General features: G+C 42.6%; 4 protein-coding genes across 4 annotated transcripts; 3 read left to right on the top strand and 1 right to left on the bottom strand.

Annotated features, from left to right (window-relative positions):
* Positions 1-29,007: 29,007 nt before the first annotated feature.
* Ppp3r1 (protein phosphatase 3 regulatory subunit B, alpha) lies at positions 29,008-72,996 on the top strand. Its single transcript, XM_057772227.1, has 6 exons — positions 29,008-29,368; positions 52,052-52,091; positions 64,407-64,583; positions 66,365-66,424; positions 66,953-67,137; positions 70,906-72,996. Exons 1-6 carry the CDS (start codon positions 29,366-29,368, stop codon positions 70,951-70,953), a joined length of 513 nt encoding a protein of 170 aa, XP_057628210.1. The 5' UTR covers positions 29,008-29,365; the 3' UTR covers positions 70,954-72,996.
* Positions 72,997-77,417: 4,421 nt separating this feature from the next.
* Pno1 (partner of NOB1 homolog) lies at positions 77,418-83,243 on the bottom strand. Its single transcript, XM_057772393.1, has 7 exons — positions 83,014-83,243; positions 82,745-82,894; positions 81,161-81,244; positions 80,926-80,986; positions 80,630-80,747; positions 78,495-78,565; positions 77,418-78,018 (listed from the first exon to the last, which is right to left on the bottom strand). The coding sequence occupies exons 1-7, from the start codon at positions 83,215-83,217 to the stop codon at positions 77,951-77,953; spliced, it is 756 nt and encodes a 251-aa protein (XP_057628376.1). The 5' UTR covers positions 83,218-83,243; the 3' UTR covers positions 77,418-77,950.
* A 317-nt stretch (positions 83,244-83,560) lies between these two features.
* Dnaaf10 (dynein axonemal assembly factor 10) lies at positions 83,561-107,771 on the top strand. Its single transcript, XM_057773149.1, has 8 exons — positions 83,561-83,848; positions 89,673-89,773; positions 91,864-91,994; positions 93,959-94,060; positions 96,861-96,976; positions 98,003-98,137; positions 102,882-102,979; positions 106,217-107,771. The coding sequence occupies exons 1-8, from the start codon at positions 83,666-83,668 to the stop codon at positions 106,422-106,424; spliced, it is 1,074 nt and encodes a 357-aa protein (XP_057629132.1). The 5' UTR covers positions 83,561-83,665; the 3' UTR covers positions 106,425-107,771.
* Positions 107,772-119,339: 11,568 nt separating this feature from the next.
* Positions 119,340-132,066, top strand: C1d (C1D nuclear receptor corepressor). Its single transcript, XM_057772348.1, has 5 exons — positions 119,340-119,394; positions 126,218-126,364; positions 127,697-127,763; positions 128,066-128,121; positions 130,604-132,066. Exons 2-5 carry the CDS (start codon positions 126,227-126,229, stop codon positions 130,766-130,768), a joined length of 426 nt encoding a protein of 141 aa, XP_057628331.1. The 5' UTR covers positions 119,340-119,394; positions 126,218-126,226; the 3' UTR covers positions 130,769-132,066.
* The last annotated feature ends 11,215 nt before the right edge of the window (positions 132,067-143,281 follow it).

The raw sequence follows: 143,281 nt of genomic DNA, 5'->3' as shown, positions 1-143,281 counted from the left end.
CTAGGACTTATTGTTGGCTGAGCACCCCGTAAAGAGAATACAGGCATGTAATGACTTTTCAGCATCCTCTGTACTCCGAGCCATATGCTGTCTATGCAAGGGAGCTGATTTCCCACACACAGAACCCGCCCTGGTTTTAAACAGAGCTCAGCATGCACAGGACACAGGGAGGTGTAGTTCGGGAAGAGAACGGGGTAGCAGGCAGAAAGAACGTGGGTGAGTTAATAGTCATATCTATGTGTTGATTCCAATGCCGCTTTCTGTTGGTGTCCTGCAGTAATTACTTTGGCCGCTGGCGAACCAGAAGACTTTTTATAGTGGTGTTTATGAGAAACATGTGTAAGATGTTCTGTCTTTAAGCTTTCAAAAATGTGCAATAAGGACTTCAAGAGCCAGGCACAGTCTGCCTCTGCCTTCTTGAGTTTACAGTGTCTAGCAAGTAACTGTCACCTCAGGGGACTGTGAACTCTGGACAGGCTCATAAACTAACATGCGTCTAAAATCAAGAATGGGCTCAAAGCTTCATCTTGTGCTCAGAAATGATCCCTTACTTAACAATCGCGCCACTTGAAAGGGTTTTAGGCTTGTTTTTGCAGATGGCATGAGAAAGGAAGGTTGAGCCCTCAGCTCCCAGAACAAGAAACAGAATCCCCTGTGCATTTGGGAATAAACACCCAGTGGGGCTTCTTTGTCTGGCTCTCTCCACAACCAGGCAGAAGGCTCAGCACCCTCCCACAGAGGCAATTTTGCTTTGAATTGTGTAATCATTTCCCTGAGACCCCCATACTCATTTCTTTTTTTTTTTTTATCTTGAACTTGACAGGATACAGCTAATTTTATTAACACAATGGAAAAGCATCACCAAATTATATATTCCAGTGATCCTTTCATAGCATAGTTTCTGAATCATAAATTGAATAAATTTTAAGCCACATTAGTTCATGCCTAAAATATCAACCTCTCTGCAATTGCAACTTCTCATTAAAAAAATACATGATTTGATTGATTTAAAATAGACAAGTAAATTCCATGCCTTAATCAACATTATTATTCCATACTGCCTCTGTATGTTTTGGGATTCCTACTAACTGAATAAAAGCAAATAAAGTATTTTTCTAAATTGTGCTTAAGACAAAATGATTCAAATTATCTCTCTCTATGTCTCATCTCTTGTCTTCCCTGCACCCCACTCCCCTTCCATATACCTGGTCAAAATAAATTCTAGTAAACAGAGATGACAAACTGAGAAAAAATTCCTTATGGACAATTTCATATCATCCACAGTAAAATGCATAATAAAATGCAAATTCATAAACATCTGAGCAAGACTTCTGACACTATGGTAGCAGTTCTATTAATCCATCTCAGCTCTTACCACAGTACTAATTTTGGTTGAAATTCTGCCAGATGAAGACCTTCTTTCTTTCTATTTTTTTATTTATTTAAGATTTCTGCCTACTCCCCGCCACCACCTCCCATTTCCCTCCCCCTCCCCGGTTCAAATCTCCCTCCCTCCTCAGCCCTAAGAGCAATCAGAGTTCCCTGCCCTGTGGGAAGTCCAAGGACCACCCACCTCCATCCAGGTCTAGTAAGGTGAGCATCCAAACTGCCTAGACTCCCACAAAGCCAGTACGTGCAGTAGGATCAAAAACCCATTGCCATTGTTCTTGAGTTCTCAGTAGTCCTCATTGTCCGCTATGTTCAGCGAGTCCGGTTTTATCCCATGCTTTTTCAGACCCAGGCCAGCTGGCCTTGGTGAGTTCCCGATAGAACATCCCCATTGTCTCAGTGTGTGGATGCACCCCTCGCGGTCCTGAGTTCCTTGCTTGTGCTCTCTCTCCTTCTGCTCCTGATTTGGACCTTGAGATTTCCCCCATACTCATTTCTAACAGCGATTAATCAGTTACCCACAATTAAAATGCATTTAAAGGCGGGAGAGACGGTTCGGCAGTTAGGAGCATTTGTTACTTTTGCAAAGGACCGAGATTCAGTTCCCAGAAACTACACGGTGGCTCAAAATCACCCATAACTGCAGACCAGACACGTCTTCTGAACTCCTCTGGCTCCAGGCATCCTCTTAGCACATGGACATAACATTCAGACAAAACTATTATAAATATAAAGATAAAGTGGATAATTCTAAAATTAAAAAAACCACACATTTAATTCTATCACTGAGAACTTAGCTTCCAGATTGGTTAGTTAGGCTGCATATTTGACTTTTAAATTTATTTTTGACAGTGTACATTAAGTAAATAAAGACAACAAAGCCTTTAAATGCCTCCAACGATTGCATGACATTTTGGCATGTTCTCTATCTCTTTCACGGTGCTGGGGATCAAATTCAAACACACAGAGTGAGCTCAGATGCAGGGCAGCTCTCGGAGCCAGACGCCATGCAGCTGCTCTTCAGGGCAGATGCTATGAAGCTCCGACCCAGGATGGACGTAGGCTAGAATCTTCCCGGTAAGCGCACCTTGGGGTGCTACACAGATGATTAGAAATGGGCTAAATTCATATGTGAGAATTAGCCAAGAAGAGACTAGATATAATAGGCCAGGCAGTGCTTAAAAGAATACCGTTTGTGTGTCGTTATTTTGGGGCATAAGCTAGCCAGGCAGCCATGAGCCGGGCTGTGGGAAGAGGCCCGCAGCTCCCCACTACAGAATGGCCCCCAACGTGTGGATAACAATCCACAGAAAGCCTGAGAAAGCTTGGGAAATAATTCTAGAACAAAATGGCAATGTTGTGCATGTTTTCTTGGTAGCAGCAATTTTCTCAGATCTACTCTGCTTGCTAGAGGCAAGCAAGGGCTCTCATCAAAGAGAGGCTTCCTGACTCAGCTTTAGCTGCAAACCTTGCTGCTCTTTTAAGAGGTCCTGCTACAAAACACTTAAATGGTGTTGATGAAAAGCTGAATGCATGCTTTTCGGTTTTCAGCCGTAGCAGGAAAAAAGTTGTGCTGTTTTATTTAAAAATGTTGGTTTTCTGGGCTGTCCGGCCAGGGCAAACTCTGACTTTCAAGCAGGCGGTTCTGACTACTGAGCTTTTGAGTGTTGCTTTATACTGTTGTAGCTTGCTTACTGGCAAGGACCTTGAAACATTGTAGAGTTGTGGCAATGAACAGGGCTCTGGTGGGTACTTCAGCCACAAGGCTGGAATGGCAGAAAGCTAAGGAATGGGCTGGATCTAGCTGCCAAACCCACGGCTTTAGTCCTACCTATATTGGTCAGTAAATTAAAGACTCATGTGGTCAAAAAAAAGACATACACATCAAAAGAAAGATTAAAAGTCAAAGAAAACGTCTTAATGATTTACAGTGTGTTTAAAAATATATGCAGGCTAAAAATTAAAGTTCTTAAAAGTAAAAAAAGGAAGAAAGAAAGTAGTTGGGTGTGGTAGTACACACCTTTAATACCAACATTTGGGAGGCAGAGGGAGATTTACCTCTGTGACTTCAAGGTGTGGTAGCACACCCTTTTAATCCCAATGCCTGGGAGGCAGAGACAGATGGGTCTCTGAGAGTTCAAGGACAGCCTGGTCTACAGAGTTATTCCAGGACAAATATATACCGAGAATATAAAATATAAGTAAAAATAAATGAAATAGAGATTAAAACAAAGCCACACAAAGATGGAAAATACAATGAGAATCTTGTTACTATATGCTATTATGCTCTGTTTGAATTGTTTGAATGCTGAGGAAGGAGCAACAGATGCTAAAAGATATTTGTTTATAATTGCTACTGAACTAATCCAACATAGATATTTTGAAAATACCTTGACTTCAGAATTTGGATCTAAGGATATGATACTTTGGAAAAGAGATTCTTCTTTTGTTTTCACAGACGTTGACACCCTGCAGATTGCTTCCATTCCAATATGGTATGATAGACCACGCCCTCTCGAAAGGTTGCTGTGAACACCTTCAAAAAATTACTTCACTCGACTGCTGACTGAGATGAACCTAGCAGACAGGTTATCCCATAAAAGACCTGAATAACAGCTCCCCCATTCAGCAGGAAGCAGTTTGGAGAGAAATAACTGCGCCCATGTTCCCAAATATTGTTTATAAATGTTCTTTTACATTTAAAGGGGGATATAATATAGATATGAATAATTTGCATTGGTATGGATTTGACTTTATTGATATAAATTTAAGGTCAATTTTGTTATATGTATATGTATTTCTGATCTTGATTAAGGTATTGTGATTGTGTAGTTCATGTAAAAATGTAATGTATATAGGTTGTTAATAGATAATCATCTATAATAGTCAAGCTTGTAGTCATGTTAGTTAGATTTTCTAGATGTCCATAGATATATTTTAGATAGGCATTCTTCATATCTTTCAAAGATTATAAAATATGGCATTTTAAGTGTTTTAATAACTTAGGGTTTTTCTGACAATGAGACACGTCTGCTCCTGGCAGCACCAATCTACTTCAAGAAGAAGATGGGCATCGAAGAGGCACCTTATGGAGTTTGATAGCCATTTGGGCAAGAAACTGCTCTTGCCTGGACTACTGCATAAACTGGACACAGAGAACCCGCAGAGAGAGGACTACTGAACTTGCCTAAAGGTGAGATGATCTTTTGGGGTTCCTGATTCATGAAAGAGTCTGCAAGACATTCTGCAGGACACAGCAGATAGTGACTGAACTGCCTTTGAAATTTCCTGCTTCATTGAAATGTCTCCTGGAAACTATGGGCCTGTAGGCGGAAGATGGATGCCCCAACGGTACAAAAGAACTTTAGGTGACTGTCCAGGTAGCAAGATGTCTCTGTGATTTCTAGAGTTTTATAAGTTGCTTACTTCTCATTTACTTAGGTAATATTGTATCCTTCTCGAGTCTTTGATGGAGTTGAAGAATATATAGTTAGTTATAGTTTTCCTTAGTTATGATAAAGATAAAATAGGCGTAAATATTGTAATTCTTGATAACTGTTTTGTTATATGTAATTTTGCTATGTTAAAACCTTCCTTTTTTGTTTTGTTTAAACAGAAAAAGGGGAAATGATGGAGGAAGGTCATTTGTCAATAAACAAACTGCCTTGGCCCATTTCATAGGCCATCCCTTAGGTGGGTGGAGTAGACAGAATAGAATGCTGGGAGGAAGAGGAAGTGAGCTCAGATGCAGGGCAGCTCCTCTCAGAGCCAGATGTGATGCCGCTCTTCTCCGGGGCAGATGCAATGAAGCAAGCCACCAGGTCAGACATGCTGAATCTTTCCTGGTAAGACTGGTGCTACACAGATTATTAGAGATGGGTTGATCGGGATATGAGAATTAGCCAATAAGGGTTAGAGTTAATGGGCCAAGCAGTGTCTAAAAGAAAAAAAAAAATTCAAACACACACCAAATTAATATTTTTGAACATTTTCAAGTTCCCATACATCCCTATTTCTCTAACAGTCTGTGCCTAGGACATTATTTCTGTGCCAAAGAATCTCATCAAAAATCAGAATCTAATCTACTAATGGCTTTTATTCTTTTAAAACAAACTGTTCTGGGAAGGGTTCTATTAGATGCATCAGTGGAAATAAGAATCCTTCGAAACCACAGAGGACTTGTTTGAATGCAGTCTTTGAAGACTTTATCTTGTGTCCAGGGATATAAATAACCTGGGATTAAGGGGTATTTGATATGGGTTTTTACCTTATAAAATCATCTTGTTCTTGCAATGTTTTTAGACAAAATATCTCTTATTATTTTACAATTTCACACATACAAATAATGTAGCTTGATCACGTCCACCCCCAAACTCACCCCATTTCACTTTACTCAGGAACCACAAGACATCATCCCTCTTCCTACTTTATATTTTCCTTTTTGAGTTGTTGTTGTTTGAAGTTATTTTCTTGCTTTTTTGGGGAGAGGGGGAACTACAGAGTCTACTTAGCACTGGCTGTTAGAATACTGACTGATCTCGATGGTTTGACCTTATGCAGCTAACCATAGCTGCCGTGTGTTTGTGGGTTCAATGGTTAGGTCATGCCCAAAGGACAGCATTTCACAGCACGGCTCCCCATCCTCCAGCTCTTAACATTGTTTCTACCGCTAATTCCATAATGTCCCCTGAGCTTTGGGATTGGGAGGATGGATGTAGATGTGATATGTGTCTCAGGACTAAGTCTTAATTAGCCACTTATTCTAAGCCCTTTGACCAGTTATGAGTCTCTGCATTCACTTCTGGCCACTAGGCAGAGACGTTTCTCTGGCTAATGCCAACGGCAGTACTAATCTATATAGATAATCATAAATATTTAGAAAGCAATTTGACAACATGTCTATTTAACAAGACAACAGTCATAGATTTCCCTCCCAGGTCCTACGACCTCCCTAGCCATGGACTTTTGACTAGGTTTATAAAACCAAGCACAGATTCCCTCCTATGGGGTGGCCCTGCAATCCAACAAGAAAGTTGTTCTTCCACCAATAACTGTCATGCCTCTACTGTACCCATGTGCCTATCTTGCCTAGAAGGTTAGTAGTATAGCATGTAGGCTTTGCCACGGGGTAATATTGACTCGTTGGTGTTTTTTCCCCTCCAGTGGCCTACATAGCACCTTTAAGAACTGAGAAAGCTAGCTAACAGAAAGGAAGTTTTCAGACTAGCTCTAGTTAGGTTGCTCTAAGTCCTGTAGCCGATGTGTTGTGCCTACAGCAGTAGAATCTTACTGTCTACTTATGGCTCACAGGTATGAGCAATAGAATAGGCTATGTTATTGTGTAGCCTCTGGGGGCCTCTATGAGTAACAACCAGTAGAGAGGTATCACAAGCCTGGCACTGAGGTGTTCATTTAATGATTCATATCTTGAGAAAGCACTGTTCACCAATATAGGATTGAACTAATATTCTCTCTCTCTCTCTCTTTCTCTCTCTCTCTCTCTCTCTCTCTCTCTCTCTCTCTCTCTCTGTGGTGTATGGTGTGTGTGTGTGTGTGTGTGTGTGGTGTATGGTGTGTGTGTGTGTGGTGTATGGTGTGTGTGTAGTGTATGGTGTGTGTGTGTGGTGTATGGTGTGTGTGTGTTGTATACTGTGTGTGTGTGTGGTATATGATGTGTGTGGTGTATGGTGTGTGTGTGTGGTGTATGTTGTGTGTGGGTGTGGTGTATGTTGTGTGTGTGTGGTGTATGTTGTGTGTGTGTGGTGTATGGTGTGTGTGTGTGTGGTGTATGGTGTGTGTTTGTGTGTGTGTGTGTGTGTCTTTTGCTCTGTCTCTACTGAACAGCACAGAGAGCATTACATGGGGAAGGAATGAGATATTGTTTTACAGAAACCTTTAACAGGGTTTTAGAAGGGATTAAGTCGCTGGCTCCAACTGATCCTCACTGACCCAGACACAAACATCTTTGCTGAAAGCTAATAACGCCTAAATGCTTTCTTCAACCTTTAGATTAGATTTTTAAAAAGTTGCTTCCAACTTCTGTATTTGCTATTTTCAGCAAATGATAGTTGGGCATTATCTGATGAGTATAGCATAAATTCTAGCTGGTCTTAATAATAAAAACCTCAGATCAGATATCAGGATAAATGCGGAAAGATCAGAGAGACAGAGGAACAAGTCACAGCCACCTCTTACCTCACCAGTTTCTCAGCTGAAAAGGGGCCAAGCTCCCATCTCTACCCTCCCTTATCACTTCCTCTCTCTCGGCCTATTTCCTCCTCCCAGGTGCTGGGATTAAAAGTATGTGGCACCATTGCCTGGGCTTTGTGGTTAACTAGTGGCTAGCTCCACACCCTCATCTCCAGACAGGCTTTATTTGTCAGTGTGCAAAGTAATCACCACAGAAGAGTATATAATTTAAGTCCACCTCGATGCAAAAGTTGATTACTTGGGAAGTAAGGTTGACTGTTACATTGTTTTCTTAAAGACGGAATAAACAAACAGCCTGAGTCCACAGGAGGAGAGCAGTCTGAAGCCTTAGCCCCTTCAAGATGTATTATTAACTTTGGCTGAGAGGTCCGGCAAAAGTTCTAGTCTCAGAATATAAGACGTATTTTTAGAATATCGCATCACCACGATGTTGGCTGGATGTTTGCCGTATATAGCATTTACTATGTTGAGATGTATTCTTTCTGCTCTGAGTTTCTGCAGAGCCTTTAATGTGAAGATACGACAGAGTCTGCTTAAAGGCCTTTTCGGCTTCTATAGAGAACCCTGTGATTCGGTCCTAGTGTTCATTTAGGTAATTTACAACATTGATTGGTTGGGTGTTTTCAGTGGTCCCTTCTGCTCCAGAGTAAGCTCAACTTGATCATAGTTGTGTTCTTAACTCCATTTGCAAGCCCTAGGGATAATTTTATGTCCACAGATCTCCTAGATTTCTCTCTAACTTTTATTTTCATATAATTATATTTTAAAGTGGAGGTTCAGCCTCTAGGACACTAATCCACGTGATTTATAGAGTAAGACACGAGTCTCCAAAGGAAGCTAGGAGTTTGCTAATGAGGGCTCACATCTATACATCTATTCTGCCTGGAGAGTTTCCTGAGCTGAGGAGCCCCTGTGAGCTAGAGCGATGAAGCTTAACTTTAGCCCATTTAACTGTCATCTTAAAGATGAGAAAAAAAATGCACCCTACAGGGGACTGTGATTTTGGTTTTTCTGTTTGTCTTTTGAGACAGAGTCTCATATAGGCAGGCTTTCTTCAAACTCACTATGTAGCAAGGATGGCCTTGAACTCTTGATCCTCCTGCTTCTACCTCCCAAGTGCTGGGATACCTATATTTGACACTATGCACAGCTGTGTGTATTATTTTTAAGCCATTTCAAAATTCAAATTCCCACTAACAACATTTATATCCTATTAACCAGCTAAACTCTCTATTTGCCAGAGAAAAATGAGGGGGTTATACTTTGTATTCCTGAAAGAGTTGAAAATTTTACAGGGAAAAACTTGGAGCTGATAGATAGGACTCATAACCCAGTACAAAACATGTTGACTGCTTTGACAAGAGGTGCTAAGGACAGTCACTTTCATCTTTGATGTGGGATTCCCCTCTGTATGCTAGGTGGGGTTGGGGAGGTGGGGGTGTGTGTTGGGAGAAAGAAGGCAGAGTCAGTAGAAGCCATGTAGCCAGAGACAGATGCTGGAACTTTACCTGGTAAGCCACAGCCTCGTGGTGATACACAGATTAATGGAGGTGGGTTAATTTAAGATATGAGTTATCCAGAAATACACTTAAGCTATTGGCCAAACAGTATTGCAAATAATATGGTTTCTGTGTGATTATTTCAGGGCCAAGCAGCTGGGAACAAACACGCAGCCTTCCAACAACACATTTTGACTAAACAATTAATATTATATCATGAACAATAAAAATGCAGAGATAGATATTGGGGTTCAAGGTGAAGATCAGAAAAGCAAAGCAGCCAACCACTAAAGAGACCTCTACCAAACCTTCAGACCAAAAGGGCAAGACCATCTCCATGAATCCTCCACGTCTACACTCCAGTGATTTCCTGTCTCCTCCCACCTTATAGTCCTCTCTCCACCCAGTCATATCACTCCTGTCTCCACTTCCCTAGTACTGATATTAAAGGTGTGTGACTCCCAAACACTGGGATTAAAGCTGTGAACCACCACTCCCTGGAGTCTAGTGGCTTAGCTTTGCGTTCTGATCCTCGGGCAAGATTTATTTATTAAAATACAAACATCACTATAATATTAACTGAAGCACATTTGGGAAAGCTGAACAAGAAACTCAAGTGTGAGACTGGATATTAAAATATCAAGTCCAGATTTAATTAGGAGCGATCTTCACCCACTGTGCTGGTTTGAATGAAAAAGGCCCCCATAGACTCATAGGGAGTGGCATTATTCGAGTCGTGGCCTTGTCAGAGGAAGTGTGTCTGTGACAGGAAGTGGGCTTTGAAGCTTTAGACTCTCAAGCCAGGCCCAAAGTCGCTCTTTCTTCCTGCTGCCTGCTGATGGAGATGTAGAACTCTCAGCCACCTCTCCAGCACCACATCTGCCTGCATGCTGCCATGATGCTTGCCATGATGGCAATGAACTAAACCTCTCAAGTGTAAGCCAGCCCTAATAAATGGTTTCCTTTGTAAGAGCTGCCATGGTCATGGTGTCTCTTCACAGCAATAAAAAACCTAATCAAGACACCCACTATTTAGGAATTCTTTTTTTTTTTTCTTTTTTTTTTTTTTTTGAGACAGGATGAGTAGGTTGCTCAATCCTAAGGTGGAGAATTAGAATGAGAAGACAAAGAATATAGAAAAGTTAAGACCAGCGTCTTGTACAAGCTGATGGCTTATGCCAAGAAAGTTTAAGGACTACAGCATCTTATATATCACTTGGGGTGCAGGTTATGAGACAGCAGAAAGCTATTATATAATGTAATAGTCATAAGGAAGTTAATCAAGCAATATTAGACAAGGGGAACATAAGATATCTCAAGTGTACCATAGACTTAGCACATAGCAGCCTTGAGAATGGTAGCTTCAGGCTCTTTGGGTGTGGGGGAAGCCCAAGAAACTGAAACCTTAGCTTCTTCCTGGTTATGGCACCAGCCCCAGAATGGATCTTGCCAAGTCTGCCCCTGGGCAAGGACACAGAACTGGGTTACTTTTGTCCTTTCACAGGGTCTCTGAGAAAATCTTGGATCAACTTGGTTCTAAACAGGTCTCATACAATGCAGAATGGCCTCTAGTTAGATAGAAAGCTGTGGATGATTTTAGCGATCAGCCTGCCTCCACCTCCAGGGTCTCAGAATTACAGGTATGCACCCGTCACTTGGAACAGAACGTAGGACTTCCTTCATACTAGCTGTGTTTCACAAACTAGATCATCTTGTCCAAGCTAATTTCCAAGGTTAGTCCATCACACTTTTGTTAAGAGTTGAAACGCTGGAGGTGGACACATCAAGCCATAAGTCCCAGGCTGACCAACTTGACTGCCATCCAGGCCCAACTCCAGTGCTTGGAGTTGGTCCACCCCAACATCTGCTCCATATAGGGGCTACTGGAGCACATGGAGAAGCCAGTTCTGCAGAGCAGATGTCATTCCTGAGTAGCAACTGTCCTAGGCCCACTAGTGCTGCTAGCCCTCCTGGGGGTCTGGGAGCACAGGGAAGGGGTGCTGGGGTGCTGCCTGTACGCTACAGGCATAAAGGTCAAGCCTGGCGAGGATCAACAGACACTCAGGTTGGCTGACAGAGGACAGGTAGGGGAGGTGTGTGGCAGTCAGTCCAGCTTGGCCAGAACCTGCCCTGACTCTGGGCAAAGCAGGATATCCAGGAGGAGTCTCCACAATGATCCAGTATTTATGGTGCCTTGGAAAATGGAAACCTTAAACCAGACCAATGACTAATTGTGATGACTATGTCCAGGTCACGCTGCTTGGGCAATGGCTACACATGCTGTAGTTTCCAAAGCCACTACAACAAACAAATATTCGACAGAGACATGGGACAGATGGAGGAGGAGAAAGAGGTGCATGCAGAGGAGAGAGGAGGTGAAGATAAGTGCAAGAGAAGGCTAAGGTTGATGGGAGAACACGCTGGAGATGAAGAACAGTCCATTTTGGGGACTGGTCCTTCTAGAAAGACCTCTATGGTCTGTGTTTCTCACCTCCAGGCAATGTTGGTATCCATGGTCTCCCGTGTTGCCCCAGGATGTGTTGATGCCCAAGGTTCACATGGATATCTGTAGTCCTGGCTGCCAATGGAAGCTGTGTTGACGTCTGAGGCCCATGCTACCCCCGGAGACAAGGCAGACATCCATAGTCCGTGCTACTGCAGGAGCCCATGGTAATCTCTGTGGTCTTCGCTGCTGCCAGAGGCCATGTTGATGTGCACGGCCTGGGCCACTGCCTGAGGCCATTTGGGGGGCCTATGGTCCTGCTACAGTCAAGGGGCCTGTTGATGTCCATGGCCATGTTACCACTGAAGGTCAGGCAGATGTCCTCAGTCTGTACTGCTGTCTGAAGTCATGACAATGTCCGTGGGCCCTGCTGCCACAAGGGGGAGGGGCATGTTGGTATCTGTGGCCTGTGCTGCAGCAGAGGGCCGTGTTGATGTCAGTGGTCTGTATTGCCATGTTGAGGTCTCCGGCATGTGCTGGTACCGGAAGTCATGTAGATGTCAATGCTCCATGTGGGAGTCCTTTTCTTGCCTTCCTTCTCCAATTATGGGATAATCTTTTTGTAGGCTGTAAAGATGTGTCTCTGCCTAAGGTGTCCGCTGATTGGTTTAATAGAAAGCTGAATGACCAACAGCTAGGCAAGAGAGAATAGGTGGAACTTCTGAGGAAAGAGAGAACTCTGGGAAGAAGAAAGGCCATGGACACCAGTGAGACACAGAGGGAGTTGGACATACAGAATAGAAGAGGTAAAAAGCCACATGGCAAAATGTAGGTTAATAGAAGCAGGTTAATTAAGTTATAAGAGCTAGTTGGGAACAAGCCTGAGCTATAGGCCAAGCTTCCATAATTAATAATAAGTCTCCATGTCATTATTTGGGAGCTGGTGGTCCCCAATAAAAGTCTAACAAGAAAGACCATTCATCCTCCTCCTCCCCAGCTTCCTCCTCCTTCTTCTGGAAGGTGGGGAATGTGAATATGACCTTATTCTGTTAATGGCAAGATGGCATCTTGGTAGTACCAAGGAGCTGGAGGGCTCCAAGCTGCCTCCTCCAAAGTTCAGTCTGTTGAGGCAGCAAACACAAGAATGCCTAGAAAGAAGCTGGTGGGAAACCCACTCCACCCAAGCCAGGAAGCCCAAATCTTGCTATCCATAGGCCCAGGCTCTCTCAAGAGGGCTTGACTGCAGATTTACCTTTCTTTCTCCTGTGCTGGAAGCTGTCCAGTGGGTTCTGGGGTTTTGACTCCTTGACATTTCTACAGGAGGACAGCGTTCTGTGCTTCCTGTTACCCTGTCACAGGCCACTAATTTCAGCAGGAACCAGGCCAGGGATGTTGTCCAGGTAGAGTGTCACCTTGCAAGGTGAAGGGCAGGTCATGGTCAAATAGGTGGAGGTTGCTCAGGTTGTCTTCAAAGTATGCCTGAGCTTCTCTCAGCTCTGCTGCTCTTCTTTGATTTCCTTTGGTCTTACCTCCCAAACAGCCTGTTAATGACTGATCAATTGCCTGTTGCCCTTATGTAATAGTGGAAGCCCCCTCCATATCCTCATGGAGACCAGCAAGTTTAGCCTAGTTGGCCAATGAAAGACTCTGTCTCAAAGAATGTAGAAAGTGTTAATAAATGATACTCAAGTTTTTAAATAATGACATTCAACACACACACACATCTCCTTATAATGTGCCCTTTCCCTAATCTCACAACAGCTTTTATAATCTCATGGATAAGAGGCCTTATTCTACACAAAATTATTCATTAAACCTTCAATATTTATAAATTTAACTGTAACTTAAATTTAACTACAGAAGAGTTTCCTTTTATACAATCTCTTTTAGGACTATATGATCAGGAATACTTTGTGTTCTCACATAATTTAGAAGAAGTTAAAATAGAAGATTTATTTGTGTTCAAATAAAAATCACACAGTTCTAGATTTCTCAGACACAAGAATGAAAATTCTTTGTCATTTTATTGAGGTTTTGTATCTTCCTCAGACAGCACCAACAGCCGGGGACCAAGTGCTTAGATACATGAGCCTATGAAGGCAAAGGGCATTTCTCATTCAAACCACCACAACCACATTTAACCCCTCTCCGCATGTGTGTGTAACCAACAACCTAGGCTACGTATAGGACAGAGAACATGTAGTTTTTGTCTTCTTGCTTGGGTTACTTCCAGGTTAACCATGGTACCTCATGAATCAGGTATTTGCACTTGGCACTGTATTTTTGGAAGCTTTATTCATTTTGTTTGAGATATGGAAATCTACTAGCTAATGTATAAACAGGAGGAAATAAAAATGCCAAGAGGCAAAGGGAAAGCAATTCAGTTCAAAGAGGCTGAGCCCCCTGTAGCCGTCTCTTGGCATTTCCAGGTTCCCTCTTAACCAAATTTTGCATTGACTTTGTATTCATAGGAAACTCTCAGACAAGATTCACATGGGCAACAAAAGGTATCTATAACACGAAGGATAGAATAGGGGCTGGGTGCTAACTCCAGAGCTAGGCCAGGTATGCTCAGCCAAGAGCTCAGGCATATTTTTAACTAGCTCTTATATTTTAAATTAATCCATAATCCTTTTTTTTCCACTATGCCACATGGAATTGCCTTTTCTCAGTATGGTGTGCCCATCTTGCGGTCTCTGCATCTGGCTTGCATCTCTGGACTCCGCCTTTCTTCCCATCATCCATAGTTTGGTCACCCTACACCTACTTCCAGCCTGGCTACTGGCCAATCAGTTTTTCATTAAACCAATTCAAGTGACAAATCTTTACAGTGTACAAGAGGATTATTCCACAGCATCAAACCATCACTTTCTTTTTATCGTTATTATTTTAACTTTTATTATTTGTTGTTTGTTTTTGAGATGATCTCTCTCTATACAGCCATGGCTGTCCTGAAACTCACTCTGTAGACTAGGTTGGTCTCAAACACAGAGAGATTCACTTGTTTCTGCCTCCCTAGTACTGGGATATTTTTCATTTTTAAATCTCTCTCTGTGTCTCCCTCTCTGTTTCTCTCTCTCTCTCTCTCTCTCTGTGTGTGTGTGTGTCTCTCTGTGTGTCTCTGTGTCTCTCTCTGTCTCTGTCTCTGTGTGTGTGTGTGTGTGTGTGAGAGAGAGAGAGAGAGAGAGAGAGAGAGAGAGAGAGAGAGAGAGAGTTCTCCTTCCACCATGTGGGTTTCTGGGATTGAGCTGAGAGTGTCAGTCATGGCAGTAAGTACTTTGATCCACTGAGTTGTTTTGCCATCCTAAGAACATCACTTTAAGTCATAACATTCCAGCCCTTTCTGCCAAAGTTTTATGTTTATTTCTTAATGCAAAATACAATATAGCTTCCAATGTCTCTGTAGTTTTTAACAATTTCAACAGTATGAAAGTCTAAAAGCCCAACCTTACCTGTTACTCAAATTAATCTTTTTGTGCGTGCCTATAAAATAAAGAACAAGTTGTAGACTACTAAGGTAAATGGTATAGAATAGATCTTCCCTTTCTAAAATGGAAGAATTAAGGCATAACAAGGAAGAATTGGAATAAAGAAAGACAAAAATCCATCAGGAGAAACACTAAATTCTGCAGCACTGTGTCTATCATCTGGAACTCATGATACAACTGGCTGCGCTCCAAATGGTTTAGGTAGCCTCAACCCACTAGCTCTGCAGACTACGCCATATGGAGTTACTCTCTTAGGCCAGCTCCACTTCATGCCTGCAGCTTCCATCAGTGGCTGTTCCCTGGTTCTGGCATCTCTCATATCTTTGGATCTACATTACCATGTAGGCCTCCCCTTCACAGCTTCACACAATGCCTCTGTCCCTGCCACACATTGCCTGACTCAGTTACTTTCTGAAAATTTTGCACAATGCAGGACTGCCAAACCAGTATCACAAGGATGGCAAGGCCATGTTATGTTTCCAACTTAAAATGTAGCCAGTCTGCATCCTTTGGACCACAATTGTATGAATTTTTATGTGCTGGTCCTTCAGAAACACATTCCTGGGCAGTTGTCTTCAAGTGTGAACCTCTAATTCTTCCTTCAAATAAAATGGAATTACCGTAAGACAGATCCTTCAATACATGGGGTTTGCCTTAGGATGTCTCTCCTATTTCCCAGTGTGAAGCAGGATTTTTTTCTTCAGTTGTACTGATTTTCTTAACAATTACAGCTGCTTTCTCTGCACCAGCTTAGATGCTTTTCTGTCTTAATATTCCCTGTCAAACAAGTTACTTTGAGTTGAATTACTTCTTAACTCAACTTCACTCAAGATCTCAGGGCATAGGAATGTTTAAAAGAAGCCAGGACCTCAGATATAGTCCAGGTGCCTTGGATTGGGGGTCGCAGCTGGTTGTGAGACTGCCAACGTGGTGCTGGGAATGTGCCTCAGATTCTCCAGAAGAGCAGTGTGTGTTCTTAACTATGGTGTCATCTCAAGTCCTCAATAAAAGCAGCATGTGTTCTTAACTGTGGTACCAAATCTCCAGCATCCTTCTTCCTGTTTCTTTTGCTTTCTTTTTTTAAATTCTTTTTCATTTTATGTTCATTGGTGTTTTGCCTGAATGTGTGTCTGTGTGAGTGGGTCAGAAGCCCTGGAACTGGAGTTGCAGACAAATGTGAGCTACCCTGTGGGTGCAGGGAATTGAATCCAGTTCTTCTGGAAGAGCAAGTGCTCTTAACTGCTGATCCATCTCTTCAGTCCCGTCGCCCCGTTTTCAATGCTTTCTTTTCCTGTAAGTTTATTTATCCCTTGATACTAATCATATCTTTGAATTCTTAAAAGAATGAAAACAGATTCATGACTATTTCTCATGAATGGCCCCTGTTCTAGTCCCTCCTGGTGTCCTTACTCCCCTCTGAAACCTCACAGGCCTCCACTGTCTGAATTCCTCTCAGTATTCTTGTCTCTCAAGGTTCCACCAAAACGGTCAAGTAAGCTCTGTGTAAGCATGTTAGGGTTTTTCTAAACCAATGCCCCAAACTCTTTTACACTCCACCTGCAAGTGAGTCTCAAGGGTCCAAGAGCCACGGGGTCTTGTTAATCCCAAGGACAGAATTTTCAGTACTAATTGTCTGTTTTAGTTACCTTTCAAGTTGCTGTTGTAAAAATTATCCCCAACAAAACCTATTTACAGAAAAAAATAATTTATTTTAGCCCATTTAAAGATTATAGCCAAACACAGTGGCACATGCCTCTGGTCTGGGGTGCCTCAGGGCTGAGGCAAAAGGAACACTTGGCTTCCCTGCCCTCGTAGAGTGTACTTCTAACTGAATCGCAATAAACTGTTTCCTCCCTTAAGTTACTGTGGTGGTTTGAAAGCAAATGGTCCCCTTAGAGTGTAGCACTATTAGGAAGTGTGACTTTGTTGGAGTAGGTATGGCCTTGTTGGAGGAAGTGTGTCACTGCGGAGGTCTCAAATGCTCAAGCTACACCCAGTTAACTTCCTGTTGCCTGTGAGTTAAGATATAGGAGTCTCAGTTCCTTGTCTAGCACCATGTCTGCCTGCACACTGCCACTGTTAAACAAAATATCACAAGAATGATCTCTCAGCAAAATACTAAAATTCTTCCCCTCTGATCCTCCTGAGACAGTCTCCCACAGTTCAGATCTTCCCCCATGATCCTCCCGAGACAGATAGTCTCCCACAGTTCAGGTCTTCCATGCTCCTACTACCATGCCCCATCAAGCACTGGTTAACACATTTCACTGTTTTCCTAACCCAAAGTAGCAAAGTCTAAATTCCTCCAAACAAAAACAAGGCCAGCTGTCACAGCAATACCCCAGTCCCTGGCACCAACTTCTGTCTTAGGATTTCTATTGTTGTGAGAGGCACCATGATCATGGCAAGTCTTAAGGAAAGTATTTCATTGGGTGACTAACAGTTTCAGAAGTTCAGTCTATTATTATCATGACATACAGTAGGTGAACAATTAAGAACTTTAGGAACGAATCTTAAATAATTTTGTTCCCCTTCCGTTTGGCCCATTGTTTAATAAACAACTTATATACTTTAAAACTTTTTCTGATTTAAAACGTGTAGTGCTAGGCACGGTGGTGACATGTGCCTCTAGTCTTCCTTACGTAGGAGGCTATGGGGAGGACTGTTTGAGTTCATGAGTTTGAGGCCAACCTGGATAATGTAGAGAGCCTTTGTCTTAGAAACAAACAAAGAAAGCTGGCCAGTGTGGGCACATACCTTTAATCCCAGCCTGGGAGACAGAGGCAGGTGGACCTCTGAGTTCAAGGCCAGCCTGGTCTACAAATCGAGTGACAGGACAGCTCAGACTGTTACACAGAGAAATCCTCCTGATAAATCAACAACAACAAACAGGGCCAAGAACATAGGCCTGTGGTTGGGTGCTTGCCTAATACCATCTGAAGTCCTGGTTCCTATTTAAGATCATAAAAGAAAGGAGACGAACTTGTCCTAATTCATACTTTATCTAAAAAGTAAATGATCAAGGTTTTACTCTGAAGAAATTCAATGTTATTAATTTGCTGTTAGAATTAGAAAAGTTGCATAAAGCTAAAATTTTTATTTATAATGAAATTTTTAAATAAGATTAACTCTATACTTGTATTTTGTTAAGTTTGAAACCTGGGACAAATGACCGAGGTGCCTAAGTTTGAAACCTGGGACAAATGACAGAGGTGCCTGTTTAACATATCAAAGCTGGTACTGGCCACCAGGTTCTCTCAGCCTCCCTCAGTCCCTACCTGTTACAGGGTATGGCTGGCATCTGCCCTCTACCTTGAACTCTCCCGTCCAGGTGCTGGGCTGCCCTTTCCCTGGAGACTCTTCCCTATAGATAGACTTCTTGGTTACCCACCCCTTTTGGACCTTTGCCCTCTTGGCTGCTGCACCTGGTTCCCCTCTCCCTTCTCCTTTCCCTCCTCCCCCCCACACAGCCTAGCTCTGCCTGTTCATGTCCACTCTGGATTCTCAGCTGTCTTGCCTCTGGCTGTGCTCTCTCTTCCTCTATAATATACTTTCTCCTCCACCACACTTGGAACAGTCCTGTTTATTTTTTGTTTAAGTCCTTTCCTTTTTATTTTTTTTTTCATTCAGATATAATTACTCCAAGTCCATTCATTCATAAGCTTTTGCTATTGATGTGTAGGACTTCACGTAGCACATGCTGGCCATCCATTGTTGAGGATGACCTTAAACTCCTAATCTTCCTGTCTCTGCCTCCCAAATGCTGGGATTGAAGACATGTGCCACCATAGCCACCTCAAATTCACAAATTTTATTCTTTATTTATTTGAGACAAGGTCTCTCTAATGGCTGACCTGGAACTGTCTGTGTAGACCAGACTGGTCTTGAACTCATATATATCCACTTGCCTGTCTCCTGCATGGATTAAAGGCGTATGCCACCATACCTAACTAATTCATAATTATTTGAAGAGTATCATTTTCTATCAAATTTCCATTAGCAAATAAATAGAATGTCAGCCTTAGAGTAAGATTATTTAGGGATGCCACTGTTTGTGAGACAGCCGTGGTGCAACGGTTTCTATGGAACAATGAGTTTCAGGTGGAATTTAGAATCCTTAGCAGAATGTTTTGCTGCTGAGTAGAGAGGACATGTCCCCACTCTCTCTGCCATTTCAGGCGCCATGGAACCCTTCTTCAGCCACGCCATGGAGCAGGGAGATAGCCTACCTTCCTACTCTTTTGTCACTACAGGAAAGGGTTCTGAGACAAAAGGCAATGTGTACTTCCGGCAACCTAAGTACTCATCCTCCAGGAAATTTTATAACCCGAAATCGGGCCACAAAAAGGTATAGAGGTGCTATCAAGTCTGGGGTTCTTGGACTGGGACGTACATTTTCTGTAGGAGGAGGAGCTGGTGTTCCCTCTCGGTTTTCTTTGTATTACAATCAAACATGGCTTCTAGCTCAGTAAGATCACGGATACCGATAACTGTTTGGGAGGACTAATGTGCCAGAATGCCGTAGAGGACAGGAATGGCTGCTTCTGTAGCCCAGGTATTCCACAGAGATAAACGGCAGGCAAAGTAGACTTTCAGGGTATTACCATGCTGTTGAAAAAGTAGAGCTAACAAAGAACCCTTGTCAAAAAAAAAAAAAACAAAAAACACAACCCACACCATATTGTGAAATATCTAACTACAGGTAATTTGGAGGCATTGAAACCCTGATGCTGCTTATGTTTAAATATGGCTATAAATCCCTCTCGCTTTTCCTTCTTGAATAATTCTCTTGGTTATTTTTTAATTTATGTAGATCAGTATGAAAGGGGTGGGCACATGAGTCCAGGGGCCCTGGAACTGGAGTTACCGTTGGCTGTGAGACTGCCAGTGTGGCGCTGGGAGTGGACCTCCGCTCTTCCAGAAGATCAGTGCTTGTTCTTAACTGAGGGACCATCTCTCCAGCATCCTTCTTCCTGTTTCTGCTTCTTTCTTTCTTTTTTTAAAATTTACTTTCATGTTATTTTCGTTGGTGTTTTGCCTGCATGTATATCTGTGTGATGGTGTCAGAAACTGTAGAACCAGAGTTACAGACAGGCATGAGCTGCCATGTGGGTGCTGGGAATTGAACCTGGTTCCTCTGGAAGAGCAGCCAGGGTTCTTAACTGCTGAGCCATCTCTCCAGCCCCCATTGCTCTGTTTTTTAAAGGTTTCTTTTTCCTGTACTACTAATCATACCTTTGAATTCTTTCTTTATTCCGTCACTAAATAAGGAGTAGATGTGAATATTTCAGTTCCAGCTTTTCTTTCTTTCTTTCTTTCTTTCTTTCTTTCTTTCTTTCTTTCTTTCTTTCTTTCTTTCTTTTTTCAAGACAGGATCCTTCTGTGTAGCCCTGGCTGTCCTGGAACTCACTCTGTAGACCAGGCTGATGGAGCTCTGCCTCCCATGTGCTGGAATTGAGCGGGAGTTTCAACCTATCTTAAAGTAGACTATAACATCTCTCTTCTCTCCTCAAATCACTTCCAGCTTCTACTTGGGTTTTTCCATCAACTCAAACTGTACTTCTTTTTGGTGCTGGAGATTAACCAGGCACCTTAGCATTCTGAAGTTTTATAGTTTATACTCACTACATGTCCAGCTCAGAACGTTACATCTTCACTTGCATCCAAATTCACCTCTTCTCAACAGTAATCAAAATTCTGGAACTTCCTTCTCTTAATGGTATCAGGAGTTTTCGTCATCTTTTACTTTTGAAAAGTTTTTGTTTATTCTATAAGTATAAGAGTTTTGTCAGCCAGGCTGTGGTGGTGCAGGCCTTTAATCCTAGCACTTGTGAGACAGAGGCCATTGAATCTCTTTAAATTCAAGGCCAGCCTGGTCTACAAAGTGAGTTCTAGGACAGGTTCCAAAGCTACAGAGAAACCCTGTCTCGAAAAACAAAACAAAACAACAAAAACCAAGAGTTTTGTCTGCGTGTATGTTTGTGTACCACATGTGTGTCTGGTGCCCCTGGAGGCCAAAGAGGGCATCGGTTCCCTGGGAGAGCAGCAAGTGTCTTAACTGCTGAGTCATCTCTCCAGCTCCTTGGCGCTTGAAGCAGCTGGGCATATGGCACCCAGTCAGGCAGCAGAGGGAGATGGGCGCTGGTGGTCAGCTAGGTACCTTTCCTTTATTCAGTCCAGTACACAAGCCCAGGAGATGATGCTCTGTTTTTTAGGGTCCATCTTCCCATTTCAATTACCCTAACCAGGACAGGCCTCACAGACATGGCCAGAGGCTAGCTGATTCTTGATCATCCCCTATAGGTGTGCCCATGGGCTTACAGCCCAGGTGAGTCCAGACACCGTCAAGTTGGTAGTCAACATTAACCATCACAACTAAAATGTTTGCCTTTATCAGGAACATTTGGTTTGCCTGTGTCCTTAGCATCACACCAAAACTTAATGGAAAGAGAAAGGAGGAGAATGAATACTTACTAACACAGTTACTTGTTTTTGCCATGGAGAGAAAGCCTTGGGTTGAAACATGTACTTTTGGTTTATCTCCCAGTGGGTTCAAAATAACTACTTCCGGTGTCAGAGATTCTATTGGTTGTAGGCCTGCATTTTATGCAGCATACCCAAAGCGAAGGGAATACAAGTGGTGAACAGCGGGAAGCCAGCAGAGGAATTAGGAACCAATAAGTAGGCTACCGTTAGGTCTTGGCAGAGCAGAGCCGTACCTCCCTCCGTGCCCCTGCTGATATGGCACATAGAAGGATAGAACAAAAAATGATAAAAATTCTCATAAAAGCAATGTTAACAGACTGCTTTAGAATGTAATTTTATCAAATTGTCACTGGGGAACATACTGTCCCCTTTGTATGGTAATAGTCTTGTGGATAAGAGGATTTGAGAATGGGGCTGGGGAGGTGGCTCAGTATAGATAAAGTACTTGCTGAACAAACCCAAAGATGTGAGTTCAAATTTTGCCTGATCTACAGTGAGGTGTGATTCAGAGAGAGGGGGTGTAATGGATTAATTTAAAAAGCTGCAAGTTCCCGAGTGGCAGCAGCAGGCAGCTGGCCATGAGACCATGCTGCAGGTCTCTGAAGGCGGCTGGTCCCAGGTGGAGGGCAATGGACACAGACATGGATAGGCACACCATGCAGAGTGAGGTTGGATATTTATTCAGTGGGTTATAGAGGGGGAGGGGGAAAAGGAGAAGAGCAGAGAGAGGGGGAGAGAGAGAGGGAAAGAGAGAGAGAGAGAGAGCGAGAGAGAGAGAGAGAGAGAGAGAGAGAGAGAGAGAAGAGGGAAAGGGAGAAGTGGGGAGAGGCAGAAGCTGCCTCTTCCAGAGGGAGATGAAAAAAGGAAGAGACTCAGGCTGCAAGGAAGAAAGATCTGCCTGCCTCAGCAGACAGGGAAGGAGTGGGCACAGCTTGTTTCTTAAAGGGACAGAACAGATCATTACAGGGGGATCCCTGGAAGCTTGTAGGCTAGCCTGCCCTGTGCAATGTCAATTCTTCCACCTCCACATGTGCAATGTCGCATGCGCGCGCGCACACACACACACACACTGTACATAATACATTACACATACATACACATAAAATAAAAAACATGATGACAACACACTACTATAAAAAATTAGAAGGCAACTCAAGGGCAATTTTAATGGCGCTTAAGAGAAAGAAACAACAGTGTATCCAAGCTGGAGTTCTAGCCAGTTTTGGGGAGGAGGGGGATGGAGAGGTGCCAAGAAAGAAAGTTCAGTGTATAGGGAAAGAAAGCAGGAATGCCCTGCAATGCAATGAAAGTCCATTAGCGCTTGATAGCTGGGGAAGGAGCTAGAGGGGAGGAAGAGTGTGGGATGTGGGGGAGGGTAATCTTCAGAGAGAGAGAGAGAAAGAGAGAGAGAGAGAGAGAGAGAGAGAGAGAGAGAGAGAGAGAGAACAAGAAGACTTGGAGAGTCAGGGCAAGCATGTTTGGAGTTTGGACTGTTTGTTTGAGAAAGGGAGGTAGAAGAAAAAGGTTAATTTCTGAGTGAGTGGGCAAATTTAACTGTGAAGGGCTATAAGCAACTACACAGAAGATGGGGATTGGGATGCATTTAAGTACTCATTAAGGGCATACTTAGTTCTCCCATCTTTTTTCTTTATATTTTCTTTGCTATTATTATTATTAGTAGTAGTAGCAGTAGCATGTGTATGTATGTGCAGAGTTTGTGGAGCTGGAGTTGCAGGTGACAAAAGATCCACAGGCAGCAGGAAGAGAAAGAGCCTTTGTTCCTGGGTTGGGCTTCTGAAACCTCAAAGCCCACCCCTAGTGACACACTTCCTCCAACAGGTTCATATTTACTCCAACAAATAGTTCCAGCCCCTAAGCATTCAAATCTATGAGCCTGTGGGGACAATTCTTATTCAAACCACTACATTCCATTCCCTGACTCATGGAGGCTCGTAGATAAAAACTCATCCAGTCTAACATCGAAAGCCCCCATAGTCTGTAACAGTTTCAACATTGTTGAAAAGTTCAGAGCTCACAGTCTCTTCTGTGACTCAAGGCAATCGCTTAACTATAATCCCCTGTCAAATCAAAATGAAAAACAGATCACATACTTTTAACATACAATGGCACAGGGCATACATTACCATGACAAAAGTGAGGGAAAGGAGCATAGTGAGGAAATACTGGACCAAAGCAAGTCCAAAATCAGCTGGGCAAGCTCCAGACTCTGCATCTCGGTGTTTGATGTCAGGGCTCTCTTGAGATCTCCAACTCCTTTCATCTTTATTGGCTGCCACACACTTCCCTCTCTTGGGCTGATTCCCTACCCACGTTAGCAGGTCCTTGGCAGGTATCCTATGACTCTGGCATCTCCAGCATCTTGGCTTCTCAAACCACATCCAGGCTTCAGCTTCATAGCTTCATGCAACGGCCTCTCTGAGCCTTCATGCAGGAACACCCCTGGTGCACATCTGGCCTCAGCAGCTCTGCTTACTTGTGTAGGGATATTTGATAGCCGCTTTCTTGTATCCTTAACAGTAAAGTCAGAACCACGTGACCGAAGCTGCCAAGTTCTTTTGCTTACTGGAGCTGGAACTTGAAAATATATTTGCACCAGATGTTGGTTTCCGTCACTGCTTAAGTTTTTATATAATTATTCTTAACAAGTTGAAAGCTTGGCTGGGTGGGGTCTTGACCCGAAGTCACTACTCCCTTTATTCCATTTAGCACCAGGCTTTTCTTTAAATTTTTATCTCTTTGAGCACTACACTTAGCTCCATTACACTTCTGGTGCCCCCTTTCTCCTCAAACTGTATATTTTGTAATTTTTCTTGCTCAACTTACTCCTTTTCATTATAGACTTGGATAAGATTGGCCACTAATAGCTACACGACAGAGTCAATACTAGGTTGTCTTGAAATCTCCTGTGCTACTGTCATTAATCCAAAACACTTCAATTTAGTCTCGGGCAGGTTTTATTTTTTTATTTTTTTTATTTTTTGGATAAGGCCATAAAGCAGCCACATTTTCTATTTCACCAAAACATCAGAAGAATGATCTCTAGATTACTTAGTAATATTTTTCTCCTCCAAACCCTCTTGAGCCAGTCCATCATAATCTACATCGCTCACAGTACCACTATCTTCCACACTCCTACTAAAATGACCCAGTCAGCCTTGTTTAAAACTTTCAACTGCTTTTTTTGTCCAAAGTCCTAAAGTACATATTTTGCCAGAAAGCAGCATGGTCAGGCCTACCACAGCAATACCTCACTCCTAGTATTAACTTCTGTCGTGGTCAGTGCTCTATTGCTGTGAAGAGACACCATGACCACAGAAGCTCTTTAAAAAAGAAGGCATTTAACTAGGATTTATTTATAGCTTTAGAGGTTTAGTTCATTATCATCAGGAACGAAGCATGGCACACAGGCAGACAGTGCTGGAGAGGAAGCTGAGAGTTCTACATCTGGATCCACAGGCAGCAGGAAGTGAGAGAATGGGATTGGTTTCATCTTTTTTTTTTTTTAATTCTTCTCTCATACATTACATCTTGCCATCAGTTTACCTCCCCTCCATTCCTCCATGCCCCTCCCCTCCTCTCTCCTCCAGGTCCATTCCTCCTCCATTTCCTCTCAGAAAAAGAGCAGGCTTCCCGGAGATACAAATCAAGTTACAATAAGACAAGGTACAAACCCTCATATAAAGACTGGATAAGGCAAACCAGTAAGAGGAAAAGGGTCTCAAGAGCAGGCAAAAGAGTCAGAGATGCCCCCCCACTCCCAGTTAGGAGTCCTTTAAGAACACCAAACTAAATATCAGAATGTATGTACAGAGGACCTAGCTCAGACCCATTCGGGTTCTGTGATTGCCCTTTCGGTCTCAGTGAGCCCCTATCCCCTATGTGGCTTGGGCTTTTGAAATCTCATAGCCCACTCCCAGTGACAAACTTCTTCCAATGAGGTCTCACATACTTTAACAAACAGTGCTGCTCCCTAAGCATTCAAATATATAAACCTATGAAGGGCATTCTCATCCAAGCCACCACAGAGAGGGGAGCTAGAGAGGAGGAAGACAGTCTGGCCTTTTGAGTTAGGCCAGCAAGCAGCCACATGGCAAAAGGAGGGTAGCTTCATAGAAAGAAATTCCCAAGTGCAAGAGAAATTGTGAGTAGGCTTTGGCCAGTGTCTGAAAGAGAGAGAAAAGAAGAAACAGGAAAAGTTATGCTGCTGTGGGAACTCCTTCAGCCAATAGCCTTTAAGACCTTTGGGCATGGTCTCATGTACTATTAAGGCAGAGAAAAAGTGTGCACAGCTGTCTTTGCTGCTGGGTTGGGTTTCAGTTCCCTGCGCATGTAGAGGACTGCGGATCGCTACCCTTACTATGAGTTTATCCCCAAATACATAAACCTTTGTTATACCCCAGTCAGGGCTATTGTGGAAGTCTTTGGTATGACTACATTATGCTTTTCGGAGCTGCAAGGTGGCAGCCCCACAAGGGACTCCTTGAAGTAGGGGTTCTGGGAAGAAAAAGTGCATTATTTCATTAAGGGAGTAATGACTCTTTCTATCTTGTTAGCATGGTTTTAAGTTAGCCAGCTTTCTTGAGGGATGGTTTGTTGGCCAGGTTTGGCAGGCCCAAACTGATTCACTAAATAAAGAGATAACAGTATGAAATGTTCTAATCTTCAGAGCAGATCAGAATGTCCTGTCTCCACTCAAGGCTCAAGACATTCTGTTCTTTTGGTCTGGCCTCAAGGAGTGACAAATCCGATGTTTATTTTTCTGGTATTACCAGAGAAATAGCAGAGGGATCCAAAGATTCAAATAACTCCATGGCTACTATAGCCACCCCCATACTAGGGGCAACCCTAATATTATTTAAGGACTAGATCAGGGATTTGGAGCCCAGAAATACTTCTGGTATTTCTGACCTCCAGCTAGGACAGGGCCAAGGATATTCTGAATTTTAACATAGGGAAAAATTGTTAATTTTGGGGTGCTCTTACCCTAAACTACATTTCCTATCTCTACCTCCTGTCCTTGTACTACCACATTTTCAGGGGAATCGTTTCTTTAAAGTTGCTGAAGCAGGCAGTTTCCCAAGGGGCATTTTTTGTGCCCAAGTAGCTGACTACCTATCTGATTAACTCTTACAGAAGGGGACAATAGCATGTCTTTGTTCAATACAAGCAAACCTTTGTTCTTTATAAGGTAGATAGTAATCCCATGGCTGTTCAGACTCTCATGCCTCCACCCAGGGCCAGAGGTCAACTCAGGTCCCATTCTTTTTACAACATAATAATAATAAATACATTTAAAAATCACGTAACAGAGTAGATTCAAATAACTAAAAACAAAACAAAACAAAACCATAAATCTATAAAATACCCATACTATAACAGGAAGAAATAACCTTCCCATAAGGAATCTCAGGAAAACCCTATCTCCATTTTTCTCCCTTTCAGATAGTATTTGAATATTGAGGAGGGGCAATTGTGATACTTTTTCTCCTTGAAGTTAGTGTCACCGGAGCCACAGATGAGGTCCAAGCTGATTAAGACAGAGGGGTACTTCCTCAAGTGCCGCCAAACCTGCTACTGACTGAATGCTAAGTGTCATGAGTGTCCTATGCCAGAAACATAGACAAAAACATTTGTGTCTTTCCACAAGATCTTCATTTATTGAATAGCAAAAATTCAGAGTTTTGCAGTTTCAATGGCAGCTATTTGCCAAATGTTCATGTTTTCCTTGGTAATCCTGACTGAGGCTTATCTTCTAATCTCATCTTCTACTCTCAGATCATACAATAAATATATCTATATATACATCAATTACAGTATGTCTGCAAAGAGAAGTGGGCAACAACACAGTTCAGAAGGTTTTATTGGTATGATAGAAATGTAGTTTGTTTTGATGCTAAAATAAATGCCTGAGCTTTAGGAAAGATGTTGGAGCCAACTGTTGGGAGTGCCATTGTTTACATAGGAAGCTATAGGAGTGAGTTCAGATATAGAGAACAAAGAGTGGGATCTCGGCCCAGATGAAGGAATGGATGGATGGTCCAGATGGGAGACTAGAAGGTGGGCAGCTGGGGTTGAGTAAACCGCATCAACAGTGGTGCCTCGGTTGAGTGGAAGCCTCAGGGACAGTCAGAGGAGTTCTTTGCCTGTCAGTTCCGGCCCCCAAGAATGGTCAGATGACAGAATCGTGGGGGTGGTTGCCATCACAACACTAGATATCTGTCTCTTTAGAGTCCAGGTGAGGAAGTTACACTCTTTTCTTGGTTTGATATGTCCAGTAAGTTCTTCTACCTGGTTTCCTGATATGATCCTTAACAATCCCATGTGCTGTTACAGTTTCAATTTGCCCTTATAAATTCATAAGATGGCAATCTTTCTACTCCATGCTGTGTTCATGTGTCCACCCTGGTGCAGGCATTTCCCATCCTCAAAATGGAGTTGAAAGCTGCTCGTACAATGTAGAGCAAAGTTTAAAAAGCAAAACAAAATTAACCAACTACTTTTACAGAAGATGAAGGAGTTAAAAGTACGGCTGCTGGGATTAAAGGTGTGTGTCACCACTGCCTGGCTCTGACCTTAGGTTCTTAGTTTTCTTTTCTTTTCTGTCATCCCCCCCCCCCCCGCCCCGCCACTCACTCTGTAGACCAGGCTGGCCTCGAACTCACAGAGAGCCGCCTGTGTCTGCCTCTGAAGTGCTGGGATTAAAGGCGTGCGTCACTGCAGCGCGGCTGACTTTAGGTTTCTAACCATCCAAAAAGTAGCTATCACAAATAATTGCAACATAAACATGTTAGTTATCCTTATCACACCTCTCCTACCAACTTTTTGTTTTTAAACTTCTATCTGTGGATTTCATTACCTTCTGTGGTCTTTTTGCTTTGTTTCCTGAGACAGAGTTTCTCTGTGTAATCTTGGCTGTCCTGGAACTCTCTTTGTAGACCAGGTTGTCCTCGAACTCACAAAGATCCTTCTACCTCTGCCTCCCAAGTGCTGAGATTAAAGGCGTGTGCCACCATCACCCGGCACCTACTGCAGTCTTACTTCTTACAGTAGGGTAACTGCCACCATTACATGGATTTAAGTGGGCAACTTCGTAAAGGCTTCTTTCTGCACCACCTGAAGGGTCGCCTGCGGGTGGAGTTGGGAAGCAATCCCTCTACTCGTCCACAGCTCTCCAAAGCTCAAGGTGCAGCTAGCTTTGCTTATCCTACTTTCCCCTCGGCGCGCCAGATTCTACAGTGCGGTCTTGCCCGTGACTCGCCATAGTGCCACAGTATCCAAAAGACAGGCGCAATCTCGTACCATTTCCAGCTAATCGCTCCATTTCTTCCTCCCAGGAGCCTTCCTACGGCCCGCCCTCCTCCAGTCTCATCACAGGAAGCGCGCCTCTGCCGACGTCAAGACGTCTGCCTCCGCCCCGGCGCACCGTACGCAGCAGGCGCTGGGGGTCGGGGGCGGGGGGGTAGCGCGTCGCTCTGGGCGCACTCCGGTTGGAGAGCGTGGGCACGGCCGGGAGCGGGTTCCCGGATGTCGGCCTCCCGCAAGTCCCGCCCCGCCCCGCCCCGCGCTCGCTCCGCCCTCTGCGCGCCCTGTTCCGTGCCTTGAGGTTGCGGTCAGCAGCGAGCCGCTGCAGCGAGTCGGGGCCGTCCGTGTGCGTGCGTGAGGCTGCAACCCTCTCCACCCTCCGACGCCTCTCCGGCCCGGACTCCGCCCGTCTCGCTCCGGGTCCAGACCCCGTTGCACCCCAGCCGGCGCCGGACAACCAGCCGCCGTCGCCGCGTCCCGCGGAACCCACAGCCGCCGCCCGCCGCCAGCGCCGCCCGCCGAGCAAGATGGTGAGACCTGGGCTCCCGGGTCGGGCGAGGGAGGGCCCGGCGCGTTCTTCTCGGGAGAAAAGAACTGCGGATGCCGGACTCGAGGTCCACGGCCGCCTGTGCGCCCCCGGGCCCTGCGCGCTCCCGGGCCTCTGCAAACTGCAAGGCCTTTGCAAGCCCCCCCAGCTCCGGCTCGCCTCCGGGCCTCCGCGCGCCCCCGCCCCCCTGCAAGTGCTGGACGTCTCCGCGTCCCGAGCCTTGCCGCCCCCACCCTCCGGCGACCCGGAGGCCTCCGAGCGCCCCAATCCTCGCCGCCCCCGGGCCTCCGATCACCAACAGCGCCGCAGCCCCCGGGCTCTTAAGCCTGTGGGCCTCCGCGCAACCCCGACCCACCGTCTCGCTCGGCCTTTGCTGAACCCCTGCGCCTTGGGTCTGCCCCCTCCTTCTCCTCCTCCACGTGGAGCCCACTTTCCACCCCCAGATTTCGGTTTCCAGGTTGGGGGTTCCGAAATCCTGTGCAAATGATAGTGTGCGGCAAATGGCGCTTTATGTAAGACCCACTTCTCCAGAGTTGTGCTTCCTCCCACTCACTCTGCATTTTCCAGCAATGAGCCTTGGCAGGAATCCTTCCACTTTCTTGCCTTCGTTCGTTTTCGTATTTATCTCTCTGCTCTATGCAACTTAGGGGGCTTTCTTTCGCGACTGCTTTTCTCTGCATTGGTGGACCTGAAAGGGCCAGCGTATATATTCGTTGAGACACGGAGCATCTCGGCCCTAGAGAAATACTTATACTGTTAATGTCTTAGTGTATATTTTTTTATTATTGATTTTGTTACCTTTGTTCGTCCGGTGCTTGGGGCAGTCGTTTTCGAACCATGGCGATTTAAATTTTCCTTTGCTTACTTTCACATTAATCCCTAGGTGGAATTCACCATGTAGTGTTTCTGGCTGACGCTAGGGGTGTGCCTCCTGCCTGTCACCAACAGCCAAGAAATCTATGACGCCTTTAGCTTGTTACCTTACTGGTTCTGTAGCTCGGCTTGGCCCTTGTTTCCTCTTTGCAATCAAGAATTGTGTTCGCAGAAGAACGTAGCCGCACTGCACGAATGCGTCAGTTATCCAAACACGACATTGGATTGTAACACTTTGTGTAAAAGTCTTTGAATACTTAAAAGCATTTCAGACTGACTTGGGGCTCTTTCCCCTTTTAGTTGTACAATATGGTCCCTTTTATGTAAGATTTAAATGATTCAAATGTTGGTCAGAGAAGAAATTTTTTATTGCCATTGAAAATCAGTTAGGGGGTCGAGATGAGAGAAACTGAAATTAAAATAGTCAAGTAAGGGCCAGCTTTTACTTAAAGTGTAGGGCTTATTGGCATCGTTAAGACCCATGTTAGGAGCAGCTTCAATGACTGGTATTTGGGTATGTAGAAGAATTTTTTTTTCTTAATTTGGGAAGCTGTTTAGATGACTTGGGGCTTTGAAGGTTACAAAACTTAGGCTTTTCCAGGCCCTTATAGGACATTTAGAAAGATCATATCTGTTCATAATACAGTTGTCGTAGTTTGAAGTTAGGAATTTCTCTTTATATATATATTTGGTTTGAGTCTGTATTTCTTTCTGTAGCCTAGGCTGACCAGCAGCTCTTGGCTGGCCTGCTTCAGAATTCTTGTCTCTTGAGTTGTATACCATCACCCTATGGCAGAGTAGCAGACAAGAAGGGAAGAGAGGATCTATGTACAATAGGGATTCTCATCTGTGTTTCTGAGACCAGCAGGGCTGGTCATCGGGAAGCTTGGTGTGTGCGACCCTAGGCCAGCCTGGCAAGGAGCCATGAACTTTAGTTATTATAGGTCTTCAGGTAATCGTGATGCTAACATTTGAGAGCCGCTGCTTAGAGACTGTTACTTATCTAAATTGTAGTTGAGTCTGATAATCTACTTAGCACTAACAATGTAAACGTTGAAGAAATGATTCTTATCTATAAGCAGAGTCAAAGTGGGTAAACCGATGGTGGTTATGGAGTATGGTGTGTGCTTTCAACAAACTTAGGGTGCTGTAAGAGTGATGGGGGGCAAGTAACTCAGAGTAGGGTGGGAGTCATTAGCTTCTTGCAGAATTGTCTTAAAGGGACTAACGGTCAGTTGTGGGGAGGGGGCACTCCATAGGAAGCTATGTTCACAGTCATGAAGTCATGAACAAACGAGACCGGTCAGATATAGGAAGTGCAGATAGACCCTAACATTGGTTTCTCTCAGAATTTTTTAATTTTATAGGAGCATGGCGTGTTCAGTAGATACCATACTTTTATTAAGCATACATTAAACTGTTAACAGTTATTCACTTCATAGATAATATTCAACAAATTACACTAGACATCCACTTTATTTTAAAATAGACTTTGTGGTTTTGCTTGGCTGTACGCAGGCTAGGTTGGGTCACAGTGTTCAATAGATTAGATTGTTGAATGTGTTTGAGATTTATGATACTTTCACCTTATGCGCAGTAGGTTTATAAGTCAGTTAACTCCATGGAAAGTTGAGAAACAGCTGTGTTGAGCATGGCTGTAGAGTAAGGGAGGGGAGAAATGGGAGAAAAATTATACTAGATCTTTAGAGGTACGTCCTCTTAAATGCATTTTAAACCATTGCTTTTAAGAACGTAAGTTGTAACTCTTTAAGTGCATTGCTAGTTTGCTTGCACTTAAGTCTATTTGAGGGTGTCAGGTCCCCTGAAGCTGAAGTTATAAACGGTTGTGAGCTGCTATTGTAGGTGCTGGGAATTGAACCCAGGTCCTCTGGAAGAGCAGCTAGTGCTTTTAACCTCTGAACCATCTCTCCAGCCCTAGAATGACATTTTTAAAGGAGGGATTACTTCCTAGTTATTTGGTTATTTTAATAAGTTATTCTAGGTTTGGGAATTAAGAAATACATAAAACTGAAGCAGCCACTATGGTGGTCAAAATGGAGGTTGTTGAGAAAAGCCCTCAGTAGAAGCTGCTTTTCCCAGGTAAGAAATGCCCAGTGAGCATAGGTGTGTGCTGCCTGAAAATGCAAGCCTGCCCTTGGAGTTCATCCTGGTGGAAGGAGAGCACCAACGCCGGTGCTGTCCTCTGGCTTCTCATGTGCATGGTGGTGTGCACACACACGCACATGTGTGAGTAAAAATAAACTTTGAAAAGCTAGGACTACCAGGATTCAGCCACGCCGCTCTTGAGTGAGTAATGGCAGAATCTGAGGCAGCGTGTTAGAGATGCTTACGTATGTTTACTCAGCGTTTTTCACAGTAGTCAATATGTTGCTGGCCCGTATGCTCATCAGCCGTACAGTGAGCAACAGAAGTGTGGCATATACACACGGTAACGTTCCACTTGGCCATAAAGGAGGATAGAGTCGTGTTATTTGTAGGGACGTGTGGGTAAAATTGGAGCTTGTCATGTTAAGCTGACAGGTCATTTTAGAGAGGTACGTTTCATACATGGAATAAAGATTTCAATCAGTGACTCCCAGCCTTCCTGCTGCTGCGATCCTTTAATACGGTTCCTCATGTTGTGGTGACTCCCGACCATAAAATTATTTCATTGCTACTTCATTACTGTAGTTTTGCTACTGTTAGCAGTCGTAATGTTAATACCTGATGTGCGACCCCAATGAAAGGGTCAATTGACCCAAAAGGGGTCATGACCCACAGGTTGAGATCCATTGGCTTACATGACTGTGCATACATATAGATGGCATGGGAGTTAGAAGGGAGGCAGCTTGGGAGGAAGAGGATTGATTAAGATGGATGAAATATGTGAGCAAGTATTGCAAAGATATTTCATGCAGCCTAAATAAGTACCAAGTGTAAGATGACACAAAAGTAATTGCAGTAATTCATTTGAGAAGTGTCTTAGGGTTATGACAGCTGTGACGAAACCCCGTGACAAAAGTCATTTTGGGGAGGCTTATACTTCCACACCACCATTCCATCGGAGAAGGAAGTCGGGGCAGGAACTCAAGCAGGGCAAAAGTGTGGGGGCAGGAGCTGATGCAGGGCCATGGAGGAGGAGTACTGCCTACTGGTTTACTCCTTGTGACTTGTCAGCCTGCTTTCATACAGCACCCAGGACCAGCCCAGGAGTGACAATATCAGAATGCACTGGGCCCTCCCACATCTCTCAGTGATTGAGAAAATGTCTAAAGGCTTGCTGATAGTGTCCCATCTATGGAGGCATTTTCTCAGTGGAGAGTCCCTCCTCTCAGGTGACTCCAGCTTTATCAGATTGTCATAAAACAGCACAGGTAAGGACCTGAAAGAATACAGTAATAGTGAGACTGGAAAGGCAGGACTAGATGTATATGCATCTAGGCAGAAGGCAGGGGCTGGGTAGTAGAGAATCCTGCCTTTGTGACTGGGTAGGTGGAATGTCTCAAATTCAAGAACATGTTTGAGTACCTTTTAGGGTTTAGCTCTGTGCTTGGGTTTTATGAGGGTTTTTAGAAACCTGCCCAGATACCTGCTTTTCCTGTAGTGTTATCATTTGGTAATGTTTGTAATATTATGTTGCAGAACTCTAAGTTCTGTAGGACAAAGTGTAAAATACTAAATGCCTGCTGCTTCTATTCTTTCAGTTTCATAATACATAATTTATACCCCCATTACCCTCGCTTATTCCCTTTTCCCTCCCACCAAGCCCCTCTTTATAACAAGCCTCCTTCCCTCCCTCCTTGCCTTGCCTTCCAGTACATGTAATTAGGGTTGCCTGCATAAGCATATGGGGGATACTTACTTGAGCGCAGCCACTTAGCAGTGGCTACAGTACTGAGGAATATGTCTTCCTCTTGCCCATCTACCCTGAACTGCTTATAACTGCTCTGGGAGGGCTAGGGCTTTATATGTTTTCCGTTTGTTAGCACAATCACTAATAAAGATTAGAAGCTTGGCTTGGTTACATATACCTTTAATCCCAGCTCTCAGAAGACAGAGGTAGACAGATCTCTGAGTTCAAGACCAGCCTGTTCTACATAGCAAGTTCTAGGCCACGGGGTTATGTAGAGAGACCTTGTCTCAAAAAGGGGAGAAGGTTTGATGAAAAATAACTTAAAGTGGGTGATGGGGGATACGTAAATTTTATGTGTGATTATAAATTTTTCTTCTCTAATAACAGTAGAATTTCATCTCTCGGTCATGGAGAGTTTAGCAGGGACACTGGTGTATGTTAGCTGAGCCTCTGACTGGCTGCTGCTCTGCCTTTACCACTTTTTCTGCTTCTTATTTCACGTACCTCACTTTGTAAGCTTTCAGTACCCTGATTTCAGTTCCTGAGTTGCAACAGTGCTCAGTAGCCCAGGGTGGCTACTGTGTGTGTCTTCCTGAGGCTGAGTGACTTGTGGAGAAAAGCCTGCTACGGTTCCTGCTGTGTCCGTGTGGTGGGCGGCATCCCGGGAGGGAGTGAGTGTGCAGGCTTGGACCCCGTCTTCCTATAAAGCCTCCAGTCCCGGTACAGGGATCCTGCTCTCATGCTTTGTACTCATGGACTCCTGCTCATGTGCTTTGAAATGTTAACACACTGCTTTGATGGCTAAGTTTCAGCACAAGAGCCTTCTCCAGGGGACATCTGTGCCCTGGCATTCTGCTCCCTTTCCCTAGGCTCACCCTTCTCGTCCTAGAAGCCTTATCTGGTTAGCGTCCTGCCTGCAGAGGTCCAAATCTGGAGTCGTATTTGAATCTGGTGTAAATAAGCACATCAGTCATCCCCAAGCAAGTTAAATTCCTCTCTGAACTGTGAAATTGAGTCACACCCTGCTAGACCCAGTGCTAGGTTCTACAGAATAGGCATGCCCATTCAAGCTTTGCGGCTTCGACATTTCTTCCCAATGGCCTAGTTTATCGCATCAGTTCTGTCCAAATTCCATGAAATCCTAGAACATTTATGTGTTCCTTGTAACAAAGGTGACTGTTGGCTCTGGTTTTGAGTACCTTTTCATGTATGCTTCAGACCTAACCAGGATGGCTTTACCTGGATGCATTTCCTTTTTTTAAGTGTTATTTAAAAGTAACTTAAAAGTGTTACTTTTGTTACTTTTGTTCGTAAGGCTGGGATGTGAGCCATCTGTTGTTGCTGGGAACTGAACTTGGCTCTGGGAGCGTGTAAGGTTGAGCCGTCTTGCCCGCCTATTTTGCATATTTCCACAGCATTGTAGTTAGGACCTCTTAATCACTGAGGAGTTCTGAGCTTTCCTCACAGTGCTCTCCTGAGCCATCACCTACAGTAGTGAGGTTAATCCATTTATGAAGGCAGGCTTCTTAGCTAATACCTCTAAAGTCCTTTATAATACAATGGCAGTTTCAGCCAAAGTTTAGGAAGGATATTCAATCCATAGTATTGTGTTCTACACTGCAGAAGTTTTTCTTAGGTAGTGCTGGTCTAGAATGGTTATGCGTCTCATTTGAATTCTGGCTCTGGTTTTTTCTTTCTTTCTTTCTTCTTCTTTTTTTTTTTTTTTTTTTAGCATTGTGATCCTGAATAAATGTCATAAGTGCATTAGACTTCTACCTAAAATAGGAAATCACTGCTTCCAGTTGAGTCAGTCCACATTGTCTGGAAATCTAGTAGGGAGTCATTTAATATATTTGGCTATTCGTTCCTCTTTATACTGTGTGCCTCTCTGGAAAGTTAAGAGCTGTTTTCTTGTGGCTTCAGTGACTAGTTCTTCTGCTTGTTGTCCTGCTACTCTGACCGTCGTTAGGATTTGTTTTCAGCCTTTGCTCTGAGTTTAGTCCAAGACCCTTTTACATCATGTTCCCATTTTAAAGTGTCATGCATTATAAAGAGAAAAACTTCAGTATAGCCCGAAGATTCCATAGCTCTTTGCTGTTTTTTTTCCCATTAGAGAGGACCACTGTTACATCATGTTCCCATTTTAAAGTGTCATGCATTATAAAGAGAAAAACTTCAGTATAGCCCGAAGACTCCATAGCTCTTTGCTGTTTTTTTTCCCATTAGAGAGGACCACTGTTCAGCGGAAATGGCCTGGTCGTGCTTTCTTTCTCCACTTCCCACATTCTAAGCTATTAGGCAAGTCACTCATGTTCAGTTCACACAGTACTTATTTCTGGAACACAGATTGGCTTAGTACTGTCTGTAGACAAGGAAATGAGTGACAGTGTCAGTATAAAAATTAATCATTTTATGGCCGGTCGGCGGTGGCGCACGCCTTTAATCCCAGCACTCGGGAGGCCGAGGCAAGCGGATCTCTCTGTGAGTTTGAGGCCGGCCTGGTCTATAAGAGCTAGTTCCAGGACAGGCACCAAAGCTACAGAGAAACCTTGTTTCTCAACCCCCCCCCAAATACATAAATGAATAAATAAAATAATCTTTTTTGCCCACTAAGTAGTGGCAGCTGAATCGAGAGTATACTAATATGCATGAAGACAAACTGCCAAAGAATGTGGCGCCATGTCTGGTGCAGAAAAGCACAGTATCCTCTTCACTTAGGCTCCGTTCTGTCTGTCAGAAGAATTGACTGCACACTTCCATAGACGCTACAGAGCTACTCCGTGTTTCTGCACTTAACCTAGATCATCCTCATGTCTCCAGTTGCTCATCTGTGCCTTTACAGAGCTATTGGATTATTATCCACATAATGGTGTGTTTAAGACTTTAGCTATAGAATTAAAGATTTTGAGTGTCTGCACCAAAGTCTACCTTCCTTAGGCCAAGTTTGCACCTTCTGGGACTAACCCAAGTACTACACATGCTAGGCAAGGACTATGACTGAGCTATATCTCTAGCTAACCCATGTCTATCTGTCCTTCCGTCTCCTGCCCTGCCTCTCTCCCCTACTTCCTTGCATTCTGTTTTTTGCGACAGGGTTTCCAGAGATCCACTTGCCTCTGCCTCCCATGTTATTTCCAATGTATAGTCTAATGAACATGAAGTAACACTCGGGAGGCAGAGGCAGGTGGATCTCTGTGAGTTCGAGACCAGCCTGATCTACAAGAGCTAGTTCCAGGACAGGCTCCAAAGCTACAGAGAAACCCTGTCTCGAAAAACCAAAAAAAAGAAAAAAAGGAAGAAGAAGTAAAATGCTTTTAGCGTTTTGGGGAATGGAGTGAAAGGTATTAATATCCTATAATTTAGATCTGTTAAATTCCTCTTAATTCTTTTATCACATCGTATGGTAACAGTTTCCTCTTGTGTATTATTTCTGAAGTCAGTGCAGAGCTTTCACGTTTTTAACCTTTAGTTTCTTCACTTACCATGTCTCCACTAGTTCTCTTTTGGAAAGAAAGTCTGATGTCTTTCTACCTTCAATTAAAAGTTACTGCCGCATCTCCTAGATCTAAACTTTAAACTCCTTTGCATGATATGTATGTCCTGACCCACAGTTTCTTCCTCTTCTGATTCTTTAACCCAGTCAGGCTGTTTCTGAACTATCTCATCCCTTTTCACTTTTTGGTGCTTTGTTTGTAATCTTTTTCCTATCTGATTTGCCTTTCTCCTTGTTTGGTAAATTTTATGCCAGGGTCATTTTGTGAAAAACTACTCAATTCCCCAGACAATTACATAGCCTTCAAGGTGTGTATTAGGTACACTGGGAAAGTGAGCCCCAGAGGAAGGTATTATTGATTCTGAAAGTTAGAGAAGTGTTCTGCTTCCATATTTAAATAGGGAGTTATGTGTAAAATTGCTTTTATTTGTAAGTAGTAGATTTTTTTCAGTTTTTAGGAAACTCAAAATATGAATAGTGATTGCTTTCCTTTTAAACTAATTTTGCTTTTTCTGAACAGTCTAGAAACAATGGTTGAACTGAGAGTATAATTCTAAATTTTTGATTTCATTGAGCAAACACTTGATATTCACTTTACTACATACAGCAAGCATTGCCAGACACAAAGATGGAGTGGGGAGCGGTAGAGATGTTCATAGCATAGAGGAATCAGATGCCTAGAATGAAGAAGTATTAAGTGTGTTATAACAAGTGCTTTTCGGAAGGGGATGTTTCTACTTGCCCAGTTTGAACTTTATTTTGTTACATTGATTCTAGTCACATTACCCATGGAGTGTAAGAGCTGAAAAAAACACTTCATTCTGTTACATAGTTTCTCTGAGTTTCTGGTGATACTCTGTAACATGCCTGTGCTTTAGAGCCTTGGCCTTGGATTTTTTTTCACCCTGTCTTTATAGCTGTAAAATGCCCACTTGATTTACAGGTTTGCGTGCGTGTGTGCGTTTGTGTGTGTGTGTGTGTGTGAAGAGAGTGGTAAGTGTGCTCAGCTAGCTTCTTCCTTTATGTCACCTAGGACACAAGCCTAGGAAACTGACGATGTCACATACTTTGTGTGTGTGGAGGGGTGGTATTTCCAAGTCACTTAATCTAATCAATGTAATTCTTCACAGGTGCTCACCAAAGGCTTGTCTCCTAGGCGATTCAGGCCCTGTCAAATTAACAGTCAACACCAGCATTCAAAGTGTGTGTGTGTGTGTGTGTGTGTGTGTAGCAAAGTGGATATATGTGCACATGTGCAGGCTGGAGGTTGACACTGCATGCTTGCCTGGATTGTTCTCCAGGTTAGCTATCCAGGCCTGGGGTCTCTCAGTAGAAGAGCATAGAGAGCTTCTCTATTGGTCTAGTCAAGCTAGCCAGCTTGCTAGGGATACCCCCCCTTCTCCTCTGCCCCGTCTCTGCCTTCCAGGCACTGGGATTAGAGACTGCTTGCTATGCCCACCAAGTATGTATTAGGAATCTGAACTCCAGCCCTCACGCTGGGGGCAGCGAGAGCTTTTTACTCCCTGAGGCATCTCTTCAGTCCACATAATCTGTTTTATGTCTGCTCAGTACAGTGATTATTAAAGTAGAAAATGTATCCCTTGGGTATTTTTGTTTACAAGTATCAAGGTGGCTTCAACAATAAGGAATGTATTGTTTCACAGAATAAGAAACTCAGAGCCAGAGAGTTATGGGGTGGTTTAACAGTTCGCCACTTTTGATTGCATAAACCGTGTTTCCTAAGCTCTGTCTGTCAGGAGAGGACCCCTACTACCTCAGACACTGACAGAAGTGTGAAGGAAATGATTTCCTCCGCTGTCTTTTGTGTTAGAGAGGTAAATCTTTGCTGCATGTCTCACCGTAGGCTTTTTCCTTATGTCTCTCTTTTCTCCCTGGTTCTTCTACACAAGAAAAAGACCCAGTTCCTTATTCTGAGGGTCCAGTTCTTGTAACATGGTCCTAGCTTGCTTTCTGTCACCAAAGGCTAGGCCTTGAAAGAACTAACAGCTGCCTCTTTAATACTAGATGTTCTGAACGAAGCTCACTGAATACTGGTGAGCTAATGAGTAGTGAAAACTGTCTGGCTTTCAGTGTCTGTATTTCATCTCTCTCTGGCTTTTAGCTGTCCATTCCCATGTGGTCAGCCTCATCATTAAAATACTAGAAACAAAAAGATCAGTGTTAGGGAATATTATTTTAAGGTGTGTTACTTTTGTTTATGCTTTGGAGCATTTGTTTAATGATGCAAAGATGTGTTTGAATAAAACTCACTTGCGGTCAGGAGGCTGAGTCAGCAACTAGCTGAGTAGAAGTGGTAGGGAGGAGCCGGGTGGAGAAGGGTTTTTTAGGAGGGGCGAGGAGGCTGAGGTTGGCTTCTGGGAAAAGACACAAGGAGAGGAGGTGAGCTACTTGCTATTCAGCCTCTCTGGGAAGCAGAATTCCACCTCAACTTTTGAATCTCTTTGAGTTCTTTTTTTTTTTTTTTTTTTTTTTTGGTTTTTCAAGACAGGGTTTCTCTGTGGTTTTGGAGCCTGTCCTGGAACTAGCTCTTGTAGACCAGGCTGGTCTCGAACTCACAGAGATCCGCCTGCCTCTGCCTCCCGAGTGCTGGGATTAAAGGCGTGCGCCACCACGCCCGGCTTCTCTTTGAGTTCTTTAGAGGGACAGAGATTTAGTTAAGTTCCTTTGTAGTTGAAAGAATCAGTGCCTGAGGAACAGAATTCCTTGACCAGGGCTGAGCGGAGTTGAAACTGCAGATTTAGACAGCTGTGGATTAAAAGGCAGCAACAATTTAAAAAAGAGAACAGATCAGTATGACAGGCATGTGAAAAGTTTGGTGGTGGGAGTGTAAATGTTATAGTTGTTTGGGAAACAGTCCATCAGATGCTGAACATAGGATCACTACGTGATCTGCGAATCCCACTTTATGGATGTTATCCTTATGTTCCTTAGCAAAGTGTTCTTATGATGAATCAGTGTTCCATGAATCAGTAAGACAGCTGGGCATGGTGGTGCATGTGTGCAGTCTAAGCGCTTAGGAGGCTGGGCAGCTTTGTTGATTTGTGCCTACTTGATCAAGACTATCTCAGAAAACAAAAAAAAATCAGTATATTTCTTTTTATTGTTGAACAATTTTGTTATATTGGATAGGTCATTTTTTATGTAATTGGTTGGGCCTTCCCTCCTTTGCCTCTCATTCATGTTGTATTGAATAAAAAGCTGGTGATAGGCCTTATTTGGCGTGGGCCATAGTTTGTTGGCTAGTAGTTGGTTCTTTAGTTCATTTTCTTCTAATGCCTTTTACTATCTGCCTTCTGGATATCTCAAGTTTTTCATTCAGAATGTGAGTGCCTACCTTACGGTGTCCTCCTAGCTTCAGCTGTCACTTGGTTATAAGAGCCCCCTGAGCTATAGTGTCCCTTGGCCACCCCGTCTGTTTCAGCTCTTGTAACTATTGGCCAGCGCGGTTTCTCACCACCTGGCCCTTCTACTAGGACTTACTTATTTTTTTTTTTTCTGTTGAAATAGCTTCACGTTCCTCCTGTACAATGTATGTGTGTGTATGTATGTATGTATATATATATATATATATATGCTTTGTTTTGTGATATATTGGCGCAAAGCTGAGATTTTTATTAAAGTTAGCACACAAAGTCTTAAATATAATTATGGCACTTTCAAACTGTTTTAGTGATTTTTCTTTTCTTTCTCCTTCATCTCCCACTCTTCTCTGTTACGCCCTATCCTCCTGTGTCCTCCCCTCCCTGTCCTTTTTCCTCTTTTATATCGCATGCATCCTTTTACTTCCTCTGCCCCCACCACCCAAGGCTTCTCCTCACCTGATTTTACCCTCTCTTGGTCTTTTTTCTAGTATTTATTTTTTAGACTTTTCCCCCATATCCATGTATACTTTGTAGACTAGGATCTTCATATGAGAGATAACATGCCATTTTTCATTCTGAACTTAAATTGCCTTGGTTAGTATTAACTATACTGTTCTGAGCCATCCTTTTGCCTAAGAATACCATGATTTTATTTAAGTACATTAGTTATGTAAATATAAATAAGTGTACAGATATATGAAAAATACATCCCGTCTCACTGTCCGTTCCTCTGAATGCGGAAGTGTCTCTGTGGTAGTGTAGGGTACCTTTGGGGATGTGCCGAGGAATGGTTTTCTGGGTCATATGATACTTCTGTTTTTAATTTTTTTTTTTTGAGCTGCCTTTATACTGACCTCTTTAACATTGTACTGGTTTGCCCTCTCCCAGGAGTGAATAACGGTTATTTCCTCACATCCTTGCCAACATTTGTTAGATTGCTCTGTGCAAGCCGTTCTTAATGGGGTGCAGTGTTATTCTCAAAGTGATTTTAGTTTGCATTTCCCAGGTGAAGAAGTATGTCAGACAATTTAAAAAATATGTACCGGTCACTTGGGGATTTTTCTTTGTGGGTTTTTTTGGTGGAGGGTTATTCTTTTAATTGGTGTTTAGTTTTTGTGGCCCTTTTAAAATTCTGGATGTTATTTACACAATGGAGTACTACACAACAGAAAAAAATAACATTTTGAATTTTGCAGGAAAATGGATGGACTTAGAACACGTTATTTTGAGTGAGGTAACCCAGACACAGACAGACAATTATCACATATACTCACTCATAGGTGGTTTTTAAACATAAAGCAAAGAAAACCAGCCTACAAATCACAATCCCAGAGAATTTAGACAACAATGAGGACACTAAGAGAGACTCACATAGATCTAATCTACATGGGAAGTAGAAAAAGACAAGATCTCCTGAGTAAACTGGGAGCATGGGGACCTTGGGGAAGGGTTGAAAGGGGAAGGGGAGCAGAGAAAAATGTAGAGATCAATAAAAATCAATAAAGGGCTGGAGAGATGGCTCAGTGGTTAAGAGCATTGCCTGCTCTTCCAAAGGTCCTGAGTTCAATTCCCAGCAACCACATGGTGGCTCACAACCATCTGTAATGAGGTCTGGTGCCCTCTTCTGGCCTTCAGGCATACACAGAAAGAATATTGTATACATAATAAATAACTAAATAAATATTAAAAAAAACATTAAAAAAAGACCTTTAAAAAATAAAAATAAAAATCAATAAAAAAAATAAAAAAGGAAAGAAAAAATGTAAAAAATGTTAAAAAAATTCTGGATGTTAGCTTAGCTGTCTGCCTGGAATGTGGTTACTGATGCTCTCCCATCCTGTGGCTGTCTGTTCTGATGTTAATTTCCTTAGCTCTTAGAAACTTTACCCTCATGGAATCCCTTCTGCTGATTCTCAGGGCAAGTTCCTATGCTGTTGGGGAATTCCTGCCTAAACCTGTATTTTGAAGGGCATTCTCCGCGTTGTGCTAACCATGTCAGCATTTCCAGTACTAAGATAAGGCCTTTGATCCACATAATGGGTGAAAGACCCTACCTATCTAACTTCATTCTTCTGTGTGGATATTTGATTTTCAACACCATTAGTTCAGTAATATTTTTTCCACTGCCTGTTTTTGATGCCTTTCTCAAAGGTTAGGTAGCCAAAGCTTTGTTTCTCTTAAGAGTCCTGTGTTCTGTTCCATCCTCTGTTTTTATGCCAGTGTCAGGTGTCTTTGTTACTGTAACTCTTGGATGTATTATGAGACCAGGTGTTCTGAGACCTCCAGCTGCGCTGTTCCTCTCAGAGTCCTTGCTATTCATGGTCTTCTCTGGCTCCGGACCAGTTCTTGGATTGTTTCTTTCTAGTTCTCTGAAGAATAACATTGGCATTTTGATGGGCATTGCATTGTAATAGGATTACTTTTGGCCAGATGGCCATTTTACAATATTGATCCTGTCAGTCAAGGAGCAAGGAAGTTCTTCCTGTTGTCTAGTGTGTTGTCTTGATTTTCTCGCAATGTATTGAAGTTTTCATTGCAGAAGTCTGTCACTTCCTTGGTTAGGTTTATCCCTGAGTACTTTGTTTTGGGGAAAGCTAATTTCTTTTTCTGTGAGTTTATTGTTTGTATATTTGAAGGCCGCTGACTTTTATATATTGATTTTTGCATTCTGCATCTTTACTGAAAGTGCTTATTTTGAGAGTTTTTGTTGAATCTATAGGATTTTTTTAAAAAACAGAATTACTTCATCTACAAATAGAGACAGATTTTTTCCATTTTATTTTAAGCTCTTTTATATCTTTTCTCCTCCTTGTTGATATAAGGTTTGGGTACTTTATTGAGTAAGGGAGGCAAGTAGATGTCTCTCTCTGTTTCTGGTTTTGGAGGAAATCTCTTAGTTCTCATCCATTCAATACAGGATCGGCCGTTAGCTTGTTGTATAGATTCTTCATTATTTTGAGGTATGTTCTATCTATTCCTCATGTCTCCAGGACTTTTATCATGAAAGTTTGTTAAATTTGTTCAGTGCCTTTTCTGCATCCATTATGATGATTGCATGATAACTGTTCTAACTTTATATATGTATTACATTTATTGATTTGCATTTGTTGAACCAACCTTGCATTTCAAGGATGAAGTCCACTTAAGTCATGGTGTAATCATTTTCCTGAATTCAGTTTGTAAATATTTTGAGAATCTTTGCATCTCTGTTTTTCAGAGAAACGGATCTGTGGTTTTCTAGTTTTGTCCTCTTTATTTGATTTTGCTTTTGAAATGGCACTGGTTTTGTGAAATTAATTTGAAAGTGTTCCTTCCCTTTATATTTTGTGCAACAGACCAAGGAGTATTGGTATTACGGTTTTATTAGCATCAAATTAGTTCACATTTTGTTTCTATCTTTGTGTACTTGCTGCTTAACCTGGTTGCCCCTACCTATTTGAAGGGTAGCTGGAGAGGAAATGTGGGTATGAATGTCAAGTCTCTTAGCAAGGATCCAGCAACAGAAATGTCTATTCATTTTTTTTTCATTTAGTGAATGTTAGAGTGCCCCTTTCCATCCGCACTTATTTTCAGTTCACTTCTAGAGCCGTTCTTTGCTCTATTAGCAGATTACTCTGCTTTTAAAATGTCTTCATTTCGTTCTAATTTAAAGGTAATTAAGTTTTCACTTAATACATTTGAGGCATCCGGAGGGTTTTAGGACTTTAAGATGTCCTTTGAAGAGCGGTACTATTGTTAGGACATATCTATCACACAGAGAGCAGCAGATTGCATCTGTGTGAACTTTCTTTTATACAAGTTTTCGCTGCATCCAACCATATACACCAACCATACTCGAGGTGTAGTGTATACATTTGGATTATACTCGAGGTGTAGTGTATACATTTGGATTATATTCTTAAATCCTGACACTGAAGTCTTGTGCGGTGACACCTGCAGTATACTGGTTGCTTGCTAAAACACCAAGTTGGATATAGTGCCACCCCATCCCCCTTTGAGTTTGTTTAATGTCGCGGACAAATGTTCCTGGACAAATGAGTGGTTGACGCGAGAGGGAAGATGGATGGAAGTTCATCCATAGTGGCTCGATGGTCAGCATTTTGACTTCATATTTCTGAAAGCATGTTTTAGGACTAGAGTATGTAGGTATGCTCTGTATCCTGCAGTAAAGAACATACTGAACAAAGCAGGCGTTTGCTTCTGAGGAGCTGAAGAGGAAGACGTTTTGTCGTCTATGACTAGTACATGAGAAAGTGTGTGAGGGCGGCAGAGAGGCTCAGTGGTTAGGGGCTCTGACTGCTTCTCCAGAGGGCTACGATTTGATTCCTGACACCCACATGACAGTTAGCAACCATCTGTGACTCCAGACCCTAGGGAACTTATGTCCTCTCGGCCTCCAAGAGTACAAGACTTGCAAACGGACACAGGCATACTTGCAGGTAAAACACCCGTACACACTTTTACAAAGGTAAATGTTTTGATTATATTAGACTAGATCAGCAAGTCATTTTGAAAATTTCATCTCCTGGGGCTGGAGAGATGGCTCAGCTGTTAAGAGCACTGACTGCTCTTAACAAAGGTCCTGAGTTCAATTCCCAGCAACCACATGGTGGCTCAAACGATCTGTAATGAGGTCTGGTGCCCTCTTCTGGCCTGCAGGCATACACACAGACAAAATATTGTATACATAATAAATAAATAAATATTTTACAAAAAAAGAAAATTTCATCTCCTAAGGTCACTTTAAAGACACTTGGCAGGGAGGAGGGGAATGGATAATGTGGATCATTTCTTGTTGTTTAGCAACCAGCATAGCTTACAGTTACCGATCATATTCAGTTTGTGCTGTTCTAATACTATGATTCATAGAAGATCTACAGTGAAGAGGAAATGGGGAATTATTGTCCCTGCTGTTAACCTCTTCCTGATTAAAGTTTTTCCTTAGTTTGTTTATATGCATCTTACTCATCGATTATGTATTAATAGCCTACATAAACACATGTATTCTAAGAATATAGAAAAACACAGATTATGATAGAGCCGTGATAGACTGTAGAGCTGTGTTCACTGGATTAGGTTTTTCATTGTTTTGAGATAGTCTGGTTAGGTGAGGCTGGCTTTGCTGCTGGCCTTTTGGCTCCCATCTGGTTGCTGCTAGAGTTATAAACATGAGCACAATTCCCACCTCTATTTCTTCTCTATTTCTCTTTTTTTTAAAGATTTATTTATTATGTATACAACATTATGCCTCCAAGTATGCCCGCATGCCAGAAGAGGGCGCCAGATCTCATTATAGATGGTTGTGAGCCACCATGTGGTTGCTGGGAATTGAACTCAGGACCTCTGGAATAACAGCCAGTGCTCTTAACCACTGAGCCATCTCTCTAGCCCTCTTCTCTATTTCTTATTTGCTCGCTTTGCAGTTAACAAATTTCTCCTTCAAATTCTTTAAATTTTGGTTGCTTTTCTTTTCTTTCTTTTTTGTTTTTGTGATGTTTTAGTTTTAACTTTATTGTTACTGTTTTGAGACAAGGTCTCATTGGGTAGCCCTGGCTGTTCTGAAACTTGATATGTAGACCAGGCTGGTCTCAAACTCATAAAAATTCACCTGCTGCCTCTGTCTCTCGATTGCTAGCGTTAAAGGTGTGTGCTACTGTGCCTACCCTTCTCCCTCTTTTTAAGTTTTGAAAAACTGCCTCAGCTGTGTTTTGTAGGCCAGCTTAAATTGTGGGCCCAAGTGATCCTCTTGCCTCAGCTTCTTCAGTACTGGAACTACAGGCAAATTTCTTGCCCACTGAGCTAGGATTCATGTTATGTGGGGTTTTTTTGGTCTGTCCTTGGCGTAAGGTAATTTTACCACGTATATGTTGAGAATTTTGATTTCCAAAACTCTATAAAGTTTTGTCTTTAGTGACACTTTCCTCTGAGCCTAGGTTCTGTAATTTCTTGACAAACAGATACACGCACACACACACACACACGGAGATCCATAGACGGATTAGATTATACTTTCAAAGTTATATGCTGGAGGAATAGTATTGAGAACATCAGTTTAAACTTTGATCATGCATACCACATTGCATTATATTTGTGCAGTTTTCCTTACAAGTAGTTCTGTTAAAGAGGATTAATAATATACTCTTGTCTTTACATATAGGAAAATATTTAGATTATTAGCACATCAATTTAGTCAGGTGTAAATTTCCATAGGAAAGGTTACACCCAGATAGTACCATGAAAGAAGAATCAGTATGTTAGGTATTAGTCGTAGTATAAAAACAAAGTACGAATAAATCAGATTAAAATTCGGGACTTAAAGTGTGTCTCTTTCCAAAAGGAGGCCAGTTTCTTAGAGAAATCCCTGGCCCTAGCACGGAAAGTATAAAATGCGCAGAAGGATGTGCACGTATCTGAAGGACACAGGAACCAATTCACTGAGTAGGAACAGTCACTGGCGATATTTGAAGTGATTTAAGCATTAGATAATATTGATAAATGATTATAGCTCAGTGTCAGATAAATCCACAAGTCCATGCCAAGCATAGCTTTGCACGCCTTTAATCCCAGCATTTGGCAGCAGAGGCAGGTGGATCTCTGAGTTCCAGACTTAACCTGGGTTGCATAGTGAGTTCCAGAGCAGCTAGGAACAACATACCCGAGAGACCCTATCTTGAGAGAGAGAAAGGAAAACAAGAGCTCATGTCGAAAGGATGATAAAATCAGAAAATTGCCACGACAGTCCTGTCAGTTGCCGTTATTCAAAAGCGTCAGTGGCTTAAAACAGCACACATTTATAATTCCAGTGTTTACTGTGCTAGCTTGCTTTATTGTCTCAAAAAGTTGGAATCGGGGTGACTGGGGCACAGAGTCTCAAGTGAAGGTTTGGTTGAGAGAAAGATTCTTAGCTATGTTAATCAGCTGTGGGCAGTTGGTTCCTTGGCTCACTGAAGGCCCCTTCAGTTTCTTCCCGCATGACCAAGTATGCAAGCTGAAAAATGCAAGACTATCAGCAGAATAGAATCTGCAGTAATTTATAACTTAATTACAGAATTAAATACCTTAGTTTTACATCAAATTTTTAAAAAAGCAGATTACACAAGCACAGGATAATACACAATTTTGTGACCATCTTAGAATCTGCTACCATGGTAATGAACACAATACAGTTTACTCTGATACTGTCTCTAGTTGTTAAAGCTATTGGGTGAAGTTTAAGTGTAGTTTAGGTATTTACCTAGTCTGGAAATAACTTCCCCCAAGATTTACTTATTAAATACCCAGAAGGAGAGACACTGTGCTCTTGGTGCGAGAACTGGAGGGTTTTGTTTTTTTTATTTCGTGTATTTCATGCTAGCTGTGAGTTCCTGATCTCCCTGCTCCACATCCCAAGTAGTAGATTTCAGGCCTTTGCCACCAAGCGTGCCTCTGAGAGGACACATCTTAAGTGATTAAAATTAAGATTACCGGGGCTGGAGAGATGGCTCAGCGGTTAAGAGCATTGCTTGTTCTTCCAAAGGTCCTGAGTTCAATTCCCAGCAACCACATGGTGGCTCACAACCATCTGTAATGAGGTCTGGTGCCCTCTTCTGGCTTTCAGGCATACACGCAGAAAGAATATTGTATACATAATAAATAGATAAATATTTAAAAAAAAATAAATAAATAAAATTAAGATTACCAATATTAGAAATGAACCCACACGTCCACCTCCCAGCTAACCCCTCCCCACTGTGTGAGATGCTGAGGGTCAGACCCCTCCATCATCTTTGCTCCCGGTCACTGGAAACTATGAAAAAGAAATCAATCACCACCTTCAGAGGTGGCGTCAGGCAAGCATTGAGGGTAAAAAGTCTAAAACAAAAAGCAGACTGAAGAGCACAGCACAGGACAGTCACCAGCCTGTATTCCAGGTGTGATTCCCCTCTGTATGCTGTGGGTATGTTTTATTGTCGTTGGTGAATAAAAAAGCTGCTTTCAGCCAATGACTTAACAGACTGTAGCCAGCCTGGAAAGGATATATAGAGGAGGTGGAGTCAGTGAGACACCGGGTAGCCTCTGCCGGAAGGAAAAAGACGCTGGGGAATTTTACCAGTAAACTACGAGCCTCATGGTAAAATATAAAATAATGGAAATGGGTTAATTTAAGATATAAGAGCTAGCCGGGCGGTGGTGGCGCATGCCTTTAATCCCAGCACTTGGGAGGCAGAGGCAGGTGAATCTCTGTGAGTTCGAGACCAGCCTGGTCTACAAGAGCTAGTTCCAGGACAGGCTCCAAAGCCACAGAGAAACCCTGTCTCGAAAAACCAAAAAAAAAAAAAGAGAGAGAGAGAGCTAGCTAGCAATATGCTTAAGCTATTGGCTAAGCAATATTTTAATTAATACAATTTTGTGTAATTATTTTGGGTCTGAGCAGCGGGGAACAAAAGAGTAGCCTCCAACTACACAGTGGTTTGTATTTTGTTGTTGTTGTTTATTAAAAAGTGCTGTTTAAGGGTCTCTGTCACTGTGATGAGCGCCATGACCAAAAGCAACTTGTGGGGGAATGTCCTCTGGACTATTCCTTACTGCTAAGTTAACTGAAGGAACTGCTGAGTGGCTTCTCTTTGGGGCTTACTCATCTGCTTTCTTACTCATCTAGGACCCACACAGGGCTGGCTCTGTCCCCAGTAGGCTAGATGCTCTCACATTAATCATTCATCAAGAAAAACGCCCAGCGGACCTGCCTACAAGCAATCTGATGGAGGAGGCATTTTCTCAGTTGAGGTTCCTTTCCCAGATGACCCTAGGTTTGTGTCAAGCTGACGAAAGGTGGGGGGGGGGAGGACAAATACTGAGACAACCACCAGCCCACAAAAAAGGACAGTGTCATGTAATCCAAGCTAGTCCTGAACTCACTGTTGACTGCTGGGATCACAGATGTACCGCTGTGCATAATCTGTCTTTTATTGAGGATACGTATGACACGTCTTATAGAACAGAGACTGTTGTATAGATTTCATTACCTTCTGGTATTTTTTACAGATTAAGTGATAGGCTATAATCATTGTCTTTCTGCGTGGCTTTTTAAGAAACATGTTTTACCCACGCTGTGAATTGATAAGAAGGGTGTTTCTTCATTGTCAGATGTGGACGTGCACGCTGTTTTCTGGATTCTGTCTTGTTCCTGTAGCTTCTTCCGTCCGACTCTCAAGTCACGTGGAATTAACTTACTGATTTTCAGCTTGATTTTAAAATTCTTTTTCTAGAGTAAGCCCAGAACAGCCTTTTAATTCATGGTTAATGCAAACCTTCTGAGGACCGTACCTTGGCGCCCTGTGTGTTGAGATCCACCCATCCCTCTTGACGTGTTGGTACACTCTCAGTTCTGTGAGCACCAGGGATTATCAGCCGCTGATAGTTCTTTCCTTAGCTTTGGGGCGGGATGGGCGATGTCCTAATGCAGCTGAAGACAGGGAGCTCTCTACAGACCCCAGGTTGCTAGAGCTTCCCCCTCTGAGGGGCTTTTGCTCACAAATACAACCTCCTGTGACTTCTCAGTTCTCCAGGGCAGGCCCTGGGCCCCTTGACTGCTGATCATTTCTGAAGTACAGCTTCATGCAGTTTCCTGATGTACTGTTTTATGCCACTTACACACTTGGTGTGGCGTTGCTCCTTGGAGGCAGAGAGAATTGATTTTCTTGGGTTTATTTGGTTTTTGATCATTGTGATGATAGTTCTTAGACTGGGCGTAGTGACTCACACCTTTAATTCCTGTACATGTTAGGCAGAAGCAGAAAGCGTTGTGTAATAAGACTTTGTCCAAAAAAGCCCAATATATAGTTTATCTTATACTCCAGACAAAGAGATTTATTTAAGGACTTGATCATCAAGTGATCTTGTGAACAAATTGGTCATTTGTAAAATGCTTGAATTCTGCAGGCTTTCTTACTTTGTAAATTTAAGACATATTAACTTTAGGAACCCTAGGCCTGTGTTTCTTCTGCAGCACCCTTTCCCTCTGATCTGGGGGGTGGGGGGATACATAAATTAGGGGACAGGATGACTCCTTACATAAAGAAATACTTGGAAGTAGTTTTAAGTGGCTGGTTGGTTTATATGGGGCTTCATGGCCCTGTTAGCATCTCACTAATATTTTAGGTTCTACAGTATTTGGGAAATTCTTTTACTGAATGTATATAATTGATAACAAGGTTTTTCCTCTTCCTTTCCTCTCCTCCTTCTTCCCCTCCTCCCTCCCCCCCTTTTTTTTTGTACCTGGTGCTGAGAACCGAACTCTCATATGTTTGCTTGTGAGCCTAGCCTGTAACGGCTGAGCCATCTCTCCAGGCCAAGGCTTTTCTTCTTAGCAGTTTGTTTTGTGGTCTAATTAAATTTTAACTAAGCAGAAAAGACAGGAATGTTCTCACTCTGAACTTTTCATCAAAATGAGCTCATTAGCCTGATACGTTGGCAGAGGCCTGTAACCTCAGTACTTGGGGGTTGAGGCAGGAGCTTCAGGAGCTCTATGTCACCCTTACCTCAAGGCCGGGCCTTGGAACAGTGTTTCAGAAAAGAAACAAAGCAAACTTAGTTCATCCAGCAAAACAAGTGACTGCATTGACAGTCTCTAACATGTGGAATTTTGTGTGTAGTGTGTTTATGGTATTAAAAAAAACTTGAACTATATTTTATCAAATGCTTGCATAAATCTTAATGAGAACTTACCCGTTTCTTTTATGTACAATATTGCTTAATTTTTTTATTTTTTTATTTTTTTTTTTTGGTTTTTCGAGACAGGGTTTCTCTGTGGTTTTTGGAGCCTGTCCTGGAACTAGCTCTTGTAGACTAGGCTGGTCTCGAACTCACAGAGATCCGCCTGCCTCTGCCTCCTGAGTGCTGGGATTAAAGGCGTGCGCCACCACCGCCCGGCGCTTAATATGTTTTCTTACCAGTTAAGTATAGTTTATAATTCTAAATAATAAATTTGGGGCTCATTTACCTGTCTTGTCACATAAAAAAAGTTGTTTAATTTTCCAAAGACGTTTGGGTGTATCTCATAACTAATTGATTCTTTCTTTCCCCCAGGGAAATGAGGCGAGTTACCCTTTGGAAATGTGCTCACACTGTAAGTTGAATATAATGCGTGCAACAGCCATTTGTTTTGCTTATAAATCTACATGTGTGTTACGTCTCTATGATACATACTTGTTGATTTTGTGTCAAATGTGCTCACATTTAAAATGGAGAACACATGGATCAGATGTTCATTTTATTAACAGAGTAGAGAATTTAAAAGAAAAAACCTTACGATTAGTATGTACACCATATTGTAATTATTAGATTTATACTCCCAAATCCCTTTGTCCTAAGTTCACAGAGGGTTCTTTGCAGTTTCCAAGTGAATTTGTAATCATGTTGTCTTCTGTTTTGCTTTTACTGTTTGTTGGTCGAAGGATCTGGACTCCTTTGCCTTGTGATGTTAATAGCTGTACCCAGCATTCCCCAAATCATTTGGAAGATGGAATTGCGAGAGTATGAAAACTGGTCTTTCGTGGGCTGGTACTTATCACATAGCCCAGTCAGTTATCACATAGACCGGAGAGTAGATCCTTCTGTACGTTCAGGAAGGAGAAACAAATGTATTAAATTTGCATTTGACTATTTCTACATATGTGTGGGTGGGGTTGGAATTATATGTGTGACATGGTGTCGTGTGGAGATCAGAGGGCAGCTTGTGGGAGTTGGTTTTTCTTCGTATCATAGTGGTCAGAGGATCCAACTGAATATATGTTATTAAGTGTGGCAGCAAGTGATATAGATATAAATAATTTGGATTGATGTGAATCTTGGTTTATTGATACTAATTTAAGGTCAATCTTGTTATATGTATATTTCTGATCTTGATTAAGGTATTGTGATTGTGTAGTTCATTTAAAAATGTAATGTATAATTAGGAAATATAGGTTGCTAATGGATAATCATCGATAATAGTAAAGCTTGTAGTCATGTTAGTTAGATTTTCTAGATATATAGAGGTATATTTCAGTTAAATAGACATTCTTCATATTTTTCAAAGACTACAGAATATGGCATTTAATGTTTTAATAACTTAGGGCTTTTCATGACAATGAGACACGTCTGCTCCTGGCAGCACCAATCTACTTCAAGGGGAAGATGGGCATCGAAGAGGCTCCTTATGGAGTCTGATAGCCATTTGGGCAAGAAACTGCTCTTGCCTGGACTGTTGCATAAACTGGACACAACCCACAGAGAGAGGACTGCTGAACTTGCCTAAAGGTGAGATGATTCTTTGGGGTTCCTGACTCATGAAAGAGTCTGCGAGACATTCTGCAGGAGATAGCAGATAGTGACTGAACTGCCTTTGAAATTTCCTGCTTCGTGGAAGAGTCTGCTGGATACTATGGGCCTGAAGGCTGAAGATGGATGCCCCGATGGTACAGAGGAACTATGGGCGACTGTCCAGGCAGCAAGATGTCTCTGTCAATTCCAGAGTTTTGGAAGTTGCTTATTTCTTGTTTGCTTAGGTAATATTATATCCTTCTGGAGTCTTTGATGGAGTTGAAGAATAAAGTGATAGTTATAGTTTTCCTTAGTTATGATAAAAGATAAAGTAGATATAAATATTGTAACTATAATTCTTGCTTGATAACGTTTGTTATATGTAATTTTACTATGTTAAAATTAAAGCCTTTTTCGTTTAAACAGAATAAGGGGAAATGATGGAGGAGGATCATCCGTCTATGTGTTACTTTCATTGGTTAATAAAGAAACTGCCTTGGCCCTTTGATAGGACAGAAAATTAGGTAGGTGGAGTAAACAGAACAGGCTGCTGGGTAGAAGGCAGTGAGGCAGCCGCCATGGGGTCAGACCGCCGTGGAGCCAGCTGCCAGGTCAGACATGCTGAATCTTTCCCGGTAAGCCACCACCTTGTGGTGCTACACAGATTATTAGGAATGGGTTAATCAAGATATGAGAGTTAGCCAGTAAAAGGGTAGAGATAATGGGCCAGGCAGTGTTTAAAAGAATACAATTTGTGTGTTTTTATTTCGGGGCATAAGCTAGCCAGGCGGCCGGGATCCAGGCGGGACCGCAGCCCGCCACTCCTTACTACAAGCAAGTACCTTTACTGCTGAGCAGTTTTTACCAGTCCCTTATTTCTTACTTATTTATAAAACAGGTTCTCACTGTGCAGCCCTGTCTTATCTGTCTGTCCATCTGTCTGTCCATCTCTCCACCTACCCATCCCTACCTACTTACCTACCTACCTATCTCTGTCTGTCTGTCTGTCTGTCTGTCTGTCTCTCTGTCTGAACTATGGGGTAGGTTCTTACTGTGCAGCCCTACTCACCCACGCATTTATTTGTTTGCTTACCAGGCTCACCATGGGTCCCTATTTATTTATGAATGAATGATAAAGGTTCTCACAATGTAGCCCTGCTTGATTAATTATTTGTTTCTTTATGAGATAAGTTCTCGCCATATAGTTGTGTTTATTTGCTTATTTATTTGTGGGACAGGTTTTCACTGTGTAGTCTTGCTTGCCTGCTTGCTTGTTTGTTGAAAAGATTCTCGCTGTGTAGTCCTGGCTAGCCTGGAATTTTTAAATGTAGATCACACTGGACTTGACTCAGAGAGATCTGTTTCCTTCTGCTCCTGGGGTGCTGGGACTAAAAGCATCCACCAGTCAGTGTTCTACCATTGTGAAGAGACACCATGACCATGACAGTTCTTAAAAAAGAAAGCATTTAATTGGGGGCTTTTTTTTTTTTTAAACAAGTTCAGAGGTTTAGACTATTATGGAGGGGAGCTTTGGAGGGAGCGTGGTAGCGTGCACGCAGGAACGGTGCTGGAGAAGTAGTTGAGAGTCCTACATTTGAATCCACAGGGGCAGGAGGGAGAGAGAGAAAGAGAGAGCCAGCCTCTGGGCCCGACTTCTCAAATCTCAAAATAATCCCAGCACTCAGGAGGCAGAGGCAGGCGGATCTCTGTGAGTTCGAGGCCAACCTGGTCTACAAAAGCTAGTTCCATGGCAGGCTCCAAAGCTACAGACAATCCCTGTCTTGGAAAAAAAAAATCTCAAAACCAATCTCCCAGCAAGGAATAGGGGCACTCCCTGGTGGCCATGCATTCAAGTATATGAGCCTATGGGACCATTTTTATTCAAACCAAATTTCTCCCCCCATAGGCTTGTACCCATATCATAATTTAAAAATATGTTCAGCTTAACTTCTTCAAAAATCCCCATAGTTTATGTAAGTCTCAACATTATTTAAAAATTCATAGTTCAAGTCTTCTGAAACTCAAAGTAATCTATTAACTCACCTCTATGAAATAAAAATGAAAAGCAAACCACGTACTTCTAACATAAAGTGGCATAGAATGTACATTATTATTTCAAAGGGGAGGAAAGGGCACATAGTGAGGAAATACTGGACCAAAGCAAGACTGAAAACCAGCAGGACAAACTCTAGACTCGCATATCCATGTCTGATGTCAAAAAGCTCCTCAGATCTGCAACACTCTTATCTCCACTGGGCTGGTTCAACTCCTTGCTAGTGGCTTTCTTTGGCGGGTAGTTCATGACTTTGGGGTCTCCAACACAATCCAGGCTTCACCTTCATGCCTTTATGTTGACCTCTCCGGTTTTCTGTGCGGGGGCACCCTAACACACCCCTGGACTTAGCAGTTTTCTTCAGCGGAGGGAGATTCCACAGAACCACATGGCTGCCGAGTTCTTCTGCTTAATGGGGCAAGAACTTGGGCACCTTGTTCAGATACATTTTCACCAACTTTCTGTTTTAAGTGGTTTCCTTCAATGCTTTAGCTTTTCTTTAGTTACTTCTCACAAATAGGAAGCTTGGTTGGGAGGGGTCTTATGCTGAGCTCAGGCTCCCTTTATTCCGGTTAGTGTCAGGCTTTAATTCTTTAAAGTTTTTATCTCCTCGAGATGTGTACTTAGCTTCCTTACCCTTCCTGGTGCTCCTTTTCCTCTCAGGCTCGACATGTTGTATTTTTCCATGCGCAGCTCACTCTTGATTATAGATCTGCTTAAGAGTGACCACTAATAACCACATGGTATATTCAGTATTAGATTGTCTTGAAATCTCCACTAATGCCATTAATCCAAACTCTTCAGGTAGAATTTTTTGGACAAGTGCAGAAAGCGGCCACATTCTTGGCCAAAATACCACAAGAATGGTCTCTAGTCTACTAATATTCTTCCCCTCTGAAACTTCTGTGGCTGAACCTCAGTTCAAATCACCCTTGCCACTGTCTTCTGTGCTTCTCCTAGGATGGCCCGTTTAGACCAGCTTGACACGTTCAACCTGCTTTCCTAATCCAGAATCCCAAAGTCCACATTCTGCCAACAAGCAGCATGGTCAGGCCTGTGAGAGCAATACCCTTTCTCGACCAACATACCTCCTGATCCTTTTAAATTGTGTCAACTCCTGTGCCTGGGCATCCAAAGCTGTAAGCCTATGGCCATTCCTAGTCAAACCGCCATGTCATGCCTGACTATTTAGTCTTACTGTTGTGCATATGAGTGCATGGTGTGTGTGTGTGTGTGTGTGTGTGTGTGTGTGTGTGTGTGTAAGCTAGAAGACAACTCTGGAGGAAGTTAGTTCCAGGGGTTGAGCTCAAAGGCCCTTTACCCTCTGAGCCATTTTGCCAACCCAGGTCTTAATATTATATACATGTTAGATGGAACCTTACTATTTGAAGGACTGGGTGTTAATTTAGACTGTAAATGGTGTACTTGAATAGTATGTTGTAAAAGTTTTGAGGACACTGAGATCACTTTTGTGTGGCCCCATGCTGTTGGCGACTGAAGGACGGGCTGCTCTGTGGAGGCTCCACTCAGGTGGATGAATGGCCTTTGGGATCCTTGACAGTTTACCTCCACACTTGTCCCAGTTGTGATTCCCGTTAATCCTCGGGGCAGGTGTGTAGAATAACACCTTACCATCTTATTTCATTGCTGATGTAATATTTAGAAACAAAAAGCACATGGCTTATGGGCTTGGTCACACTGTCGTTTTCTCCTTTTTTTTTACAATACCATTTTTTTAAAATTTTTAAGATTTATTATGTACACAATGTTCTGTCTGCCTGTTTTCCCACCCTCCTAAGAGGGCGCCAGATCTCATTATAGATGGTTGTGAGCCACCATGTTGTTGCTGGGAATTGAACTGAGAACCTCTGGACAGTCAGTGCTCTCAACCTCTGAGCTGTCTTTCCAGCCCGGTCATACTGTTTCTATACTGTTGATGCACCTGCTCCCCTTAATCTTCAGATTGTAATTTCTATTGTGTCTGAACAACTTCATTCCCTCAGTTTCTCTTGGCATTGGCGGTTTCACTCATTCGTTTGTCTATTTTCATGTTTTTTATATTGTTAGCAATCCCCCTTTGTAAGCACCGTACTTGTCACAGTATTTTCCAGTTCTAGTAGGGTCTGTCAGTGTGGAAAAGAAGAATTTCGCTTTAAGTTATCAGCATTGGTTAGCTTGGCTCTGACCATGCTCTGGTATTTAGAAACTGTAAAGCTAGCAAGTACCTATCCGATCCCTTGACAGCCGCAGTTCTGTGTCGCTTTGTTTCTGCCACAGATACAGTTGTGTGAAGTTTGTAAAGTAAAATGGCCCAGGACTTGTTTTTTTTCCAGTAGGATTCTGGTGTGGTTTGTACTGTTGTGGCTTTGCACCATTCTGGAGCCGGAAGCTTGACATTAAGTTTGTAGCTTCCTGATTTTTAGGGTAGGTAGGCAACACTTGATTTGATATGCAGTTCCATAGTGCAACTTGGGAATGTTTTAAAGGTTGATGCAGTTCTTCCCTCTTTCTCCCCCACCCTCTCTGCCTCTCCTTCCTTCTTGTCTTCTATTGCTAAAAATCAGTGCCTAAACCTAGGTAACTACAGCATTTGGAAGCTGAGGATGGAGGGTCACCATGCGTTGGAAGCCAGCCTAGAGTATGTCATGAAACTCTCAAGAAACAACAGAGGCCTGTGGTCTGTCCGCTGGCTCATCTGAGTTGTCTGTAGTAGAACTCTGACTGGGTAGCACAGTAGTTTGAGGGAAGATGTTTGCAGGTTGTGCACTCTCGGGAATGGAGCAGTGACTGACCTGGGGAGGTGAGGAGTAAGGAAGCCCCACCACAGAAAAGAAACGGTGTGTGCGGTGTGCTTCCCTTGGCCCGCAGATAAAGTGCTGCCTAGGAGAAAACCTTAGTAACACCAGATAGTAGTTCCAGAAACGCGGGTGTCCGGAGTGAACAGTAGGGATGTGGATGGCTGAGGACTTGATGTAATGACCTTAGTCATTCGTGTTGACTGACTAGTGGTGACCAGGTATCCCATGAAAGGGCCTTTCTCAGGGAAGGGTGGGGTCTTTCGAATTGGATTGGAGACTGTTGGTAGGTTATGATAGCTTGAAGCCTCCAGAGTGTGGATCATTCTGCTGACCTCAGCAGAAGAGTTCTGCTAGCCCTTTTGCTGGGTCTAGTTCTGCCTTTCTTTTATCCTCTTGCCTTCCAGTGAGTTGTTTCTTGGGTTTTGTGCTGTTAAAATCACTCTTCTTGGTTTGAATTCATTTGAACCCATGTGTTGTTGTTTTGTTTGTTTCGGTTTTTTTGCAGACTTGTGGAGCCAGTCTGTACTGTAGTTTTGCTGTTTAGCCCAGCCTAGCCTGCAGCTGTGAGATTGTACTTGAATTTAAGTTCCTTTGCTTCAGCCTTTGCCTCATAGACATGTTCCACATCTACCTTAGAAATTGCTGGTTTACTTTTTTGTGACAGGTTTTCATGTGTATATAAGGCTGGCCTTGAACTTTCTCTGAAACTAAAGTTGACCTTCAGCTTCTGGTCCTCCTGCCTTGACCTTCTGGATATTGGAATTATGAGCATCTGCCAGTACGCCCAGTTGATTAGGTGTTTGTTGGTGATGTCTAACTTTGTCCCTTTGAATTTACCTGATAATTTTTAAGTATCTAAAGAATTTTAATCTAGAAGCTTTGAAAGCCCAAATGAGTTAGTTTTGCCTTCTAAATTTATGGTACATATCTAAAATCTAGCCATTTTATTTTTAATTATGTTTATGCCTAGGTCTCTGTGTTCGTATGTTTGGGGAGGTCAGAGGAGGATTCCCCGAATCTGGAGTTAGAAGCAGTTGTTAGGTCCCTGGATGAGGGTACTGGAATCTGAAGTCAGGTTCTCTGCAAGAGCAGAGAGTGCTCTGAACCATCTCCCAGTCTGTAGTCTAGGCTCTTAAACCACTGAGGTTTCATGCTCAAGAAAATAAGACAGCTGAAATGTGTGTGAACTATCCATGTTTTAATATGCTGCGTTAGTCTTTCATATATTGGTAATAACTTTCTTTGCTTTGTTCATTTGGTAGTTGATCTATTTTGTTCAGACTGTAAATATTATACTGCTGGTCTGTAAAAAAGCTTCTTTTTATTGACGTTATACTCACTGCGAGTACATAGTGGCGGTTGCACAAAGCCATGTATTCCAGTGTGTAATGAGCTGTAATCATATCCCCTATTTTTGTTCCAGTGTGTAATGTGCTGTAATCTCATCCCCCTGTTTTTCCCCTTTCCCTCAGACAGTCTTGCTTCTCCTTTCATGTCATCTCTATGAATTCAAAACTAAGGAAACATGGGGTGTTTCTCTTTATGAGTTTCAGTTAGGAATCTCCAGTCTATCTTCCTGGAGTTGACAGTTCCACTCTTTCCTTAGAGTCCCTATGAAAGGATGCTATAGCTGGGAGTCATTTCTCTCCTCCCATATGTGTTCCAGGGACAGAACTCAGGTTTTTGGTCCACGTCCTTACCTGCCAAGCCATCTTGCTAGCCTCCAAATCTTATTTTTATTTCACAGTCAGAAAGGGAATTCCAATAGGTGTTATTTTTTAATGTCCTTTATATTTTATTGGCAAAATACATGTGTTATTTAGTATTTTTATAGCTCTGACCAACTACGGTAGGATACCATGAAGATTTCTTAATACTTTAAAAAAGAAAAACGTACAGTTTCCTAGGTTGTGAATTCCTCCTTATTTGTAATAATCTTTTATATGCCCTACTTCTGAGCATGCATCCTTTTTTTGGGTATGTCGTTAAGTGTTTAGCTAGTTCCAGTATCCAGTGCCTCCAGAAAGAGCGATCTCTTATTGTCGCACTGGGACAGTTTTGGTTGCCATTGGAGACTCGATTCCTTTGGCACACTTGAGATAAAGAGCCAACCCAAAAGCTTTAGATATTCCTAACAAGATAATAGCGTGAGAGTTGCTTGGTGTAGGCAGAAGTCTGAGCATACCTATGACTTCCCAGAGCCTTCCACACTCCTCTGTAGGGCATCCCTCAGCTGGCTCCTATCAGAGTGTATGGAATAGAGTGCTTCTGGCTCGTGGCACAGGGTACCACGACAGGCCATTGGCCATCAGGATAGGTTACGCTGCAGCTGTAACAGATTGACCATCGCGTCTAAGAATTTGTTGTATCTTAATATTGGTAATATCAGTAGCAACAGGTATTCAGTAGGTTGGATCCCATTAATAATTCCCCACCCCTTCTTTCTCTAAATGTAGGAAGGAGTTTTGTTGTTTTCGCTATAGTGGTTTGGGATCTAAAGTAGAGGCATTCCCCCAAATGGAATTTAGAAGACTTAAAATAAGTGCCTGTCGTCGTGAAATTTCTTTAAGATGTATCAGGACAGCAGATCTCAGAGTACAGCTCTAATTGAGGACATGTGCAGCAGGGCTTTTGTCCAGAGAACAGATTGTATCAACTCTCCTCTCCCCTTAGGCTCCGGGGTAGAGGATGTAACAGTGTCTTCCTTTGATGCAGAACTTTCTTTCCTTGGGGATTCCTAACGAGGGGAGGAGAGCATGAGGAGGCAAAGCCAGAGAAGAGAGGCTGAGCAAGCTGGGGCCCTCAGAACTTGCCTTCAGTTCCCACGGTGTCTCTAAGATTGGCTTCCTGCGCCTTAATAGTTCTTTTGCTCCTCAAGTTTGGTAGTTGGCTAAACACTTGAATGTCTCTTAAACTAGTAATTTCTTCATTTCTTGGGTTGCTTTTAAATTCCTATTAGGCTGGCTATTTTTAATCTTTTGATTGCCTATAATTGGAACTTGTAGTATGTAAAAAATAAGTGAGTAGACCGTTCCGGAATATCAGCTATTCTCCATTTCCCCAAGTACTCGCAGCTCTCCAGGTAGAATGCTAACTGTAAACTGTGAAGTCAGCTACTAATTAGCCCTTCCCCAGCAAATGCTTCCTTTCCTGAAGTTTTATTTCCCATTTTAGTCTTTTCTCCCCCTTCTTTCCTAAAACTGTTTATGTGATCTGATGGGATTTTTTTGGATTATATTTCTGTGCAGCTAACAAGAGTGGCTTCCTTGCTCTCACCCTGAGGTATTTAGTTCCTCCCATGGAACTAATAACTAGGAATATTATCTCACAGGAGTTTGGGGTATCATGAGGCAACCCAATATTTAAAAGATTACCCTTAAGTATGTCTTCTTGCACACATGGAAGTTTTTTTCCAATTAGGCAAGAAGTATGCCACCTCAGCACTTCCCTTTGAGGCCATTGAAGGTCCTAGGAAGGTCCCCTTAACACCTGCACCCTATAGGACTGGAAAGTTCATAGACCTCCTCAGTGTTTCTAGGATTAGTTGCTCAGAGAATTTCTATACTAAAAGTAGCCAGGTGACAGGAAACAGAAGAGACAGAAGCAAATGCTAAGCCGGAAGAGTGGTGGAGAAAAGACGAAAAGACAAAGGCTGTGCCTACCACTCTGCAATGAGGGTCATCTAACGACCTGTTTTAGAACATACCAGACTGCTGACCAAAGAGGAGATCCAGGCCTTAGGAGGAACTTCTCACGTACCTGGGAAGACAGCACAGATCGCGGGGTGCATGGTCCTAGGTGCTGACAGGTGAGCAGCTGTGTGAAGTAGATGCTCCTATGAGTCACGTGGGATGGCAGAAACACCGAAACCGAGCCTGGACTCCACTGGGAAGGCAGTCTTCTCTACACAAATAAAAGTGACTGCACGTCAGGGACAGACAGTCGGGTTATCTGAATAACACGTCACCATTAAATTCCTTCTTGATAGTTGCAGAGTGAACGGAAGTTATAAAACTGATGTATTTAAGCAAATCTGTTGACGAGGATATGTGATGAATAGGTTACCTTGAAGTCGAGAAATCTTTGCTGTAGGTTCAGATGCTCCCGGTTAACATTCTTAGCTTTTGGGTTGCTGGAAGACCATGGTCTGCTAAGTTAATATACCCCAAACCCAATAGTCATTGGGGCGTTAGCTCAGGTACAGGGGTCAAAGGTTACAGTTACTAAGGAAACCAAAGTCTAAGATAATTTAGACTGTATTTGGAACATACTAAAAGTACATAATCATGAAATTTTGATCACGTTTAAAAACTCTTCGGCCTAGGTGTGGCATTACGGTTCACTTGGGTTCACACAGTTCAGTTTGATAGGTAAGCAGTAAAGGTAATCTGCACCTGGGAGGCAGAGCCAAGCAGATCCTCTAAACTCAAGGGCAGCGCAGCCTGCACAGAGACTTCAGGCCAGCCAAGGCTACATAGTGAGGCCTTCCCTCAGGAAAATACTCTGTTTTGAAAGGAAAGAATCTTTTTATATCTGTCCTTCTAAAAAGTGGAAAAACCACATATTACAGTTTGGTGAAACACATGAAAGACTGAAGTTTGTTTTTCTTTTTCTTTTTTAAAGGAGAAATGGAATCTTTGGTAAAAGGTAGTAGGGTCAGATGTGGGAACGTATGCTTCAGTGCTTACGCAAAGCACTGCTGACTGGTTACCGCTAAAGCCTGAATGGCGGCGCAGGATGAGTTTGAGCTGTTTTAGCGCTGTCTCCATGGGTGGTAGGTTGGTAAAAACTGGCATTTCCATAGTTAAATCCTATCTGATATGTTACCGTGATCGCAGCAGGTCTTACTCACTGCAGGCAGTGCGTGAAGAGAACTATGCTTCCTTTTTTGAACTTTGTGTTTTCTGATCTTGACTTCAAACACCTTTTTCTTTTTTTGGCCTCCACCCCTAAACACTGTATTTGGCTTTGCCTTCCATGTCAGCTTTATACCAGGTAATCAGGGGCAGATGCTACACTTTTGAGACGAGCATTTTGGTCTTCCAAGATGAGTGATACATACATGTGCCATAAATACCCCCCCCCCCAATGCTCTGAAGAACGCTGCGCAGTACAGTAAGCTATAACTGCCAGCTGCCGTGGTGAATACCGAGTTCTGCAGTGTGCTCTGTTGCAGGGGCCTTTGGCATAATTTACCAAATTACAGGATGTGTTCCACGATTTATCACAAAAGCAGCTTGGAGAGTTAGATTTTGTCCAGCTGTCGATGTATGTGAGACAAGACTAGTCTGTGATGTCTCTAGATGTGATGTCTTCTGTGCATCCCTGTGAGTTGGTTGGTATTTTATCCCATCTCTAAGTCTTAGAGTATCTGTACTGGGGAAATCTCCATTGATGCATAAAGGTCCATATTTAACTGGCATTACTTCTTCACCTTTTTTGAATTATGGGAGACATCAGTGCCATCCTGTAACTCTGGTCTTTAGTATCATAGATATTTTTTGCTGTGTCCATTTTAATATGTTTTTATATTTTAAGTGTACCCTTTAGTTTTAAGTTCCTACAATGAGTATCATGTGTGTATGTCATAAACATAGATGTTTAGAAGGTACTTTGACACTGGATTTTCTTTTCTAAATTTTATGTGTATGTATGTTTTGGCTGCATGTATGTGTGTGCACCACTTAAGTTCCTGGTGCCCTCAGAGACCAGCACAGGGCATCAGACTCCCTAGAACTGTAGTTACAGATGGTTATGAACTACTATGTGGGTACTGGTAGGTAGTTGAATGTGGGTCCTCTGGAAGTGCTAGCAGGTACTCTTAAGTACTTGGCCATCCGTGTACCCTCTACTTTTATTTAGAAGTACTGAAAAACGAGTTTTGAGGAGAGAAGTAAAAGGTGTGTTATAGTTGCTCATACCTGGAAGAATGTTTAAAAACCTGAAAGAATGTTCAAGAAACCCACATAAACTCCCCGAATATTTTGCTGGGTAAAATGGGTGGGAAAGGTTGGGATTTTTAATCATGGGGTATTAGACATAAGTTATACTTTAAAAATAAAAATAAAGGAGCAGAAACTTACTCAGCGTGTATCACAGACCTCCACGGTCAGCTTGGTAAAACATTGTCACTCTGGGATAGCTGGCTGCCTAGCAACCATAGGCTATGGCAGGAACAAATAGAAATGTAACCAAGCAAAAATATTTGTTGTATTTACTTAGAAGCAATTTGTGGTTTCTTAGATCAAATTGGAAGTTAAAATCTTGCTACTTTTTGGTTTGCTTTTAGTTGATGCTGATGAAATTAAAAGGCTAGGAAAGAGATTCAAGAAGCTTGATTTGGACAATTCCGGTTCCTTGAGTGTGGAAGAGTTCATGTCTCTGCCCGAGTTACAACAGAACCCTTTAGTGCAGCGGGTAATAGACATCTTCGACACAGACGGAAATGGAGAGGTGGACTTCAAAGGTAACGAAGGGCGTTTTGTTTTTATAGTTAGTCTTAGCACACTCTAAACAAGAATGAAACTAGTTTTTTTTTTAAGTGTCTATTTTTGGTGATTTTATAATTAAAGCTTATGCTAAAACTTGAAAATTTGTTATGTAGATTTAATTATCCTTTACTTTTTGCTTCATAAATTGTCAGGTTGTGTCTTAAGAGTATAGTCTACCACAAAAAAGGGACATTTAATATTTCCTGTTTTAAGAAAAATCGTTCTCATTCAAGGACAGCTTAACAGTATTTAAAACTACATTTTTTTCCTTTTTCTTACCTTTTTTAAAATTTTATTTTAATGTGACCTGTACTGGTCAATTTTGGTAGCCCATGTGTCCTTCATTTCAGCCCGACACCGAGGAATCTTTTGTGCAAATATTGATCAACTGATGTACATTTGATCTTAAACTTGTAAAAATACACATTTAGCTAGAATTGTCAATTGTTTTGTTTAAAAGAATTATTGTTTACCAGATTGTAAATAAATAATTTTTCTAGAAATTTCTAACAGTATTTTTTACATGTTTTGGAATGGAGACATATGTAGTGATATTTTGTTTGTAATCTAAAAAATAAAGCTTGTGTGAAGATTAGAGAAGCAGAACAGCCAGCTACTAGCTCTTACCTCTCTCTACCTCAGACTGAAAGGGCAGTCCTGTCTCTATGAATCCTCAGACTGAATGCTCTCTAGCGCTCTCTCTCTGTCTCTGTCTCTCTGTCTCTCTCTGTCTGACTGTCTGTCTCTCTCTCTGTCTCTGTCTCTGTCTCTGTCTCTCTCTCTCTCTCTCTCTCTCTCTCTCTCTCTCTCTCTCTCTCTCTCTCTCTCTCTCGTGAAACCGCAGACTGCATCCTCAGACTGCTCTGAGCTCCTGTCTCCTCTCACTGGTAGTCCTCTCTCCACCCAGCCATATCAGTTCTGTCTCCACCTCCCTAGTGCGGGAATAAAGACTGTGATCCCAAGTGCTGGCATTATTTTTGTGTGAGCTCTGTTTCTCTTTAAGTAGACAGATTCAATCTTGTGTAGCCCAGGGTGTCCTTGAACTCAGAGAGATCCCTCTGCCCCTGTTGCCCAAGTGCTGGAATTAAAGTGTGTGCCACCATTGCCTGGCCTCTATGGCTACCTAGTGGCTTAGCTCTGTACTTCCCTCTTCAGGCAAGCTTTGTTACATTATAAACAAAGTATCGCTACAAACCTAAATGCTTTTTTGTTTTGTTAAAATAATGTACAGTCTTTTTCTTGTCATAGTCTAAAGAAAATTGGTTAAATAAATATCCTTAAAGGGCCGGGTGGTGGTGGCACACGCCTTTAATCCCAGCACTCGGGAGGCAGAGGCAGGCGGATCTCTGTGAGTTCGAGACCAGCCTGGTCTACAGAGCTAGTTCCAGGACAGGCTCCAAAACCACAGAGAAACCCTGTCTCGAAAAACCAAAAAAAAAAAAAAAAAAACCCTTAAAGGGTATTTTTGAGTGTTACTGACTTTACAGGCCTTAACATATAACTCAAATTGATTAATCTTGAGAACTCAAATAAAATTAAAAGTTTAAATAAAAAAAAAGAAACTTTGTGTTTGGAAGCTTTAAAATTGAGATACCGATTTTTCAGCGCTACTCTTTTGGTTTGGTTTGGTTTTTCAAGACAGGATTTTTCTGTTCACTATTTTTAATGTTTTGCACAAGAAATAACCCTTTGAATGTTGCTTTTCTTTATAAAAATTTAAAGTTGTGATTTATAAACATTTTTAACTTTTATTTAGAATTCATTGAAGGAGTCTCTCAGTTCAGTGTCAAAGGCGATAAGGAACAGAAGTTGAGGTGTAAGTATTCTCCCTTAAACTACCATTGCGTGTTGCGTCTTAGACTTCTGAAAAGCACTTACTATGTTTGCAGCTAGTAGTATATTTGAGTAGATGCTGTTTGTAGCGGTGTGGCTGGAAAGCAGATGTTTCTGAGAACAGACACATCACGTGCTGTAAGTCGTACTGGTTCTTGTGCCTGGGTAGTCTACACTCCATAGCTCAATTTCTAATCAGTTAATGTTAAGTCAAACTGTGTATGTAGCTTTTATATTTTAGCTGGGCGATGGTGGCGCACGCCTTTAATCCCAGCACTCGGGAGGCAGAGGCAGGCGGATCTCTGTGAGTTCGAGACCAGCCTGGTCTACAGAGCTAGTTCCAGGACAGGCTCCAAACCCATAGAGAAACCCTGTCTCGAAAAAGCAAAAAAAAAAAAAAAGTGCCATCTTCATAGTAAACTCTAGATAGTTGGTAATACAGCTTTTCATTTATAGTATTTGTATCTGCCTTATAATTGCGTTGATTTGCCTGTTTCTTGTTTGTTTTTAGTTGCTTTCCGTATCTATGACATGGATAAAGATGGCTATATTTCCAATGGGGAACTCTTCCAGGTGTTGAAGATGATGGTGGGGAATAACCTGAAAGATACACAGTTACAGCAGATTGTAGACAAGACCATCATAAATGCAGATAAGGACGGAGACGGGCGAATATCCTTTGAGGAATTCTGTGCTGTAAGTGCGCAGGCTGACTTCTGTTAGTGTGTTCTAAAATCTTTTTAAGGACCATTGACTAGACAATTGCGTAAGCATAATTTGATTTGAAATTCTGTTTCATCCAATTGCCTCACGTTCAAATTTTGGAATATGTCGTTTTAACTGCTGGTAATTAAGAGATACTATTCTCAAGAAATAGTATACATAAGCAGTCTGATAAAATGCTGCAGGAATGATAGTGGTATGATTGGGGATGGGTGGGTGTGTGTGGAGGCTGGAAGTGTCTACCTCATATGCTGCCCTTAGACCCCAGGGGTCTCCTGTCTTTTTCACCACTGCGGACAGTGGACCTCAGCATTTGGGTGGCAGAGGCAGGTGGATCTCTGAGAGTTTAAGGCCAGCATGATTTACAGCCCGGGCTATTCAGAAAAACCATGTCTTGGACCACCCCCCAAAAAAAATGAGCCAAAAAACAAATACATGCTACCACACCCAGCTTGCTGTGTGGGTTCTAACACAAGGCCTTATGCTTGCATAGCAAGCTTTTGACCAACATATTGCTGATAGGCCCTAGAAATTACAAGCGGGATATGTTTTTAAGATTTGTTTAAAACTCACCCATTGAGCTGAGAATAAGGCTTGCATGCAGCATCGGGCCAGTGCCCACTCAGTACTGCAAGTAGCAACAAAAAGCATGTTTGAAAATGCTTTGATGGGACTGGAGAGATGACTCAGAGGTTGAGAGTGCTGGCTGCTCTTCCAGAGGACCCAGGTTTAATTCCCAGCACCCACATGACAGCTCACTTCTGTCCATAACTCCAGTTCCAGGTGTCTAATACTCTCACACAAACATGCATGCAGGCAAAATAAACATTAGAAAAAACAATAAATTATGTGTCTTTAAAAGAGAAAAAGATGTTTCGGTGTAAAACAGTCTTGTGTCCATGAATTTTAGCTGGCAACACCAGAAACTGAGTCACGAGGACCCTAGAAAAGGGGCAAGAGCCCTGCCATCCTAACCCTAGGTGCTCTGCAGTTGGCCTAGTGGTTTGTGCCCTCCTCTTTCAAGCTATCAATGAACGAGTTCTTCTGTTCTGTGTCCAGTGGAGTCTCACAGGTACTGGGAGTTCTAGGAAATGTAACACGAGGTAGAACCTTCCTTCACTCCAGAGCCGAGGATTCGGTGCCTCTTAGCTTTCCTGCAGCTTGTCTTCTGTACCACTGTCCTTAGCACAAAGCATTTTCAATTATAACCTAAAGGCAGAGAATATAGACGCTTCTAGAGGAGAGGCAAAGAAATACATTCTTGAGAGCTTTGTCAGTCATTGGTAGATACTTACCTAGGAAGGTTTCCCTGTCCTGGTTTACATTTAGACCCCACAAGGAGTGGGTAAAAGTGCTGGCCTGCAAGCCTGCTGATCTGATCTCTTGGTGACCTATTTGGTGGGAGGGGAGAACCAAGCCTCTCAAGTTGTTCTTTGACCTTTCTGGAGCGGGGGTCACTCACACAGATAGAGACAAATGGAAACGATGCAACAAATGGGCCAATTTGATAGTTGTGCGGCCCACGGTGGGTTCATCAGACAAGAAAACATCCCACTGTCTGTCCATAGGCCGATTTTCTCAGTTGAACTTGTGTCAAATTGATAAAAACACTAACCAGTACAATCTGTGAGTGAAGTAAAATGTGCTTAAAGCAAAGTTTCCTAAAGGTGAGAGACAGGCACAAGTTTGTCTTAGGATATTATGTAATGTATACACACAGACTTACCCTGTTGGTCTAAAAATGTAGCAGGTGACTAAAGGGTAGATATTCTGGCTCACAGTTCAAGACTAGAGTCTGCCATGCTCGTTGAGGGCGGCATGATCTCAAGGTCACATGTCACCAGTCAGGATGAGGATGATGACAGATGCAGCTTCCACTCGACTCTTCTTTCCACCTGCAGATCTAACCCGAGAATGTCTGCCCCCGGTGGGGCGGATCTTCTCACTCTTAGTGCTATCTCAGTACTCTGCTATCTACCAGAGGCACACCCAGAAGCCTGTCTTCTGGGCGATTCTAGACTCTGTCAGGTTAACAGCACAGCTTCACCTGTTGTCAGCTTGACACCCGAGCACATCATTTTAAAAGCCACACCTTCTACCCCATCCCCATAACGTCATATCCATGTTATAATATAAAATGTATTCAGTGTAACATGACAAGTCAGAGAGAAGAACAGACAGACAAGGCTGGGTAGCTTACGTCACTGTAGACCTTTATGAGGGGGTCCAGCATGGAGGCTTTCTGTAAGAACCAGACCGCTTTCACCCCCACACCCCCATCCTCTTAGAAGCTGGAGTAGTCTTCTAGCTGGCTTCTTGTTGCTGACAAAAGCAGCTTGGGGAAGGAAAAGTTACAGTTAAATCACTGGCGGAAGCAGGTCTAGATTTAGTTTGGTTTCTCTTCCTGTGGTAAACACCAAACAGAACAAGCTAGGAGAAGAAAGGCTTTATCTTACACTTCCACACTGTAGCCTGTCCAGGACAGGAGCTCCAGTCAGGAACCTGGAGGTAGGAACTGCCACAGAGCCCGTGGAAGAGCACTGTTTGCTGGCTTATTTTCTCAGACTTGCTCCGCTTGTTCGTATACCAGAACCGCCTGCTGTGGGTGGGAGTGGGACTGCTGCTCAGTGTGCTGGGCCCTCCAACATCATTCGTGAATCAAGAAAGTGCCCACAGGCCGGTGATGGATGCGTAGCCCTAGCTGGGGTTTCTTCTTAGGTGTTTTTAGTGTGTGTAATGAGCATGGAAGCCAAGGCAGGAACTGAAGCTCTGGAGGATCGCTGCTTCCGGGCTTCTTTTCAGCTCCCTTTCCATCAGCCCCGGCCCATCTGCCCAGGGGTGGGACTGTCTGTCTGCAGCACACTAGCCCTTCTCTTGATCCACTTCATTCCAGCTCTACAGCTCTCCCTGGCAGAACCTCCACGGTCCTGGCGCCTAACATTCTAGGCTATCTATTGAAATCTAGGATTCACCTTCAGGACTTCAGGCAATGTTTTTCCAAGGTCTTAGCAGGGACTCAAAGTTTGCTGTGCTACGTCTCCCCTCAAGCCTTCAAAACCAGTAACACATAGATGACACCATCCAGTTCTTCCAGCTTGAAGTAGATAGAGCCTGGTCCACTCCACCAGTTGCATCAGCTTCTCTGTGCCGATCCTGGGTAACAATCCCGTGTGTAGTTGCTTTGAGGAGCAGGGAGCCCCTTAGTTGGGTTGAGCTCAGTTCTTCAGCAGCTGCTATAAAAATAATTGCACATTAACATGTTCAGTCTTGTGGAACCTGCCCTGACACCTACAGTCAGATCCTGCAGGCAGATGGTAAGAAGGAATGGTGCAGTGGGGGATGGGTGGGGAGCAGGCTATCTTATCTATGAAAGACATGGGCCTGGCCTGTCACTAAGTTTACTCAGGCAGCATCTTAGAGTTGTAATCCACCATGAAGGGAAATCAGGGCAGGAACTGATGCAGAAGCCACGGAAGAATACTGCTTACCGTGAAAGGTGGCTTGCTCACCTACCCAGTGCCCACCTGCCCAGGGGTGGCACCATTCACAATGGCCTGGGCCCTCCCACATCAATCATTAATTAAGAAACTGTTCCACAGACTGGCCCATGGGCAGTCTGATTCTGATGAAGGCATTTTCTTAGTTAAGGCTGCTCTTCTCAGATGTCGCTAGCCTGACCAGTTGACAAAAGTCGCCAGGACAGTTGTTTTACTACTAAAGACTTGTCTCTGTCTGTCGCAGGTTGTAGGTGGCCTAGATATCCACAAAAAGATGGTGGTAGATGTGTGACTCTTTGGAGAATACCATCCAACACTTTTGCTTTCTTCTCCATCTCTGAAGATCTGCTCAAGACGTCCAGCAATGCTCTCTGTGTATTTAAATGGAAGTATTTTTCTCTGTGAAGCCACATTTTCCAACATGAGCCTCATGAAGCCAACTAAGTGTTATTGAACTCCTACTCTCTCAATAACTCTGTGTAGCACTTTAAGGTTTGAAGGACAGCAACATGAAAAGAGCATATCAGCATGGTGGAGAAAGGGAAGGGGTTGGCTTTTTAATTTATTTTTCTTCATCTTTTATAACAAGAAAGTATCTATATATACATATGTAAATATTTATATATAGATATATGTAGCTTTCTATATATTTAGTAGGTTGGCTTTAATTTAATATACTTGATTCAGAAACAAAATGTTAGAGTACAAAAAGTGCCAAGCAGAACATAAGACATCCTTCCTTTTATTTCACACAGTTTTATATGTAGATATAGGATTGTACAATTTGCGCCAGGTATTAGGCCAGCTATTTCCTTTCTCTGTGCTTTCTCCTTTGAGAGATTGATAAAGCATTTGTTAATGCCCTATTATTTACCTTAATTACATTTTTGTAACGAGTCTGTAACTTTATTTATATCTCTGATATATTTCCAGGGACCGCGTCTTATTGCTGAGCAGCGTTTAGTCCATCTCGGTTGGAGGTCTAGTTCAGTGCTTTTGCCAAGAGTGGGCTCTTGTGTCCATAGAAGAACTGCATATGCTATGGCTGCTTCAGGCTGATACTTTACAGTCGCTGTTATTTTTATTAGGTGTCCCTGAGTAATTGTAATTAGCAATTGTGATTTTATAAAGGTCAGGAGTTTTCTGAGGCAGTCATGACTTTTTAAAAAATGTATTATTTAGTGAAGAAAATCCAAAGTAATCATGTAATGGATTATCCTTGCTTCATTATACACAATGACTTTGTCACTAAACTGTGTATGAACCATGAATTTCCCTTCTGCATTTCAAAAGATATATCAGTTAATTAAAAAAACAACTAGTGATACTTTAATGAGCACATATTTATGTAAAATCCTGTTTGCTAATCTATATGCAGAGGAGAACAGATTTTGCTCAGATTTGTACTTTTAAAATTTCTTTGCCAGAAGGCAAGATAGCACATAAAGATTTTTGTTATTTTGCCCACATGATTAGTGATGGATAATGACATTAAATTTGTGTGACATAAAAGTATGTCATGTTCTACCACGTGACGTTATCCCTTCCATTTTCTGCAAAGGTACTTTTGGCTGGAAGTAGACCATTCTGGGTTAGTTTTATATGAGTCTTCCCTATGTAGTTTTTCTATTAAAATTGGTTTTATAATCAAGAATGATAATCAGGAATGGTAAAGGGCGGGTTGAATCAAGGTGAAAGAATATTAAATTGAGCACACCTGCCTGCCACCGCTGTTCCTTCAACTGAGTGCTGCACACACCATGGGCTCTGTCTGTGAGAGAAAAATCCCGGTGCTTGCTGTCTTTGCATGACATGGAGTTTTGCATGTAGATCAATTTAAAATGTACCTCTTGTTTACATAATTTGCATAATTTTAAAAGATGATGTTGCCAAACTTTGGAAATGTTAATAATACTCAAAATGAAAATCTCCACGACATGTAACTACTTTGTTCCTCTGGATCAGTGTGTGGCTTCCAATCCCAGCCCGCGGTTTGGTCTGCCCCAGTGTCAGCCGCCATGTGCTCTGCTCAAGAGGGAACTAGGCTTTTGTGAATTTTTTTGTACATAATTATTTGTTACAAATATTTTAGCAAATGCTTTCTATATCTCTTGCTTGTGCATATCTTGGCTGGCGTTGTGGAAACAAAAAAAAGTGCGAACTATTTCCTTACTGGGGAATGAGGGTTTTTCATTTTTAGTTTGTGTGAGGGAGGCGGGGAGGGCATGGTTTATGTTGAATGTTTAAATTTTCTTCTGCATGATCCACGTCATGTTGTGAAATCTTTAGAGAACTTCATACTGTATGAGTAAGACAATAAAATATTTGAACCTTGCTTGGATGTGTTCTGTCATCTGTTACGTCTGTTACAGTTGGGAGGCCGGCCCATGCTTTAGGGTTTACAAACCCTGATACAGTGTTTGCTTGTTTTCAATCATAAGCTGCAGGCAAAGTATCTGGAACAAACGAAAATGCTGATATTATAAAGCCCCGTGACTCCGTTTACTTCCCTGACCTCACTTTCCCGAGCCGGGCCTATTAGTGCCTTCGGGGTTTGGTTTGCGTTTGTCCCACATCTGTGTACCAGCCTCGTTTCCAGTTGCCTTTCATGCCTTGTTCACCTGTATATGTGCTGGCTCCAAGGGTCTTTTCTGATTGTCCTGGTGTAAAACGTAAATACTCTTGGGACTTCTTTACCTGGTCTCATTTCCTTTATTGCACAGCCTCCTCTTCCAAGCATATTTTGTCTTCCCTGGTTACGGAATAAAAACCAATGCTTTACACAGTAGCGGTTTGCTTGTTTGGCAGATATGTCCACTTTTCCAGAGTATCACCTGGATTTCGGTGTGTGCTCGTTATTTAGGAAATGAACTAGCATGCAGCTCTTGGATCACACATGTTGTGATTGCATTTAACTTCCCACTAAACCAGGCTGGTTACAATCTTATAAATGCGGCTGTTTTATAACTTCTATTTTTGAGACTTGTTTTTTCAGGTGGGGTTTCTCTGTGTAGCCAGCCCCAGCTGTCACAGAACTTGTAGACTAGACTGGCCTGGAACTCACAGATTCTCCGTGCCTCTGCCTCCCCAGTGCTGGGATGGAGTAAAAGCCTGTGTCACCATGCCTGGCCTATTTTTGAAAGTACTGCAGAATTCTTAACATGTTTAGCACTGTAATCGGGTTGAGATACTCATGGTAAATGAAGTCCCTTACCCAAATGAGTTGTGGAGTGTTGGGTATTTTGACCCAGAACATACGTATGTGTTCCCAGATTTCAAGATTTGTGTGCGTTGAATAGTGGGCTCCACACTGTAGAGGATCTGAAGAGAGAGAGACTAAGAAAATGACTTCAGAATGAAGTGGAAACTCTTAAAAAGTAGAAAATATTTGTAAACTATATAGAAAAAATAGGGATTGATAATCAAACCTGAAGGTCTACACAACAGCAATAAAACACTAATTAAAATATGGGCAAAGGACTTGAACAGACAGTGTAGATGCACATGCAGCCACTAAGCACAGGAAATGATGTTCAATAGCACTGTCATTAAGGAAATGCAAGTGCAAGTCACAAATCCATCCATTTTACAAGCTTTAGACTGTAACTTCTTCCTCTCCTCCAAAAGGTAGAAAAACAATATTGGAGAGAGACTTGGCCACCTCTTTAGTTACGACTGAATTAGGGGCTCAGTTCCGGCAGCATTGCTCCAGCCAAAGGCTGGCAGCAGTGCAAGTATTCTGGCAAGTATAAACACTGCCACAGGAAGGAACAACCTGACATATTTCCTAACATGGATAAACCCTGTTATGTGAAATAGCTCCACTTTTATATTGATATAATAAGATTCCGGGAGACGAATGAAATTTGTGCCGAGGGCAACAGGAAGGAATGCAATTAGCATTAAAAACTTGTAGAGCGTCAGAAGATAGAACATTATGATGGTTGCACATTAAATAGTTACAAAATTGCATTATCTACAATTAACGATTAATGTGGAAAGCTGTATTTCAGAAGAGAATTTTATTTATTTTACATGCATTGGTGTTTTGCCATGGGTTTCAGGTCCCCTAAGACGAGTTACAGACAGGTGGGTGCTGGGAATTGAACCTGGGTCCTCTGGAAAAGCAGTCAGTGTTCTTAGTCATTGAGCCATCTCTCCAGCCCTCAAAAAGAGTTTTTTAGTGAAGAATGTTTTAGAATGAGAGGTGTGGACAAGATGTTAAAGATTTACTTTCTGTGTAGTTCTCAGGATGTACAAAGTAGTGTTCATGTCTTGAGGTGTTCATCTGTGTCTTTACAACGCCCCCACATTTCAGGCTCACATTGATGTAGAGCTGTAAGGCCTGTTGGAATCTTTCCCATCAGCTAAGCCATCCAAATGAGAGTTCCTAGAGATTTTGGTTTCTTTGGCCAAATAAGTAAAACTTCCTTAAGACAGGTATTTTGCAGCTTTCAGAATGGCTATAGATGCTTTCAATAATGGAACAGTGTATTGCTCCAATCATAACCTGGCTCTTAGAATAGTAAAGTCTGTCTCCAGGTGCTCAACAATCAACTTTCATCCCTATCACTATTGCTAGGCAGACACAAGAGCTGGAGCCCCCAATATAAGAATTATCAAGTTGTACCATAGCTTACCTAAGAAAATCAGTTCTCTTTTAACCCAGACAATGTAATAATAAGTAAAGTATAGTTAGAGTCGTGAAAGACGCTGCAGATCCAAAATTGGCCTTCCAGTTAACAGGCTAGTCCAGTAGCAAGGCAGGGCCACAGAAACTGAGGTTTCGGGTTGGCTGTGGTTTGCTATCACTGGAGATGTTAAGGGAGTGATTTGTCCAGGTTGTTAAGATAAACTACCAGCAAGATGCAATCAAATTGCTTTTCATTCATTCATTCCCATTCCAAGAGTTACTCTTTAGCATTGTCTCCTTCTGATTGCATGGTGCTTGGGAAGGAGGAATAAAAACACTTTAACATAGAAGCTCACACTTTCTCAGGCAAAAACTATGTTACTCTGTCTCAGTTCCTTAGAATTAAACACAAAACACTGACCGTTACCCAGCCACCGATCACATTAGACATTTGGAAAGGCATTAAGGCCATAGACGTGATTTCCCCAGAAAAGCACATGCCGCGTCATCACATTTTTTAATGCCTCTCACTGGGCATGTATTTGTACCTCCTATAGGTTCTATAGATTCCAGAATAGAGAATTTCCAACATATCCTCCTTTCGGTGAGGTTTGATAATATTTTCTCCTTTGGTGGGACACTCCAGCAATTTCCTGTTGGTAGACAGTATATCCAAGGTACAAAGCAGCTTGAGTAGTTAGCAGTACCGGTAAGAGGGAACCCAGACTTGCCTGGCGATGGTGGCACACACTTTTAATTCCAGCAGTTGGGAGGCAGAGATAGGCAGATCTCTGAGTTCGAGGCCAGCCTGGTCTACAAGAGCTCCAAAACTAGAGAAACCCTCTCGGAAAACCAAAAATAAAAAAATTAAAAAAAGGGAACCCAGACTCAACAACTAAGCAGGGCATGGATGGCACACGTTTGTAACCCCGCCTGGCACATGGAACACTGAGGCAGCAGACTGTCCCAAGTTTGGGGCAAGCTGGGTTGCCTGGACTAACTACATAACCTGTCTCAAAAGTCAAAGAGGAACTGGAGAATGGCTCGGTGGTTAAGAGCACTTGCTGCTCTTTCAGAGGATCGGAGTTTCAGCCCCAGTAACCACATTAGGATTACAACCACCTGTAGCTACAGCTCCAGGCAAACCCCTATACACGTGTGGCAGGCACCCACCCCCTTACACCCTTATACACATGTGGCAGGCACCCCCACACACACCCCTATGCACACGTGGCAGGCACCCCCCATCTACATCCCTATACACATGTGCAGGCACCCCCACACACTCCCCTATACACATGTGGCAGGCACCACCCCTACCCACAACCCTATACACGTGGCAGGCACCCACACACACCCCTCTATACACGTGGCAGGAATACACACACACACACACACACACACACACACACCAAATTCACATAAACGAAACTAAAATTTATGCTGGATGTGGTGGTGTACACCCTTAATTCCTGCACTCAGGAAGCAGAAGCAGGGGAAGTTCTGTGGGTTCAAGGCTAGCCAGGGCTACACAGTGATACCTATCCAAACACACACACTCACACACACACCCCTCTTTATTAGAGCTGGCTCAGTGCTAAAGATTGCTGACCTTTCAGACTTATTCCCAGAAAACATGGTTCACAACCTTCTCTGTTAACTCCAGCTTGAGGGATCTGATCCCGTTCTGGCATCTGGGGATACCAGGCACATACATAGTGTACATACCCAATGCACAAAACACTCGTAAATACTTAGCAATTTTTAAAAATTTTTTAAACATTTACTTCCCCTGTCCCCCAAGACAGGGTTCTCTGTGTAGCTTTTGGAACCTGTCCTGGGATTTGCTCTGTAGAACCAGAATGGCCTCAAACTCATAAAGTCTGCCTCCGCCTCTGGAGTGCTGGGATTAAAGGCGTGCACCACCACAACCTGGCTCAAAAAAGTACTACTACTTTTAGTTATTTCCTGATACTCCAATCATTGTTTTGGCCAGGGCCTTTGAGAAACAAGAGTGTAGTATCTAAATCATGTTTAATAAAGTAGGTTCTAAACAATATAAGACACAAGTAAATCCACATATACAGACACTAGTTTTAAGAATACACTGTTTGGAAAACTGGTCTTGGGAAAATGGCTTTACTTTCATCATTTACATGAGAAGCCTTGTGACGTAGGCTTCATAAATTGCACTGAGAGTGCAAAGTTGAGCACGTAAGGTTCAATAGCACACACTAGTGCTATGCCCCAATTCTGAAGCAGTCACGTCGGGTGCCCTGTAGCAGGGACAATGATTCACAAGTCTTCGGAGATTTTAATGAAAATTTTCAGAGAAGAAAAAAATGAGGTAACTTTATTTACAAACCTGTCTGTAAATGACAAATTACAAAGTTGCCTGTAAATGACAGGATTTTGAACTGTGAATCTGCCACATGGGATTAAGGGAAAAATACAGCAATTTATACTTAATGTATTATTAAGTATTACAAGTATTACATTTTGATATTTAAATTATCCTAGAAGCAGCGGAGTACAAGTCCTGTTAAACCTCCTTTTTTTGCTTCTGCTCTGGCTGACATGGAAAGGAACCTGAGCTGTAGGCAGCTGGGAGATCTTCCCCTGGTTTTATGTGTGCATCTCAAGGGTCGGAGGAGAATCAGAACCGGTCTGCTGCTCTGCTGGCCACTGCTCGGATATTGCCATACACCTTTGATGGAGGATTTCCTGTTCAAGAAAAAAAGCAGAGTATATATACAAATATATTCAAATACACAGAACTACACAGAAGACAAATACTTTGCACTGCTAAGAGAAGTCAGTTGTAAAAATAGCATTTCAAAAAGCCAGCTAGCCAGACCTGAACACCAGAGAAAAACCTCCAGTTCTCTGAGCAAATTGCTGACTCTAGAACTAGATTAAATCAAGTTGTTGGATGTGTTCAGCAGCCCCCATTTTGTAGAACCTAAACTGTTCTATTTGGAATAGCTTTTCTGTGTACAGACTTAATGAGATTAGCCAAGGAACCCTTTCTCTTCTCTAACAGATGGAATCTAAGTGAAAGATTCCTGTTTTTCCCTTTACCAACTCTTTGACTTCCGTTTGGTATCTTTAACAATATGAAAGCTGCTTTGTAAGTAAGGCTTGAATCCTTCTATTCCCTAATCAGAGGAAACACCAAGGAAATAATAAACTGCTGTTACCTAGGATAAGGTTGCAAATGGCAGTTCTTGCCATCTTGATGTTCTGGAAAGAGCCGAGAATGTGAACTTTCCTGGAAGAAGCAAATGAGTCAGGTTAGCCACGAAAGCCATGTCAGTACCAAATCCTGGGAAACTAAAAACTCTGGAAATCACAACAGATCCACATTCTAAAACAAGGGCAGGGGGTGATTGCTGACAACTTTCTAAATCTTCGAAAACTCTTCTCAAATCAGTGACTGTGGTTTAGTAATTATATATCCTCAAAAAATTATCAGAAAGACAAGAACAGATTAAAAATTCCTTTTTTTCTTGGCAGTTTTTGCAATGTTATCCCGGCTGGCCTTAAACATGCAGTCCTCCCGAGGGCTGAGATTATAGACATGCTACTACTCCCAGATCCCTGGGTACAGGCAGGGAGGGATGGCTGAGTGTGTACAGGTACTTGGCACCTAGCCTGACAACTAAGTTTGATTCCCCGAGGCCCACTTGATAAAAGGAGAGGCCCAACTCCCACACGTTGTTTCGACCCACATTCAAGTGGTATGGCACATGATCCACCCACCCAAACACAAATTAAATGAAATGAAACAGAAAAATTCCTGTTCAACAGTTGCTCACATCCAGTGAGTCCTGCATGTTTATCATGTAATCCTCCAAGGGACCCTTTCTAGGTAGATAGTATTTCCATTGTATACAAGGCCGGGCGGTGGTGATGCACGCCTTTAATCCCAACACTTGCGAGGCAGAGGCAGGTGAATCTCTATGAGTTCAAGGCCAGCCTGGTCTACAAAGCTGCTAGGGCTGTGACACAGAGAAACCCTATTTCAAAAAAACAAACAAAATTCTAAATGTAACAACAACAAAAAAACTATTGTTACATCTTAAATCTAATTCAAAATTAATCAAAAGATTAAAAAAAGTATCCTTACATCAGAATTTGGTATTTAATGACTCCAAAATGAAACATTCCAAATGCTCATCAACTGTAATTAGAATGCTACTTGGCTATTAAAAAAAAAAGTGAACTGCTGTCCCAACAAAATGAAGCGTTCAAAGCAATGTGCTAAATGAATACACACTGGGACTGGGGTGCGGTAAAGGACGGGTTAAAATGACGCATGGGGACCCTGAGGGTGGGCAGTATGGGTGTGGCGGGGCTGCAGGACTGCGATGCTGAGCGACCCACTGGACTGACAAGGCTGTCAGGTGAATTCGTTTACTCATGTAAATTGTGCCAAAAATACCCTTTCTCAAACAACTTTACAAAAACTTTCAGGTTACGTTCAGCCATCTTAAACATCGTTGTTTCCGTGTCTTTGAAATTTCCAGTAGAAAAAAAGCTCAGGTTTCAGACTCCTAAGACTCAATTCATAAAAGAGCAGAATTATGATATTTGGCTTCAAGGAGAGGACCACCAATATAACAGTTGCCCTTAAATAAAAAGAATGCCTACATTAATGTGGTCCAAATAATGATGTTTAGAGCAAAACAATATTAAATGAAATCCTCACCCTGTCTGTCAACTGCTATCTGCCAACTTCATATTCTATCAGTTCTGAGACATCAGTTCTGAGACATCTATCTGCCTGTTAAACACCAACATGGGAACAGAGCAGCTGTGACCTCAGAGGTACTCCCAGCTCCGCATCAGAACCCCACCCTCGTCGAGAGCCTCTATCATCTTATATACAGGCACAGGCAACTATCTGACTTTTTAAAGGAAAACCTCACAATGGGATTTCAAACACCTACTATTTGTACTTCCCTTAAGGATTTAATAGATTTGTCCAAGATAAAATGTAAAGCTTCCCTTTTAATAAATCACCTTAACAGTATGTCTAAGTTATTTCTGTTCTTCTTAGGGGGGCAATTACTGAAATTTCCTTGATTAACTCATCATCCTTTCAAGTGGGTGAATATTCAACTAGAACCACATAACTAGAAAAACCCAATGGGGGTTAAAGGCAACTATTATAAAGCAGTGGTATGGTACATGACCAGAATGCACAATGTTCTAGAGTCAGTCCCCAATACCAAGAGGAGAAAAAATTTACAACAAATAAGAGCTATGACCTTCTTGAAACTAGTAAGATCAACTACAAATCATGAAAATTTTCTCAAGACAAGATACTTACACATCTGCCAAAACAATCCGCGTCCGTGTCACATTCTCTATGGTAAATTTGGTTTTTCCTCCTTTGCCAGCAATTCTTCCTATTGCCCTTGACAGGTGGTCTCCTTTTAAGGGCTTAACTAAACAAGAAAAACAAGACATCAGGTGGCTAGCTATTGAGTTTTTCTACTAAACAACACGAATATACATTTTTCTGAAAAGTGTTAGTAATGCAGTTCAATTGAAGCTATTAGAAAACCAGACACAACACAATGTAGTCGGAAACACAAAGGTTGACGGTTCACACGCTTCCCTTACCATCGGTTATCTCAAAAGACTCCAGGAAGAGGTCATCCAGCCTGATAAGTGCAAGTGCGTCCTACAAAAGAAAAGTAGGCATCATCAAGGCCTTTTCAGTAGGCGTGACAGAGACAGACAGCATTTTTACAACTAAAATCCAGACACCACAATGACAAAACTCAAAGGTTTGGAAAATAATCCAGCCACTGAAATGTCTACACTGTGCATTTCCAAGTCTCGCGAGACCACTCACCTCCACCTGAAATCCGAGAACAAAGGCCTTCACGAAGTCGGCTGCTTTGGTCAGGGCACTGACATCCTTGGTGTCTTTACAAGTCTGAAAAAAGAGGTGCACGTATGGAGGGGATGAGAAAGAAAGCATTTCTAAAAATAAAATACTAGAAACAATATTTTATTATAATTTCCTTCACCATCAAACCACCCTCCCCAATACTGTTAAGACCCCTTTAAGGTGGAATAAGCATTCCCTTTAATTTGTACAAGGGAACCTTCCGGTTCCAACACTGAGAAATTCTACACAAACCCATTCAAATGATTAAACATACTCCATGACTAATGGAGGTTGGTCTCTAGCATACCAGGGGCTCACACCCTCTCTGTCCTCTAGTAAATGTCCAGACAGGTCCTCTCCTCTCCATCACGGCAGTATCCCCCAAGGAGTCTTGACCTGACCTTCTGTCTTAAAGGACCATTTATATGCTGTCGTTTCCCAAATCAACAACTCCAGTTCTGACTACCTGCATGCCTAGCACTGAGGAAATCAAGAATAGTTGAAGTAGGAATCCTGTCTGCAAGTAATTACTTGGAGAAATAGCCGTTATTCAGAGAACGCCCACCAATGTAAATAATATGCTTTACACATCTAGCTCTAAGCTTCACCTCGACAACCTTGAGTGCTTTGTAATGTAAACACCATACACGAGAAAATTAAAGTGCTAAAAACCCAAACAGTCTAATTTTTAAAACACTCCTTCCGGTCTCCCACACAAACTCACAACCCATTTGAAGAGATTCCCCATTTGACAAACTTAAGAGCATATAGGATTGTGTTAACAGGATTTGCACATTTAAAAACAGAACCCAGCCGGATAGGGGAACACACACCTTTAATCCCAGTACCCTCCAGACCTCTTTGAGTGCCAGGCCAGCCAAGGCTACACAGTGAAACCTAGTCTCAAAAAAAGGAAACAACAAAGTTCCAGACTCTAGGTCCCACTCTATATGTGACTTTTGGCAAGTACCATAAATATTCCAGATTTATGTTTTTTCATCTATAAAATAACAAGTCATCGTAGAAGACCCTAAATGGTCCCTTCTAGCACCAAGGTTGAAGACTCTGGCCAAGGCACTGAATTTCTCTAACCTTCCCTTGTTTCATCCTTTGGCATGTGTGGGGTTGGGAAAGGGAATGGGAAGATACCTACATCATACCTTAAAGACCAAATGACAAACTTTACCTCGAGCTAACTAACACACTATGCCCGTGATCCATGGCATCATCAACACATACTGAGACTTCCAACTAAGGATCCTGCAATAAACGAGGCAGCTGTCGAAGCACAAGAGAAACGTACAAACTTCTAACGAGAAAGTGCTTCAACTAGACCTTGAAAGCTGTCTGGAACCAAGTAGGAAGAGAAAGAAAACAAAACAAAACAACAACAAAAAAAACAAAACAGTTTTCTTCAAAGAGCAAAGCCACCAAAAGCACCAGCCACTGACTAGAAAAAGCTCTATTAAGGGAAATGCATTCACGTATCTTCATTTCTAAGGGAGAAAACTTGGTAGGCAGCGAAAGGGCTACCCTTCTCCTTACCCTGATTTCTACATTTCTTGATTTCAGGTTAAAGCGTATCTGAAGCCCCAAATGTTCCACTATCGGAGTAAATATCTTCATCCAGTTCTCTTTTAATGGTGTGTATCTGTTGGCGGGGACCGGAATCCTTCTCGTTTCTTCTTTTTCAGCCTGCAACAAAGCACGCACACATTCAGGAGGTGACCGGAGACCGGCGGGACGAGACTTAAAACCAGAGCGGATCCTACGCCTGGACGCCCGACCCCACCCCGCCGCGCCTCGGTCCCTACCAGGAGCCGCTCGCCCGACAGCGGCGGGAAGATCGGCATCTTCGCCGGCCGCGCCTCCTCCGTGTCCATGCTGCTGGCGTCTCCGTCCTGTCCCGCCGCTGACGGCCGCTCGGCCTGTCGCTTCTTCGCCCGCCGGCTCCCTCTGTGTGTGACGGGAGTGAAGCCGTCCTCCGTCCCGGAGTTCTGGGTCTCCATCTCGGCCATGTTCGAACCGAGTGAGTCCAACTAGCCCGGCACGTGCGAAGTTATGCTGCGCGTGCGCCAGCCTCCGCCAATCAGCGCGAGGGCACCGCCCCTTTCCTAAGGCGGAGCCCACGCCTGGGGGCCTAAAGCAGGATTGGTCCTCGTGTCTGCCAGGCTGCCCGAAGATATGCCTTATTGTTAGTGTCGCCGTAACCCCCCACGCTCTGAGCCGAAGCATTCCCAACCTCTAACGTGTGTATTTGAAAACGTTGTGGTAAAGGCAGTAAGTCACCTTGTGCCGTGTGTGGAGAAGCACCTGGTACCGTCTCAGCGGCTCATCCGGCATCATCAGAGACACGCAAGCCCAACTTGCTTGAGCGTCCGGGTAGAGTGCGACTAGGGAGGGACAAACTGCCCCTGCGATGTTTGTAGTCTGGTTTCCAGGTTAGTGTCTGTCTTCCTCGGCATCATGTCCACCTTCGAGAAGCCTCAGATCATTGTGCACATTCAAAAAGGCCTAAACTACACGGTGTTCGACTGCAAATGGGTGCCCTGCAGTGCCAAGTTCGTGACGATGGGCAACTTCGCCCGCGGAACCGGCGTTATCCAGGTGTACGAGATCCAGCGCGGGGACCTGAAGCTGCTGCGGGAGGTGGGCGCAGGCGTGGACGGCTGTTGGGGCGTGCGTGAGTGTTCTGGGCTCAGCAGGACCAGAAAGAAGGAGATTACAGACTTAGAAATACTTCGAGCTTAAAACTTTGTCATCCATCCCAAAATCTCACTAAGGAACTAGTACCTTGGCTCACTGCCAGCCCCTTCTCCTGCCACCCTCCGTGCAGTCTGTTGCTAGGTTTCTGGGAAGTGAAGTTGAGATTTCAAGGTTACGTTCGTGGACCTTTAGGGTTTTTGCAGTTGTAGTTTGTTAGTATGTATATGCAATATACGCACGTGTCGTGCAGCAGAGCTTAGGAAGCATCGGGATGCCTACAACGAAGTCTGTGGAGACAGATAAATACCCTGTGCTTTCGACAAGTATCACTTGAATGCCTGATAGTCCCAGGCATGTGAATGGCAATGTCACGGGTCTCGTGGAGTTTATTTTCTTTTGGAAGAGACAGTCAGTTAAAACAGGCAAAACAAGAATGCATAAATGTAAATCAAGTCGAGTTTTCTAATACACAGTTCAATGAGAGTAAAAATGTTTAGGGTGAGCAGAAACTAATTAGGGCAAAGTCAGCGTATGAAGTTCCAGAAGAAACAGCGCGTGGGAAAGCTCTTTGATAGTAATGGGAGATAGGGTTTTTTTTTTCATTATTTGTTTATTTATTTTTGGTTTTTTGAGACAGGATTTCTCTGTAGCTTTGGAGCCTGTCCTGGAACTAGCTCTTGTAGACCAGGCTGGCCTCGAACTCACAGAGATCTCCCAGCCTCTGCCTCCTGGGTGCTGGGATTAAAGGCACATGCCACCACCACCACCCGGCTGTTTACTATCTTTTAAAAAAACAAAACACACTCTGGAAGTGGTGGTGTACACCTTTAATCCCAGCACTCGGGGTAGAAGCAGGAGAATTTCCGCTTGAGACCCTATCTGAAAAACAATCACAAAATCCACTGAAAAAGAGGGGTAAGTAGGGACCTTTGCAAGATCTCTAAGACTTTTGACAGATTTATCCTTCTTTTTCCTTTAAGAAAAACAGGACACCACTGAAGGATGCAAGACCAGATTGACAGGTTTTGTAGAAGGCTGCCAGTGAGCCAGTTACAGAATGATGAAAATAACTAACATTTCCTTTGCTTTCTTTTTGAGATGGATGTTTTCTGTGTTATCCAGTTGGCTTCAAATTAATAATCCTCATGCCTGTCTCCGCAATGGGCTGGGATTACAGGCCATGTGCTATGGTGCCGAACTGTGGCTAACGGTTCTGTAGTTACAGTTTTGAAAACTGTTTCCATTTGGGTTGACTGAAGCAAATGACCAGGCTCACTGAGGTGTTGGTGAGCTATGCGAAGAGTTGGCTTGCAGATGAGTTTAGGACAGGTAGCGGATACATAAACTTGCATGAGAAGGTATGTGACGCTCCCTCTCTCCGTGAGCTTTGCTGAGAGCCTCTTTTCAGGGTTAATTCGTACTCTGTAGCCAGCATTCAACTTGGAGAATCTACACATGGCTTGGTCTTTTCTCCCTTGCCGGTATTCTTCATCCCTTAACCCACAGTCACCTGTTGCTGTCCTAGTGGCCAGTTCAGGTGAGCTAACAGGAAGCCCTTCCTGCTCTGTGTCCCTATAATACTGACCTTTTGTACAGAAGTAAGCAGGCAGTGTTACTTCTCTAGGTCGTAAGCTGGAGAATGGGGACAATGCCCTCTAGTATCATTTGTAAGGACCAGCGACTCAACGCACATTTGTTAAAAGAAAGAGGAATAAATGAACTTGGGAGTTTTATATACTGGTGTAGGAATTGCTAGTCAGTGTGGGTTAAGGACTCTGGACATGGGCAACGTTGGCGTGACAGAAACTTTAAAATGAAGCATTAGGAACAAATGCCAGTCAACCCTCAGCCAGAAAGCATCTGTAGACTTGCGCTTTGTTTTCCCAAGGATTATGGCCCATTTATACATTTCAGTAATAGCTATTCCAAGTGAAATAGTGTTCTGCTGTCCTAATTTCTGAAGAATCTTATGAATTCTATTTATTTATTTACTTACTTACTTAGTTTTGCAAGACAGGTTTTCTTTGTGTAAACAACACTGGCCTGTCCTGGAACTCGCTCCACTCAGCTCCGTACACTAGACTGGCCTTTACCTCACTGAGATCCGCCTGCCTGCCCCTGCCTCTGCCTTCGGAGTGCTGAGATTAAAGGCGAGTGTGCCACCACCGCCAAGCTTATTTATTTTTTAAGTGAAACAAGTGTTTATAAGAGAACATTTAGAAAATATAGGTAGGGCTAAAAAAGAGAGTATCACACATGATCTGAACCCCAAGAATCCTCTTCATTCCATAAATTACTGAGACTCCTGTAGAGGTCCTGTGCCAAAACAGAACCGCAGGTACTTGAACATTTCCTTCTAAAAAGCAAGTAGAACATCAGGAACAAAGCACCTTTCAGAACTTACTATTGCATTGTATTGTTTTGTATTATTGAGGGGGTGCAGCAGAAAAGCTTGCAGATTAAATGCATGGCCCGTGGCTTTCCTGTGTCCAAGTCCTCTGTGTGTGCTTGACTGCTAATCCTGGCTACATACAGGTTTTAAAATATCCATGCCCTGTTCCCACTTTTAAAAATGTGACCTTCTGCTGGTTGATTTTAGTAGTACCGGAGTTGAGAACCGTGGGACCAGGTGGATTCCTTACCCCAATAGGAGGAGTCATGCTCATTGTGTTATGGTGGATTACTACAAGGCTTACACCAAAGCCTGTGCACACAAGATACATGTAAGAGGAGCAAATCAGCCGTTTCCTTTCTGGCGCTTCATCTTATTGCTAAAGGAATGGGTACAAATGAAGGGCAAGAGGCTGGGCAGTTTGGCATACATCGTTAACACCAGCACTCGGGAGGCAGAGGCAGGAGGATCTCTTTAAGACTAGCCTGGTCTACATAGTGAGTTCCAGAATAGCCAGGGTTACATAGTAAGAGCCTGGCTCAAAAAACAAAAACAAACAAAAATTGAACAGATAAAATTAGAGGGTAGGGGACTGAGAGATGACTCCGTGGTTAAAGCACTCTGTCTTCTCTTCCAGATGACCCAGCTTTGATGTCCCAGCACCCAGATGGCAGCTCACACTGTAGCTGCACTGCTAGGGGCTCTGATGCTCTCCTCTAGCTTTCTTCAGCAACAGTCGTGCTTCTAATGCACAGGCATATATGCAGGCAAAATACTGTACGCATACATTAAGATAAATAAACGGAGGCCAGGGCCTCCTTCCCTAGTTGAGCACTGTGTAGGGCCACGTAACAGTGTCTATCCAAGTGTCCCTTCGTCATCCTTTCCCAAGACTTCAACTTTTCTAATGTACACGAAGGTACCGCATGGACAAAGACATCCCTGAAAAAGAGTCATGGGTGAGGTTGGTAGTGAGCTGGTGAGGCTTTGGTGTTTTAGCTCCTGCGCTCCTGCATTCGGTGCTTGTTAGCGTTTGTCTGACTAAACCTTTCAGTGTTAATTAAGTAGTGCCAGGATGTGGAGGAGGAAGTACTGACAGGTGGCAGTAGACCCGCCCACAGGCAGAGCGAAAATAGCCCTGTGGCAATTATTGATCATGAGCTTCTTTAGTCATGCTGGCATATGCTTCTGGCAAAGAATATAAAAATCTAGGCCAAATAAACTATCATTGATGGTCATTCTCAATATCATATTTACCAATTTCTTAGGCTGTTTTTTGTGTGAAATAATTTTAACCAAGTAGATCATTATTTTTAACTAATTAGTATTTTATTAAAGTTACCACTTTTCATAGAAAAAAATTTAACAGTCTTGCTTTTGTGTGCTTCATGAACCTGTGTGTTTGTGATGTCCCCTTAGTTACTGACTTTTATCAGTGTCTGAGCTCAGAAGAAACAAGACTGTTTTCCAAATCCAGATACAACAGAGCTCAGCCTCTCTGGGCAACTGTTTTGAGTTTTGATTCTTGAAAAATACACAGGTAATACCTAAGTTTCTGGTTTTTGATACGAAAATAGAAACTCTGAGGGAAGCATGATACAATGTATTTTTCTTGCAAAAAAAAATGAATGAGGGTTAAAAAAAAACCAAAATAGAGAAATCTGAAATTAGCTTTAATTTATTCCTCCACCATTTTGTTCACTCTTCCAAGCTTAGAACTTAGGAACGAGAGCCTGAGGTTGGCTTGGCCCTTGATTATAAGTATGGGCCATCACTTCTCAATTGAAATGGTACCCTGGATTGGGTGTAGGGCTTAGGAAATGGTACCCTGGACTGTGTGTAAGGCTTAGGGACTACTTGTCGTGCAGATAGGAGGACCTGGGCTTTCACCTGTAGTGGCCGTATAAAAAGCCAGCCACATTTGTACACTTGTGATTCCTGCATGTGGAGGACAGAGACAGGAAGATCCCTGCAGCTTGCTGTCAGCTAGCTTAGCTCCAGGTTCAGTGAGAGACCCTGTCTCAAAGGAAGAAAACAGAGTGATAGATCTGGATACCTGAAGTCCTCTTCTGATTTCCGCACTCACAAGCACACACAGTGATATCCCGAACAGTTTGCAGCGATGTACATGTTTTTAAAAAAATGGTCTTTTCCAGAGAAAGCATGTAGAATGATGTCTGTTGTCATATGCTCAGTATATGAAAACTGTTTCTGTGATTGTGTGCAAGTGACACTGGACACCGTCTTAGACATACAGCACATGAAAACCCAGAGGACAGAAAGGGAGGACCGGGGAGAGGGCTCTAGTGCTGGCTTCTCTGCCCCAAGGTTTGGTGCTGAAGGGCTAAGAGAGGTGTGCTTAAACTCTCATTTAGAGAGTATTGAGCACCTCCTAGGTCCTTTAGGTAGGACTAGAGGCTCATGGACAACTTTATTCCTGTATCCTTCAAGAAATAATGGCTCTGTTGTGTCTGCTGAGAGCTTTGCACGACTCAAGGTAGTGAGCCTTTTTACATGCCCACCAGCAGAGATGTTAGAGCTTTGTAGAACTGTGAGAGGTTAAAGCAGGGTCTCTCTCTATAGTCCAGCCTGACCTAGAATTCACTATGTAGCCTAACTTCACCTTGAACTCACAACTGTCTTTCTGCTTTCATGTCTGGAGTGCTGGGGCTGCAGGAGTGAGCCATCACACCAGGTCCTCAAGTCTCAGTGAGATAAGAACAGCAGCAACAATCATTCCCTGTGCATCTCTTTTCCACTCCCTCCCCTCTGATCCCATGCTGACACAGGATCTCTGGATTTTAGATCAGTTTGGATTGTGTCTGGCCTGGGCTACAAAGTGAGAGCCCTTGTCTCAGACCATTTGCTGGAGAGATGGCTCAGAGGTTAAGGCCACTGGCTGCTCTTCCAAAGGGCCTGGATTTGATTCCCAGCACATATGGCAACCACCTGTATCTCCAGTTCCAGAGGACCCAGTGCCCTCTTCTAGCTTCTGAAGGCACTGCATACACATGGACATATGCGTGGACATACATGAAGACAAACTACCCATACTCATAAAAGTAAATAAACTCCACCCCCAACCTAAAAGAAAAATAGCCAGAAAAAAGCCAAAACATGCCTTTCATCCTGGCACTTAGAAGTCAGTGGCCTAGGAGCTCTGAGTTCAAGGCCAACCAAGGCTACACAGTAAGATCCTATTTCAAAAATAACCTTTCTTTTTGATGGTGATATGCTTTCTAAATTAAACAAAATTGACTAAAGAGGTCAATAATTTTTATCAGAGGATGTTTTAATTGCTTTTGTATATAATGTATTTAACCTTGTGGTTGTAAGTAACTGCTTATATAAGTGTCCTCTCTCCTTTCTGTCCAGATCGAAAAGGCTAAGCCCATTAAGTGTGGAACATTTGGTGCCGCGTCTTTGCAGCAGAGACACTTAGCTACTGGGGATTTTGATGGAAATCTTCATATATGGTGAGATGATTGAGCAGTACACCAGTGGGCTACGTGTTCTCTTTGGTAGGCTCATTACCCTTCTGAAAGAGAATTCCCATTTTAAAATTTTTCTTTCCAATGTTTTGATATTTTCCAGAAGTAACTAAAATCATGAGGGCTGTTGTAAATCCTGAGCTCTTCATACTACATGTAGGAATGCGTATGTGTATGTCTGTATAGGCATGTAATAACAATGAACAAACAGTCATGAATGTGAAAGAGCTAGGAGGGGTCGGTTGGAGGTAAGGAGTAGGGGAATGTTGTAACCTCAAAAGTTAAAGGTCAAAGGTTTAAGAAGATCACCAAACTCTAGAACTCGAAACAGTGTTACCAGTTCTTCTGGCTCACATGCTACTTGGTACTAGCAATTAATGCCATCTTAGCCGGAGGTTTGGCTTTATAGAGCAATACACTTATTTTTTTCCATGCAGAACTTGCAATTCAAGTTTTTGTTAGTTTTTAATGTTTTAAGATCTAGACAGAACTTTTTAGGAAAATGTCTATTGAGCAACTCAATAAAACCCTGCTTTTGAATGAATAAAATCACAACTGTGTCCACTGTCTCTATAAAATATTGTACTTAGAATTATTTCTTAATCTTTAAAGTTGAATGAATTCATATTTCTCTTTAATTGCTTTTCAGAAAAATCTTTTTTTTTTTTTTTTTTTTTTTTTTTTTTTTAAGACAGGGTTTCTCTGTGTAGCTTTGGATGTCCTGGAGCGCTAGCCCAGGCTGGTCTCAAACCCACAGAGATCTGTCCCTCTTCCTCCCTAAGTGCTAAGATTAAAGGTGTGAGCCACTACACCCAGTTTGTTATTAGCTCATTTCTAATCTGAGCTGCTTGACTGTTTCTGTGTTGGGGTCACTGTAGCACTGGCTGGACTAGAGGTTACTGTATAGACCAACTTCAAACTCAGGGATCTGCCTGCCTCTGCCTCTGCCTCTGCCTCTGCCTCTGCCTCCTATGATGGGATTAGAAGGAGGGGCCCCCACACCCTGCCTAATAAGATGTTCTGATTATCACTTAGATTGTACTACTTTATAGTTAAATTCCACTCACATACTTGCCTGTTTTAAAACAGGAACATCAAAACGAAACTGGTATAATTTCTCCTTGATCTTAACAGCTTGTCTGTTAAATTCACATTGTCATTTCACAGACTTTGACACAGAGTTTCAAAGAAATGGAAAAAAGAGGCAGCGTCTTATTTTCATTATTGGGCAAGGGGACTGGAGGGTTTGTGTCGAGTGGCAGATTTTCACCACTAGGCCAGGCTGGCCTCTAACTAACAGTCTGTTTGCTCCTGTCTCCCGAGCGCTGGCATTAAAGGTGTGCCCCAACACGCGTGGCGAGCAGGATATATCCTTAGTGTGTATATTCCATTGCCCACTTCCTCCCTTCCGACCCCCTTTTCGAGTTTTGTTTTGTTGTTTAGATTTTTTTCACATTTTAGTCAGTGTCTGTCTGTGTCTGTGTGCGTACATTTACACGCACAAGTGGAGAGCAGAAGAGAGCTTCTGGAGGTCTGTTTTCTCTTACACTTTGAACCATCTGGGCTTCTGTGCAGGTTGTCATACTTGGTGGCAAGTGTCTTAATCTGCTGAGCCGTCTTACTGGCCAACCTCTCCAATTTGATTACCGACATACAAACATACAAATGCATTTATACACATGTGTGTGTGCATATAATTTTTAATTTATATTCACGTAATAAGAGGAAGCATGTTATTTTTTTTCCTGATTCTGGCTTATTTGTTTAACATAATGGCTTCCACTTCTGTCCATTTTCTTATGAATGTCATGATTTCATTTTTCTTCATGACTGAATAAAATTTCATGGTGTATAACCTTCCCATTTGTGTCTCTGTGGGTCTGTTTCCTGGGTTTGTGTGCTATTGACATTCTTTTCAGAGAATCCTTGCCTTTGCTTGTATCACCCAGTGTTTTACTTCTTTTCCTCTAGCGTTTTTAGAGTCTCTGTCTTGGGTTAAAGTGTTTGATCCATCTTATTTTATTTTGAATTGATTTTTAGGCCACATGTGATAAGTAGCTATGTTTTTTGCTTAGGAATTTGGAAGCTCCAGAGATGCCAGTGTATTCTGTGAAGGGCCACAAAGAAATTATAAACACTATAGATGGTATAGGTGGACTTGGAATTGGGGAAGGAGCACCTGAAATTGTGACCGGCAGCCGGGATGGTGAGTCAGTGTATTTTAATATTAAACAATCGTTTAATGGAAACTTCTGTCTGATGGAATCCTCTTTGTTTGGCCTCACTCAGCAGCTACCAATCTGTGCATCTGCATTCTAGTAGGCAAGTTTTTTTGCACGTTCTTCATTTGTTTCAGACTCTTGTGTATTTTCAGGGAGAGTCATAGCCCTGAGTATTTTAGTGTGGAGTAGTTCAACAGCTAATCATGGCCTGACTCTGACAGACTCAGAAGTCCTCTGGGTGGATGACAGTGATGTGGTTTGGGTGGCAGCCTTTCCTTCTCTTCTTCAGAAAGTGTCAGGTGGACAGCTGCCTGGAAACATGCCCTGTGACCTGTCCCCGAGCCCTGTAGAAGCTCCACAGGCACCAGCTTGGCTTTCAGCGATAGTGACCAACAGGCCAGATCTCAGTGACTGCCATGGAGTCCCAGATTTTGCTACTTCACATGGAGATGTATTAGTTTCTATAAAAGAATTATTTTATAACAAAAATGAGATAATTTCTAGTGGTTACTCAAGTGCAGTGGTGTGTTGGAAATTAATTTTTCATGGAAACCGTGTGGGACACAGAAGGAAAGACGATGAGCAGTTCACTACGCTGCCACAGCCATTGAGATGATGCATCTTACCTTATGCTTTGTCGTGTACAGATGCTTCTGTTTCCGTAACTGTGACTGACGGCTGCACCATTCCATCGTGTGGCTCTACCACTCTGCTTAACTATGCTTCTGCAATAACCGTGCACTGTGCTTTTAAGTTTTCTGGGTACTCTTAGGAGAGTGGTTTGAAATTATGGAGAAGTGATTATTGTTATGTATGTAACTCCTTGGTGATAAATATTTTATGACTTATAAAGTGGATTTCTAAATCACCCATCGTACCTATCTACCTGGTCAGCTGTGGTGGATGAGCGACTAACTGCCTGATACTGATTGTTCTTTCCTGTAAGTTTATAGATTAGAAATTGTATGCCATTTCCACTTGCCTACTAACTTATTTTGTATTATGAATCACCTTTATGTTCTTTGCTAATTCAAGTGTGGAAAACTTATTGTAGGTCATGGTGGCTTGTGTAAAATCTGTAGCTGAGTGGTAATCTCTGTCAGATTGGTGGGAGTCCTCTCTATGCAGGATTTTAGCCTTTTAATGACCAACTCTATGCATGGAGATAAGTCTTAAGTTCTTGTCTCTTTCAGGGATTTTCCCTGTTCTTTCTCAGATGTGTGCCTGTTAGCCATCTCATTGCATGCATTTATGTTGATTATGGCAGTCGCACAAGTTAGTAATCCTATAATATCCATTGATATAAGAGGATTAAAATTTAATTTAGGCTAATTTTATTTAATAGTTCCCTCCTCGCTATTTTGTTATGGAAAGTTAAGCTTAATTATATAATGAAATAGGTGGTGGTGTTTCCTCTGATGCCAACAAGTGAGGCTGGGACCTCATGCATGCTGGTCACTCTGCCATGAACTGCCTCCCCGAGCAGTTGAAATGGCATTCTAAAACCGCATGTGAAAATGTAATAACAGTGCTTGTTCTTCTGCATAAGAAAAGTACCAATGGTTATGTGTGTAGTAAGGAAAACATGAAGTAGAAATAACACTTCCAGTCTTCTAAATACATACATTAGTTTGAGTGTGAACCAGGAAAATAAGGCATGTTTTGAATTATACACCTGTCTTTGCCTTGTCAGACATTATTATAGATAGCCTAGGAGCACTTGTGTGCTTTTCTATGTATACCTATTAGTATAGGAATCATTTCTAACACTAGCATATGGAATATGTCTGGTATCGAGTACAGCTTAACCAATTTGAAGTCAGAAAAGCATGAATAGTTTGCAGATGTTGTAACATGTACAGTATTGGCACATGTCACATTGGCATGAGAATGCAAACGGGAAATGTGATCAGTCACTATTTTGCCAGCTCCCTTTTATTCATGGCAGGAACTGTCAAGGTGTGGGACCCAAGGCAAAAGGATGATCCTGTTGCTAACATGGAACCCGCGCAAGGAGAAAACAAGAGAGACTGTTGGACCGTGGCATTTGGTAAGTTACTGAAGAGGTTATTGCATTTGAAGTTTGTGTTTTAGGAAAGTCCCAGTGGTCTCTAGGAATCTGTTCTGTGGATTATTCTGAGAGGTCATCCAGGCAAGTGTCGTAGTAGCTGACATCAGGCTCAGGCTAGCGTTTGCATCTTTACCATTTTGTTTATTGTGTGGCTTGGAGAAAGTCACCAGATTGCACTCTTTCTCGGTTATTGTATTTACACAGTGGTGCTAGTTGAATTTACTTAATAGTGTTGAGGAGCCAGTAAGGTAATGCTAAAGCTCTTATGTCAGTGGTTCTCCACATGTGGGTCACAACCCCTTTGTGGGGGTCTAACGACCCTTACACATGGGTCGCCTGAGACCATCAGAAAGCATAGACATCTATGTTATGATTCATAACAGCAAAATTACAGTTATGAAGTAGCAGTGAAAATAATTTTGTGGTTGAGGCTTATCACAACATGAGGAATATTAAAGGGTCACAGCATTAGGATGGTTGAGAACCACTGTTTTAGGATGTGCATAGATTGTTGAGTGTTAAAATATCTAATATTATTACGAGAGGTTTTTGTTTCATTGATAATACTGACCTAGTTTGGTACCAGATGCTATTAATAAGGCTAAATAAAGCCTCAAATGGAAATGATAACCTAAAAACTGTCACATGTTTTCCATAGTGTATTTCTTTTCTAGAACATGGTTGTGCCATTACATAATTAATGCTTGTTAGTCTGATAACTGTCACCCTTTATTAATACACTTATAAGGCCCATTGATTATTCCCGTCAATGTTGGTGCTTGCCTTTGACTGTAAAAGATGTGGGCCAGAGCCCAGGCTAGCTGCAGTTACAGGCATGCACTGCTGGATGCAGCTCCATATTTACCTTTAAACTGTGTTTTCTTTTTGACCAGGCTGCCCTCAAAATGGCAGAGATCTTTCTGCCTCTGCCTTTTGAGTGCTGGGATTAAAGCATGTGCCACCACACCTGGCTTTTGTGAGCTTTTGTTTTTATTTTGTTTTGTTGTTTTGAGACAAGATCTTACTATGTTGCTCAGGCTAGCTTCAAACTTCTGGACTTGAGTAATACTCCTGCTTCAGTCTTTTGACTAACTGGGGCTACAGATGAGCACCGCCATGCTTGGCTTTACTCTTTTTTTTTTTTTTTTGTAACTGCTGTGGACATGCAGTAGTGAAACTGAGTCATATTTGAACCCTCGGGCATACGGTTTAGTGAAGATGGACTGGCATCCACTTTATTAAGGATAAAACAGAAGTAATAAAACATTACAAGGGATATCTGTCGATGCAGAGAGGTGCAGAAGAAAAGACAGGGAGAAACGCAGGGGGAGGGACAGAGGGAGAGACGCAGAGGAAGAAATGACACAGAGGGAGAAAAGTCATTTTGAGCTTAGATCAAGGATTTATAGAATTTTTATCATTAAATTGGTGGAGAAATTTCAGCATAGGGAGTAACTGCAAAGTGCCGTGGAAGGGGATGGTGACGAGAATGGCCACAGAGACAACTCACCACAGTTGCCATAGCCACCATAAAAGCACAGTTGTTTGGGTGGACTGGACGTAGTGGTCGGTCGGCCTTGGAAGGTCTGTGCTTGGTGAGAACTTCTGAGCCAGAACATCTCAGATGTCACTGGTGATGATAGTGTCGGGTGGCAAATGGTATAGTGGAGATGAGTTCAGAAGTTTTAGACAGGATTGCAGGTAAAGAAGATATATAGCAATGAAAATGATTCATATGATAGATGCCGAATAAATTGTGTTCGCAATTCTGTACCCATAAAATGAGGAGCAAGGAAAAGGATCCTGTCCACGGTGGGGACATTTTGGGATTGCTCATGGAGGGAAAGCTGTTGCTCATTGGAAAGCTCCACACGCAGTGTGGCAGTGGTGAAGGAGAACCGTGAGGTCAGTTCGGGGCACAGCAGGAGCAAGACACTGGTACTATAAGAGCTCACAGTGGGATGCAGGCCTGGAGCTTACAGTAGGAAGCTGGAGGCAGTTGAGGTGGAAGACATTGGGGCCTCACACTCTGACACGACCGGCCTCATCCCTCACGTTTTTTTCTTCAGCAAGAGCTATACAGGAAAACCACCCTAGAGCTAGGCATGCTGAGATTAACTTCACATTTAAATTCTAGGTATGGTCATCTATACCACTAAAAATGCACTCCAACTGATTACAGAGTTTCCTGCAAAGATAAAATAACCAGAAAATATTCTGCAAAATAATTTTAAAACAGTATTTACATTCATATATAACTCCTACCAAGGAATGAAAAAGAACAAGTATATGTATCTTCCCAGGCACAACTGTCTGTGAACTGTAGTTGGTCTGTGTTTGTAGGTATGGAATGGATCATAGGGCTTTGCCCCTGCTTAGACAAGCCCTGAATTGTATTTCCAGCCTAAGAGAGCATTTCCTTTCCATTTAGAATCTGTAAACACTTTGAAGTAGACTTTTGCCATAGAATTTCCAGTAAGCATTTGTTTTGTTTTGTTTTTGTTTTTTGAGACAGGGTTTCTCCATGTAACAGTCCTGGAACTCACTGAGATCCTCCTGCCTCTGCCTCCCCAGTGCTGGGATTAAAGGCATGCACCACTGTGCTAAGTAAGCATTTTTAAAAATTAATGCTCCCCATCACCTGTCAGGATTGATGAATGGAGTTATCCCCAGTATAATGTTTTAAATTTACATCTGTCCCAAGTTATATGTGTAACAGTTTTTCTTAGCAGACTTCACTGTGGATTTATGAAGACCTGAAAAGTATCTTGATTTCCAGGCAATGCTTATAATCAAGAAGAACGTGTTGTTTGTGCTGGCTATGACAATGGGGATATCAAGCTGTTTGATCTCAGAAACATGTCACTGCGTTGGGAGACAAATATTAAAAATGGGGTAATGTGCATTTCTGTGCTGTCTAGCTTCTCTGAAATGTTTGCATTTACTGTCTGTGTCTAGCCACTACAAAGTTCTTAGATCCCTTCTCCTGACTCATGTCTCTTGGTCTTCCACCAAAAGTTAAACTTTCAGGGCCAAATCATCTTGAATCTAATGGTGGCCAAGCATCTTTCTTTTTTTTGGATTTTCGAGACAGTGTTTCTCTGTAGTTTTTTTTTTGGTTCCTGTCCTGGAACTAGCTCTTCTAGACCAGGCTGGCCTCGAACTCACAGAGATTTGCGTGCCTCTGCCTCCTGAGTGCTGGGATTAAAGGTGTGCGCCATCATTGCCCGGCACCAAGCATCCTCTCTTAAGAAAGTGATTGTATATTCAGATATGGTTTGTACAAAGTCCATGGAGTCAGTGGTGCCTACAGCCCATCTGAGGACCATGGGGACCACACAGATGTTATCAAAATGAGCAAATAAGTCACCTTTTACTTGCTGGAATAGGAGAAGTTTCATCAAGTGCTTTTGGGCTTTGGTGTTGAAGCTGTACACCTTTACTTCCTTTCTGATTTCTGAAGGTAGCCTTAACTCAACTACCTGTGCTAAATAATGAAAACATCACATTGTGACTTCTAGTGAACAAGGCAATCCAACATGGTTTTATTGATGAAATTAACAGAAAATATTTTTGCTATATTATAGATTCAAAAGGCTTAATGAATATTCAAGCACCATTTAAAGCCATTCAGATAACTTAAAAGAGCCAACAAGATCTGGAGAAATAGCTCAGTAGTAAAGCGCACTGAATGCTCTTCCAGAGGATCGGGATTTGGTTGCCGGCACACACATGATGGCCCAGAAACGCCTGTAGCTCCAGTTCCAGGGATTCTGACCCTCTCTTCTGGCCTCCCTGGGTACCAAGCACATACCTGGTGTTCATATATGAAAGCAGGCAAAGCACCCATACCCAGTCTTTAACAAATAAAGAATGTAAGACCCTATCAATAACAGTAACAGATATATTCTTTGCTTTCAGGTGTGTAGTTTGGAGTTTGACAGAAAGGACATAAGTATGAATAAGTTAGTAGCTACGTCTCTGGAAGGCAAGTTCCACGTCTTTGACATGCGAACACAGCATCCCACCAAAGGCTTTGCTTCTGTTACAGAAAAGGTAAATGAGAGACTCTCTGTGGAGAGCTGATGGTCATTCTAGACTAGTACGCAGAGTGAGTCGCCAGACGTCCTCTATCTGTCACGTGCTTGTGGGATCTTAGGTGTTTTTGTGCAGGTTACTTTTCCAAAGGTTGCAAGCTTTATACTTCTTGATTATAACAATTATCTTGGTTAGCTAGGAATCTTATTTTGTATTGAAAGAAACCTTGCCGATACCAAGAATTTGATCAGGAAATTCTAGCTTGATGTTTTCTAATAAATATATGTTTATTAATAACTAATAATGTACTTTCCATAAATTGCATTTTCACTGTTATTTCAACCCATTTTATTTTATATTCTGATTTGCTTTATTAAGTAAACTTTTTAATTAATTTGTTCATTTTTTTTAAGTGGACTTATTTTAAAACACTGATTACTGTGGTTTTGACGTAATAGATAGTCAAGAGTGTTCTGTTTATACTTTGACTTCTGTTTGAGAGAGCTTAGTGGGAAAGGCTTTTGATTTATAGCATTAGAAAAATAAATAAGGAAGAAAAACAAAGGGAAAATACTTGTCACAAAAAAAGAAATGTCTGGAATAAAGCAGCTACGGTCCATGTTAACATCCTGTTAGGTGGTGGCCCACATCCTTAATCCCAGCACTTGGGAGGCAGAGGCAAGCAAATCTCTGTTAGTTCGATTCCAACCTGGTCTGCAAAATGAGTTCCAGGGCAGCCAGGACTGCTACACAGAGAAAGAAACAAAACAAAACCCCCAAAATGTCCTGATACTTGCAAGAGACAGGTGGGGAATGTGGCCCTCCTTCCGGAAGCATAAGAAGGAAAGCAGCTACAGGTGGTTTGTTTCCATGAGACTCAAACGTGCCATTTGCTCAGGAAAGAAGTTACTTCCAGTTCTTTCCCCCATTGTGGATGCCCTGGGGTCTCACACACCTTCCTCCTTTGTGCTTTTGTGTCATCTTATGATGCAGTTATTGCTATGAAGCATAAATTGCTAGTGTCAGGTGAAATAAATTCATAACAAGGTAACTACAAACTTGTCAGTGTCATTTTAGAATTTAGTAATCTTCTATTACTAAATTATTTTGTTTGTAAATCACTTATTATTTTCTACATACAGTAGTATCCTCCCAAGTTCATTTGGACAGTACGAACCTAATCTCATACACTTAAAGTGTATATTTTGAGGTTCATGTTTTTATATGCTAATGGCCCTGCTTTCAAGTGAATAGTCAGCTCAGTGGAATTATTCAGGATTAGAGAGATAGCTCAGCAGTTAAGAACGCTCACTGCTCTTTCAAAAGACTTGAGGCACGTTCCTAACATCCATGGCAGGCTGCTTACAACGCCCTGTAACTCCAAGTCCAGGGATCTGATGCCATCTTCTGACCTCCTCAGGCACTACTGCCATGCACAGACTCCCTACCCCACCCCCATACACATGATTGAAAATTAAATCTCAAGATTCATAGCCACTGAGATGTGAAATGGTTTAGCTCAAATAGCAGCTTCTCTGCTTTACAGAGCAGTGCCGCCCTCTCCCTGGGTCTCCCCTCCCTTGCTCTCTCTCCTTATGACCACCACTACCACCCCACCACACCACACCCCCACCATCACCACCACCCTCATCCCCACCCCGGGCAAACCAGCATGCTGGAGGGGGTTTACTGGTGTGAGTAAGGGCCTTTTCCGGTTGCCTATCTTTATTCTCCTAAAGAAATATATTTTACCTTTTTTTTTTAATGTAGGGAATATATTAACACATTTAAATAATGACAAAAGCCATCCAGATATGAAAGGTATTAGTAACAAAATAGATGCAGCATATTGAGCGTGTGTCCTTATGCATCACTGTTATTCGGCGCACTCCTCCAGTGCTTTCCGCATGCCCCTGCTTACCTCTTTCTGGTCCCCCTTTCCCCATCAACTCCTTCCCTCTTCTGCCTTCTTGTCCGTGTATTCCATTACTCAGTGTCCCCTCTTCTCACACATTAACAGCCCTCCCTTCCTCTCAGTACACTTTCAGCTTTCATGATCTGCACAGACAGAGCAGGTTAATCCTAGATTCTGCATTTGAGAGAAAACATCTGTATTTGTCTTTTTAATGAAGAACTAAAATTCCATTGTGTGTACGTACTTCATTTTCTTTACCTATTCATCTACTGATAGCTGTCTAGCCTGGTTCTATTCCTGGGCTATGTGAATAACCTAGCTGTAAAAGTCGATGTGCAATCATCTCTGTAATATGTTGACTTAGAGTCTTCGGCTCTATATCCAGGATTGGTATAACTGGGTTGTTTTTTTAAAAATCTCCTTGTTCACTTCTGTTGGCTGTTCCACTTTACATCTTTACATTCCCAGCAGTAAGGGTTCCTCTTTCTTCATGTCCTTGCCATCATTTGTTGTTCATTTTCTTTCTTAAATAATATTTTTATTAACTGAAAATTCCATATAATTTATTTTGTCATATTCACTTCCCCTCCCCAACTCCTACATCTTCCACCTCCCTATCCACCCACCTTCTTGTTTTTGTGTTCTTCCCCCCACCCCAACATCCAATGAGTTCAGCTTGTGTTGCCCAGCCACTCTTGAGTGTGGGCTCTCCCCTAGGGAGTGGTCACCTCATCTAGCAGCTCTCAGATGCCAGTAACTCCTCAGGTTGGGTGGAACTCCTGCCCACCTGCCCTAATCATACTAGGGCTTTTGTCTGTCTTGAGTGTGTGTAGGTCGTGTGCACACTTTCAGAGCTGGTGTGAGTTAGTGTGTGCGTCTGCCCTGCTGTGTCCAGGAAATACTGTTTCTTTTAAGCTGTTCATCATCCCTGGCTCCTACAGACTTCCTCCCTCCTCTTTTGGGAAGACCCCAAGCCCTGAAAAGAGTATGGAGCACACACAGTCGCTGGTTATGGGTGTCTGTGTTAATTGCCTTCTACTGCAAGAAGAAGCTCCTCTGATGAGAGCTGAGCTCTATGGGCATAACAGTGCGTCCTTAGGAGTCATTTCAATGCTGTGTCCTGTTAGCAGAGTAATAGTAGGGGGTTCTCCTGTAGGGCCTGTGGCCTATCTAGCCACAGGGTTTGGGTCCCATTAATGGTGCCGGGTAATGGGTCCCATCTAGTGAAGCAGGTCTTCAGTCCAGTCAGAAAGTGGTTGTTTGTTTTCTCGATGATAGTCTCTGTGACGGAGGTGAAACGAAATCTCATAACAGTTATAATTTGTGTTTCCTTCATGGCTGAGGTTGTTAAACACAGTTCAAGGATGTGTTGCCATTCACATTTCTCCTTTTGAAAACATTGACCATTGGGTGACCTTTTGCTTTATTGCTTAATGTTTTACAATTCTTTGTAGATTTTGTATTTCCTCCAGCAATTTCATAGTTTCTATTCCTATATTAAGGTCTTTGATCCATTTTTAATTGATTTTGTACAGGACGAGAGATATGAATCTAAATACATCATATGTGTGTTTGTATCATGCTTTTCTGTCTCTTTACTGAAGAAGCTGTGTGTGTGTTTGTGTGTACTTTAGACATCATTGTTACCACGATTATATTTCACTGATCTATGTGTCTGATTTTTTTCTAGTATTGTACAGCTCTCAGCAGCTCAGGAATAGAGTGGCTCAGTTTACAGCTATAATACCTAGCATTACTCTGGATTTGTTTGGTTGTTTGGACAAGGTATCTCTATGTAGTCCTGGCTGTCTCGGAGCTTGTTATGTAGACTAGGCTGGCCTCAAACTCACAACAATCCTCCTGTCTCTGCCTCCCAGGTTCTGGGAATAAAGGTGTACACCACCATGCCCAGACATACTCTTTCTGCTTTGACTGTTCTAGCTCTTTTGTGCTTACATTGAATTTTTAATTGCTTTTTGTAGTTCTGGGAAGAACAGTATCAACTTGAAGGAAGAGTGTTTTGCATGGGTGTAGTCCTCTATAATGTAGCCATTACTGTAACAGTTCTGCCAGTCTGTGAGCGTGGGAAATCCTTCCAGCCTTTAGTGTCCTCTTCAAAGTCTTAACTTTTCACTGTGGAGGTTGTTCACCTCCTTGGTGATGTTTATTCCTAAGTTTTTATTTTTTAAGTTACCTACCGTGAACTGGGTTCTTTCCTCTTGCCCCAGCTTCTTTTTTGCAAGACCATTATTAGATATTAAACACTGCTGAATTTTGTGTGTTGTTTTTATATCCTGTTACATTGCACACACACATATACATACATACATACATACATACATACATACATACATACATACAAAACATGAGATGCTCTAGGACACCGTAAACAGACCAGATCGTATAATTAAGAGAATAGAAGAAAGAAAATACTGTACCAAAGGCACATTTTCACTGAAACCATAGAATTTTTCAAGTCTAGAAGAGTCCCCAGCCAGGTCCAAGAAGCCTGGAGAAGAGCGAGCAGGGGATGGGAAGAGAAGCTCCTGTCACATAATATCGCCAAACACTGAAAATGGACGAAGGAGAGGGGTTGGAAACTGCCAGAGAGAAGGCTCAGGCCACTCTCGCAGGCAGGCCTATCGGGACAGTGCCGGATAATTTAGTCAAAGGAGCCCTGCCAGGCCCACCGCCAACCCATACTACACTCCTCAGCGAAACTGCCTGACCAACTAAAGCAGCAGCAAAACCTTCTTTCCTGACAGTCGAAGTGGTTATGATTCTGTTTTTGAGTCTTCTCTCCAGGGTGTTGTTTAGTCTTTAACCCCGTGTGTCTTGTCTGAGCAGGCCCATAAGTCCACCATATGGCAAGTTCGACACCTGCCTCAGAACAGAGAGCTCTTTCTGACAGCGGGAGGCGCCGGCAGTCTTCACCTCTGGAAGTAGTGAGTCCTTTTGAGTTACTTCTGGGTTTGACGTAGGAGTCCACAACCTTTTTCTCCTCTAGCACTTGACTTAATTCATTTTGGTATGATTTTCATTTTCAGTGTTGTTAGTAACTGGCTTTCTAAATAGTTTCTTTTGCTAATGTATTTATTTTATATTTAATAAAAATTCGCCCTTACCTGACACAGTAAATATATTTGTTGTACTTATATCTCTGTGTTTGAGCGACACAGAGTTGTGGTTCCCCCCATGAATTTGAAGTTGTAGGTGGACATGTTCACACCCATAATCCCAGCACTCAGGAGATGGGGCCAGCATTGCCACGAGTTCCTGGCCAGCGTGGACTTCATAATGAGTTCCAGGCCAGCCTAGGTTACAGAGTGAGAACCTATCTCAAAAAATAAAAAGAGGGAGGGACGAAGGAGGAAGGAAGGGAGAAGGGTGATGGTGGGAATAGCTTTGTTTTTAAATTTGATTGAAGACTTTCGTTAAACACTACCTCGTAGTCATTAGAACATTTCCTCTCAAGTCGGGGAGTGGGTTACATTGCTTAGGTCTGGGTAATGAGTTTGCTAAATTCATTGTGGTAGAGCTGAAAGCAGCCCCAGGCTCCTGGTTGGTCTGCAGAGGCAGCCTCTATCAACAGAGTTTCTTTTCTGTAAACCTAGGCAGGATGAGTTAGTGTGGAAGCTGTGGTCGTGTGTGTGTTCCGAGATTCCCAAGGACTAGGTGCTAGCTCAGCTGCCAGTTCAGCAGGGCTTGGACAGATTGAAGGTTTAAAAACTTTATTAGCAGTGACAAAAAATCTCTAAGTATTACTCAGAAAATGTTAAGTTCGTTACTGAAGGATATTTCAGAATTAAAGTTTTTTTAATTTTTAAATTTTCTACTATATAGAAAAAACAAAACAGCATGTTCAGTGTAGCTTGGACTTCCTCATTTACAAACCTTCTCTAAGCTCCTTTTAGAAGCTGAAACACAGGGCTGCAGTGAGATAGTACTTATTAGAGAACTTAGAACATTAGCTGACTAATTTGCGATTGCTTTCTGTCAGCAAAAAGCAGTAGGCGTGTCTTGGGTGTTCTGGGATGATGCTGGGTGGGTAGACCGTTTGATCCTGGAAGCTTTGCACTCCATTCTTTTGTGGTTCTAATCCAGTCTTACCTTAGGTTTTGCAGGTCTCATTAGCTCAGCTGTGCCTGTTTCCTTGATTCCCCAACTTTTGAGTCTGCTAAAGGAGCTAGTACCAGTTTTCCATAACTGGACACAGTGGCAGCTAGATTTTTTTTTCTTTATGTTGCTAAGGCTAGAGTGTATGCACCTAGACATTTGAAGTTTTTCCTTGGCTTTTCCTCCCCTGAAATTGACCGCTATGTGTTCATATGGAGCCCCAAACCTGCATCAGGTGTCTGTCCTGATCACGCTCCACTTGATTTGTTGACTGGGAGCTCCCTGATTGTGACTAGGCCAGCTTCCTGCTTGACCCAGGGACAGTTACCCTGCTCTGTCTGCCTCCCGAGGGCTGAGAGCGCAGGTGTCACCAAGGCAGCCTGTATTTTCACGTGGCTCTGGAGGTCTAAACCCCAGTCCTCAGGCTCCCGGAGAAGCGCTTTAACCACAGAGGGGGTCTCCCCAACTCCGGGAGGCCATCTTAAGGTGGGCACTGACAGTCGTCAGGACAAGTGACCTGTGTACTTTGTAAATACTTTGGAGCTTTGCTGTGACGCTGTCTAGAGAGTGGCTGAAATAAGATGCAGTGGAACTTGTGTCTGCTTGCTACTCTGCCTTCATGTTAGACTGGAAGCGTTCACAGAGCCAGGCGAGAAATGCAAATGAGTTTCCATGCCTTGTTTAAAAAAAAACAACAAAAATTCTTGCATAGATAATGTAGAGACTTAAGAACCAATTTGGTTTTGTTTTGTTTTTGAGATAGTTCTCCCTACGTAGCCCTGGCTGGCCCACAGCTTGTTATATAGACCAACCAGCCTCAGACTTCTGGACATCCACCTGTCTCTGCCTCTTAGTGTTGAGATTAAAGGTGCACACAACCACACGTGGCCCTGTTTTAATGCTGAATAACTACAAAGTTTTACTAAGAGTTGTGAGGAAAGTATTTACTTAAGACATGTTTGTGTGTGTGTGTGTGTGTGTGTGTGAATATTTTGTTCCTTTTAAGTAAAATGATTTGGGTTTAAAAGGAAGAGAAAGTGTTTTCTACCTGTGGTTTCGCCTCCATTTCTACTGTGTCTGATCCTTTTGTGTCTATTCAACTCTGGGTCTGTTTTTTTTTTTTTTCTTTGTTTTTATTTGCTTGTTTTGTTTTGCTTAGTTAGTTGTGGGGTTTTTGCATTCATAAAGTATCTTAATTGATACACAGTGGGTTCCTGTGGGGTACCTTAGAGCAGTGGTTCTCAACCTTTGGGTGGTGATCCCTTTGGGGGTTGACTCTTTTATAGGGGTTGTATAACAGAATTGCATTGCAATTCATAACCGTAGCAAAATTACAGTTTTGGAGTAGCAATGAAAATAATTTTAAGGTTGGGGGGGTCACCATAACATGAGGAACTAAAGGGTCTCAGCATCAGAAGGGTCGAGAACCACTGCCCTGGAGCCTTGGACCACGTCTATAGAGAAGGCTATTTCTTTTTTTTCCACCTTTCAGATCTCTGTCAGGTTTTATTTAGTTGTTATCCTTTCCCTCTTCTTAGCTTAAAAGTTTCTGTTTTCTGCTGGAAAGAAAATCATATGTTCTCACCATTGCCTTCTCCTTTGTGGATGCAGTGGTTTACAAATCTCCCCCAGTGGCGTTCCCACAGTAGTAGTACGGAGAAGGTCCCCAGGCCAGGTTTGAATGGTGCACTCTGGGGTCAGGGCGCAGTACCAGTCCTTTCTGTGGAAGTGCTGTAAGTGCTTCTTACAGCTTTTTCCCTTGTACACACATTGCCTGCCATTTCTAGCAATCCAAATTTAGGAAAGAATTAGAAAAAAAGACTGCGGAGAGCACCCCGTCAGGCCAACCTACGGTGTTCACATTGAAGATGCTGGGCCGAGGTGCTGGGGAGAGGTTTGCGGGGAAAGTACTCACTGCCCTGGGTGTATTGGCCTAGGGCTCAGGGGAGACAGTGTCTTTACTCATATAGGTCAGTACTGGAAAGTCACAGTGATGGTCAGTATCAGCTGTTATTGCAACAGTGAGTGCCGGGACTGCTCTCTGACCACTTTGATCTTGTTTTTAGTGAATACCCCACTCATCGGTCAAAGAAAGATTCGGAGGGAGTAGAGATGGGAGTCGCAGGTTCCGTCAGCCTCCTGCAGAATGTGACCTTGTCCACTCAGCCCGTCTCGAGTTTGGACTGGAGTCCTGACAAGAGGGGGCTCTGCATCTGCAGCTCCTTTGACCAGACAGTGCGCGTACTGATTGTTACCAAGCTGCAGACCATCTGACCCAGCGCTCTGAAGTAGATGTTTCCCGGAGGGTTGCTCACAGAATTTGAGCTCCGTCCTGTCCTGCACCCTCCTTCCTCACTGAAGACATTGGATCAGAGTGCTGACTGACAGCCGCGAGCACACAGCCAGTCTTCCTCCAGCTTCCCGGGTGTTTGGTGGCCTGGCTGGCATGCTGCTGCATGTGAAGGTGCCACACAACAGGGCCAGCTTTGTTCCTCTCCCCATATTTCTACTTAAAAATGTAGAACCAGGTGCTCTGGTATTTGTTCTTGGCCCGAGCTATGTCACAGGCTGAGGCAGGAGGATCAGTTTAGTCCATAAGGTCAAGACTAGCTTGGGTGGCACAGTCACGGGCTGCTTTAAAAACTTTTGGGGGTGGCGCTGAAGACGACTCAGTGATGAGAGTACCTGGTGCTCTTGCAGAGGACCCAAGTTTGGGGCTCAGCACCCACGTCAGGTGGTCTACAACACCCTGAAACTCAACACCAGGGCTTCTAATGCCGTTTTCTGGCTGTAGCAGGCGATGGTACTCATAGGCACACACACACATACTTAGAATTTTTTTTTAAAAATTGTATTTTAAATTTTTTTTAATTAAAAAAAAGACCAAAGTCAGTAGTTGTTATTTAACTGTATTTTAAGTTTGTTTTGTATCTCAAAAGTTCCATATTTTCTCCGTTTGTACTTCATTTTAGCGTTTCCGTATTGTAGGAATCACTTCATTTGGTCTGTAAAGCACTGGAAACACTGTTTGACTGGGCAGGCTGGAGCCTGTTTCAGCAGCGTGACTGGTAAAATGCTGTGACTTAGAACCGTCTCTCTACTCAGGTGCAGCTGTTGAGTCGGGGAGACCTGGTTGGCCTTGACTGTGCTAAATGATGATGAGCTGTTGAAGACTGGACTGCTTTTTTTAAAGCCTTTAAAATATATTTTTTAAATAAACCAGTTCTTAAAGTCTTTGGAAGCTTGGATTCTTTTAGTAGTAGTGAGAGAGCCAGGCTGTTTGCCTTGTTTCCCCCTTAGCTCACTGTCCTTGGCTCTGGCCCACATCATAAGCTGAGCCTCAAATCCACTGGGTGAATCACACTTTCCATAAGAACAGAGCCACCTACAACATTCATAATATACAAAACTCGGAACTCTTTATTTCCAAAATGCTTTCTAAGATGGAGCTGTTGGGGGGCTGAGGAGATGGCTCCGTGGGTAAGCGCTTGCTGTGCAAGGGTGAGTGCCTTGTCTCACCCTCGGCCACAGGCACATGCGTGCACACATGAAACACACATGGAATTGTAAAATGAACAAGGTTATGGGCATAATATCAAAGTAAAAAATAAAATTAACTGCTGTGGGACAATGGTCTTTTATCCTGTCGCTTGCATTCTTCTTAATAAAACGCTGGTTGGCCAGTAGCCAGGCAGGAAGTATTGGCGGGTCAATGAGAATTCTGGGAAGAGGGAAGTTTCAGTCTGCAGTCATGACCCAGCCTCAGAGGAAGCAAGATGTGACTGCCTGGCCGAAAAAGGTACTGAGCCACGTGGCTAGCTAACTCAGAAAAGAATTATAGGCTAATGTAAGTTATAAGAATTAGTTAATAAGAAGCCTGAGCTAATGGGCCAATCAATTTATAACTAATGTTGACCTCTGTGTGATTTCTTTGGGACTAAACGACTGTAGGATCCAGGCAGGACAGAAAAGTCAGTCAACAATTAACCTTTAAAAAGGCTGCTTGGATTTCCCCAATGTTCAAAAAATAGAAAATACGTGAAAATCTGGCTTAGAATATTTGTTATTGATAATACAGAAAGGTTTAAGTAGAATATATTTGTAATATATTTCATTAAATCTAAGATGTCATCAGCTGTAGAATTATCTTGTACCACAGAGAAAAAAGATGCCACCAATGATGATACCATGCTTTCTTACCAGTGGAACCAGGCATTGTTCCCAAGGCTTCATACATGTTCAGCATACACTAAAGGAATTAGATATTAATTTATTTTTATTTTATGTACATTGGTGTCTTGCCACTGGTGTTAGGTCCCCATGTGGGTGCTGGGAATTGAACCTGGGTCCTCTGGAAGAGGCTCCTAACCACCCATTGTGTGCTTTTCACCTTAACTGCCCAACGTGGATGCTGAGACTTCCATTTTAATGCCGGCTTTCACCTTATCAACAAAATAGGAAAATAAGGCCTCAAGACCCCTTGCTGTTTGAAAGGCTGTCCCTCTGCTTTCATACTGGTCACAGCACCACGTACACTGGAATGAGGCAAACTCAGGCTGATTTGCACAATTGTCCTGTGTGCACACTGTTGCACTCATTGTGCCTGACAAAGGAGGATGGACCTTAGCTTGCTTCATGGCTTCAGAGGGTTTTACAATATCTTGCTGGATGTGGGGAATTGACTGTACTTGTCTTTAATCCCAGCACTCGGGAGGCAGAGGCAGGCGGACCTCTGTGAGTTCAAGGCCAGTGAGTTCCAAGACAGGCAGGGCTATATAGAAGAAACCCTGTCTCAAAAAAACTAAAAAAGCAAAAGTCTGTGGCAGCAGGAACATGTGGGAGAAGTTGCTCGCATGGAAGCAGTCCAGGGAACGGTACCAGAACCACTGCCAGATTGCCAGGTAGAACCTTCAAGGGCCCACTGCTACTTCCCCCAGTTAGGTCTTACCCCCTAAAGATTCTGCCTGCAGTCAGCATGGTGCCACCGCTGGAAAGTAGGCATTAAAAGCCGTGATAGGGTGATGTGCAGCCAAACAGCAAGCAGACAACTGGAGGTTCTGGTGCTGAGGCGGGTGGAGCAGAGGCCATCAGGAGATACAAACAGATCCTGCTACATACAGTAAGCCAGTCAAGCACGATCCTCTGGTAGAGTTCACCCAAGGGGCAAATGCTGGGGTGTGATCAACTCATGCTTTTATAGACACTTTCTGGGGTTTGGTACCCAGTGCTGTTTCTTCATCTTTCTCATCATTTGGAGTTTGGTAGCCAGTGTTCCCTTCATCTTTCTCATCATCTGGGAGTACCCAGTAATACTCCTTCACCTTCCTGTCATTGTGGTCTGGACAAGATACAGATGTTCCATGCTTTTATTTCTTCTGCTTCGGATCATGTGGATTATATTTTGTGCCCAGTGGATGGAAACCCAGCTTAGTAGAAATATGAAAAAAAAAAAAAAAAACTTGATCTCGACTAAACTTTTTTTTCCCTTGAAAAGTCCCACTTTGTAATTTCTTCCAAACCCTAAGTACTTGTTGCAACTAGGGCATTCCCAAGGCAGGTACAAGCATTGGAGGAACACGGTTCTTCTCAGATCTCCACAAATTCACAAAAGGAACTTAAACCAACAGTAGAGCATCCCTGTCCCAGCATGTGCCAGCACCTGCCTCAAGTCATATCTGTTGGTGTCTTAAGTGGGTGCATTTTGCATTTATACAGATTTTTTTTTTTTTTGCCCCTGTGGAGGTCTAAGGACAATGCAACAGAAAATGGTTTTATTCCCCACCCCACCCTTAGAAAGGGCCAGAAAGTTTCTGATAAACACTGAGTGCTTGGGAGACACAAAATTCGGTAATGTTCATGTGCTGAAACCTGCCTTTCACCACGTGTGTCCTGGTGACTGCTGTCCTAGAGATGGGTTTTGCAAATCCCAAGCTTTAGTTTAACTGAATAACCAGGGTGCACTGCCCCCTTGTGGGTGATGTTTGCACTGTAGAGCTCTGATGACAAGAAGAAAATGATTTTGAGCCTTTTAAAGCCAGCTGGGGAAATCTGCAGTTTAAGTCCCAGAGAGCACACAAGGCAGACTGAACCCCAAGAAATACATTACGTTAAGAAGGATCTCTCCCCAAAATATAAACACATGAGAAAGCCCACTGTGTACATAGCATCTGTGGTTGTTTTGATGCAGTGAGACTAAAGTTGCATCATTGCATCCTGGAGCTAATCTCATTCCTAGCACCAGGAATGACTCCTTCCCAGGGAAAAGACTTGGCTTTGCTTTTAAAGCAAGTAACTGTTTTACAAAGGAAATGTCAAATCCCTCACCTCCACTACTCGTGTGCTTGGAAGTTCTGATTTTAATGACATGTTCTCAGTTAAGGGCTTCTTCACACCATCAGTTCTCTTCCTGAAGGACACCGAGATTCCTTCCCACCTTCCTTGCTTCAGATTTACATGGGAAAAAAGCCATTATTCTTTAAAAAGCCCGAGTAAAACCCCCAACTTGTCCTGCAGTGCTGTGTATCATTCAGTGCAGACAAAACCCGCAAAACAACCTTGTAGTCAAAAGACATTCTCCCTCCCACAGGAAGCTGAAGACACTCGCTTCTGTGCCCTGCTTTCTTCACTGTTTCTTCTTTATCAGACCTCAGCTGTTCACAGCCAGTTGGATGTCAGCTCAGAAGGATGTCTCTGAGGCGTTGCTCCCAATGCCTCTGTCTGGAGACAGACCCTGAATCTAAATCTCAGGACCTCCCTGAAAGTCTGTGCTATTTTGAGGTGTGCTTCTGCCCTCTGAGAAGCCAGGAGCCTCTTGGTTTAGGTAGGTAGAACCTGAGAAAGGTGCACAAGCAATGCCAGGTCACTAGCAATAAGGGTGGAGAATAAGCCAGGTAGCAACAGGAGCAGAGCTCTGGCTCTCTCCACCCACAGATAAGGAGGTGTCTGACCTGCTGATCGCTTATCTGGCAGGAGATAACATTCACACAGAGGGTGTCTGTCTTTGTGAGAAGGAGATTTGGATCTGTTAACTCCTGGTTAGACCCACCCCTGACTGAAGGAAGTCTTTGGTATTACACTCCGAGTGCCCAGAGAAGGGGACCCTACACTTCCAAGCTATCACAGCACTGAGCTCTATGAAGGCAGATCAAGGAAAGCCCAGGAGCTATAGTACTAAAGCACTTAGAGCCTGAATGAAACTTGCAGGTCCGCTTAGTGAAGTTGTAGATAGGAGAAACGACATGCTTCTCACTTTTTTTCTTTTGTTTTGTTTTCATGTTTAGGTTACTGTAGCTCAAGATGCCTCAGAGGGGTCAAGTCAGGGAGAAAACTATTAGCCTAGAGAGACTTGGTAAGAATCTCTTCCCTGAAGATAATTCATGGTTCATTCTAGTGTCTCCAGGAGTTTATGTTGGGGAAGCGCTATGACATTGTGAGATAGTTTAACAGGGCCCTCTAAAAAGTAAAGTGTCCAGAGTGCAAATGTTTCCAGGAAACTCAGTGCTCACAGTGAGAGAAGCCTGAAGCCTTGGCACCAGGAAAGCAGCTCCCCAAAGACAAGATTTCCCCACAGTTCTGATTACTTAGCTCGTGGAAGACTTGCATTTCATGTTTTTGCTTTACTTTCATCTTTCCTATAAGTAATACTGATCTGTCCACTTCGCAGGAAGAATGTTTCTCTAAATTGAACTACCTCTTGGTTGCGGCTAGGCTCACAAATTTAGTTAGGAGATGGGCTCTGAGTCGGCTATGAGTGTGAGCTAATACAGGTGGGCACAGCTGGGCTCTCTTTTCATGTCTGTCACCCTAGCACAATATACCAGTGAGGGCCTATCCTGTTGATGGTGAAGACAGAAGCCCAACACATCAACCCCTGATTCATAAGCCTGTATCCTTTACTGGCCACAACAATTCAAGTAGTCATACCTGGAGTCAAAAGTTGGAAAACATACTCCACCTCTTGGTGGGAGGAACTGCCACATGGTGAAAGACGGTTGTGGAAAAAATTGAAAATGTATTGACCAGCTACCTAAAATGTGGGGAATCCACAGTGACTGGGCCTTATAACAAATAAAGGTGACATTTATTTAGCAATTGAAGAAAGGTGTTTTTCATGGCAAGGAAATGCATACAAGCTGCAGACATACAGAGAAAAAGACCCTCCACAAAGCAGAGGAGAGACCCAGAAAGCTAAAAATCCCAGAGCATGCCTTTAAACCCAGCAGTCTGGAGGCAGAGGCAGATCTCTTTGAGTTCGAGGCCAGTCAGGTCTACATAGAGTTCCAGGACAGAAATACCCTGTCTCAGAGAGAGGGGAATACATGTGAAAATATTTTCATATCCTTGAGTTTATGAAATACAAAATCTACTTTATAGCATAAAATGTAGGAAAATATTACAGAAAATGTAGTCCTTCTATCCAACCTTAGACTTTTAGCCTTAGAAATGAATACAGAACTAAAGCCACTTGTGTGAGGACTAGAAAAAAAAAGCAAATTTATGGTGTGGAAAACTGAACAGAATACATACAAGGTTTTAGAAGGATTCAAGGGTAATTAATATGAAATTTTATTATACAGTAGTCAGTTATTTAGTAAATTTTTGTTCTATTTAGAATTATTACAGGATTTTTTTTAACTAAATGAACTCACTTATCATGAATCTTAGGTCTGTGTCAACATTGGGGTCCAAATCATACTTTCAGATCAGCAGCAAGTTGCTTTTGCTAAAATCAGTCACTTAACTGAACACCAGTGGGACTTCTTCCCTTTCACCACCAGCTCTGGCCACTAGATTTCTTTTAGGGTCATGGTTCACATACAAAACACATGGGGAGTTTGCATCAGCATGGGATGCTTAAAGAAAAACAAAAACTTAGGGTGGTGGGATGCGGGTTATTCCACTAGGCATCCTCAATATCTTCTGAGTGGTTTCCTCAGTCTGCCGCGCGTATTAACAAAGTGTAGAGAACATTGGGATTGTTTGCAATATTTTTTTAAAAAAAACCTGAAAATTATATTCATGTTGTGAGAGTTTACTCAGCATTCCTAACCTGAACAGTAGCAAAGCAAGACAAGCCCATATGTTTCTAAACAACTCAGAGTGCGGAGGACCAATGGGCCACATCAGAACCTTCCAGCCTGCTGTACTTTCAGTTTCTCGTGTCCTTCCACGCTTTTATCATTTGCCTTCATCACAATTCTCCTGAACAGAAATAGAAGTTTCTCCATTTTTCCTTGGATTGTTAGGGGAGCCGTCATGATTGTCCAGGCTCAGGACACTGCTTGCAGCTGCACCACACACGTTGCCCACACTGTTGATGACGTACAGTCTTCAGCTCTTTAGTTTTTCTTCTTTCGCCTCAGTTCAGTAAATTCAACTTGGTCTTGACATGAAGATGGCAGATTTGCAAAGATAATACAGACCTATGTGAAACAGAAGTGTTCATTCTGATGAATGCATCTATTTCATTATGTCAATAAACTTTGTTTTCAGATGTTATTAGGTAGGAATCCTCCCATGAGATCTTTCAAGGAGGCACGACAGACCCTGCCCCCTCTTATATTTATAAGTAAGTACTCTCAAAGAATCCAGAGTTCACTGATTGGCTAGAGTGGCTGACCAGCGAACCCCGAGATCCCATCTCCATTTCTGTGCTGAGGTTACAGGCACGAGCCACTGTGCCTGGTGTTTCATGCCAGTGCCAGGCATCGAATTCAGGTCCTTATTCTGGCTGCGAGCACATTACCAGCTGTACTGTCTTCTCAGGCCCTCAAATCAGTTCCTTTAAAATAAAAAATACTTAATTTCTAATGATTATTTTCCTTTTATTGTTTAAAGACTTTATACATGGGTCTAAATAAATTTCTCAGCAGTTAAGAGCACTTGATATTCTTGCAAAGGACGTGGGTTTGACTCCCAGTACCCATATGGCAGCTCACACCCACCTGTAACTCCAGTTCCAGGAAAACTGATGCCCTCTTCTGACTTTTGTGGGTACCAGGCATGCATGTGGTGCACAAACATGCAGGCCAAACACTCATACAAATACAAATAAAAAAAGGAACACTCAAAACGCTTTAAAAGTAAAGAAATAAAAGAAAGAATTTCATACGTCCATGTGTTTTGATGAAACCCACCCCCCATTTTCATCCTCCCAATACCTTTCCTATCCCTCTCCTCTGTTTCCTCCCAATTTCTTGTGCTTTTATTTGTTGTGGAATATTCCTTTATACTGTGTGAAGTATGTCACTATAGTTAGTTTAATAAAAAGCTAAACAGCCAATAGCTAACTAAGCAGAATTTTGGGAGCAGGAGAGAATGCTGGCAGGACAAAGACTCCCGACATTTATTCTTAAACCCGCTCAGCCTAGTTGGTGCTGCCATGTGCGCATGAGAATAGGCCATCCCCTGGACCATGGGTACCCTCTTAGGGCCATGCACCTGAAGAGAATGGACTCTCTGTGGTGATATTTTGTTTCTGCTATAACAAATAAAGCTTGCCCGAGGATCCGGGTGAGAAGTGAGCAACTAGTTATACGTAGAGGCCAGGGAGTGGTGGCACACACCTTCAGTCCTAGCACTGACCCCAGGGAGGCAGAGGCAGAAGGATCTCTGTGAGTTCAAGTAGATTGATCCAGTCTCAAAGAGAAACAGAGCCAGGCAGTGGTGGCATACACCTTCAATCCTAGCACCAAGGAGGCAGAGGCAGAAGGATCTCTGTGAGTTCAAGGCCATACTAGGCAACAGCAGAGTGCTCCAATCTCAAAGAGAAACAGAGCCACAGGCAAGGCCACACTAGGCTACAGTAGATTGATCCAGTCTCAAAGAGAAACAGAGCCAGGCAGTGGTGGCATCCACCTTTAATCCTAGCACCAAGGAGGCAGAGGCAGAAGGATCTCTGTGAGTTCAAGGCCATACTAGGCAACAACAGCAGAGTGCTCCAATCTCAAAGAGAAACAGAGCCACAGGCAAGGCCACACTAGGCTACAGTAGATTGAGCCAGTCTCAGAGAAACAGAGCCAGGTGGTGGTGGCTCACACCTTTAATCCCAGTACTTGGGAGTCACACGCCTTTAATCCCAACACTAGGGAGGTGGAGACAGGAAGGGTTATGGCTGGGTGGAGAGAGGAATATAAGGCGTGGGGAGACAGGAGCTCAAGGCATTCCGTCTGAAGACTTGTAGAAACAGGATACCCCATCTGGTCTGAGGATTTCATAGAGGTAAAAACTTGTTACTGGCTGCTCGGCTTCTCCGATCTTTCAGCTTTCACCCCCTAAAGTCCGACTCCGGGTTTTTATTATTAAGATCAATTAGAATTTGCACAACTCTCTGCTTCCCACAGCCATCAGTTGCCCATAGATAGTTCCCTACCTATGGGTGCAATTTCGTAACCCTTCCTTCTCCCATGCCAGGATTTTATCTTGCTTGATCTTGAAAAAGAAATTGTGCATTAGTCACTTTGCCTTTCACAGGGAGTCAACACTACTTCGTTGTCATTCACTGTCTACGGCATTCGGTCCCCTCCGCCATGAAGATTCCTGAGCCCTGGAAGAGGGATATCTTTAGCCCGAGATTAAGGACTCTTTATGTCTTCTCTTCTTCAGGATTCCCTGAACCAGAGGGGAGGGATTTGATAAAGACATCTTGTTTAGGGCTGAGTGTTCCAAGGTCTCCCACTGTCTGCATAGTATGTGGCTTTGGGTCTCTATATTTGTTCCCATCTGCTGCAGAAGGATGTTTCTCTGACAATGGCCCAGCAAGGCATTAGGAGTCATTTTAAGGCTACATTTTTGGGTATTTTTTTTTTGAGACAGGGCTTCTCTGTGTAACAGCATTCACTGTCCTATAACTTGATTTGTAGACAAAGCTGGCCTCAAACTCATGGATGTCTGCCTGCCCCTACCTCCTGAGTGCTGGGACTAAAGGCATACACTACCATGCCCTGACCTGCTACTCTTTTTTAAAGACTAGTAGTGTTTGGTTTTACCATAGGTTCCTGTGTTGTATAGTCTCAGCTCCTTGGTCATCCAAGCCATGCTGGATATGGGTTCCTTCTCATGGGTGGGCCTTAAATCAAATCAGATATTGGTTGGTTACTTGTACAAGCTTTGTGCCGCCACTGCATTGCAGGCAGGACACCATTGTTATTCCAAGGGTTTGTGGCTGGGTTGGTGTTTACATTTCTCTTTTGGTAGTGTGAAGAGTACCTTCTTTTTTGTTTTTGTTTTGTTTTTTGTTTTTCGAGACAGGGTTTCTCTGTGACTTTGGAGCCTGTCCTGGAACTAGTTCTTGTAGACCAGGCTGGCCTCAAACTCACAGAGATCCTCCTGCCTCTGCCTCCCGAGAGCTGGGATTAAAGGCATGCGCTACCACTGCCTGGCAAAGAGTACCTTCTTGTGCCAAAGACACTGAACGTAGGGGTGAAGTCTCTATGTAGGCACCAGCTTGATTCCTTCATATTCAATGAGTTGGGTAGCTGTCATTTTCAGCAATGAGGCCTTGCCTTCAGTTTGTGGAGAGCAAGCTACAGTTGGCAATGGCCTTGGTTGTTTGGGGATTCCCATGGAATTCCCTTTGGCCATATACACAGTTAGATGTAACCCAGTCCTGGTACTGGAAGCTTCATATGGTGACAAGAGATGGCCAGTTGGAACTCTGTAGCCCCTATTATTTGGTGATTTCATTTAGATCACCTTAATATATGTACATACTTTAGGAAGCTTTTATTGTATTAGTTTTCCCTACTACCCCTCAAAGGCACTTATTTTTGGCTATCTCTTCCTCTATTCCCTCATTCCTTCCCCTCTTCTCTCCCCCTCCCCACTTGATCCTCTCATTCCAGCCCCCAACCCCATCCATAACCATCTAGTTTATCTCCCTTTCCTAATAAGATCTCTTTGTCTTCTTTAGTCCCTTACTGTCTACCTACCCTCTGTGGTGCTCCTTGACTTTACAGCTAATATCCACATATAAGGGAGCACATACCATGTTTGTCACTCTGGGTCTGGGATACCTCACTCTGGATGATTTTTCTCTAATACCATTTACTTGTAAAGTTCATGATTTCATTATTTAAAAGCTGAGTAACACTCCATTGTACTACATTTTCTTCTCTCCTCTCCTCTTCTCTTTTCTTTTCTTCTCCGTGTAGCCCTGGCTGTCCTGGACCCCACTCTGCAAGCTGGCTTCAAACTCAGAGATCTGCCTGCATCTGCCTCCCGAGTGCTGGGATTAAAGGCATGTGCCACCACACCCGGCTGAGCCTTTTCTTAATTAAATCATTTGAAATGGGAAGACCCCCTTCTAATTGGGATCGTTTAAGGCTGGGAAGATAAACCTCTAATCCAGATCTTTTGAGGTGGGATGATCCACCTTTAATCTGGATTAAACCTTCTGCTGGCAATCTATAAAATGACATGAAGAAGAAAGTTTTTCATTGCCCCCTTTGTTCTTGCCCTTCATAGCAAGTCCACTGGCATTAGAGCCCACTTCTTTGGGATCCCAGTGTGTACTGGCAACCAGATGAGACATCCAGCCTTCTGAATGAAAGAACTACTGAATTCTTGGATTCTTGGATATTCCATTTATAGACAACCATTGTTGGATTAGCTGGCCTAGGGGGGCTATTTTTTTCTTAAACCACCACATAGCCAAATTGCTGTACTTACTGGATTTGCAAGTTTAACAAAAATAGAAAAGCTTTACAAAAAGGAAATGGCTTTTGCTAATAACAGCTTGAGATAATTTAATGTTCGGAAATTGTTACTCCAGCAATGTGTAAAATCTGTATTTAGTCAGGTGGTGGTGGCACATATCTTTTATCTTTTATCCCAGTGCTTACAAGGCAAAGGCAGGCAGATCTCTGAGTTCAAGGCCAGCCTGGTCTATAGTGTGACCTGGTCTATAGTGTAGCCCTGTGTAGCCAGGGCTACACAGAGAAACCCTGTCTTGAAAAAAACCCAACCAATCAACCAACCAAACAAACTAAAATAAACAAACAAAAAACTGTAAATTGATTATCATCCACAAAAGTACCCCCAAATAATTTAGTCGTGATTAAATAAAATTCAATAACTTAAGGCAATTTTAAAGGATAAATTGTTAGAACTGACAACTGAATAAATATTGATGATAAATTCTGAAAATACAGTATTACGTATTTTATCCTAGATGAATGTTCAAACTGAGGGACCCAAGAGATGGCTCAGTTCAGTAAAGGTTGGGAAGAAAAGGATTTATTCAGCTTGCACTTCCGTATCATAGTCCTTCATTAAGGAAGTCAGGACAGGAGCAAACAGGACAGGAACACGGAGCTGATGCAAAGGCCACGGAGGGTGCTGCTCACTTTTCAAGGCTTACTCAGCCTGCTTTCTTGTAGAATCCAGGGCCATCAGCACAGGATACGCATCACTCATGATGGGCTAGCCTCTCCCGTCAATCTCTAATTAAGAAAATACCTTACAGGACTGTTTGTAACCTCATTTTATGGAGGCATTTTCTTTTCTTTTGGGTTTTTCGAGACAGGGTTTCTTTGTGGTTTTGGAGCCTGTCCTGGAACTAGCTCTTGTAGACCAGGCTGGTCTCGAACTCACAGAGATCCGCCCGCCTCTGCCTCCCGAGTGCTGGGATTAAAGGCGTGCGCCACCACCGCCCGGCGAGGCATTTTCTTAATTGGCCCTCCTCTTAGTTACTTTAACTCCCGTCAAGTTGACATAAAACTCCCCTGCAGTTGGAAACGGTGGCACAGCCAACAAACATGAAGCGAGTTGTGAATTGAAGGCCATCCATAATACAAGAGACCCGCTCAAAAACAGAAGCAAAATAACGAAACCCGGGCTTGTACTCTGCATATGGCCACGGCCCTATTTAAAAATTTTTGTTTTACTGTATTTCATAAGTATCCCTTAGCCTAGCATCTGGCAGACAGGCAGAGACCCTACCTAGTCTAGAGGAGCCCCTCAAAAACTTAATCTGAGCTCTGGCCCCAGTTTCCGGCAAGGGAAAGATCTGAACAAAGCGGTAGAGAACACTCAACTCGCTTCTGGGGTGGGTGAGGGCAGAAGCCTAATCGACACAAGATGCCAGGGCTTCCTTCCTTACGCTTCCGGGTGTGAGCCGCGGTACTGAACTACGCATGCGCCATGCGCGAGCCCCGGAGCGACGCAGGCGTGGCAGGCAGAGGCGGAGTCATGGCGTCATCACCGTGCGACCTCTTTCCCGGAGCCAGTCGTCCACGGTTTTGAGGTATAGTTCAAAGCTGGGTTCGGGTGATTGTCAAGTTTCTGTCACGGCCCCTTTTCCGGCGTCCCGGGATCGCGTCCGTCCTGTGGCCGACTGGGGAGCCAGCGGGGCCTCGGTGCCGCTAGCGCGGTCCCGGCAGTCCCCTGAGCCTGGCAATGCGCTCTCAGGCTCTGCCTTGCCTCGGCCCCTGGTTTCTCTCCCAACCCTGCCTTTGTCCTTCGCTTGTTAACGTTGCCTTTCAAGGGTTGAAAAGCGACAAGTGAAAACCCACCGTCATCTGTTTCTGGTTGATTTCAAATCTAAACGGAGAAAGGCCGTGATGGAAGGCGAAAAGAGTAATTTTTCCATGCACTCCTTACTATTCTGCCCAAGATCGGAACGCTCGCGGTGGCAATGTTAGCTCACTTGAGATAAAGGCTTCCTTAATTTTTTTTTTTTTCATGTTTTGAGACTGGGTTTCGCTGTGTAGCCCCGGGTGTCTTGGAATACTCTGTGTAGGCCAGGATGGTCTCATACTCCGAGCCTCGCCTCCCTCTGCCTCCCAAGTGCTGGGATTAAAGGCGTACACCACCATGCCATGCCAGCATCAACAGTAAAAAGAGTCAGGCCCTATGGAGCTGGAATTACAGGTGGTTGCGAGCTTCCCAATCTGGTTGCTGGGAACCAAACTTGGGTTCTCTGGAAGATAAACAAGTGCCTTTAACTGGTAAACCGCCTTGCCAGCCTTGTAATTTATGTGCTTTTTTATTGCTGAATTTTTGGATTGTGTGTGTATTTTCTCATCTGCAAGAATATGTGCTCGTGTGTGTATGTGGAAGTCCGAACATGATGGCTTCTTCAGTCCTTCAGTTTGTTTATTGAGTGGCACTCCACAACATTTTTCATTGGACCCGAGACTCACTAACTTCAGCCATTCTAGCTAGGATGCTAAGTGATTCCCCGTTTCTGCCTTCTGAATGTTGGGCCCCCTCCATACCTGCCCCACATTTATGAGGGTGCAGGAGATCTGAATTCCAGCCCTCAAGCTTGGGGTGGGGGCAGGTGCTTTATCCAGTCAGCAATTTCTCTAACTCCTGTGATGTGTTTTTAGAGGTTAATACACTTGAAAAGGAAGCCTTATATATTCTCAGATTTTACTGAAAATTGCAGGTAACACTAGCAGAATCACTGACCAAGACAGTAGTTTTTATTGAGAACTTATATATATGGTGCATCATTATTTCTAAGGTAATGTTGTATAAAATGTAATTATAAGAATAGAATTATGGTGCCAAACCTTCAAATTGCTTTCTTGTTACAAAAATCCATTAAGTATATGTTGGATTTTCTTTCTGTCACTAATGTGGTTATTATATGGAACTCTAATTGCCATAGAGATGAAAACAGCTTTCAAATATACATTACCATATATTTTCCTCCTGTATCCATGTAGTAACTTCTAGTATTTGTAAGTCCAAACTGTGACATGATGCTAAGATTCTCCAAACTTGGGTCCCAGTTAACTCTCTGTGTGTGGGAGGGGGTTGGGTGTGGGTGTAGAAGCTGCATTTTGAGTGTGTATATGTGGGGTGTAGAAGCTGTACATTGAGTGTGTATGTGTGGGGTGTACAAGCTGTACTCTGAGTGTGTATGTGTGGGGTGTAGAAGCTGCATTTTGAGTGTGTATGTGTGGGGTGTAGAAGCTGCACATTGAGTGTGTCTGTGGGGTGTACAAGCTGTACTCTGAGATTTCATCTTTTTTGTCCCAGTTGACTATGTGTGGGGTGTAGAAGCTGTACTCCGAGTTTCCATCTTTTCTGGGCTAATGATGTGTGCTACGGTGCTCATGACGGTGAGCAGTGTCAGCATGGATCAAAGTGACTCTTGTGATCTCGAGGGTAAATTACATAGTATGTAGTGTACTGTATTAAATAACTTACGCGAGATATTCAACACCTCAGCACTTTGGCCTTGGACCAACTTCTTTTTTCTGTCTTCATTTATTCCTTTAGTCGTTGGTTCCCATCTTATGACTTTAATTAAATACCATCTATTCATTCACAATTTTCAATTTTTTGTTCAACCAGCGACCACTTCCTTCAATTCTAGACTCCTTATACTTAGCTTCCCCTTCAACACTTCTATTTGATGACTCAGCAAACATCTGAATATTTTTCTGTTCCCACAATCCTGCCTATCTTGTTTTAGGGCAGATTTTGTGTTTGTTTGCTTGCTTGCTTTTGTTGATAACAGGACTTCACTAAATAGTCTAGCTGGCCTTGAACTCAGGATTTCTGGCCTCAGATTCCCCAGGCTGGGGTCGTGAGTGTGCACCACTGTGTCTGCTTATGTCTTGGTTAGCAGCAGCTCCGCTCTTCTGGTTGTCTCACCTTATTCTTGCAACCCACGATCAGCCCCTGAGTGGATTCTGCTGCCTTTGCCTACAAAATCCAACCCAAGCTGGACTGCTGTCCTCCACCTTCAGTTCCTTCTGCCTGCTTAGGTTCATAGCTGATGCTGTCATTTCATCCTCCATAATTAGTCCCCTAGAGTTCATCCATCCTGTACAGCAGCCAGCGTGGCCCGCCACGCCTGCAGAGGACTTTCATTGTTTTACTTGCTGATCTCTTCCCCTCTCGCCCTGCCACATCTCCCAGTCAGCTGGATTCTAATACATTTATTAATTCTTTGAGAACTAGCTCTAACCCTAACCTAATCCTAACGCGCATACAATATATTTTAGTCATATTCACTCCACTCCTCTCCTAACTCCTCGGACTCCCACCCCGACCCAGTTAGCTGTTTGAAGGGTGCTTTAGCAATCCTCTTTCCTGGTACCCACAGCTGATTCTGCCTTCGTGACTGGTCTAGTTCCAGAGTTGTAGGGATTTTTTACTCATGTAGATTAAGGACAGAAACAGAAGCTTAATGTGTGTTGGTGTGAGGGAAAGAATTAAGGCTGAAGGATGACAGGGCCAGACTTTGACGTTGCTTTCATGTTGTATAAAAGAGTGGCTTTTTTTTTGTTTGTTTTGTTTTTTCGAGACAGGCTTTTCTCTGTGACTTTGGAGCCTGTCCTGGAACTAGCTCTTATAGACCAGGCTGGTCTCGAACTCACAGAGATCTGCCTGACTCTGCCTCCCGAGTGCTGGGATTAAAGGCGTGCGCCACCATCGCCCGGCCCATAAAAGAGTGTTTTGCCCTGAAAGGATAAGGCGCCATTGCAGGGCTCAGCGAGCTGAGTGTCAGTACCTAGTTAGGGTATTGCCGTGAAGACTCCTCCCCACATGCTGTGTTTGTCTACTTGACTCCACTCTGAAGAGTGTTTGGAGATGGGTTTGCTTTCCTCGGGTCTTGTTATGCCTGCTAGTTTGCAGTGTCAGGGCACCCTGTATCTCCCCACACCACTGTGATTTTGTGTTTCTGTGATTAGTGGATTGAGGTGTATCATGTGCAGTAAGCACAGAAGCTCAGGGTCCAGGTTTCTGCTCATCAATGCATTCCAAGCATCAGGGTTATTTGTTGTCAGTTCTGGATACCTCTGTGGTGAGTGAGCAAGCCCTTGTGGCTGGCGAGTGAGTGTTCAGCACATGCTCTTCTTGATATGCCAGTGTGCCCTGCAAGCCGAGGAGAGAGTGCGCAGTCGGTTCAGGAATGAGTGAGGGGATTGATAGTGCTCCCAGCTGGGCTCTGTGTTTGTGTCCTCAGGAAGGCACCTCGAGCTAAGGTTGAAAACTGGCTGGTGGGCATCAAGGGAGGTTAGGTTTGTGGTGGTGTCTCTGAGACAGTTGGTGGGAGGTGTGACCGTTCAGGAAGCTAAGCTAGAAGAGGCAATGAGATTGAGGAAGAATATACCTCTATGTTGGCCAGAAAATTCAGCCCCAGGGAAAAGAAGACATTTTGGTTCTTTGAATGTGGTAGTGGAGCTAAAGAGTCATAGGTTTGCCTATAGCTGCTAAGTAAGGGGAAGCGAGCGTTTGTCTGTCATCCCCAGTAAATTTCAAATTGTCAAACGCATGAAGCTTTTATTATAGATTTGTTTTAGCAGATTGTGTAAATCTCCTATAGTCCTAGTTCCGAGAATGTAATAAGGTACGCCGTCTCACTTCCCTGTTTTTCTTTTCCTGGAAGTAGTTACAGTTAACAGTTTATTTTGTATGTTTTAGAGAACTCACATGTGTGTATAAGTATGTTAGTTTTCAGTTGCTGCTTGAAAAAGGGATAAACGTAAAGAGAGGAAAGGATTGTTGGGCTTATAGTTTTGGAGGTTCAGTCCATGACTGATCCTTGCTGCTCTTGTATGTGCCAGGGAGAGGCTGAGAGGGAGGGAAATCCACCCAAGTCCACAGTCTTCTTGAAGACCGCCCCCTCCCCCAGTATGACCAAAAAACTGCAGCCAGGTCTTAGGGTTTCTTTTTCCTTTCCTTTCTTTCTCTCTCTCTCTCTCTCTCTCTCTCTCTCTCTCTCTCTCTCTCTCTCTCTCTCTCTCAAATTTATTTATTTATTATGTACACAGTGTTCTGCTTGTATATACGCCTGCAGGCCAGAAGAGGGAACCAGATCTTATTACAGATGGTTGTGAGCCACCATGTGGTTGCTGGGAATTGAGCTTAGAACCTCTGGAAGAGCCATCTCTCCAGCCCCCTATTTCTTAGACTTCTTAGGTTTTGCTATCTTCCAAAATTGTCATGAGCTGGGGACCACAGCCTGACATGGGTCTTTCTGGGATACACATCCAGGCCATAGCAACAAGTATGTGTCTACTCATGTTGTTTTCTTAAATGAAGAGAAGGTAATATGAGGGTTGAATATACACGTAGTGCAATAAGACCCACATATTCAGTATCATAATGGAACCCATTGTGGACATTAATTTTTTAAGTAAAGAAATAAGTGAGATATATTGTTTATGTTGCTCTTCAGTTTTCACCTCCTGACCTACCTTACAAATCTTTCTGAACCACACCTCAGTGCTTTTACTACTGCAGGGTGCTTTATTGGATGGTATGTCCTAATTTAGTTAATCAGTCTGTATTCGTAGGCACTATCTTGAGGTTTTGAGAAATATTGCTGTGGATGCACACTAACATGTTTCATGTAAATTAAATGTACATTTCTGAGAAATACGTTTACTGGGCCAAAGAACACATGCATACGATTTTGAAATGAAGTATCAAATCTAGAAGATGCTTAATTAAATCAAACGGCTAACGGTGAAAAGGGCCTGTTCGTGGCCACCTTTTGCTTACATCAGGTATTGCTTCACACATGAAAAATGGCATTTTGTTCTCGTGGTTTCCTTGGTGAAGTCGAGTAGTTTTCTTTGTAGTCATCTGGATTCCTTTGTGAGTCGCTCGCCTCTTTGTCTACTCTCTGTGGAGTTGTGTCTAGTTTCTGCCGGTTTGTTAAATTGATTCGCAGAGGCTCTTCCTGTTGTGCCACAGGTTTATTTCTTTAGTATTTTGTTTGGATTTAACCTGATCTATGTGTTTTCACATGGATACATTGTAAAGAATCAGATAAACATAGAGGTATATTTTTGAGGTTGGGGTGTAACTTAGAAGTAGGTTGTGTGCTTAGCGTTCTTGAGGCTTTGGTTCAGTTCCCAGGCAGCTGGCCTGCCCTGCCCACTGAAATGACAATGTCTTAAAGATTTGTGTACCATAATCCAGTGATCTGAAATGTCAGCCTCTGTTGCCAATGGTAGAGTTACGAGCATTGTTGAGCAGCTGTGCAGGTCCGGTGAGCACCTCCTTCCTCTCCCCTTCCTGTAATGCTGTGTGAATGTTCTAGGCTGCACCTCTTCATCCTGCAGTGCAGGCCCTGAGTCATAACTGCTCTCCAACTTCATTGTATAATCTACGTAATCCTTGTTTTGCACTTTGGTTTACTTTATGAAGGCTACTTTTTCAAGTTCATGGTTTTTATCAATGTGTACTTCAGTATGTATCCTTAGATGACAGATATTATATATCTATAATAGTGTTTTCATATACAACAAAATTATCCACGATTTTGATAATGACCTTTACAGATCATGAGATCAACTAGATTATTTTATGAATGAAAACTTTGAAGCCCAGAGAGATTTAGTGATTTTTTTTTCCCAAGGTAATAGAGTATTCAAGCAGGTGCACTGAAAGCTCAAGTGTATGCTTCCACAACTGTTGTTAAGATGCTTAAGGACTATAAATACATATATGAACTTGAACTTGAAAAGTAATTTTTGTGCTAGTTGATAAAGATTTTTCATGTCTAGGATTTGTTTTTTAAGTTTAATACAATGAACTGTCAGAATGATCCTAAGCTTTCAAAAGCTAAATAAAACATAAAATTTTCAAACTCACTTTTTAGATTTCTTCAGCACATGTTAGAGGATTTTTTTAAAATTAGACTTTCAGTTTCAAAAAAATTTTGCCTTCATTAGAATGCTTTTTAAAAATGTAGTTTTTTTTTTTTTTTTTTTTTTCTGAGAAGGCGTCTTGTGTGGCAGAGACTGGCCTTGGACTTACCTACAGCTGAGGGCGACCTGTATCTTGTTCCACTTCTCAGGTGCCTGTGCCACTAAATCTGGGTGAATTGGGTTTTGCCTATTGATATGTGGTGTTAGAGTCATGTTTTTGAAGCTTTGAAGGCGTCCAAGGCTTGGTGTGTGTCCTGGGCGTGCTTTTTCCTCTTTCCCAGAAAGGAGGTGCGCTTAGGAGGAGATGGTGGAAGGTACCGGAAGCTGCTGTCCTAGACTTGCGTGCTCAGATTCTCCTACTACCCTTATGCAAAAGTAAATGTGCTTTTTATTTTCTTTCTAAAGCTCTGTCTCCAATATGAATTCTGAGATTTCTTTTCGCAGTTGGTGGAAATGGCAGGTGAAGAAATGAACGAGGACTATCCCGTGGAGATCCATGAGTCCTTGTCGGCCCTGGAGAGCTCCCTGGGTGCTGTGGATGACATGCTGAAGACCATGATGTCCGTTTCTAGGAACGAGTTGTTGCAGAAGGTATTCTTTCTTTATTTTTGAGACAGGGTTTCATGGCTGTCCTGGAACTCACTCCATAGACCAGACTGGCCTTGAACTCACAGAGATCCACCTGCTTCTGCCTCCTGAGTGCTGGGATTAAAGGTGTGCACTTCCACAGCCTGGTAGCAGAAGGTATTTTAAAATCTGTTTCCTGAAGATGAATTTTATAAGACAGAAACGTGGAAGAATCAGTCGATTGACACTGTCCATGTCTTCCTGCTGGAGTGTCAGATGTAGATGTACTGGGGTATATTTAGCCAGAACATCCTATAAAACTTTTGCATTGGGAACTTTTTTTTGAAAAGCAAGGACATTCATAGCCTTCTTTTTGACAGACTCTATCTTTGACCTTTTAAGTATTGTAATGATATTATCAGAGTTTCTGGAAACTGCAGTATAAAAACAGTAATTAAATTCTTTCTCCCGTCTTTGGTATTGCACAAGCATTTGTTCTCCTTCCTATATGTAACTGAACCATGTACAATGCTTATGTTGACATAAAAGCCCAGATTATAACTCTAAAATTGATATAATTCCGAAGAATTTTTCTCGAAGTGTAAAAATTCCTTGTTTAATCAAAAATGATACCCTGAAGTAAAAATTTTTAGCAAAAAAACCCAACAAAAACACTGATTATATTTGGGCATATGTATGTATACATGTAAGTTTACAATAGCAGCCATGAATATGCAGGAGAGCAGGGAGGGGTATAGAGCAGGGCGGGGTATAGAGAGGAAGAGTATGGAGCAGGAGGGGTATAGAGCAGGGCGGGGTATAGAGAGGAGGGGTATGGAGCAGGAGGGGTATAGAAAGGAGGCGTATGGAGCAGGAGGGGTATAGAGCAGGAAGGGGTATAGATCAGGGAGGGGTATAGAGAGGAGGGATATGGAGCAGAAAGGGTATAGAGAGGAGGGGTATAGAGAGGAAGGGTATAGAGCAGGGAGGGGTATAGAGAGGAGGTATATAGAGCAGGAAGGGGTATAGAGCAGGGAGGGGTATAGAGCAGGAGGGGTATGGAACAGGAGGCTTATAGAGATGGAGAGGTATAGAGCAGGGAGGGGTACCCAGGAGGGTTTGGAGGTAAAAGAGAGAAGGGGGAAGTGTCGTAATTAAAATACAATCTCAGAAATAACTGAAAAGAATCACTGATTTTTTTGCAAATTATTTACTAGATCATTGTATTACTGGATTTTAGGAAGTGAGAAAAACATGCCTTTGATGCTGTGTGGTTGGGAAAAGTTTGAAGTGTTACCTGTTGATGTGCAAAGTTTGTGTGCATCTCTCATTCTTCTGTTTTTTCTCTTTTACTAGTTGGACCCACTTGAGCAAGCCAAGGTGGACTTAGTTTCTGCATACACATTAAATTCAATGTTTTGGGGTACGTATGTTACTTTGTAGTTTACTAGGAAATATATTACTATGTCAAAGGTGGTTTGCTTTTAAGAGCTAGCAGTCAGCATAGAATTATTTTTTATAGTAATTTTATTATTCAAATGTTTTTATTTCATGTCAATACAGGATGCCTGTGATCCACACACAAACTTAATATTTCATAGAGATTAAATAATTTGAAATTGAATTAACTGTGCAACCTTCCTTCCATAAATAACTAGGGCTTCTTTTATTATAACACTTAATATTATATATACTACTTTATTTAATGCTGTCTTTCTCTTCTAGTTTATTTGGCAACTCAAGGAGTTAATCCTAAGGAGCATCCAGTGAAGCAAGAATTGGTAAGACGTCTTTGATTTATCCCTATTTATAGGTCTGCTCTATAACTCTGGAATTCCAGACTTATGGCCGTTATCACGCTGATTAGGGGGATTAGAATTAGGGCAGAATGGCATAATTCCAGTAATTATTTATAACTTTCATATTATTTTTCCTATAAATTGTTAAGATTTTACTCATCTCCGGGGCTACTTAAGAAAAAAAAAACTCTTAGACAATTCTTAAAAGTGTATTCCAGTTGATTTACTAGCAAAGACGGGGAAATTTCTCTCCTACCTTTTCAATTCCTCCATTAACTCATTTTCTCAGCAGTAAAGAATTCAGTTCAGCAACAAAGCTAAAAGCTTTTTTGGCACCAGCAGTATGTCTACTGTCCAGTAATTCTGCATCAGTGACATATTTACAACCTGCAGTAAATCTTCTAGGTTGTCTCTGTATTCCATTTAGATGTATAAGTACACTAAATAAGATCTAATATCTTGGAGTTTTTGCTGACTTCAAATATTAAGTCAAATCATCCAATTCAAAGGAGAAAAATAGAAATCAAACATAGTTACCTTACTGACTTGGCTTCATGAATAAGAATTTTAATGAATTTATTCTTTGTGTACATAAAATGTAATGTACATATATATGCAAAGCACACTTGACATTGTATCCCATTTTCAAGTCTTCTAGTAGCCAGTAAAGTGTGTTATTTACATCTTAGTAAAGCATATAGGTAATATACTTAAAAATAAAATGAGTAATTCAGGCCTCTTATCGTCATTTAAAAAAGTGTATAGATCAGGATATTTTCTTCTTTTAAAGTTCTTGAGGGAAAAATAAATTTATACTTAAATAGCAGTTGTGAAACAATTTTAAGAGAAAGGCATAAAGGAATATGTATAGATTTTATTTGATTTATGATATTGGCTTTAAGAAGTACAGGTTATATTTCTGGCTTTCTAATGGTGTCCTTTTATGAAATTATTTTTAACCCAAAGTTATTTCCAGTACTCAATATTGTGTTTGTAAAAGGATAAGACCATTTGTCTTCATTCTCCTTCAGAATCTATTTCATGGAGAGCATATTAATTTTCTGGATAAGGATTGGCAAATAAAAAGCATTCCTAAGTCTATAACCCTTTCCTGACCTTGCAACAGACATTGCTAATTGATCCCAGAGTTAGAAGTAATCTATTTGCTATTTGTCATATGCATCACAAGTGGGAAACGGTCGCCTTCTTCATCCAGTAATGTTTGAGTGCCTACTACGAGCCTGGCATTGTTTTTGAGCAAGATGATGCCTTGGAGAAAAAGCTGAGGAGTGTGGCAGGTGCCACACCCACAGTGTGACCCATAATAAGATGAACACCACACATACTGACTGTGCAGGATGCTAAGGGGTATTTTATGGGGAAAAGGAAAAAGCAGAGCAGGTGTAGCGAATTGGGGTACCTGGTAAAGTGCCAGTGTTAAATGGAGGAGCTCCCTGACAAGACTGACAGTGGAGCAGACTAGAAGAGACTGGATGAAGGAGGGCGCAGGTCCCAGGGCAGGTCTAGGGTGGGTGTGCTGCTTTCTAAGGGTTGCAGCTTTGACACCGAAGAAGGAGGCAGTAGAGGATTTGACAGTTACTCAGTTGAGGTGATGAAACACTTGTAAGGGTCTGTATTTTGCTGTGTGTTCATATATCTCTTTTATTTCAGTGAAACTTGTTTTTGAACAGTGATCAGTCACTTACTGTATTGTATGGTGTCATCAACTTTAATTCATCATTTGAAGTATAAGATTTATTTATTTTTAGTAATATTCTTAGGAGATTTAAAGTAGTCCAGAAACCTATTATGTTTCTTACCTTTAAAGTCTGTGTATTTTATTAGAAAATTTCCCATGATTACCAGTCAAAATTACGAAATTAAATAAAGAGCTCCTATTTCATTCTTTCTATTTTAATTGTGACACTACACAGTAATATAAAATAGATATAAATACTGCCTCACCTATTTTCTGTTTAGAAAAATGGTGGGAGAATTAATTGGTTGGTGTAAGAATTTAGGTTAATGTGAATTAGAACAGTAGAGCTGCATGTCAGCCAGTCATTGTTTATTGTTATACCCTGGCATGCGCCTTTCCCTAGAAGAGTTCAGAACTCTTCTAAAATGTTTGGTTCTTGGTTGTTGCTGTTTTTAGACAGTCTGGTGTAGAGCCAAGGTGCCCTCAAACTGACTGACCTTGAAGTCTTGATCCTCCTGCCTCTTCAAGAGGTGGGTGCATCCCCATGTCCACTGAAGGGAGTTTAAAGTATGCCTTCCCCAACATTGTCCAAGAACGCGGGGAGGGGGGGCATGCTTAGCCTGTTTGCACTCACTAGTCCTGTGGACTTAATTGCCAATAAATACTCACTGTTGGTTTTCACTGAGCAAGAGTATAATAAAACCTAAAGATAGTGAACAGCTCAGGAAATCATTGCCTTTTCTTTTCTTTCTTTTTATCTCTAAGGAAAGAATCAGAGTCTACATGAACAGAGTCAAGGAAATAACAGACAAGAAAAAGGCTGCCAAGCTGGACAGGGGTGCTGCCTCAAGATTTGTCAAAAACGCACTCTGGGAACCGAAACAGAAAAATACACCAAACGTTGCTAATAAAGGGAAGAGTAAACATTGACTTTCTGGTTTTGATGTACATATTTTCAAAAAGTACATCATTTTTATCAGCTTACGAAATAGGTAGTTATGTGGCAATGTGAGGTTTAAATGGATTCCTTTTTGAATTCATATGTAAATTTACACATTAAATTTGTGATACTGAATTTTTTTTTTGCTGAGAAAGATTAAGTTGTCTTTAGTGATTTTCATATGAAGTATCATGATGTTTTTAATATTGTAAGATATTCTATAAGCAATTGTGAAATCCAAATGTTCTTTGTAAACATTTGTGGTGTTTTAAATGAATAATGGATATTATGAAGTGTGCTGTCTGTAGACTGGAGATCTAAGGACATCTGTTTTCACTAATGGTGATAAATACAATGACTTAAATACCCACGCTGTTTTCCGTGTAGTTAGTTCAACATGTTTCTGTGTTTTGTTTTGTTTTTTTTTTTGCAGTAATTGCTTTCTTGATATTCAAAGTACAAAATTGAAACCTTAAGGCTGTACTTTAACTCTTCATGTTCCATTTAAAATAAAATATTCTCATTACCAATGATGGAAAATAAGATTGTGTGTCCTGGCTGGCTTTGGCTTGGCTTGATTCCCTCCTAACAAAGGTTGTTGCTATGTAGCTCCCTCGCTTCTTGCTATGCACAGAGAAAGGGAGCATGGAAGGTAGGCGTGAGAAGCTGGATCCAGTAGGCTGCATTTGTGAGTCATGTTTTAGTTTTCGTTTAGACGTTTTCTGACTATATGTTTCCTAGGCCACATTTACTTAGGAATTTTTTGAACCAAATTTCTTTATTAAATACTGCCCCTTCGGCACAGGAGGAATCACCTTGTATTTACATTCTGATTTATTTTTCCAGAATATTTGTGAGAGAGTTCTGCTTCTTAAGCTGTTTTAGTGACTGAGTCCCTATAGCCTTGCTGCTCTCCCCCCACATCATCATGTGTAGGGATGCCAAGTATAGCTAAGTTCTTTAAGTTTTGAGAATAAGAGTTGTTGAAATTGTCTGTGATTAATTTTCCACAACTAACTTTGAATATATAAATCTCTTGATTCATAGTATCATATTATAATGGGCTTCGGAAGGCATGTTAAAATCTGTGATATGTGGAGAGTAATTCCCATATGGATGGAGAAAGCCTCTTAGCTCTGGTACCAGATACTTTGCAATCACGATTAGGAACATTTGTAGTTATCTTACTCTCTGCCATTTAATTCTGTCAAATTTCTAGCTAGTTTTCAAGTCACTTCATTAAAGAAATAAATGCTTTGTTAAGATAATTATAGAATACATTCTTAATGTTCATTGTAGAGAAACATTTCTTTTTAAATTTAATAAAGAAAAAATTTTTAATGAAAATTGTCACATGATTGCAGAAAATCATTAACCAATGTATTGTTTCTGAAAGTCCAGCTTAACAGCCCATTAAATTGGATATTTTTAGTAGCAGTTTATTGGGTTATCTGATAAATTAATACCCTGATGTCCACATTGCCAAGTACTGAGCTCAGTCCTAGAGATGTTATCTGCAGCCCTTGTGCTGTTTTTAAGAAGTATTATGGAACAATCATCTTAGTTCAGTTCAATATTTCAGAGTTCCGGGAAATTTTGCTCACTAGCCTCATCTAGAACTACACAGAGTGGTGAGCTCATCAAATTTATAAAATAGTTATTAGTAACAGTTTATTCCAAGTAATGCTTTGCCCTAAGGGTAGGTGTTAATTGTGTGTTTTATGGTCATGGGACTCAGCACATTAGAGAGGTCGTAGCTGTGGTAGTCTTTAGATTTGTAGATACTGATCTTATCTTTTAATGTTTTAAGATTTTCTTCTCGTTCGTAGTTGCAGAGTGGGAAGTAAAATATGTTAAATTAAAATTTGAAGGTTGAATCATAATTTACATTTCTGGAGTTAGGTCATACCAAGTAGGTGGGCTTTTCAGAAACTGAAGTATTAAATCTATCCAGTTATTAAAATGGACTGGTATTATTTCTAACTACAGGTTTTTAAATTATTTAAAAACACAAATACTTCAGAAACAGACAGTGTACTGAAGATAGACACATTTTTCTTGAAGTGAAAGATACTTTGGGATTAACCAGTTTATGATTCTATTAAATTACAGTTTCATACAATAAATTCCCAGGACTTGTGACTTTTCAAAGTCTTACTGAGAAAGGTTTGGGTAGTGATTCTGAACATTTTTTTTTTTTTTTTTTTTGGTTTTTCGAGACAGGGTTTCTCTGTAGCTACGGAGCCTGTCCTGGAACTATCTCTTGTAGACCAGGCTGGCCTCGAACTCACAAAGATCCGCCTGTCTCTGCCTCCCGAGTGCTGGAATTAAAGGCGTGCGCCACCACCGCCCGGCTTCTGAACATTTTTAAAACTCAGCTTCACATACAACAGGAAGAGAAACACTGACCATCCCAGCATTGTGATAACCTTGTTTATATGTTTCTGTGGCCCCTCCTAGTGACCTCACGGCGTCCTGGCTTATGTGACTGCAGGCACTGTACTTCACTGCTGTGAATGCTCCTTGCCCTGCATTCTAGTCCAAGGCCAGTTTCGGAACTACAGTTGGATGTTGTTTAGCCAAAGAGTACCTTAGAGCTGTCATAGGCAGTTGTGGCTTTACATAGGGTTAAAATAGAACTTAACACATTTGGCTTTTAGAAGGATTTTTAGAAGATTTTGAATTTTTTTTTCTGTTATATGTTTAGAGATTTGTTGTTAAAGTGAGCTAATTGTCACAGTCTGCTCCTTGGAGCCCCTATCTTTGACTTGATTTGCCCTTTTTAGAATGCTTATATTGGGGTGTAATATTTTTTACTTCATTATTTTTGGTGTTAGAGTTTGAACCAAGCCCTTGAGCATGCTAGGCAAGCACTCCATCCCCAGTTGCAGCACAATTTAAAATATAGCCACATCAGTGAAGCTGTTTACAAAAGGGGCAGCTGCAATGAAGCTACTGACTTTTTAACTTTTAATCCCACCTACCTCCCTACCAAGGCCAAAACCCAGCCAATTCTGGTTCTTCTGGCTCCCCCTACCCCCACCCCGCTTTTGAGACAGAGTCTCACTGTGTAGCCCTGGCGTTTTGTATTCTTGTAACTTGCTGTGAAGCCCTGACTTTCTGCCTCTTCCTCCCAGATGCTGAGGGCAGTTTGATGCTACCACACCCAGCTCAGTTCTAGTTCTTGAAGGTTCATTTTTTATTCTCTGTGTGTGAGTGTTTTGCTTGCATGTATGCATTTGCATCACGTGTGCGCAGTGCCCACGTAGGGCAGTAGATGGTGTTGGATCCCTGAAACTGGAGTTATAGCGGTAAGCTGTCACGTGATGCTGGGGACTCCAAGACCAGGGTGTGACCATAGCCACTGAAGCATCTCTCCAGACCCTGGTTCTGGTTCTTAAAAGGTGCAAAGATGCTGCTGCATTTTCCTCCCTCCCAGGAAGCCTTGAAGTTAGCACATGGTCTCTGCAGGACCACCACATGCAAAATGCCAGGTTCACGAAGTGATACATATATTTGAGATGGTGTACAAAATGTGATGGTGGAAAAATAAGCTTTTGTAAATGAATCATCGAAGAGACTATTTGCTCTTCAGTTTAGCGTTGCCTTTAAAGTACACCATTTCATTTTGGCAGCTGCAATAAATGGCTGAGGGAAATTGAGGATAATTCACCATTTCAAGATGCTGCTGTCATAACGAGTGTAGACCTATCCGGGGTGTGGATTTAAAGTCATACAGTCTTTTAAGGCCAAGTATCCATGAAATTCATGGTGATAGGATTTGAATGAGGGGATTAGGAGAAATGGAACAGAGCGCTGTCCTTGTGTGGCTGTTACCTACTGAGATACTGTGTGTATTTGATACAACAAGCAGGAGTTTGTTATCCTGAGGTTGCTGCGGAGTTCAGCTCATCTTGGAGTTTATAAAAAAGGATGGGTTATTTAAAAAAGATGATAACAAGAAAGTGCACCCCGTGTAGAGCTGGAGCGCTGGTGTGCTGGGAGACAGGGCTGTGATGGACCACGCTGGCAGTCTTGAGTTTTATCCCTTTCCTTCTCCCTGCCATTCCCGGAGTTATTTAAACCGAAGCCATCGGCTACACTACACCTGTCTCATACGGTTCTTAAGAAAGGAATTATTTAAGCTCGCCTGTATACATGGCATCTTCGCTGTTTTTGAGGTTTTGATGCTTGTGATTTGGATGGTTTGTTAGCAGGACACAGAACATGGAATATTTCATAGTTTCGTCAGGGCACATTTTTTTTAATTTAACATTTTTTCATTTATTTACATACGATCCATTTCCCCCTCCCTTCTTTCCTCCCACCCCTCCTCTTTGCCATCTACCCCTCTCCCCATCCACTCCTCTATCTCTCTATTCAGAAGGGGACAGCCCTCCCATGGGCTTGCACAAAGCATGGCACATAAAGTTGAGGCAGGAACAAGATAAACCAGCATGGAGAACAGGTTACCAAAGTTGGCTAAGCATCCTCCTGAATATTAACCTTCATCAGACAATGAAAGGAGACAGAGACAGAGACCCACATTGGAGCACCGGACTGAAATCTCAAGGTCCAAATCAGGAGCAGAAGGAGAGAGAGCACGAGCAAGGAACTCAGGACCGCGAGGGGTGCACCCACACACTGAGACAATGGGGATGTTCTATCAGGAACTCACCAAGGCCAGGTGGCCTGGGTCTGAAAAAGCATGGGATAAAACCGGACTCGCTGAACATAGTGGACAATGAGGTCTACTGAGAACTCAAGAACAATGGCAATGGGTTTTTGGTCCTACTGCACATACTGGCTTTGTGGAAGCCTAGGCAGTTTGGATGCTCACCTTACTAGACCTGGATGGAGGTGGGGGGTCCTTGGACTTCCCACAGGGCAGGGAACCCTGATTGCTCTTTGGACTGAGGAGGGAGGGGGACTTGATTGGGGGAGGGGGAGGGAAATGGGAGGCGGTGGCGGGGAGGAGGCAGAAATCTTTAATAAATAAATAAATAAAAAACAGAAAACAAACCAAAAAACAAAAACAAAACAAAAAACAAAAGTTGGCTAAGCTCCAGGGAAAGGTTCTGTTCTCACTGTTAGAAGCCTTACTAAGAAACCAAGCTACACGATTATCACATACACAATTATCACACACATGCAGAGTGCCCATGCAAGCCCCCTGACTGTTGGTCCAGCATCTTTGAGCTCGGGTGAGCTCAGGTCAGTTGTCTCTGTAGGTTTGCCCATCATGACCCCCCTGACTGGTATAATCCCTCCTCCCTTCTTCTGCAAGACTTTGGGAGCTCAGTGCAGTGCTTGTCTGTGGATCTCTGCTTCTGCTTCCATCAGTTACTGTATAGAGTATCTCTGAGGGCAATTAGGGAAGTCACCAATCTGCTTACAGTAGATGGCCAGTTCAGGCACCCTCTCCACTATTGCTAGGAGTCTTAGTTGGGTCATCCTTGTGGGATCCTGGGGTGTGTCCCAGGCACCAGGTTTCTCCCTAAAATGCCCCCATCTGGACATCTTTTTTGTTACTCTCCCCCTCCATCCTGCTTCCAACCCGTCTCCTGCTCCTAGCCTGCCCAACCAGCTCCCTCGAGTTCCTGTCCCTCCAGTCCCTGCCGCCAGTTTATCCAGGAGATACTTTCCCTTTCCAGGGAGACCGTCTTTTGGCCTCCCTTGTTATCAAGCCTGTCTTGGACTGTGAATTGTAGGTTGGTTATCCTATGCTTTACTCCTAATAAGCACCTACGAGTGAGTGTATACCATGCTTGTCTTTCTGGGTCTGGGTTACTTCACTCAGAATTTTTTTTTTTTTAGTTCCATCCAGTTCCTGCAAATTTCATGAGGTCATCATTTTTGTTTGTCTGTTTTTGTTTTTGCTACAGCTGAGTAGTACTCCACTGTGTAAATGTACTACATTTCCCTTATCCATTCTTCGGCAGAGGGGCATCTAGTTTGTTTCCAGGTTCTGGTTATTACAAATAATGCTGCTATGAACATGGTCCTTGTGGTATGATTGCGCATCCTTTGGGTATATGCCTAAAATTGGTATAGCTGTGTCTTGAGATAGATTGATTCCCAATTTTCTAAGAAACTGCCATATTGATTTCCAAGGTGGCTGTACAAGTTTGCACTCTCACCAGCAATGGAGGAATGTTCCCTTACTCCACATCCTCTCCAACATAAGCTGTCCTCCGTGTTTTTGATTCTAGCCATTCCGACAGGTAAAAGATGATATCTTGGAATCATTTTGCTTTGCATTTCACCGGGGCACAATCTTACTTCCTACTCATTCCACAAAGGAAGACAATATTCAACCTGATGATTCAACCTCTTGACTTCCATTTTTTTTTTCTTTCACTTGTAGTCTTACTCATTTGTTTACTCATTCATTCAATAAACTCCTTAGCTGAGATCCTGTGTGCAAAGTTCTGTTTTAGACATAGGGGATTCAGTCGTTGACCCTGACATGGGGATCCTTGGGAGATACTTTAGTTTGTGTGTGTGTGTGTGTTTTCACTGTGCTGGGATTAAACCTACATGCTACCATTGAGTTTTTTTTTTTTTTTTTTTTTTTTTTTCGAGACAGGGTTTCTCTGTAGCTTTGGTGCCTGTCCTGGAACTAGCTCTTGTAGATCAGGCTGGCCTCAAACTCACAGAGATCCGCCTGCCTCTACCTCCCGAGTGCTGGGATTAAAGGCGTGCGCCACCGCCGCCCAGCCCTCTACCATTGAGTTATATCCCTGATCCAAACTTGAAAATGGTTGTCATGAGTGAACTCGGGCACCCACCTCCTGCAATATATATTAGGTTTTCAGGACCTAAGATTCAATACTTCAGAATGTCCCCTTATTTTGGAATGGGATTATTGCATGTGTAATCACATGTGTGAGGTCACTAGGGTGTTTTCCAGTTGCATATGGCAAGTATAAAATGAGGCTGTGTGGGCGTGTATGCAGGGAGACTCCCGTAGGAAATGAAGGCAGACAGCAGCTTGATGTTCTCAGGAGTCAAGGGACGCCAGTGTCCACAGAGCACTGGACTTCAGGCGAGCCGTGTGGGGCAGGAACCTGCTCCGTTCGCACCCGTCTTGGACTTCAGCCTCTAGAACTGCAGACAATACATTTTCTACTGTATGAGCTGTCCAGTGTGGGCGTTCTGTTGGGACTGCCCTGGAAACAAATTCAGAGTCCATCAGATGAAGGGGATGAGTAAAAACAGTGTTTGTGTGTGAAGGTATGTATGAGGAGCCTTGACGGGAAGCGAAGGTGAATTCTGAAAACACCCTGGCACCTGTGTAAACTCAGGGACATTTTTTATGTAGGCAGAGATAGCAAAACCTCTGTCTTAAAATGCCAAGGATGTGCTATACTCCTTCTGAAGCCCAAACATTTGAACAGATTGCCCATGTGGTTGAGAGTTCCATCTTTCAAACATTGTTATTTTATTTTTTCACACAAACATTACCATACTGCATGGCATTTTCCTGAAACAATGGAGTAGTAGTTAGCTTGGGATAATGAAAATAAATGTGTAAAACATCATACACAGGTGTGCGTAATTTGTACTGTTAGATGAGCGCATGCCCCTGTGAAAGTCCCACATGGAATTTATCTGGCTGCATGTAGATTTTTCTTTAAAGGGCCTTTTCCCAATTCTTAAACTGAATAATCAAGGCGTATAGTGTGTGTGTGTGTGTGTGTGTTGGGTGGGGGCACCCACACTTATGCCCTGCCTTTGGAGTTAGCAACTAAAGAATTCAGAAGTAGCCTTTACTTCTAATAGTTTGGGCCCAGCTATTTGCCTTTTTAGCATTCTAAATGCCTTTACTGCCATTGGTTTTTAGAATGAGCCAGTAGATAAAACACAAAATTATAATAACGTAAGTGGACCTCGGGAATGTAAAAACCTATATTTGAGAGAGTTTGCCGAGGGGAGGAAAGAAGCAGCATTCTCGAGATGATACATTCAGATGTTGTCCGACACTGAAGGGCTTGGAGGTTTAATCCCAATTGCAAAGGTGATCGCCGTGTTGCTCTTTCTAAGTTTTCTGACAAAGATTGAGAGGAGTTGACGGAGGCCCCTGTAGTTGTGTCTTGGTTTTGCAAATCAGGAGGCAGCGCGTTAGGACCTGCAGTATCAGTGCTGGGAGGTCAACCGCTGATGTTGGAAAGTTGTGTTCCCGCCACGTGCGGAGGAGACGTAGCCCATGGTTTAGGCTTGGTTTGGTTTTTTGTTGACTGTGATCTGTTTAGTAAAAAGAAACAAGAGGAGTAATTGTGCCGACTAGCCAGCTTCAAACCTGTTCAAAGCTGCATTCTGACTGTTAGGTACAAGTTAGCTTTGGACATTTTAGGCAATAAAACTCTTTAGGGATAGGGAAGGCACGGAATGCTGAGCAGAGCTGGCAGATATTCCACTGTTGCGCATGTGTGCGCAAATTTTCTAAGTTTATCTGTAAACAAACATGAGATATTTAGTGTCTTCATGCTACATTGAAAAGGGGATTTTCCTGCATCCAAGTGTCCTAAGAGGAATCCGGTTCATAGAAAATGGGCAAGAATTTGTTGTCTCGCTGAGGCTCAGCAGAGTTGTAAAAACTCTGTAATCTGTGATGTCATTCGGCATCAAATCTTGCATGTCAGAGATGACTTGATATATATATATATACACACACATACATACATATATATATATTTACATTTGGTGTGTGTGTATGTGTGTGTGTGTGTTGTCAGATCTCAGTTCTACTATGTGGGTACTGGGACTCAAACTTAGGTCATTGGGCTTGGCTGCAAGCCTCCTTTAACTGTTGCATTGTCTTGCTTGCCCCATTTCTTCTTCTTATACAATTAAAGTTTTACTCACAAATTTTGTTTTGTAGTGGAGATTTTAGAGTCACAGATAAAGTCAGAAGTTCACATCCACTCCGTCTCCCTACACAGGCACAAATCTCTCCCAAAAGGACATCCTGTGCCACTCGGTACTATTGTCACGGCTAACAAACCTACAAAGTCTGTAGTTTGTTTGGTTTTTTTTTGGATGTTGTTTATTTTATGGTTTTGAACAGATACAAGGACATTCACCTGCCACTATATTTATAAGCCTGAATGGTTACATGGCCCTAAGGATCTGCGCTCTATGTATTTCTCTCTTTCCTCTCTAGCCCCTGGTGAGGACGTTTTCACTGACTCCTTTGATTCATCTTTTCCAGAAGAACACATCCTTGGAGTCAGATAGCGTGTGTCTTTTCAGGTCGCCTTCTCTCACCTAGTGAGATACATTTAATTTTCTCCTTGTCATTTCATGGCTTGATAGCCCGTTTCTTGTAAACACCAGACCCTGTTCTATTCCATCTCATGGACAGTACTTCAGTGAAAGATTGCTTTATTTACGTTTCAATCACCGAAGGACTTTTCGGTTACCTTGCATCTCGGGCAATTATGAATAAAATTGTTTCAAACTTGACTGTAGGTTAGCATCCATGTGGACACTGGGAATTGAGCCCTGGTCCTCTGAGAGAACAGCAAATGCTTTCCAGTCCTGCAAGGCAATTTACTTTTAAGGCATTTAGTTTTTAGCTTGTGCCATACAATAGTGGTTCAAAGCAAAACAAACATTCCAAAGGTTCCAGGTAACTAATATAAGAAATAAATGAGGTGTAGAAAATCTTAAATTTCTTAATGACACAATTTTAATGGAGCTAGGTGGTGGTGGTGGACACCTTTAATCCCAGCACTCAAGAGGCAGAGGCAGGAAATCTCTGTGAGTTTGAGACCAACCTGGTCTACAGAGTGAGTTCCAGGACAGCAAGGGCAATACAAAGAAACTCCATCTCAAAAAACCAAAACAAATCCATTGTGTCCGCACCCTCCAAATGAATGCATCTGTGGTCTGTGTACTAATATGTTGAAACCTGAAACATTTTACTCAGAGCAAGACTGGGGGCTGGTCATGTAGTGCAATTGTGGGCAGGTAGGGGGCTCATCAGGTAAGGGCATTAACCTCCAGGCCTTATGACCTGAGTTCGATCCCTGGGACCCTCCAGGTGGAGGAAGAGAACCAATACCTACCTATTGGTTGACCTCTGGCGTGCGTGTGAACTTGCACCCACACACAGAGGAAATGAATGTGATAGCTTTTCAAAGACTTGCCTGTCAGATGCATGGTTGTGGTTTTGCGCCCTGGCACGACTTTGCTTTTGTTATTCCTAACAATTGGTTAGAGCATTTTTTGCTCTTTATTATGATAAGACGAATAAAATAGAATAAATGTTATTTCAAGTTTCCTACTAGATTGCCATTGGCACAGGTGAGGCCCAGGCACAATGCTTTTCTTGTATTGATATTTGTAATTAAGACATATGTTATTAAATTTAAGAAATGGTTTACAACTGATTAAAAACACATTGTTTGCTCTGAATGGGAATTGCTGTGTGTGTGTTGACTGAAGTCACACTGCGGGCTACCTTTTCAGGTGAGCTGCTTCATTTGTCAGTAGACACGTATGCTTCATTCATGCGTTTTTGTGGCTAGAATCTGTTGCCAGTGGTCTTGTCTGGACCAGGTGTTTCAGAGTCCTTGGCATCTTATGCAAGGAATCGAAACTTGAAACAGCCCGTACAAATAGCAAAGCAGTAAGGGATTTTATTTAAAGGGACAGAATAGGAGACTGGTAGTGACTTGAAGAGCATTGCTTGTCATTTGGGCTTCTTCCTATAGGGTCCAGGAGGAGGCGGTAGCTCAGGCTACCAACTTAGTGTGGATGTTTGTCTTGTTTGATTGACAGCCTCAGTTGTGTAAGAGTGCATTCACGGTTTGTACCTGTTAACACGATACATCTGAGTTTGCTCATGCACACATACCACACATAGGCATAATGTGGCAGAGAAGGGACCTCCCTATAAGTCTACTCAGAGAGCACATTTTGCCTTACTGTGCACGCACCCAAATCCAGTCCAGACTGGATTGGCTCCTTGTCTGTAGTTTCTGGATATATTTCCGGATGTGTTCTAACTTCTAGAAAGGGTGATTGTTGAGGGGTTGCTATGGAGGGGTGGGTTTCTGCAGGGTTGGAGGCGGGTTGTATGTGCAGCTCGTGCTCCTGGGACACCGGGGGTGCTAAATGTGTTGTTGGGAAAGTGGTGGTAGCCCAAGCCAAGTGGGGTCCCAGGTGGCTATGCTATCCCTACACTTGCCATCAAAACCTCAGGGCTAATGTCAAGCATGTACTCGTATGTGTGGGCGCGTGTTTGTGGTCATCACCACAGTCCCTGACTTGGCAGCTATTGTATTATCTCCCTGTGGTCTAACAGGCCGGCTAAAGTAGACACTGTTTTCTGCTCACAGGGAAAACACCAGATGCAGACGGATCTTGCCCACACTCATGTGCTGAGCGAGGCAAGGATGATGGACCTGTTGCCCACCACCCTTGTCTTTGCCCTAAGCTTTGTATCTGACCAATGAACTAACCTGGAATCATAGCACCCGGCCTCTCATACCTACCTTCTGCTAATTCAGCGAAGGGGCCCTGCAGGTGCAAGCTCAGTTTGTGTTTCCATGGTAGCAGAGTTATGCGTGTACACTAACTTCCAAGCATGGCTGGAAGTGTATCACATTGCTGGGGTTCTGCTTTACTGTGCTATCAGTAAGCGGGAGCGGGTAATCTAGAAAAACCAAGTTGGATGGTTCGTTCTCTAACTTGGACCACTTACCTGTTCAGTAGGCAAATAAATCCCATTTATACTCTCAAAGGAATGTGGCTCAGTGGGTAGAGTGCTTGCTGCAGGAGAACAAGGACTTCAGTTCAGACCTCCAGAAGCTGCATAAACCTGGACATGGAAGTGCATGTCTGTAACCCCAGCTCCTTTATGGTGAGATGAGAGACAGAGATGGGGAATTTCAGAAGGTTGGGGACCAGCCACTCTGGTATACTGCAGCAGTGAGCCAGAAAAGAGACCCCAACTCAAACACGGTGAGGACTGACACCCAAGGTTGTCTTCCGGTACCACTGCCTCCCCTCAACAACAAAATCAGTTCTTTCTGAAGCCAGGCATCATAGCAGATGCCTGAAATCCCAGAACTTGGGAAGGAGAGACAGGAGGATAAGACTTGATTCCATAGCAAGTTCAGGGATATCTGGGCCACAAGAGACCTTATCCCAAATATCACCATCCTCCTTCTTAGATTTATTTTCTCTTACTCATTCTGGTTATATAAAACAAGCTGTTTATAGACAGCAAGGTCTCCTTAGCATGAGGTCACTTTTAATCTGTTTTATATTTAATTTGATTGTAGTTATCATTTGATAAAGCAGCTAATACCAGTGTAGTTGTGGAAGAGAAGTGTTTATTAATACCGACTGTCTGCTCCTGTTATGGATACCTCCTCTCTATTTCAGAAAGCAGGAAGTTATGTTTAAACTCTATGTCCCCATGTTCAAATTAACTTAAAATCGAGGGGAGATGTCTCTTAAAGTTTCAGGCAATACAAAGGGGTATTTTC

The sequence above is a fragment of the Chionomys nivalis genome, chromosome 6 (genome assembly GCF_950005125.1).
Source record: "Chionomys nivalis chromosome 6, mChiNiv1.1, whole genome shotgun sequence".
NCBI lineage: Eukaryota > Metazoa > Chordata > Mammalia > Rodentia > Cricetidae > Chionomys > Chionomys nivalis.
The sequence above is the reverse complement of the archived record's forward strand: the minus strand, read 5'-3'. Positions and strand labels throughout refer to the sequence as shown.

What these genes read in the sequence shown, in the direction of transcription:
- Ppp3r1 (XM_057772227.1), top strand. An exon ending in TGGAGAGGTGGACTTCAAAG is followed by an intron (nt 64,584 to 66,364) that starts GTAACGAAGGGC and finishes ACTTTTATTTAG; the next exon opens with AATTCATTGAAGGAGTCTCT. An exon ending in TAAGGAACAGAAGTTGAGGT is followed by an intron (nt 66,425 to 66,952) that starts GTAAGTATTCTC and finishes GTTTGTTTTTAG; the next exon opens with TTGCTTTCCGTATCTATGAC.
- Pno1 (XM_057772393.1), bottom strand. Translation starts at nt 83,217, where the DNA reads ATGGCCGAGATGGAGACCCAGAACTCCGGGACGGAGGACGGCTTCACT. An exon ending in TGTCGGGCGAGCGGCTCCTG is followed by an intron (nt 82,895 to 83,013) that starts GTAGGGACCGAG and finishes GCTTTGTTGCAG; the next exon opens with GCTGAAAAAGAAGAAACGAG. An exon ending in CAAGAAATGTAGAAATCAGG is followed by an intron (nt 81,245 to 82,744) that starts GTAAGGAGAAGG and finishes CTCTTTTTTCAG; the next exon opens with ACTTGTAAAGACACCAAGGA.
- Dnaaf10 (XM_057773149.1), top strand. Translation starts at nt 83,666, where the DNA reads ATGTCCACCTTCGAGAAGCCTCAGATCATTGTGCACATTCAAAAAGGC. An exon ending in TTGCTTCTGTTACAGAAAAG is followed by an intron (nt 98,138 to 102,881) that starts GTAAATGAGAGA and finishes TTGTCTGAGCAG; the next exon opens with GCCCATAAGTCCACCATATG. An exon ending in AGTCTTCACCTCTGGAAGTA is followed by an intron (nt 102,980 to 106,216) that starts GTGAGTCCTTTT and finishes TCTTGTTTTTAG; the next exon opens with TGAATACCCCACTCATCGGT.
- C1d (XM_057772348.1), top strand. Translation starts at nt 126,227, where the DNA reads ATGGCAGGTGAAGAAATGAACGAGGACTATCCCGTGGAGATCCATGAG. An exon ending in GGAACGAGTTGTTGCAGAAG is followed by an intron (nt 126,365 to 127,696) that starts GTATTCTTTCTT and finishes CTCTTTTACTAG; the next exon opens with TTGGACCCACTTGAGCAAGC. An exon ending in ATTAAATTCAATGTTTTGGG is followed by an intron (nt 127,764 to 128,065) that starts GTACGTATGTTA and finishes TTTCTCTTCTAG; the next exon opens with TTTATTTGGCAACTCAAGGA.